At 40.1% G+C, this 144179-nt stretch overlaps 5 protein-coding genes across 6 annotated transcripts; 4 read left to right on the forward strand and 1 right to left on the reverse strand.

The window, feature by feature from the left end:
- The first annotated feature begins 13607 nt into the window (after positions 1 to 13607).
- On the forward strand, positions 13608 to 15654 carry LOC306748136 (C-X-C chemokine receptor type 4-like). Its single transcript, XM_079231263.1, has 2 exons — positions 13608 to 13661; positions 14003 to 15654. The coding sequence occupies exons 1-2, from the start codon at positions 13656 to 13658 to the stop codon at positions 15134 to 15136; spliced, it is 1140 nt and encodes a 379-aa protein (XP_079087389.1). The 5' UTR covers positions 13608 to 13655; the 3' UTR covers positions 15137 to 15654.
- Positions 15655 to 18740: 3086 nt separating this feature from the next.
- Positions 18741 to 44634, forward strand: dars1 (aspartyl-tRNA synthetase 1). Its single transcript, XM_079230651.1, has 18 exons — positions 18741 to 18872; positions 21854 to 21959; positions 24357 to 24386; positions 24738 to 24795; positions 26551 to 26643; positions 27924 to 28026; positions 31994 to 32096; positions 32604 to 32684; positions 35438 to 35497; positions 37867 to 37978; positions 39652 to 39786; positions 41412 to 41559; positions 42245 to 42391; positions 42672 to 42714; positions 43274 to 43354; positions 43594 to 43705; positions 43855 to 43926; positions 44063 to 44634. The coding sequence occupies exons 1-18, from the start codon at positions 18850 to 18852 to the stop codon at positions 44152 to 44154; spliced, it is 1599 nt and encodes a 532-aa protein (XP_079086777.1). The 5' UTR covers positions 18741 to 18849; the 3' UTR covers positions 44155 to 44634.
- Positions 44635 to 45090: 456 nt separating this feature from the next.
- On the reverse strand, positions 45091 to 48559 carry LOC306747313 (protein lifeguard 3; the record flags this gene model as incomplete). The annotated part of the gene is made up of 11 exons (XM_079230354.1): positions 45091 to 45240; positions 46326 to 46379; positions 46516 to 46611; positions 46969 to 47056; positions 47184 to 47221; positions 47392 to 47431; positions 47570 to 47620; positions 47771 to 47824; positions 47927 to 47991; positions 48114 to 48181; positions 48292 to 48559. The coding sequence occupies 11 exons, from the start codon at positions 48557 to 48559 to the stop codon at positions 45091 to 45093; spliced, it is 972 nt and encodes a 323-aa protein (XP_079086480.1).
- A 1183-nt stretch (positions 48560 to 49742) lies between these two features.
- pnkd (PNKD metallo-beta-lactamase domain containing) lies at positions 49743 to 59144 on the forward strand (the record flags this gene model as incomplete). The annotated part of the gene is made up of 9 exons (XM_079231113.1): positions 49743 to 49900; positions 50708 to 50823; positions 51063 to 51175; positions 51971 to 52029; positions 52377 to 52469; positions 53696 to 53859; positions 55550 to 55636; positions 55788 to 55903; positions 57194 to 59144. The coding sequence occupies 9 exons, from the start codon at positions 49743 to 49745 to the stop codon at positions 57365 to 57367; spliced, it is 1080 nt and encodes a 359-aa protein (XP_079087239.1). The 3' UTR covers positions 57368 to 59144.
- A 2044-nt stretch (positions 59145 to 61188) lies between these two features.
- gmppaa (GDP-mannose pyrophosphorylase Aa) lies at positions 61189 to 70259 on the forward strand (the record flags this gene model as incomplete). 2 transcript variants are annotated; one of them, XM_079230739.1, is made up of 13 exons in its annotated part: positions 61189 to 61228; positions 61889 to 61986; positions 62152 to 62255; positions 62624 to 62816; positions 63002 to 63061; positions 63158 to 63288; positions 63435 to 63449; positions 65487 to 65621; positions 65940 to 66037; positions 66121 to 66167; positions 66304 to 66396; positions 67759 to 67927; positions 68545 to 70259. In XM_079230739.1, 13 exons carry the CDS (start codon positions 61189 to 61191, stop codon positions 68643 to 68645), a joined length of 1284 nt encoding a protein of 427 aa, XP_079086865.1. In that variant the 3' UTR covers positions 68646 to 70259. The 2 variants fall into 2 exon arrangements, with proteins under 2 accessions (XP_079086865.1, XP_079086864.1); XM_079230738.1 differs by lacking the exon at positions 63435 to 63449.
- Between the last annotated feature and the right edge of the window lie 73920 nt (positions 70260 to 144179).

The raw sequence follows: 144179 nt of genomic DNA on the forward strand, positions 1-144179 counted from the left end.
TTTTAATTTCTCTTGTATTAAATACATTTATAGAGGTAAATGGAACATTGAGTGATGAGCCGGAAGACATAGTTTGATCTGTGGGTCTGTGTTTCATCATCATGATGAATTATTTGATGTGGATGACCAGACACAACTTAAATAAAGAAATGTATTTTCACTTTGAATTTCCAAGTCGACCTCTGGGCCTTAAGGTGAACAAAATGGGCTGTTGTGCCATTTTGTTCTTGAAGTAGCAGTATTCAGTGTGCTTGAGACAGTGGCAAGAATATAAAAACAGTCAAACTAAGTGTTGGTTAAATTATCACATACTTCAGAAAAGGTCATATTAATGTATACTGTGCATTGTGCAGTGGCAATCAAAGTTTGGAAACACATTTGGCTTTTTGCTGGTCTTCCAAAGTGGCTGCCATATGGTGCTAGCCGTTCCCACCTTCATTTTTGGAAATGCTCGCTGGATTGGCCATACTTTTCATGTTGTATAGTCCAGATCTGTGTGTTTTAAAAAAAGGTTAACAAAAAAGGTTGACAATCAGTGGCTCATTCAGTTCTTCTGTTCTAGGTCCAAATGATACTTCCTAAATCGTCTTCCTGTAGCTGAACTAAGCAACACACTACATTTGCAGAGGAAGGTGTCTTTGTGGAAATTGATATTTCTTTCAGGTGGCCAGTGGAAGAATTATATTTATATAATCATTTTAATGACGCTGGCCAACTTTCAGAGAAAGAACCGCTAACCGAAAACAGAAAACATTCAACACGGATTCAGTTCTTTCATCCGCATTGGTGTGGACGTGGTCTGGGTGTGTTAAGTGATGCATCATGAATGACTGGCAGTAGGACATTGCTGGTCCTTTCCTGCCTACTGAGCAGCTAATGGTGCAGAGAGCATATCCCAGTGGGGGAGACAAACACTGTGTCCCTGCTATGATGCCAGATGTGCTGTCAACTCAGTATTGTCTGCAGCAACAAAGCACACACACCAGGCTCAGCGCTCGTAGGGTATTCACATTCAGATTGACGTACTCTGCCATTAACGTTTCTGCTGCTTGCGTCTGCCCGCCTACTCTGAGCCCTATAAAACAGCATTCTTATATTTAGCATTTAAGACTAGCAACTAAAAAAAAATGTCAGTGGAGTGACGTTATTCCACATTTTTCTGGTGCCGTTTCCCTCATTTGTGAAATTTGCAAGAAGTGAGTGTCACAGTCTTGACAGAATACTGCAGACCAGTGCAGTGGCATTGAGGAAATACACCTAATTTGAGAAAATTCTTGTAGAAGTTGATTTGTCTTACAAATTGTGGTGCAATTATCTGATCTTTTTCCACCTGTTTTGATAAGAAACCATGACCGTAGGGCTCAAGAATTGAGCAAATCAATCATAAGATGGCTATCTTTGTTTGCAGTGAACTGAGGTAACTGGACAGACACACACACATAATGAGAACATTTTATGAGACGTAAACACAAAACATAGAAATAAGTAAACACGGCATATACACACAGGCACGGCACACCCAAGGACACACACATATACAGACACACAAAGAAATATAAATACTGACAAACACACCCTCCCCCATTACTGAGGGAGGGGCGGCCATCTGCCCTCTGCAGCAGCCACACAATGACCAGATCAGAGGACTCTACTAATGAGCAAGACCTTTCTGCTCATTTCATCAATTCATCAACCTGCAGCCTCGGCCGCCACACTACACATTACATGACACGTTGATCTAAGCACACGGCTCAACCGCTGTAGCGCTGATGACTTAGTCACCTGTGGCTTGTTTTAGGCAACACATCACAAAGGTCAGCTCAGTGCTGGCTGAGACTTGAAATCATTTGTTGCGTAAGATTTCATGACAAAACGCGAGAGAACGCTGGTGTTTTGACACAGTCTGACGCCAGCGCGAGGAGACAAAAACAAGCCTCTCTGTAGCAGTCGATAGTTCATCTTTCCAAAAGCTCTCGCGGAATCCGAGATGAGGGAAGTGCGAGTCGGGCAGACGATGGCTGCTGCTGTATTGTCCCCTGATCCGTGGCAGAGTGGGGGTTGAGGTGTGGGAGGTTATTGATCTCACTGTGGACATCTGTGGCATCTATCAGGAGGGCTGTCAGTCATCAGAGAGGGGAAGTGAGGGCCAAGTGGAGTGGTTTTATGTGCGTACGTGTGATAAAGTGGGCAGACAGCAGCAGCAAGACAAACAGGTTCACTCTGAGTTCACCCTGTTTTTCTACCAGTCCAACATAAGCAACTTGTTTTTGTTTCTCTCTGTCCCATCTCTGTTTGTTTCCCCTTCTCCGTCCCTGCAGCCCTCCATCTCTACGACCCTGTCTCCAATGCTGAATGCTGAATGTTTCTATGAGAGCATAAACGTGTTAACTTGCAAGGAGTTGAATAGAAGTTTGGGAGTTGTATGAAAAAGGCAGCAGTAAGAGAGATAAGCAGACAATCTGCAGCTTTCATTTAATTATCAAGGCAGTGAAAAGCGGGCTTGCTCGGGCCAGAATTTGTAGATGGTGCCAATAAAATTCAGAATTGGGTTTATGCTTCACATTCTTTGGAGATGCAGCCAAGCCGCTGGCTACACATGCGTTTGTTTGTAAAAGATTTTGTCCAGACGTTTGTCTGAAGTTAGGGACATTATCTGATTATATGAGGAGGAAAATGTTGCAACATCAGTAAACAGCGGTACTGACACTCACAAAATATAGATTCAATAACTCTCCTCTGTGCTGTGCACAAGTTTGAGTTTGGTTTAGAGATGTTTTGAGAGCTTGGAATGAAAGCATTTTATGTGAAACCAAATCACATTATTAAAGGACAGAATAGAGACAGCTTGGAGACGGATCGAAAGCACTTCTCGGAGATATGTTATAAAAAGTTGATTTATGACATTTTGCTGCCTCACTGTTACAAAGCCGGTGTACTATCATTATCTATTTGGGAGACATAGAAAAGGCCTGCAGATGATTAAGAAAGTTGACGATGGAAGAAACTATTTTTCTTAACACATTATGATGGCAGCCAGCCTTTGGGCATTCAAACACAGTAAATTGAATGAATCATGGGGGATGAGAAAAGCAGAGACAATGAGGGAAAAGTAGCTGTGCAGTGTGTCGGGAAGGGAAAAATGGAAAACGCAGTGGGTGTTGCATGAGTCACCATCACTGGAGCCTTGTCAGAGACTACAGACAATGTTGAGTAAGACTAATAATAAGTCTGAACAACAGAGAGGTGAGTGAGATCAGGTTGCAGGTGCAGGAGAAAGTCTGTTGCTTTATGTTTGCCTTGACAATGTGTGCCTGTGAATACATGCATTGAGGAAGGTCCTGTTTAGGCTGAACTGCTCGCGTGATAAAGTGTAATTAAATGTCCATGTTAACGTGAACAAAACAAGTTAAAATCCCTGTTGTGCCAGCCCAGACATAACAAAGACGCACAAGTGTGTGTTAGTTCACCAAATCACTAAATATTTCCCAAAACTGGAGATTTGGAGAATTATGCTTATTTGCTTCTGCCGAGCGCTAGATGAGAAGAACAATACCACTCTCACTTTGTCTTTGTTAGTTATCGAGCTGGAGCCAGGAGACTATTAGATAAAGACTATTAGTGCAGTGGTTTTACTGGGTTATGTGCTTTAACTATTTTGTGACACAATAACTTCACAGTTTCACCGTAAAGCTTATATGTTGACATTTCATTGGAAAAATGTTACTGTCACATGACATCTCATGACATTCTTCATTTGCATGGTAATGAAGGGAAACAGGAACTAGCGTTTTTGTCGTGACAGAACAAGTGCTATGTATACACTTTTTTTTCCACAACAGAAGTCACAAACAGCAGCAAAATACCCAAAGTCACAGGACAAGAGGATATTGCCAAAAACGTCATCATCTCTAAAGTTCAGCTGAGAACTTACTTCTGTTAGTGCCCCAGAGGACAAGTCCCTTGACATGGAGTTGCCCTATAAAACCCTCAGGACACATCTGCTATATATATATATATATATATATATATATATATATATATATATATATATATATATATATATATATATATATATATATATATATAAGAGACTTTGAGCTATATATATATATATATATATATATATATATATATATATATATATAGCTCAAAGTCTCTTAATTTTGACTGATAACATACAAAACTAGATAGGAAGCTCCCAAGGGGGACAGGGGCCCTTTTTAATTCTATTACTCTGTGCACACACACACACATAGACACACACTCACGCACACAAACATACACACCAGTCCAAGATGTAAGCAGCTAGTGGATACCACAGAGAGTGGTTCTTCCAGATCCAACGCTGCCCTGAAGGCAAGAGGCCCATGATGGATCAGACGTTGATTTGATTTGAAGTGAGTGTGAAAGCCGCCGTCCGTGCCCTCTGCCAGAGAGGTGAACCATGATTGAGCAATGGCTGTCTGGAGGGTTCACTCAGGAAACTGTAAGTGGACAGGCTGGACCTGCTGCTAACAACCACCTTTTGTACAAATTGTCTGGAAATGAATTGCTGATTCACACAGTGGCAACAAGAAACGAGTTCCAGCTGCCAGCTATTCCACCACTCCATCTCTGAGCTGTTGCTTCTTGGACACACAAATAGACACATGCAATAGACGTAAAAAAAAAAAAAGCATTTCATAGAAAGCCTTATTAAGCAAAAGTTTTGTTTTGAAAGATACAATCTTTTTTACAGTTGGTGCACGTCAGAGAAGAGATTCACACACCTGAGATGCTCCTGTTTATCCACAATAAACTCCTTTCCTGTCAGCTGGGTTACTTGCCTGAAACCTTGTCCACCTACACAAAGTGATAAATCACAGTTTCAGTGTATAATACAAATGTGTCTGCTAAACAGCAGTTAAAAACTAAACTGTTCCCCCCACAGTTTCTCTTCTTTTAACATAACACATCAAAGACAAATGGTGTTGGTAACATCACATACGCAGTGGGGAAAGAAGTATTCAGATCATTTATTTCAGAAAAGAATCAATGCGGTATGAAAGGCTTCGTGCATTACTACCGGCAACACGCTCATGTTTTTGTTGGTATGAGGTTGAGATCATTTGAACAGCTGTACATCCTATTGAGTTGTTTATCTATTGATCTGAAAAGTAACTGGTGATGTAGAGGAATTAAAGGTACAGTCAAATATACCGGTATCTCAAAATGGAACCTAAGTACAGTGGTTGAGTTAATGTACAGAGTTACATTCAACCACTGACGTCATGTCGCGAGACCAAAACTATTTCCTGACTGCTTCTAATTTGAGTCAACGTTCTCATGGGTCCAGTTGCTGTTAAGTACTTTGCATTTTCTTTCTACGAATGAATGCGTTTATTGTTACTCTCAGTTGCCACAACAATGATTCAACCTGCAACCAGTTTTCGAAAACTTTTACATTTACTGTTCAAATTGGCTCAGGAAATCCCCTCAGGAAATTGTGTGATTTGAACCTGCAATTTGTCTGAAATAAACAGAGAAGAAGCAGAAACTAGAACTAAATCGCAGTCATAACGGGCAGAAAGTAACAGCCGGGGGCCGTCATAATGGCGTGCACTGGGGCCCGGCGTAGCCTCACGCCACTGTGGCTAGTGATGTCTGGCACCGAAATGCTGCACACCGCAACAAAGATGGAGATACAAGGAAATAAATTCAAACTTACCAGGACCGGCGCGTGGAGGAAGTAGGACACGGAGGTTACTAGTTAGTGTGCAATAAACACTTGAAGGTCCACAGAGGTTTATCTGGGTACAAGAGGAAGGTAAACAGTGAATCACACCAGAGCATGGCGCTAACTGAAACACAAACACTGCTCTCGCTGTCATACAGATGTTATTGATGATAACCCGGAAGCTTTGTTGACACTCCTGATAATGACACATTCTGCCAGCTGCCTCAGGGCCATCCTCTCTGGCCACCACAGCTTAAAGCAAATATCCAAGTGCCTCGCTGCTTGACAGATAATAATCAGTCCAAACAATATGAGTTCATAGGAGCTTGCTCCCACCTGAGGCCTGAAAAACCTCTGACCTCACAAAGGCAGCACTTTGTCACATCCTTCTCTGCAAGCTCCTGTTGATACATCATGCACGCTTGCTGCTAATAATTCATTATTGGATACTTCCTGCCTCATTGTTCATCAGAAGAGTGTGTTTTGAACCAATCAGCCTGCGGCGGCTTAGGGGAGACAAACATATCATTTTATAGAGGAATATCGTAACCAAACAGCACTGCCGAAGTAAGGCTCCAAACACACTGGGAAACAAACAGCACCTTTCATATCCTGATCAATCGCCTTCCTGGGGGCATACAGTGCTGCTGGTATGTTCCCAGAGTGACCAGCACCCTCCTATTTCCTGTCATAAAGCAACTCTGAAGCGTGGATCGGCTAGATGGTCAAAAAGTCTGAATAAACGGATGCTGGTGTCGGCACTGCGAATCCAGATGGATTGTTTACTCCACATGTTTGTTTACACAAAAAGACAATAATCCTCACAGATTTGGGGTAAGAAAGGCAACGCTCGGTATCAGCGGAGGGATCTATAGTCCTTGTGGTCTTTAGAAAAGAAAAGAATTCAATTGTGTAGAGAAAATAAACCCAAAGGCAGCTGAGTACAAAGGGCCGAAGGTCCCAAGCGAGCGCCTTTAGGATTCAACCAGAGAGTTTGCTCGAGCAGGAAACTCCTGGGCTGAGGGAGCACAGAGGCTCGGTTTGTTTCTCTATGAATCCTGGTATTTTTTTTAATTCACAAGGGGCACTCGCTGTCGGCCTCCACACAAGCAAGAGGAGAAACGACCCGCGACTCCTTTCACTGGCATTATGGTGATCTACTTTCTTTTTTTTAAATAATACACATTTCACACAAAGAGTTCTCTTCTGTTTCAACATTCCCAGTATAAGCTGAAAAGCTCCGACGTCACTGGCAGAAGACACTCAGCCAAACAATGAGCGTACCTGCATTCCCTCCAGGTAAAGTAGAAAGTTGGCACACAATATAAATTGTTTCACAATAGGCTCCAGCTTGATGATTATGATTAACTCTTGTGACTCATCAACTGTGCAAAAAAACAAAAATGCATTCTGTTTAAGACAGTGATGGTTTTTACTGCCCACCGCACCTTTCCTGAAGACTGTAGGAAGAGGAAAATAAAACAACTATTTGTTTTCTGCTAGCTTCAGGGAATCAGGGCAGACGGTGTCATCTTTCAGACAAGGAGGCACCACAGGGGCGGCAAAGCATCCCTGTGGCCAGGTTGATAGATGCTCCTCCACCGGTGCTTTGTTCTGGTCTGGTGCTGGACACTTGCCCGCCTCACCCCAGACCAGAGCCGTATGTCACTCATCACAAGAAGCTGCTTCCATCGACGAGGATGCTCATAAACACAAGTCCAGCTCGTCAGCTTTCCATCACAGTGTTTGAATAATGAATGAAGCCTGTCTTCTTGTGCTGAGTGGTGCTATAGATCAGCACTCAAAAGCAAAGTGCCAAAGGCGATAGGGTTTTACGCACAGAGCCGCTGTGAAAAGGTTAAAAATTGTAGGCTTACTTGAATAATCTGACACTGAGAGGTTATGCCCAAGTGTTTATGGTGCTCCTCAGAAAACAATGCTGAGTGAGAGAATGACCCTTTTCTGCTTTAAAGCAGTCTCTCATATCCGAGCATGATTTTACAAGAAAACTTCTGCAAAATAAATCACTATTAGATTAGATAATCCTTTATTAGTCCCGCAGTGGGAGCATTTGCAGAATTACAGCAGCAAACATAGTAAAGTGCACACAAGAGACATGGTAAAAAATCTAAACAAGTAATATAAATAATAAACGGTAAAAAAAAGTAACAAATCTAAAATACTGACCTAAATGACCTAAATGGATCCTTTTCATATTGAATTACAAGCAATCGTATACATGTGACTTGTTTCAAATAATACATACAATGATCGATAAAAGTGTAAAAATAAAGCTTTTGCCTGCTGACATGTCATCTTCAACGATTCTCCTTTGAGACTCTTGACGGTGGAGGTAATGAGGCCGTCTGACTTGGCAGCAGGTTTATTGGTCACTCGACTCTGGAAAGCTTATCTGCTGTCATCTGCTCTATTGTCCCCGTTATCTGAATTGATCAGGGCTGAGCTGAGCCTCTGTTCGCGTTTGAGTCTCCTCCACCGTTCACACGGGCCAGATGGAGGCCCTCCACCTGCAGAGAGCCTGAAAGAGCGCTCCCTGTGATCTTCTGTCTTATACAAATACAGCAGAGGGATCCCCCGGTGTCTAGGGGGGGAAAAAGTAACTGGAGGAACTCATTCAGAACGTGATTGAAATTGCAGGACTCTGATCTGCTGAGGCGATGACAGTTATATGACCTTTTTTCTTTGGGAAAACCTGAAAAGAACAGATCCTTAAATAAACATATAAACTGTCATGCAAATGAATGCATTGAAATCATCTGAGCGGGTCAGTTTGTATTGTATTGGTATTGTGTGTAGACATGACAGATAAACCTCCATGGGGCTCCCGGGGCCGTTTGCCAGTGTTTTAATACTGTTGCAAAGCAAAACCACAATGGAGACGTTGGTGCAAAAGGAAAGGGAACCCCGGTTGCATTCATCATGGACTCATAGAAAACACCCTTCCTATGCAACATCAAGCTGCATTTCTCAACTGGCCTTGTGGCTTGCTCTGGATCTGTGCCACGTGTGGATTTATATTTCTCCACTAACTGCTCGAGGGCAGTGTCACCCATTTCAGTTTTTATTGGTTCATGCCCCGTTGTCTAATTCTGCAGGGACTCCATGTCAGGACAGGCAGCAGCAGGATTCTGGGTAATCAGCGTGAAAATGTTCTGGGGGGAAAAAAAAGTGCCCACCAACGTTGCAGACTAGGGGCTGAAGAGGAGGCTTGCTGGTGATCCAGTAAGAAGAAAATGTATCTCTTGTCTATTAGTATCCTGCTGTCGCCCCAAAATATCTTCAGCACTAAAGTTTGTCAGAAAGATGTACGGATTCTAAACTGACTATGGAGTCTCAGAAACAGATGTTTAACGTCCCCATTAATATCCACAAAGGTTAGAACTCTTTCTGTAATTGACGACTTAGGCGTCGTTCCTGACTTTGTCAGCGTACCGTGGCAGGTTACGAGACATTAGAAGTCAGAATTCTCTCCAGGGATGTAACTCATGCATCCATTCGACTTGTTAATACAATTCTAATAAATGTGTCACGGAGGAGAACAAAAATCACTGCTTCAGATGATATTAATGTCATTTCAGCTGAGCACCCAGGCTGTTTCTGCACACCATTTGCATGTCATATTGAATTCACTTGGGTATTGTGACCTTGATTGAGGTCTCGGCAAAGAGTTTTTAAAAAGGGCCACCAGCAGACGCAGCAGCAGCACAGCGGAGTAGGAAGTTTAAAAGGGTGCCTTCCAAAGATAAGGAGCGAGCTTTGTCTTTAAAGTGGGTCTATTGTTCAAATCCGAGCTCCTTCTTTAAACACAAACGTTTGAGCAAGCAAGCCGGATGCTTTTGCAAATATTTCCATCTGTGTAGAAATATAATCATTATTTATTTGTCAGTGCCAACATTGTGAAAAGTATAGTTCTCACTGGCACTGACGACAATTCACTCAAATTGAGTTTTTTGGTGAGATGGTGGTCTCAATTAAAGTATTGTCTTTTTTCTGGTGTGGTGTTTTTCGTCTGATGCATCTCGTCTTGACAGAAAACAAAACCCAAACAAAGGATCTGCACGAACGAAGGATGAATCTCTCACCTTGGCTGAGGACCACCAGCTTCCCTGAGCAGACTTCACACGCCAACTATGGGGCGATGGAAAGACAAAAGTACCCCTATGGAGCCTTGACTGATAGATAGATAAAGATGTTATGCATTCCAGTGTGAATAATGAACATGATGCCATGCACAAAAATGCAGGGACATTCAGATCATCTCAAATCATTCCAAAACAACACAATCCACACATTACAGAGGTCATAGCTTTCCACAAAGATATGACAATATATGCCTCAAAGTAGATGTAATATCTGCAGTATAGATTCAGTGGGGTATATAGGGTGAGGTTGCAATATTAGATGGAACTCACACTTCTCCTCAGGAGTACGACAAATACCGCAACAAGAAAAAACACTTTTAAGTCGCACTCTTGTGAAAACGTCTGTCTACAATAACAAGTAAACCACTTTTCAGTGCTTAGACAAGAGATTAAAGGTAGTTACCAGAAAACCGTTTGTGCATTTATGGGAATCACCCAAAGTCAGCTTCAACAATAAAGGCGTATGTATGTGGTGATTGGGAAAAAAAGAAGAAGAAAAAAGTGAAAGTGATATTTGAGTAGAGGCATTATTATGAAAAATGATCCCGTGCCGACTTGCAGAGGGGGCCGGGATGAGTTGTAACCGGAGGGCTCGGTGTTGACTGAACAGCGCTGCTCATTCTTCTCTTTATCTCTCTGGCATTCTTCTGGCTCATTTCAATAGCCATTCTTCAGCGAAGAGCCCTCTTCGCTGCCGTTCACACTTCTGGTGATTTGTATTCTAAGTAGCTCACAGATCTTTTGTATTCCGGGCCGATAGCAATCTGAATCTTCACGCTGACAGTGGAGGCCGCAGATATCCTGCTGGAGCTAGAAAGAAAAGGTCTTATTTAATAAGAGGAATGAAATCTCTTTTGTTGAAATCCTACAACATGATAAGCCCCATGTACACACGGATTTCACAGACGATGAAAGTCAAAGCAGTGCCCTGATTTTACCTGAAGAGATACCATTTTATTAACATCTCTAAACATCCACTCGTGCACTCCTTGTGAATGCTGCATTGTTGGTGGTATTGTGTTATTTGCAAATAAATTGCGTTGTAAAAGATGTGAGACATTTCCCTTTCAAATGTATGTTTCATGCAAAAATGATCTAATACCATCCGACCACTGTCTGGAAATTTGAGCAACATTTGTAGTTATTAAAAACATATGAAGGCTTCAGAAGAAATGTTTCTGGTGAGTCGGTGGAAGCCCCCTTTGTAGTGAAAGTGAGAGGGAATAAAAAAAAACGAAATGCTTTATGTCATTGAGCACACAGATGGAGTTCTGCTCGCAGGCAGATAACAGAGAAACTGTCTGCGTCTGAATGACGTTGATAAGAGCATCATACCAATACAGTGGCCTTTCTCTGAGCTGCAGATTCCCCCTGTTCCTCTCCTCAGGACTCCAACTGCACACAGGATTAGTCTCCAGCCAACTGTCTGTGAATGCTGTACTATTGCTGGTTATTAGATTATCCATTCATCAATGTTTCGTTACTGTATTAAAGTCCTCACCACTGAGCTCCTAAATAGTTTTTTGTCTGCATTTCTTCTACTCAGGGCTCACATCCGTGTGGCGTTCCAACACTGTCAACAGATTGCTTGTAAATCAAAGTGTGTGAGTGTTTCCTTTTTTCCTGCAGATGCTAACTGCCCTTATTTCAAACCAAATGAAAAATAAAATACGCAGTTACCTTCACACTGGGGGATTTTTGTCATACGAGATAAGGGGGAACAGCAAATCGTTCATGAAGTCGCTCTAGATGAAATCTTCTCCATGATGGAGAGGAGCAGAGCAGCTCTTCAAGTTGTTCACGTCTGTGCCAAAAATGTTATTATCGTTTGATAATCTGCATTAGAGGGGATATTTTAGGCATGTATAATGTTACTCAGTAATTTCCAGTGCTACTCAGTACAGTCAGAACACAATTGTCTGTGGTTTTCATCCCATCTTTTAATAATAGATGGGTTTTTATGAATCAGCCATGACTGTAATCTTTTTCTAAACTTCCTAATTTGTACAAGCCCCCTATTGTATAAATTGCCATCACAGCTCACTGCGTTTTGAAATTCAGCTGTTAATTTTGGTGAGTTGTGGGGCTTTTTTATGTTTAGTTTTCTTTTAATGTGCTGTAGCCTCCCTTTAACACGGTGGTTTACAGATCCATCTTAATCATGCCTTAACTAACCTTTGATATAGTAGGAAAATATGCACAGTGCTGATATGCACAATATGATAAATTTGATAAATAGAAAGAAAATAAAAAAAACCTAGACTGCTAATGCAACACTGGACATGAATATAAATGCAATTTGCAGAAGAATATGTTTTTGTTTTTGTTCTATGGAAATGTGCTGATGTCCTGATGTTTTCTAAATATTATGTTGTCATGCGGCTCCAAGAAACCCTCTTTAACACGAGGAGGAGACATCAGTGGAATCAATGATGCAGATGAACTCATTGAATCTATCACTCTCATATATCAAAGACATAGAAATAGTATTTGCATGCCGCATGGAGGAGATTCGGTTTCAGACAACCGTCAGCTCCGTCTGAGAGGAGGGCGGGCGGTTAGTTTCGTGTGGCCCGGCCCTGTCATCATACCTTAACTGAAATCAGAGACGGTTGGTAAAGCAGTGAGAAAATGGATGTTCTACACTCTGAGGCTCGATAGCCGTTTGATAGAAATCCCACATTACAGGGTGTGTGGTTCTTTACAAACCCACTGGGGGTCATTTAGCACTTGGCAGCGCAGACATAACAGCACTTGAGAAGAGACAGGGTGTGTATAAAGGTGAGGACGGATTCAAACCTCCGCTGATGAAAACTGTCATCAGACACAGTTATAAAGTGATTTGTAGAGAGAAATACGAGGCTGGGAGAAGTCTCTGAACGACCAATCTAAATGTCAGTCCTCGCCTCATGCTGAATGGGGAGGGAGGTGCGATTTATGAGGCTGCTGCTGAGCTGATGATATATCACAAGGAAAGCATGTGTAATTCCAAAATTGCTCTAATTGTCCAGGCTGAAACATAATATCAATTACTAGTGACCTCATTGAACATAACCACATATTTATTTGCTGTGGAAACATTGCAACATTCTATCCTGGGTTTTCAGTGTACTTTACAATAGTTTAATAATCATGCTATCACATTAAATATGAATTATATTTATTGAAATCCCTGTGTGATAGTGTATCTGTGATCCTAACATGGTGTGTCTGACTCTCTGTCATACTTCTCTAATGATGTTGTTGTAATGTCATAATGTTTATCAGGCTATATTCTTCTCCAAAATATATCAGATTGGTATAGTTCTTGTTTCCAAAGATCTTTACTTCCTTCTGCTTTGAACCACTCAGCATAAGTCTGATACAATGGAAAAATCTGCAGAAATCTCTTGAAGATTCATTTAAGTCTTGTGTCACAAAATAAAAGTCAAAGTGGCCAAATAAGTTTGGCACACTCTCAAACAACAGTCTCCAGAGACGTGGTTCAAGGTTGTTGTTTTGTAAGGTGACGAAATTAACATGCACGGTTTTTTTTTTGTTTCTGACAAAAAAAGTTCCACCAACTGACGCCCTGGCAGAGTCGTTCGTTTTTATAGACGACCGTTTTTGGAGACGAGCGCATCCTGCTGCTCCTCCTCCTGGGGGGGGAGGGGTCACGCGCACCGGCAGCCCTTATATAAAGGCCTATATGTTGTTTGCCTACAGACAAGCAACGGATCCCCCTGCCGCACGCACACACCCGCAACGTCTAGTTACGTTCTCAACGAGTGGTAAATATGGAGGTGAGTTCCTTTATTGGTATTTTTTTCTAACATGTGGCAGTCAGGACTGTGCTTGAAGCTGTGCAATTAATGCTTTTTTTAAAATAATGTTCCACTCGTGTTTACAGTGGTGTATATTTAACTATATTAATGTAATCATTAACTGCATTTAAATTAATACGTTCAGTGATGAAAATTACCTTCAGGAAAGTTCAATTTAAACTTTTATCCAACTCTGAAGTTAGCAGAATGCACTTTTTGTTGTATAAGAGTAATTGTGGAAAGGAATGTAAAAAACTAATCTGAAATCTGAAATCTAAATCTCAACTGTTTTCTAACTTTTCAATGTTTTTTTCTTTCAGCTTGACATATCTTTTGACTTGTTTGACAACAGTTCTGACAACATCTCAGAGGAGTCTGGAGACTTTGACTTGGACTTCCAGGAGTTTGGCATGCCATGTCCCAGAGCGCTCAGCACCCACTTCAATAAGATATTCCTCCCAACAGTTTATGGAATTATATTCATTCTGGGAATCATTGGCAATGGATTAGTCATAGTGGTCATGGGCTACCAGAAGAAGGTCAAAACAATGACGGACAAGTACCGGCTCCATCTCTCCGTGGCGGACCTCCTGTTCGTCCTCACGCTGCCCTTCTGGGCCGTGGATGCAGTTAAAACCTGGTACTTTGGGGGTTTCCTCTGTGTGTCCGTGCACATGATCTACACGTTGAACCTGTACAGCAGCGTTTTGATCCTAGCCTTCATCAGTCTAGACAGATACTTGGCAGTTGTACGGGCCACCAACAGCCAAGCCACAAGGAAGCTGCTTGCAAGCCGAGTGATCTATGTGGGGGTGTGGCTGCCTGCAGCTGTGCTGACCGTACCTGACCTGGTGTTTGCCAGGGTGCAAAATATAGGGTCTTCAAACTTCCCCTTTTTAAACAAAAGCATGGAGACGTCTTACGTCAGGGTCATCTGCCAGCGCATCTACCCGCAAGTAGGCAGTCACATATGGACCGCTGTTTTCCGCTTCCAGCGCATCCTAGTGGGCTTCATACTGCCCGGTCTGGTCATCCTCATCTGCTACTGCATCATCATCGCCAAGCTGTCGCAAGGCTCCAAGGGCCAGGCTCTGAAGAGGAAAGCGCTGAAGACCACGATCATCCTCATCGTTTGTTTTTTCTCCTGCTGGCTGCCCTACTGTGTTGGCATCTTTTTGGACAACCTGATGATGCTGGGCGTGATCTCTTCCCCCTGCACACTGCAACAAGTGGTGGAGACGTGGATTTCTATCACAGAGGCGCTGGCCTATTTTCACTGCTGCCTCAACCCCATCCTCTATGCTTTCCTGGGAGTTAAGTTCAAGAAATCCGCCAGGAGTGCGCTGACAGCCAGCAGCCGATCAAGTCAGAAAGTAACTCTCATGACAAAAAAGCGAGGGCCAATTTCATCTGTGTCAACTGAGTCCGAGTCCTCAAGTGTTTTGTCAAGTTAACAAAGAGTCAAACTGCCTTGAAACTCTCAGGAGTGGGAGAAAAAAACTAAGCTTCAATTTCAAAGAACTTACTACATTTTGTACAGATGTAAAAAAGAGAAAAGAAAGAAGAGTTTTTATACTTTTTGATTTGTTCGCAATTGTGTTTTCATTGGAATTTGTGCAAGTTTGATGTTCCTCAAAGCAGATTGTGTCCGCAGGCAGTGCCTCATTTCCATTCACTCAGCTTTACAATAACAATCTATTTTCCCTGTTTTCATCTTTACAATCTGTGCTGCTCTATCAAAGCCAGGCATTCAATGCCCTCCTCTTTTTTCATGGATGGTAGCTGCTCGTAGAAACCTGTACATAGTTTGTAGAATTTGTGTGTTCGCACTTAAGTTGTGTGATTATCTGAAAGCTATTATTTATTGCTGTCATTTACACTGGATGTTTTGTAAAAGAACAAAACTGCATGCTGCTTTTTTGTACCATTTGTAATCTGTTTTTTTTCTGTAAATAAATAAAATCTGTGCTTTTCATAATGTGTGGTGTGCATTTTGACCTAAAACCAGCTCCTCCTTCCCAGCGGGGGTGGGTGATGAGTTGTGTGTGTGTGTTGGAGGGAGGTAATGTGGGGGAGGGGGTGGGAGGTGTCAGTCAACCCAAATGTCTCCACCTGATCTGGCTAGAAAGCAGAAGGAGGACTAAGCAGACAGGCCCTGTAATTGCAAGAACATCTGTGCACTTTTACATCTTAAGCAGCCATGACACAAAAGCCCAAATCTTTGGTTATAATTAGCAGCCATATGGCTCCTTAACAAAGGAAATAGCATGTTAAGTTCTCCTTTCATTTCCAGCTTTCTTTCTTTTCAGTTTGCAAGATATACTGCCTCCATTATGATTGGCTTGTAAACAAGTATCCTCATTCACTTCACAGAGTGGGTTAGTGGGTCAATGTAACAATGTCCCTGCTCCCAAAACGAAACATAATAGTATTCATACACAGGTTATATATTCTGAAGATGCAAACAAAGTTGACACATTTCGAACACAGACGCTGACATCAATCTTTTTGTGGGCTCTTCTATCTTCACTACATACTAGATGTAATCTAGAACTGGTGACAGAGTGATGGTCAAGTTGGAGACCAAAGGAAGCTGGCAACAATAGATGTCAAGGAGAATGAAGTCGTCAAATGGCCACTGAGCAATATAATGCTGGCATCCATTCAAAACTCCAATGGAGGGACGTTTCCATTTATTTACATGTAAACAGGTGTTAAGTGCCCCCATCAGGCCACAAGGCTAATGAGTATTTCTGAGGCTCTGGTCTCTCACTGGGCAACAGGATACAACAAAAGGTGTTTTTTTCAGTTGGAAATGTTTTCAGAAGTTTCATAATTAGCATAAGAGCTGCGCTGCCTCCGTCTGTGTAGGGACAGATATGTGATTAACACTTTAAGTGTTCAGATGAATGCACTTTAGCTGCTTCTTTCTCTGGCATCAGGAGAGGGTCATTAGAGGCTTTATGATCATATCAACGACCATTCACACAGAATATACAGAGTTTAACAGTGAACTATTAATAAGTGGGGATAAATTACATGTCAGATATCCTGAAGTGGTTGAAATGTTCAGATATGAAGAATTATTTCGAAATAAGAACTGTTGCAAACTCCAATAAAACAAAAGGGCTAGAAAATCTATAGAATAAACTCGAAACCCTTCTTAACAATTGCCATTGAGATATAAAAGCTTTATCTCATCTTATCTTAACCATGACTTAAACACTCTGTAAAGGCTCTGTAAAGACCACATGAAGGGCATTGTTCACAAACAACACAACAATAAATAAATGAAGATATTTCCTAAAGTCATTTGTTTTGATGATTTTACTGATTATTTTTGCTTATGTGGCTGCATAATACATAACCATCATCACCATAAAAAAACACAATACTTTTATCCAAAGTGTCCACTTCAGTGCACAAACAGTACTCAGGGACCCTTTGGGGGGGAAAACCCCTGGTTGCAAAGTGTCCTTTTGATTCACAATTAAAGCTTTTAATCCCTCTGTGGAATGAGAAAATAGCCACTGGCCGACGACATATATTGCCTCCTCCGTATAACCTGTTTATTTCAGACTTTTTTAACATGATAGTATTCTCATGATACTGCAGCCATCTCTTGCAAAATCTCAACATCAACTTCCTGTGCAAGTTTATTGCAAAATTCCAACCTTTCTGACATCTAATATATTAGTTAAAACAAACTCATGTGAATTTGTTGAAGACGTGAAGAGTTTCTTGTTTGTTTTTGTGGGTTAAAGGGCAAAGCTGTTGAAAAGAACAGGAACAGCTTTCTACTGGGGATTCATTTCCTGTGTGCATCTTAGTTTCTGACTGCAACTTGAGACCATTGTCCAGAATCTGTTGGGTCTCGTTTAGGTTTTGTTGTTGTTGATGTATTCAACTTACAAGAGACAGTATAAGTATACCAGTAAGTGCAGAGATGGTTTAAAAGGCCTATTGCTACGGATGAAAGGTAAATAAATACCATAGGTTCCTTTTGGGCAATGACCTGCTCCACTAATGGTTACATTGTTTTGGTTGGAAAGTGAGCAGCAGGAAGGCTGCTTCCTGCATCAGGAGCTAACTGTGGCCAACAGCCTGAGAACAGCTTTGATGACCCCCCACTGTATTCAAACCACCAGCACTCGCTCTGCTCGGCCATTCCTGTAAAGGTCACTGGATACCTGGATGAACTTAGTGCACTCAACCAAAGGCATGGCCGTTTTTTCATGGAGTGTCACACTTTTAGTGTTACAGTGGATAAATAAAAACTACAGCATGACCAAACATGTTGGTGTTTGAATGCATGTTGTTGGAGGTGTGAATTTTGATTGATTTACTTCCGATATTAACATTTTTTAAATACTTTAAACCACAGACTAGGATTTTCTCAAGGTGGTCGTTTAGCTATTTTATTATTTTTGGCATGTAAGCCTGTAACAATTAAACTAATGATGCACTGTCAATAAATGTATATGTTTTTAATGTGTGTATAGCATGCTGTATATACTATATATATATATACATATTTACATGTACATACTGTGCAAAATCATCCAGTCCATGCATATACATCCATTATCTATTATTTGCACTATTTTGTACATATTTATTTAACACTTGACTTGTAAATAGTCATTATACAACTATTTATTTCGGCTACCTGTGTACATAGCCGCCCTGTCAATGCTTTACCTTTATTTGTCCAGTTCTGTTGTCCTTGTTCCTGGCTGTTATTTATATTTATATGTAAGTGCATCAATCGAAGAAAGGAAAAATCACATGCAGTCACTTGATTTGGAATTTCTGAAGGCTATGCCCATTTTGTCATGCTATTCAGATATTTATATATCAAAGTAGTCTTATTATTCATAATTTTTGCAGCATGTATAAGTATGATCGAATTGACCTGCGATAATTTTAAAGCCATTTTCCATTAGGTGTTTCCATTATTTTGTCATGACCAAGTAAGGCAGTCGGAACTACACTTGAAAGACACTCGTTTCTAGCCGGAACCGAAAGCATCCGGGCATTTGGTGCTCCGTCAAAACAAGTCCCTTCTTCCTGTGCACGTCCATGCTCCGAACAGCTGATGTGGTGCTTCTCTCTGTCAAACATCAGTGAAACATTGTGTCCACACTCTCCAAGAATATAACTCGACATGACTAAAGAGGAAGCTCAGGGGTAAGACTAGTGGGGGAGGTTGTGCGTGTCGTAACAAAAGTCTCGCAGAGGCGCGTTTATGAGCGCGTGCGAGCGGTAGTAGAGATTAGCCACTCGCTAGCGTTACCTGAGCGTGTAGAGGATTGCATCATCTGACAGTTTCAAGTCGAGCCATCGTGAAGTTTAACTGGCGTGAACAAACAAATAGCAAACAGTATAAAGCTTAACACGAGAGTAGCCCACGCGGCTCATGCGTCCGTGGGAGGGATTTGTTCTCTTTAATTAACTAAACACGAAAACACGTGAAAGAGTCGCTCAGTTTCTGATGGCCTTGCTCAATAAGCGGTTTGTTTATTTATAGTTATATGTATATATGTTATGTGTGATATGTTTCAAAGTCCCATACGGTGTCTATGAACTCTGTTAATATGAAGAAGAAAAAGTCACTCTTTCTACCTAGTCCACGTTGTTCTTTGTTGCAGACTCAAAAGCTTGAAGTGTAACGTATTGCAAAGATCCTCCTTTTATCATTCGGATAACATCTTGCGTCATAGTCCTCCACACAGTTGCTGGTTTATAACATGCAACGCTATTTTAAGGTTCATATTTATAAAAAAGTAGTCTGTAAATCTCAACAGGTCACGTTCAATCGCATTCCACTGCTGTCACTTCCGCCTCGAGACGTTTTCTGTTTTAAAGTTGGAGTTGTGAATGAAGAAATGTTTGAGAACTGAGTGATTTTAAAAAAAAAAACGAAGAAAAACTCCGTTATAATGATATGAATACACTTAAAAAAAATTAAATTTAATTTAAATTTTGGCTGGCTAGTTATATGTGCGTTACTTCATTTTGATGGTATAGAACAGCACTATAACACACGTTGTTTCTACAGAATATTTCAAACCAGCAACGGCACATATATTTGCAATAATAATTACTGGTGAATTGAAGTGCTGTTAAAAACATTTACAAGTCTTTGTTTCATGAGTGTATGATCGTAGGACTACTGCACTGGCTGGCATGTTAAAGTAAAGAGCTTTCTTTTGTAACTTGGTGTTCTTTGGATAATGTTGTGGAGGCATTCGGTACAACAACAAAAAACAGTTTTTTGTGCAACTGTTCCATCCATGTATTGTTTTTTTGAAAACACCTGTTTGGCAAGTGTCAATATTTGTTATTTAGGAAAGGCAGTTTACTGATTGTCAGTGGTTGCCAAAGGTGGATTCTCTGTTTATGTTTCAGTGTGACACACATAATCGTTTTTTCTGTTCATTTTACAGTTTTAAGAATGAACAACCCTGTTTGTTTTGATTTCACAGCAGTTAGTCGTTTGTTGACGGCTGCTTCAGACAGTCGGACTCGCCTCACTTGCCTAAGGGGATAAAAGATGGCTGATCCAGTTTAGCGAATCCAACCGGTTGGAGGAACATATAAATAGTGTTCCTTCATAAACATACATATGAGTAGAAATGGCAGCGCTATGAACCTTGATTACAGGTAGATTAAAGAAATACCCCACCCCCATGATGATCATGTGTTTATCAATTAGCTACTCATACATAGGACAACTGTTTCTGTGGAAGTATTTTAATTAGTAAGGTTTTAAGCCGAAATACTTCTTCACTTGAGAAAACAGAATTTCCCTCACAAATTCAAGGGTTGAGCGATTGATAAATGACTGATTATTTTGGGGGTGAAGAATTCCTTTAGTCCAGATTCATAACACTGCCACAACTCAAGGCCGCACGAGGCTACTCGTATGTACGTTTTGTTGTTTGCTTAATCGGTGCAGAAGTTCAAAACATTACGTTTTTAAAACAACTGTACAACAAATTTATGTGCACAGTTGACAGAGAAATATGGGATCTTAGTGCATTGCAGCTGCTATTGTGTAATATACAAACTTCTCAGAGGGAAATCAAAAAAAGATTTGTCTACAGGTCATTGAAACGGTGTTATTTTTGCATTTGGCTGTGAGGGAACAACCTGGTGTGCAGTCCTCCCTTGGAAGACAAGGGCATGCTCTTTTGTGCCTTTTATTTCTTGTTTGGGCTTTATTGCTATGTATAGTCGGCCTTTGGTCTTTGTTGTTTCCTGTGACTAAATAGGAACAGCTCCCAGGCTTCCTCAAGCTCTGCACACCTGGTCTTTGGGGAAAACCAAACAGCACTCACGTATTGACCTGCAACCGTAGCACACTTTTAGAATGACAGTAAATGTACGTCTGAAGTGCAAAGTTCAGACCATTTGGAATACTCAGTCTGTGTCCACCTGGTTTATTACTGCTTTTATTATTTTGCCTAAAGTAAGCCACAGTTTTACTGCCCTAATGTAGCACCAATCTAGACCGGCGTAAATCATTGCACTTCTTTTTTTTTCTTTCTTGAAAGGCAGTCTTTTTAATAAACTAAATATGATGACTACAAAATATGAACATTTGCGGAATATTGAAACAATAGATTCTCGGTCATTTCTGCATATTGTATTGTGACCTGATTGTCACATCTTGATAAGAGTGTATTTAGTCTACTGTCCTGTTGCTGCTACACAACAAACGTTACTTTGTAGGAACGTGCTATCAGCGTTGGCATTGTGCTGTGTATTGTGGCGGTGGCATTTAGCAAATAAAGGCACCTTTACTTTCAGATAAAACTAAATGGTATCATATACGGATGAATCTGCATTCTACATAAACTCTATAATGGATTAGAAAGTGCTGCTTAGACTCCTGTGTTCTAGTGTTTATCTAGCTAATCTTACTTTCTGACAGCTCTGCTGTTAGCCGCTCTTCATCTCTCAAGTCACACTGCAGGCTACAGCTGTTTTGTTTGAAATAACAATGGGATTAAAGGTACTGAACCGACTTAGAAGCTGGAGGTGGAGGTGGCAATGGCTCAGAATGAATTTTCCCAGGCGGTCAACAACTTCCTCATGGGATGCAGGAGAAATAGAAGGTGGAAGTTGACTTGAATGTTTATGCTGTGTACCTCTTCCTGTTTCAGAGCGGCGGCGGAGGAGGAGGAGCAGGCTCAGTCAAAGAAAGGCCTGAAGAAACAGCAGAAGGAAGCAGAGAAAGCTGCAAAGAAGGCTGAGAAACAGGCCAAGCTGGTCAGTGTTGTTGTTTAGTTTTTTTCCCTTGTTGTTCCACATCCGCCTCTTACAGCTGGCAAGCTTGTGACGTGTAGTTCTGCAGGGCATTGTGGGTCCAGCAGGGTCGGTTAGCCGCAGGGGGGGCAAGAGTATCCATTGTTTAAGTATTCCTGTCATTTTGGATTTGTTTATGTCTACCCAAACAAAGTGCTATTTTCTCCCACACTGAGTGCACAACATACTTGCACCTCTTAACACTCATGCATGTGTGAGGTGGTTCTTGAAATCACACACACCGTCAGACACTCACTTTACACGCATCAGACTTTTATCTGGTAAAATCTTTTGGTCCTATCATGCAGTAAAAATCTGGCAAACTGAGTATCGTGTGTCTTTCTATCCAACAACGCATGTGGATCAGTAGCCAGTGTCAAAGTACTTGGAGTGTACCTCACAAGCATATCTGGAAGTGACGGCAATCAAAGCATGTGTCTGCATTTCATCGCCGCAGATGTCACTGGTTTTGAATATATATGAGCTTTTAGAAACGTTGGAGATGCACCGTTGGCGTCTTTAGCCTCCGCGATCAACCGGCTGATCCACTTCCTCATTGCATACGTTGTTGTTGCTGCTCAAGTCGTTGCTTACTCCACCGGCAAGCCTTGTCCCAGAACGACTCATCTGAGAGATTTAGAGGGAGCCCTACAAGAGCAGTGAAGAGCGCATATTATTAGTGAGTGTGTGGTAGAGCAAAAGAGAGAGAGTTCGGGCGGACACGTACAGTTGTTGGTAATCAGAAGAGAAATTAGCAGTAAATAAATGCCGCTGCTCCTTACGGCCAATATTTGTGGGCATGTTCTTAATTCCCATGGGATCTATCGTAACCTATGTCTGTTTAACAAAGTAACATTAATTACATCCTTAATTATTTGACTCAAACGTAGTTTATTCATGTCATATGCTGTGATAGTTCAGTACCCAACAAACGGATATTACTGGGACCACTACAGACAAACATTTAATAACCATGAATTCCCTTTGCAGCACTGCTGCCAGGCCCTCTAACAATTTGGCCACAGTTAAGCACATTGACTGTAGACGGTCCAGTCAGTTTCACTCCAGACATTAATGTTACTTTGTTGATGCAGCGTTTCCAAACACCATCTAGAGTGCAGAAAATGTACTCGTAGAACAACATTGACGGACTTGTTGCTGACATTATCAAACCGCAGTTTCAGTGACGGCCTCCCGCTGCTTTCACATTAATTGTATTTTTTGAGACGCCCATGCTGGAAGTGATGGGTAAAAAAAATAGATTAAAATATCAAAATTAGCGCAGTATTTACTGTTGATTGGTTACGTTTTCCTGATATCCAATTAGCGCAATGATGCCAGTATCCGGATGCATCCCCGCCATGTTTCCTCAAGCTGTCCCTCGAAGCCAAATCTGCAGGATATAAATGATTAGTCTGCATCCATTGTTTCCAAAACAAAAAGTGTCATCTAGCTTGAAACCGCCTTATCTGAGACTAATCAAACACCCTCCGCATCAGTGTGTCATGATTCAACAGGCTTTTAGCGGTGGAAGCAGCAAAGTATCCTCTCCCCCCGCTGAATTCCTGCTGCCAGCATGTTTCGTGGAAGTAGCAGGTGTTGTCACTGTTTCATATCTTGGCTGGTGCTGCCTACTTCAGGTGGCATAGCGAGCATCGCCTCGGGGAATACCTGAAAGTTGAGTTGAATGTTCATTGAGTTGAGTGTCAGCTTGGTTATTTGCCGCGGTGCACTTTTTGTGCTGACACTTGTCACTTCAGCGGGTCATGTGGGAGGCGGGTGCTTCGTGGCCATAGCCGGTCTATATCCAGTTGATCATAAGATGCAATATCATCCATCATGTGACTGGAGCATCATAGCAAGGATGGCTGATTCCAATTCAGCTCACCGCCACCAGTCATTTCCATAGACCAATATCAATTTGAATAGGAAATGGAATTGTAACTTTGCCAAGACACAACCTCATCGCACTCTGGGAGTCATTTGCCTAGAAGTCAACGCGGAGATAAAGAATCTGTCCACTTACGCTGTTTCTATTACAAAGCAATATCTCCTCCTGCCATTACTCATTGTCTATGATGTGTTCGGGCACCGTGCAGGAGAGCAGTGCATTCCAGGGATCTACGGCTCGGCTCCAGGACTGAGCTATGATTTATTAATTTTATTCAAATCCCTGATAGCACAAGAGGAAAAAACAATTCACATGACTAATGTAGCAAAACGTTTAAAGTTGCTCCCATTTTGAAGTCAAATGTTTTAGTATTTTTTTCTAATGTTGGAATTTAATAGATTGTCCTCTTGTTGTTATTTTCTGGCTATTTGCAATGCCCTTTAAATCCCCGTCGCCTCTTTGTGTTTCAGGCTGCCGAACAGCAGAGCACGGAGGAAGATGTAAGTATCCCCTCCGGACCACAGTACTCATCCTCTAAGATCAATTCCCTGTCTTTCTGTCTGGCTGACTCTACCTCTGCGTTCACACTTTTTGCAACAGTTTGCATGCAAATGCCTGCACACTGAACTCTGTGTCTCTGTTTTCTGTTTGCCAATGTTCTCCTAAGATTGTGATAAGCCTCATTATTTATTCTGTCTGTCTCTTATCTCGGATGTGGTAGACAGACTGTCGCTTATGAAATCAAACTGGTGGGGTTGGTTTTGAGAATAATGGAGTGTGTGCATACGCGCAAAAGTGATGTAATGTTTTATTTAGCTGTTTGATGAGATGTCACGCTCTTATTCTTTCAGGACTTCGCCAAGGACAGATATGGCGTGCCGGCTATGGTTCAGTCCCAACAAAAACTGGGTTAGTAAGAAGTTACTTCCTTCACTCAACAGCCAACCAAACACCATCTCATCGCTGAAAGCACTCTTTTACAAGATTTGCAATGGTACTAATTACAAAAGGGTAAATTCCCCTTGATGCGATTATGTATTTTATGTCTATATTGAGCCTTTTCTCTATCACATGCGGTGATATTTGATGTTTTAAGAGGGGTTGAATGTGGTTTCACTTGGGAGAAGTAACATTTTGTCCTGCCGCCACCTCAATTCATCATATTTGACCGACCACTCTCTTTAGATATGTTTCAGTCTATTTCATTGTGTGTCAGCTGTCCCTGTTGCCGCTCTCTTTTCCAAACATATGTCTGCACAATGTCAGCGGAGTGCATGAAAAATGAGCTTTTCAGAAAATATATATTCATCCTTTTATCGCAAACAAATTCAGAAAATAGGATTCTAAGTAAGCCAGAACAAAACAGAAAGACTTCCTTTGGTTTGAACAGACGTTTGCTTTCATATTATTTATTAGTGTTGAGTGCGTTTTATTTTTTCTTATCTGTGTGCTGCATTATTCTCTTTCTGTCAATCATCTGGCACTTAAGAAGGGGAAGTCTCTTCAAAACACACAGCACTACATGCTTTTATTTGAATGTGTGTTTGGCTTTGCCTTACCAAGGATACCCGATCATTTAAAGCTTTGCTTGACGATGTGTGTGTATGTGTGTGTATATATGTATATATATATATATATATATATATATATATATAGGGTTTTTAATTGGGTTAATGTCTTAAACTGGTGCAATTGTAAACTAGACTAGTGTAGCAAGGTTAATTCAAGATCACTCCTTCCTGCTCCTTGTGTCAAAAAGACAGTGCAAGTCATTCCTATAAAAGTCACGCGTGCGTCAGCCCCGTGTTTGGTAAACGTGGGTTGAACATGAATACTTTGCTGCAAAGGTTGAACAGCACTTTTTACTTTTAACATCCACACTTGTGGTGAGGCATCCTGAAATGGAGAACGTGCCGCAAGTCTCAAATTATATGTTTTGATACAAGATGACATCCTGATCCAGAACGTCTCAGATTACCTTAATCTGGTTGTCAAAAAATGACAGATAATACGATTACAGCTGATAAACATCATGAAAAATGCTTCTGGTCTCTTCTCTCAACACGATTGCAGCCGTGATAATTGCAGTAACTAATAGTGTGCGATCGCTCCCGGATGAAAGAGGTAGCAGGCGAACCTGTCGAGGTCGTCCATCTGTCTGGATGCTCTTTCGGCTCCAGTGGCAGCAAACAAACTAGGGCCTCCTTCACCTGCATGCCATGCCTAGCCATTGGGACGGGGTGGGGGAGGTTGGGGCTTTCATGTGGGTTGACGGAGAGTTCTCAGCCAAAAGGGCGGCTCTGTTTTCTCTGGTGTAGCCTCAGTGTCTGCTTCTTCTGCTCACTGATAATGAGGAGAAAGCATGCCTCTGAGTGACACAGGTGAAACTAGAGTCAATTTGTCATATAGCCCACAGAGAATGGGTGAGTTAGACAGCTTTTCAGCAGCCCTCCTAGTGTGTCTTATTTATTAGGCACGTCTGTAATTTGAGCATTTTATTGTGTGTATGTGTCTGCGCATGCATGCTTATTCACATTTCTTTCTGCCTTTGGGAGTGTGCACGGGGGGGAGTTGAAGGGGTGTTAGATTATTTACACAGAGGTGGCGAAATCGAGGCAGAAATGTCCTTTGAAGTAATACATTCTTTATGTGTGTGTGAGACAGACAGGGTGTTGGTGCGAGTCCAAGACCTTACTCCTGATAACGCTGACCAGCTGATCTGGCTGCGTGCCCGAGTCCACACCAGCAGAGCCAAAGGTGAGATCACACCCCTTTCTTCTTTTCTTCCTCAACTTTTTTTTCAGCTTTCTTTCAACTTTCTTTGTGCAAAAAAACACAAACAGCCAAGATTAGACGACCCCAGTGCTAATCCTCGATGCACTATAGTGAATTATCTCTCACTTCTGCCCTCGGGGCCAGCTCTCTACGTCACTCCATTCTCTCGAAGACCAAACCGCACGGCCGGTTGTCTTCGACTTGCTTTTTGATCGTCATGACCGAGATGACTGATAAGCACTCTCTTCAGGCCGATCAACACGGAAGTTCAGAAACGGGCAGCTTTTACTGCGAGAATACAATCCAAACTATAACCCAGTATAACATATCAATTTGAAGAGACGCTCACCCCTTTTATACTTTATATTCCTCTGTGGGATTGTGCAAAGACTTGCAGGGCAGATTTATTACATTCCTTCCATGTTAAGCAGAGTTTGAGAACCTGAGGGTGTTTTTGATATCGTTGTCTAGCATATCACTGCCAACTGCAAACCCGGATAACCTCTATTTGTCGGGTTCCAGCTACTGCCAGCCATGAAGTTGCTCTATTTGAATACAATAAACCTACTCAGCCTTGCCGGGTTATTACATCTCTGTGTCAGCTTTTTTTTTTTTGCTGCAGCGCTCAACCTGTGATTACAAATACACGACGGTCTCAATGATTATCATTTGGCCATTTCCTTTCACGATAACTTCCAGAGTCAGGAGTCACTTCCCCTCCACTCATGTCTTCATTCTCTCTGCTCGCTGTAAGGATGTCCGTGGAAGCAGAATAACATCCTGATTTGGTCTGGGATGAGGTGCATCTGTTGGTGGGATTTTGACATTGCTATTATCTCCATTACCCACCCTCTTTCTCACAGGCAATAGACATCAAAGTACCTGGGTGGTCTGACGGTATACTGCCCGAGGTTTTTGTTGGCTAACTTGTTTACACTGCTCCTAGGTGTGTGTTTGTGTGTGTGTGTGTGTGTGTTTGTTAGGAAGGTAGCAATCACCCATTCTCCACACAGTGCTCTTCAAAGAGAGGACTGTTCACATATGTTTGACACTTTACCTGTCGATGATGAGGAAGGTCCTTGCAGCTTGGGGGGAAGCCTCTTCATTTGGAGTCGCATGGAGACTTTTGACTGAACGAAGGCGCCATTGCGTTACAGAGAGTGCTCAAGCTTTTTATTGTGATACGCCTGTTGGGCTTGCGTAAAAGAGATCCTAACAGCCCGTCACTATCTATTGTTATTGTTGTTGTTGTTTGTTTTCAGGGAAGCAATGCTTCTTGGTCCTGCGTCAACAGCAGTTCAACGTGCAGGCACTGGTCGCAGTGGGAGATCGTGCCAGCAAGCAGATGGTCAAGTTTGCCGCAAAGTGAGTACCGAGACTGCGTTTCCTGTCGGCGAGAGCACACACAATGGTGGGAAAATCCTGGTCCCTAATCGTCCACCGATCCATTTTCACACATTCTGAGTGAGGTGGAGGTTGGGGAAATCAATCATTTTTCACTCTACAACAAAAGCTTGCTGTTCACAAGGCGGTTGGTATACAGCAGTGTTTTAATGGGGCAGTTCCTGTCGAGATGGCAGATACAGCAGCTTGGATCAGCGGAGGAGGAAATACTTCAGAGCCAAGCATCATTATTCATGTTAGCAGCCAAATTGTAGCCCATTACTGGTTGTCAATGAATGAACGCAGCCATCAGCGGATATGCACTTTATTAAAAAGGCGGGAGGGGCTGAGTAACGCCGTGTTAGGCTGACATTGTATGTTCATGAGGGGAGTCTTTTGTAAAACGGTTTTCAAATTGGTCTTTAAATATGACATATTAATGACATCATTCATGTGATGTACATGAAACATACAGTACATTTAATCAGATGTGCAAATTCATCTGTTTTCCATTGTTTGATGAATTGAACATATTTGTAAATATCGTGTAATACTTAAATGGCACCTCTTCAGATATTGCTAAATTTAAGCAAAGGGCAACACCCAGACGAAAATAGCAGTTAAGACAGCGGATAATAAAGAACTTAAGCAATGCAGAGATTGCAGCTGTATTTAAAACAAGCCTCTTGAGGAGCAGCTATTGTTGCGTTACAGCCTCGTCTGCTGTTTCATCCTCCCAGTAAATCCTCCAAAAAGTTCATAGGAATCAGTTTAATTTAAAGCTTTTAACAGCGCATCACTGGAAGAGCAGCTTCCATCATCATTGGGATGTGTGAGCAACCTTGTTGTTCCAGACGATGACCTCATACACAGTGCTGAGGCCACTGGGTCGACCAGAGGACCAGTGTCTCCGCAGCTTCTCACTTCCTGAGCAGCAACAGCATATTAGCTTATAAAAGTATATTTAATTGCATCTAACAACAAAATAGATATCATTTATGTGCTACTGTGAGAAACATACATTCAGTACAGCCAGATTTATTTGATATATATATATAACAAACACATGGAATGCGTAAATGATTAATAATGGACTTCATGTACAAACCCCAACTGAGTCATATCTAAACAAATTAAAGGTCTTAAATGTTTGAAAATTTGCATAACTTGCCATTTTACACACATTCCTAATAACATTTTTCTAATGAGGCCGAGGTCACTGCTGCTCACACCCGAGTCTTGACCTCTGCTGCCTGAACACACTGACCCCACTTTGTTAGAAGTGTCGGAATCCCCTGAGCACTCGGCTGACCTGCAGCAGTGATTTCCAACTGCATTTTAGTTTTTCGTGTCGTAGAGAAGTTTGCCGTATGTCGCAGAGCATTGTATTTTGTAACTGCCGGTGGATTTAGTTTTATTCGTTGCAGTTTCTCAATCTGATCCTGTAATGTTGCGGTCGGGCAGTTAGATTGTTGTGCAACACGTTGCCATCTGACAACAGAGCGAGTGAAAGTGATTGCGCGATCGCCAATGCGACATGGTCTTACAACAAAACTCAGAAATGGCGAAGTCACGCTACAATGTAACCATTTACCAAGAGGGGTTTTGAGCTGTGCTCCTGGGATCAAAACTATACGTGCACTTTGTGTTTAAATCTTTTAACAGCTGGCACAATCGGTTCCTGTGGCTTTCTGGCCCACGTCTAGTTTCACACACGTCGGTGTGATGATTGACAAGCTCAGTAAAACCCTGGATTACAAGTAAATCCTCTCATAGTCATGTCAAGAGCAGCTATGACGTTGCAGGGGTAGTCTCCTTTCACATATTGTGGTGTGGCCGAGTCATCCCTCCTCTCACCCGCACAATTTAATTAAGTGATCTTCAGGCTTTGCTAACCTGACTCCACTCGAGTACCTCAGGAGTGCCAAGTGTAAATCAGAAGGGAACTGTGGCAGATTTGGCTTCTAATACTTAAAAAAACAAAGATGTTTATTTAGGTTTGATTTAATCCTGAATTGCATGATTCAGTCAGAGCATGCTCTGTATGAGACCCTCACTAGTCAATAAGAGCAGGTCAACATCAAATGTTCCCTGTAAGTAGTTTCAAGGGTCAGTTCACCCATATTTATAAAATATGAACATTCTCACTTACCTCGACAGGTATGGAGCCAATCAGAGACTTCAAATGCCGTAGCCGTTGCACTCTTATTTTAGAAATTGCGTTTAAAAGACTCTTCTGTCTAAATGTAGCACATCATATTGGGAAACCATCGTGTTGATCTGCAAAAGGCCCGTTTTCGCAGCCTTGCAGTCTTCTGAATCTTTAATCTCTTGTCTGCTTTTTTGTCTGCCTCCGCGATGAAGCGGTCAAAAGTCTTGCAGGATAATGAGAGTTTGAGAGAGATCTCAAGTCCTGAGGGTAATGTTTGGCACGAGTACTTGTTTGTGGGCTTTGAGGACTGAAAACGGGATTGGAAAAACATCCACTACGCAGGTCTTTCACCTTTCTGGATTTGGAAAGTGAGTCTGGTGAGCTCTGCTTGCCAGTTAGGTTGTTTCGTGATGCATTACCAGCTGATGTAATCGCCACATGTGTCTTTCATGTCCAAAGTGTTCCTGGGACACTGATTCAGCATGAAAGCGGTCTCTCTCCCCTCTTTACTCGTATTTCTCATCTCCATGTGATCCTGTCAACTCTGTCTTGAGTTAATCAGTCGGTTTCCCCTCGGTCTGTGCTGAATGTGTTGTCGCCAGCCTCCGGGCCGTACAACAGAGGTTATTAATGTGGGGATTTATTTATCTAACGGATCTCCTACTAGAGGGGAAGGACTATAGCGGCAGCTGTCGTGGGTCTGAAAGGACAGCAGTACCCCAGTGTTCAATCCCTCATTACTGCTTTTTAATGAGCAGGAGTGAAGGATTACAGCAGGTTCCCCATCTGGCCTTGTGCTGCATGACAGTCGGTGTTGTTCCTCTTATGTCCGGTGATGCTCTGGGCTTCAGTGAGAAAGCCGTGTGGGAGGAGGCTGCAATTGTTTTGAAAACCCACAGTGACAAAATTGGAAATGGGTTCGCTTCACATGCTGCAGTTTACTTTATGAACTGTACAATTGGTAAATTCCTACCCCTGGGGGCCAATGCGTTGTTGTAGTTGTGCTAGGTACTTTCCAGGAGCTGTAAAGTTCTGTAAGCTGCAACACCTCTGCAACATGTTTTCGCATCAAAGATCAACAATACCCCTCTTACTCTCAGGCTTCTGTTTTATTTCCTTCTCCTTTTTGATTGATAGTTCAATGGCCGTATTCATTTTCAATGTTATTATGCCCATTACTAAAACGTATCCTCGCTGCCATCTGCCTTTTGAAATGAACTGGTTTGAGTATAATTGCTCACGCCACATTTAATGGATGGTTAGAAAGTAAATAATGTTGACGGGAATCCTTTTCAGGGTCTCATTGCCCTGAATTTATTTTAAAGTTACAAAAATGGTGGTGACTCGGTATAATTTGTTTAGCTATTCCATAACAGACGGACAAATCTGTCCAAAACAGAAACTGTGAAACAGTTTGTACCCTGAACATAAGTACACGCATGTTTGTGTTGAGTAGAAGGAAGATAGTGATTTTATTTTGAAAACCACAAGCTTGTGGTATCTCAACTTTCCCCTCCCCCCATTAGCTAATGACATTGTGGCAGCTTTATGTTTTATCAATTTGTGGTGATTTTGGGGAAAAACTGCTCTACCTCCAACTGTAAAATCACACAACCACATGCCGAACTAACCCCTGCAGACCGCACCATGAAAAATGAATACACTTGTCTGCATGCATGCATACATCAGTCACAGTGTAATGGAAATATTGTTCTCAGACTGTTGGCCTCCCACACAGATGAGTTTGTTTTCTAAGTGCTATCTGTAGTTCACACTTCACCCAACTGTCTCCACCAGCATCACCAAGGAAAGCATCGTAGACGTGGAGGGGTTTGTGAGGAAAGTGGAGCAGAAGATCGAGAGCTGTTCCCAGCAGGACGTGGAGCTGCACATCGAGAGGGTGGGCACACTTTGTTACTGCTTTCATCAAAACCACACACACACACACACACACACACACACACACACACACACACACACACACAATTCATGATAATTAGTGACCCCGACACATCACGTGTGTTTGTTTTGATTAATACAATATACTAGTTGCACTTAAGGTGGGGAAAACATTCAATTCGAGGGATACTGGGCAAATTGTCAGGCACACACTCCAATATAATGCAATTCAGTGCAACACCACAAACTCTCTGACACTGTCTCAAAAATAATTAACAAAAATAAACAAGTAAGTACACTATTGGAGGGCTGTACATGATCGTCAGCAGTGTGGTAACAGTCACACATAGATATGGTGTTAACAGGTTCGGCTGTCAGGTGTCACTTTTACTCGCTATGTTTGAATGCAGACTCCGGGTACTTTCCAGTGTTAGAACATCTAATGAAAATATTGTTGGTTTAACACCCTCTCTGAATTGTAATGGCCTTTCTTTCTGTCTCCTCTCAGATTTTTGTCATCAGCCAGGCAGAGGCTCGCCTGCCCCTGCAGTTGGAGGATGCCGTGAGGCCTGACGGAGAGGGGGAAGAGGTGAGGATGGATAGATAGATGGATGGATTAGAGCAGTGGTTCACAACCTTTTTTGAGTGATGTACCCCCATGTGAAATAGTTTTTCAACCAAGTACACCCTAACCAGCACAAAACATTTTTGGTTGAAAAAAAGATGTAATACACAGCGCTGTGCCATCAGGGTCTGGTTTAATATAGAATATATACAATGCAGTTTATGAACTTATATTTTATTGAATATTTATTAAATTACTGTATTTAGAGGATTTTTGAATGGATGCTAATTTTAAATAGATCATGTACCCTCATTTTGAGAACCACTGGATGATAGGGTATGGAAAGCATGCTTCACCCAAAAGTCTCACTATTGACCCTCTCTTGCCATTTTCTCCACTGTGCCCACTAATGGCACACACCCAAGGCGGATCTCATTCGTTCCTTTCAATGAAGCAATTCGCTGCAGCATACTGATCTCATGACATTGGGTAGGGGATTAATGCCCTCTTAAGGATCCACTGTGCATTGTGGTGTGGCTGAAAGAGAGAAACTCCAACCACCAACAACGAAGGAGCCTTGGAGTGGAATAGCAAGTCTGCTACCTTCTCAAGGGGAAACTTTGTACTGTCAGGTGGAAAGAATCAGTATATAATGCCAATAAGACAGCTCCGTGTCAGTCAGACAAAAAGAAAAATCTGCAGACTCTGCGTCAATTTCAAAAATAATTCTGACTTCAACTTTTCAGTGTGAGAATCCACATGGACTCATGACATGTATCCATAAATGTGGACTATACAAAAACAGAATAGTACACATTTAACCCTTAATGTATCTTTATACTTTATATTAAGAGCAAAATTGCAACGTATCCAATGCGTGAACTGACTTTGTGCTTCACAGACGCCAGTAAGAGTAGACATTTGTGTTTTTGGCAGACCCACAGATTGGGTATTAAAACCTGGTTAAATGTAACGAGCTTAAGAGCAAAATGTCTCTCACTGATGAACCACACATTCTGTGAGTAACATCACCTCTGACTCACCACTCTCCATGCAAACTGTGATTTCATCACGTAGCGGTGAGAAGAGCCACCAGCCAGGGTTTCGGGTGCCTTCTGAATTCCGATTAAGGAGATTTGTGCATCGATGCTGAATAATTTGAGAGAATTGTGATCCATTTAAGAAGTTCTTATATTTCCGGCCCACAGTTTAGACGGTTATTAATGGTCATTAAACTCTGAGGCGGCTGTTTTTGAGTGTGAATCGCAGGCGTGACACCAAGTCAGTTCCATGCAGGTGTGATGGGTGGGGGATTCAATTCAAGAAAGATCCAGCATGTCTGAAATGAGTACAGCTCTGTGCAGGTAGCTACTGCAGTGGGCGGAGTCTTCTAGTCTTCTCAAAGAAACTGACGACATTGACAGGTTAGCAGAGCTAGCTGCAGCCTTCAAAGCTGCCAGTGGACAGGTTGTTTCCTTTAAACGGGTGATTGGATCCTTTAGTAGTGTGAGTGCGTCGTTATGAAGTTCACATACAGCAGACATCTTATCAAACTGTCCATCTTCATGCGGGGAAACTGAAATATTAATTATAATAATTAGAATTTGTGGTCAGAGAAACACAAATGTGTGCTTGCTCTCTTTGACTGACATGCTTGTTTGTAAAACGCAGCATCTATAAAGTAAAGTTTGATGTAGTTACCTTGTGAATAAAAAGACCGATGACAGAGATATTGAGCTACATTTTGGAGGAAAACTATTATTTTTTTTGTCAAAAATCTCCATTTGCTCAATTCAAAGTGTTCCTTACCGACTAACAACAATGTTGTAGCCACCGATATTTAATGCAAACCCCTCTTAACAGATTGAAGCTGTCAAATCAACATAATTTGTAATGGATGCAGAAGAAACCATTTCCACACCCCTATAGCTATCGTTTTGCTATAGCGGTGGATCCATCTTATTCAAAATGTTGTATCACATTACTCTTCTATATGTAACGTATCATGCGCAAATCAGTATAGTTAAATTCTCATTCTCAAGTCAAGTCGCACTTGGCAATAAGCAGTTGTGATTCTGATATGGGTCTCACTCTACTAGAAACAGCTGAGAGCTGGGCCGTGTTTATCCAGTAAGCCAATCTGTGCAGCTGCAGCAGCATCCAAGGTGCTTTCTGCAGGGATTCAGCATGTCAGTCACACACTTGTAGCAGCACCTGCCTTCCCGAGAGACACAGGCCTTAACAGCCCAGCCTCCCCGACTGTATGCCTGTCTAACCTTTTATCCCTCTGCGTGGGGCTGTTTGGAGCAGGATGTGGCTACACAGGCTATTAGCTCAAACCCCAGCGGCTCCGGAGGAAGCCTGACATCCACGACCCTGGAAGCAGTGGTTCCTCCTGTGTTGAAACATTTATTCTTTCATTTGTTTTTTTGTTAGTTTTTTTTCTTCTTTTCTTTTCTCTTGTATTGCCCTGATGTCCCACAATGCATCATGTCTTTTGTTACACTTGACGATGGAATGATTTCCAACAATTTGTTGGTTTAAGCTGTAAAAATAGCTTGCGAGTTGTTGTGTACACACGCTGATAATCTGCCAATAACTGATGTATGAACGAGGATTTTTTTTTCTGTATACAGAGAATGACTTATTGTCTTCAGAAAGCATTTCCACATCACTGGCCACAAATGCAAAGAACAGAACAGGAGCTGAACAGTTGTTGAATATTTAATTGTCTGAGGGTTTTTGGTGATGAGATGATGTTTTTTGTTTGCCCTCAGGAAGGCAGAGCCACAGTCAACCAGGACACAAAGCTGGACAACCGGGTGATTGATCTCAGGGTGAGTTGCTACCCGAGCTGACAAAAAAAAAAATTGATCTTAATATATCTAATCTTGCAAGTGGCATGTTCACATTTGAGGCTGTTTGGTGAGATGGAAAAAGCTGTTAGTTTAGATATTTGAGGCAAATCCTTTTTTCAAGTTTAATTAATACCATCAAAATAAGTAGTAGTAGTGATAAAGGGCATTTAAAACGTTAAAACAGATCGATGTTAAACTCTCTTTTTCTAGTTAAGGGACAGCAGGCAATCTTAAAAGCTACCAACGGTATTTTGAAATGCAAAACAAACTTCACCTCTAAAGTGAAAACAAGATGGTCTGTGATTTAGTGGGATCAATGTGTTGGAGTGCGGTCGATGTGCTACACCTATGCCAGCAGCAGTGGAGACCGAGCCGCAGAGCGTCTCATTGTTTTGATCTGTGCCTCCCACGTGTGTGATGCAGCAGACAGGAAGGCACTAACACCACAGAGACGCACAGCTCACAGGCCTCGCAACAACACCTGTTTCTGTAACGCTGAGCTCTTTGAGCTCGTGGACCCGGGTCTGTCATCAGCTTTTCACTTTGGAGCCCAGTGAAGCAATAAAGTGGTTCCCACACCGGCAGACAGACACTCCAAAAGGGAACCATAAACCTCCCCCAATAATAATGTAGTTCCTATGAAACTTCCCTTGTAACTTGGTCATCCTTGACCATAAGGAGCTTCACAATGCCAGCCATATTTCCCACTTTATTTAACAGCAAGACATGGCTTGTATTCATTAGAATTTAGTTGGCATAACACAGTTGGATTTTTTTTGGACAGTCACCCTAACTAGTTTGTTGGTGTTGAATCTTCTTGACAGTAGTGCATCATATCACCTCAGCACCATAGACATGTAAGAAATACTGTAATTGTATCCAAGCATCAGTCCAATCTTAAGTTTATAGTCTGTTTATTTTAAAGCAATGACTAATGATAATTGTTCTTGATTTATCATGTAGTTGTTCCGTCTATAAAATGTCAGAGAATTGTAGAAAAAAAGCACATTTTTCTAAAGCCCCAGGTGACGTCAAGTTGCTCGTCTAAAATCTAAAGAGTCCGTTTACTATCACATTAGAAAAAAGAACGAATCCTCAGGTTTGAGAAGCTATCAACTGGCTACGGTATATTTCTGAGGTGAGACGGGGTGTGAGCCCAAGCCAATATTTGAACATTGCTTTTGCGATTTGAAACCTATCTGTGGTGCATCGTCACCACAAGCGGGTTTCTAGCCATCCCGTGTGCCGCTGGGAGGCATGTCGGGTTCAGGTCTATTTCAAGACCAGGACACAGCAGACTAAGTGCCAGTTTGAGAGCTCTCTAACGGCCACCCACCCAATGGCCCCGCCCACCGCGACACCTTCTCACCACAGATGTGTTCATGATACGGTCCTTCGCTGACTGGTTTTACGTTGGATTTCCCAGGTTTGACACGGGCCACTGCCCGATGAGTAATACATGGCCCTAATGAGTCATACGATTGGAGGTGAACATGGTTCATTTGGTTCCCTGCCTTTTTCAAAGGTTTGACTAAAAGTTTTTTAAAGCAGGAAAAGTTTAAAGTTTTTAAACTTTACTACTCGTTACTTAAAGTATTCAGGATGGGGCTAAAGGAAAAGTTACATCCAGACAGCCTGAAGCACTGTCTGCAGATTAATGAGCTCGCTACTATTTGCACATTATCACCTTTCCATTCTGCAAACTGTTAGTCAGACATGGCCTACTCAGGACTGGATAGCCACTAGTAATGGAAAAGAGGGAGAAATGAAGACCCTTTTTAATTAACGCAGACCTTGTCCATTCGGTATGTGAAGCACCAGCGCCAGTCTTCATAAACGTGTATAATAAGTGGAGTAGAAGGCCTGTAAAGCTCAACTGTAGAAATCGTATGGTCATTTGAGATGAGTCAGTCGATGAAATTAGTGTTCTCTTTTTTTCTTACATGCTCTGTCGCCTCACAGTTTAGGGGGATTTGGGGCGTACATTTTCCCAGTAATCGCTTGGTTTACTGAGCTATTTTTCTCCCCGCCTTAGTTTCAGCATTTACATGTATAACGACCAGTTAAAAGCACCTGGGGGGGGGTGGGTGGGCGTGTGTGTGTGTGTGTGTGTGTGTGTGTGTGTGTGTGTGTGTGTGTGTGTGTGTGTGTGTGTGTGTGTGTGTGTGTGTGTGTGTGTGTGTGTGTGTGTGTGTGGCCTTTGCCAGCAGATAAATGGTTCACCCTTCATGTCAAGAGGAGTTGCACGGACAGAAACTGTCTTGTTTTCACACATCTGTTCCGGTTGTGTAATAAATCCAATGAATCATGCTAAGTGTGGTAATGTGTGTGTGTGTTCCCTCCAACAGACGACCACCAGCCAGGCCATCTTTCGCCTGCAGTCGGGAGTGTGCAAGCTCTTCAGAGACACTCTCACCAAAAAGGGCTTTGTGGAGATCCAGACCCCTAAAATCATATCGGGTACAAACACACACTCTGTCACGTTGATCCTGCCCCGTGGGAAAACTGAGACTAATATGCATTGAATCAGTTTTGATATCTCAGTAGCAGAGCGCTTGTTTCCATATCGCCACCCACAGGTGTCCTGTGAGTCACCGTGTGACAGTTGTAAAGTTGACTTCCTGTATGCGGTGTCCATTTTTATTTTTTTCCAGACTGCAATTCATATCAGGTTTGAAGCTCAAAAAACACTTTCAGTGAGTAACGGAGAGTTTATGCACCCAAACACAGTCATGCACATCAATGCAAGATCTATGTTCAGGAAAATAGCAGACTAATATATGAGAGAGAGTTTTATTGTTCTCGACCTATCAGGATTTTAATCCAGCTCTCTTGAAATGTTGATGTATCGACCGACTCTCATATCAGCTCTTCTACTCTTACATTTCCACACAATGCCTCTCTGATTTGACAGAGGAGGCCTTCCTTAAGCTGGCTCCCTGAAGACCTTATCCTTCACTGAAAGAAGGGAAGGCTGGAGAAAAGCAACTACTTAAGATTCAAACTGAAATCATCCAAACATTCATAAGGGACTGTTATTTAGTGTGTTTCCTTGCACAGTGTGTGTCTCATCATGGGATCTTCTTCTCAACATCAGGGCTGAGAGATGACTTGGTATTCTACATGTAAAAAATGTACCTTGTGAAGAACCTTTCCACTCGTCAGCTGAAATTAATTAATTGTTAAAAGCTGAGAGAAAATGTTCAGTGTATCTATATAATGAAAGCTGCCATGGGTGATTAGGTACCGGATTTGTTATAAAATCATCAATTTATAGATAGGTGCACTCCAAATAGATGAAGATTATTTGTGGTTCTTCCAACAGAGTGCATATTCGTGTACACTAATCTCCAGTCCTCGGCCTCCCACGTGCTTCTCACATTTGAAATGAACTGTGATTAAACCTCTTACACTCTCACTTCCTCTTTTCTTCAAGAGCCAATGATATTGTCTTCGCCTGCCACTACTAAATTCAAAACTGCCGCTCTTTTTATTTTGGCGGCACATGTATACCAACACTGTGTGCTTTTTTGCAAAAGCCACATCCTCCTGTCTGCCAACACCCAAAGTGCGTACAGGGAACGGTTGGTGTCTGTGCGGAACCCCGCCCTACTATTGACGACACGATAAATATCAGATAGTCCTCTGACGCGCACGTGTGTGTGTGTGTGTGTGTGTGTGTGTGTGTGTGTGTGTGTGTGTGTGTGTGTGTCAAATGGGGGAACCGCAGATGTGTTATGTAAGTCTAGCCTGACTGAAGCCCGTGTTTGTTTGTTTTGGCAACTTTATTACATGAACGTTGAAAATCAATTACTTTTATTGACTTTTCGTCATCCAATAGTTTGCAGTCAAAACGTTTGTGGCACAGTTTCTTTTGGCCCGCAGCAGTCACAGAATAATTTCTCATTTTCAAAAAAAGAGAAAGAATGACTGTCAGCTGGCTAATTAGAGTCCCAACTGACAAGTCTACTGAGCAGGCAGCAGTTTATCATCATTAGGTGGTGGGGGGGGAAGGGGATGTATGAGTTTTTGAAGTGAGAATTTGTCAAAAATGGCCACTTTGTACTGTTGGGCAGTAAAAAAAAAAAAAAATTCATATTCCATATCTAACCGTTGTCTTTGTCCACCTCCAGCTGCCAGTGAAGGTGGAGCAAATGTCTTCACCGTGTCCTACTTTAAAACCAGCGCCTATCTGGCCCAGTCCCCCCAGCTGTACAAGCAGATGTGCATCTGTGCTGACTTTGACAAGGTCTTCTGCGTGGGACCAGGTAAGAATGCCTCCCGACTGTACACTCGCACATTTTCATTCACCAATGGCGAGCGGCGTAACGAGCGACAAGAGTGCCGTGAAAGCCGTAGACCCTATTAACTGAGATGACAGTCTGAAAATGGCTTCAAATGCATTTGGATTGTTAAACTTTAACAGACCTCCCTCTGTTGCTTTCACTGTGGTCAGAGCTGCTCTGGAGCTTCATGTGTTAGTGACACAGTGGGACTTGTAAAAGACTTCATGCCGCTGTGCTGCGTTTTAAGAGACCCCTAGTTCTTTAGGGAAATGAACACTGCTACCATCTGATTGAATACATACATTATGTAACGAAACAACCTGCATGAATACAAAACATGCGATACACAGCCTTCCATTTAAATGCGCTGCTTGCATCTGATTTTAAGGTGAAATGCAATTCTCCTCCAAGATCAATAAAACATTTGAGGGAAGGGTCGTTCAGTATTCTACATACTGGACCGAGGTCTTTGTTTGCTTCCCGATAGCTCCGCCGGAGAAATCAAAGGGCTTAAGGTCATCGCTGCTTCAAAGCAGCAACAATGTGCTCTCCACTGTTGCCTTAGTTACAGTCGCACCAATTCAGCGAGGAAAGAGAATTGGGATCAACTCTCCTCGGCCAGAAGTACCGTGTGTGTTTTTAAAAGTTCACATCTGTGGTGCCACTATCTGAAATCAGCTAAAGAGGTCCGTCACAGAAGAAACAAAACACAAGACTTGTGTTTTTAATCACAGATAAGAAGACGTCATTTTAATGTATGCCGGGGTCGGATGCATTAAACTGTGCAGGTTTGAGATAAAACGCTGTATGCAAAAACAGAAGTACAAATAAACGGATATAGAAAGCCATCCATATGCATGGCAGTGTTTTATAGCTCTCAATCATTGTGACATTGAATGCATGTGCACATACCTGATTTCCACACCATTCGGCCGTGTGTGGGATGTAGACGCACCCTTAATCAACTGCTTGCATGCATGTGTGCAGACTACTCCACCTGTCTAAAGACCTGTATTTTAAAAGAGCTGACAAGCTCAGTGTCTCATTAGTAAGGCCCTCCGACATTGACAGAGCAGGCATTCCTCTGTACAAGCACACTGCACAACTCTGGCTAATTATATGTAGTTCTCATGATGTCATTAATTCATCGTACCTGCAATTCGTGTTTTAGTTTCTAGCACTAATCACAAAGCAAAGTGCTTCACAGTGAAGAATACAATGAAGCAAAAGACGAAATTAAAGTACCTGCAGCTTTATCTTTGCAAAAAGATTACATGTATGATGGCATCAATAGTAAAAATACTACATGTTTGAGTTTTTAGCTTTTGTTTTCTTCTTCTTCTCCCGATCTAACTTTCCCTGGAAACAAAATAGTGAATCATGCTTCAATTAATCACAAAACATAAATTAGCATACTGTCCTAATTTCATGGGACGATGCTGAATTTAGTGGCTACATTGTTACCTTGGTGTCCCTTTGAACGCATTTCTGAGGTGCACGTTTACCCTTGGCGCTAAATAAAAGGCCACTTCACTTGAATATGTGTTACAACCCTCCACCTCCATTTACTTTGTTTGCATGTTGGCATTAAATCTGCATCATATCAGTTTTCAGGGCTGAGGACTCCAACACCCACCGTCACCTGACTGAGTTTGTGGGCCTGGATATTGAGATGGCTTTCAGCTACCATTACCACGAAGTGATTGACTCCATCACTGACACCATGGTGCAGATCTTCAAAGGCCTGAGAGACGAGTAAGATTTAGGATTCATACAGTAAAGCTCTCAAACTAATATTTTTGCTTTGTTAGTTCCCCTGTGGTATTTGTTTTACTGAAAAGTTTCGTGTGAGGTGAGGGGCCAACTGCTGATGCAAATGACATGAAATAGAGGCTCAAGTTTTGTTTTCCTACTCGACACAAGAGGTGAATTTTGATAGCATAAATTCCTGGGGTGGAAATTCAGGGGATGACAAAGTCAAATATTGTGTTTTGTTGTAGCTGTAGAATCCATACTACATTGCTGTTGGCGTTTATCAGTTGATGTGGTGTTATTGCCTCCTAGTGGTGAGAATCTGTGCAGCATGTGTAGAGAGCTGTTAAAGCTGAATAAATGGATAAATATAAACCAGTGGTTTAAGCTCTTCTGGCATGCACGTTGGGTTTTTTGTTTTCTCATCCCACCATCACTAACTGGATATGGCACCAAGAAAGGAGAGCCTTCGGAGCTGCCATACAGGCTGATGTCTTATTCTGCATTATAGTGGCAGTTTATCGTTACTCATTTAATTATTTCTTTGTTCACACGCTGAAGATTCTGTATCTTTACTTTTATTGTCCGATTTTGGTCCTGTAAAGCAGTTGGCGTGATTGGAAGACAAACATTTTGAGAAATTTGGCTGGTGTGCTGGAACAAATACTAAACAAAGTGTCCTCTTCAGCTTCCAGACCGAGATCCAGACGGTGAACAAGCAGTACCCCAGTGAGCCCTTCAAATTCCTGGAGCCCACTCTGAGGCTGGAGTACACCGAGGCCTTGGCCATGCTGCACGAGGCCGGGGTGGAGATGGGCGACGAGGAGGACCTCAGGTCAGAATACGTCACCCGCCCTGTGTCCCACATCCCACCCTCTTTGTCAGATGATTTAATTTGATAAAAGCAGAAATAGATACGTGTTTAAAGAGAGGAAGTGAAACATCAGACCCATAACTCATCAATATTTCTTGGGCTTTCTCATGCTATCGGTGTTAAGTCACGACAAGATAATTAAATTGTTTTATAATGTTCGATCGGCACGTTACGGGAAACAATGTGACAAAATATGATAAAGATATGGCTTTTGAAGTTTGTCTTTTTGGTTGTTCTGTAGTACACCCAATGAAAAGCTGCTTGGACGTCTTGTCAAGGAAAAGGTATGTTCAAATGTTTTCATTCAATGAATATTGATGATTGGACACTGACTAGAAAATTCTGTGATTTGGTAAAAAAAACTCATATACTGTGATTTGGATCTGTGTGGGAGGATTTTAAATAATAAAAAGCCATCATTTGATGGGTTGCAACATTACAGTCAGCTGCCTTCATCAAAGTGCTCCAATTACCGAGTCATAACATGTGAGCTACAGGGAGATTTTCAGGAACTTTCCACTTGGAGTTTCTCTTAATGGAGTTAAACAAAAATAATATAGAAAGACTGAATATTTACAACCAAACATAGTCCTCGTTATCGGTGCAGATGGGAAAAAGAACTGAGCAGTGGTGGCTAAAACAGAATAATTTAACTAAACTTTCATAAGCTTTTGTGCGGAACATAGTAGCAACTTTCATAAACAGGAAGGCTCATTTCAAGTAACTCATAATACAATTTCACGTTATAAAAAAGAAAAGGTAGCATTGTATCTTGGTTCATCCAATCTATCTGTTGAATCCCAAATGAGTTGTTTTTTGTGTGTGACTGTTTACCCCCCTCAGTATGATACTGACTTCTATGTGCTGGACAAGTACCCCCTGGCTGTTCGACCCTTCTACACAATGCCTGATCCAAGCAACCCTGTAAGTCTCTCAATGACTCATGCACACCAGCAGTACACACAGTTATTGGTTTCTTATTGTCTTTGTCGAAACCAGTATGTGAAAAAGAAAACTCAAAATGTGGCTACTAGTACCAGTTTATCAGCATCGACAACTTGTAGTCCTTCTTTTACCTTTCAAAGTTTTCATGTATTGTCCTCCTTTCTTTTAAAAGAATCTTGACCTTTATATGTAACATTTCCTTTTGTGTTTTTGGCCAGAAATACTCCAACTCATATGACATGTTCATGAGGGGCGAGGAGATCCTGTCTGGAGCTCAGAGAGTCCACGATGCTCAGATGCTAACTGAGAGGGCCATCCATCACCAGATCGGTAAGAGTAGTCTGTAGAGCTGGCTCTGATAGAGGAGTAGTAGATAGATTGGTGGCGAGTTTGAATTTCACCACCTGGACAGTTGTTGGATCAGTGGTCTGTAAAGAATACATTCTTTAAGCGACCGCTTTGTTTTTATGACGCTACAGATCTGGAGAAGATCAAGTCATACATCGACTCCTTCCGGTATGGAGCTCCTCCACATGGTGGTGGAGGCATTGGTAAGGAATATATGTTTTTTTTACGGAACACACAGAAGAAATAACTTGTTTTTCTGTTTCATTGAACACGGATGACGTGCATTAAAATACTATCCTGCATGTGAACATGTTGTGACTGAACTGTCATGTCTTCCAGGCCTGGAGAGGGTCTGCATGCTGTACCTGGGTCTCCACAACATCCGCCAAACCTCCATGTTCCCTCGTGACCCGAAGCGCCTGACGCCTTGAGCGCTAAACAACTTTAGACGAAGCAGATGCTGGTGATGGGGAAACCATACTAATCCACAATCTGGGAAGGGGGAGAATAGAGGAGCTAGTGCCACCTTTTGACTTTGACGTGCCACTATCATGATTAACCATTAAGATGAGGGAATGAAGCATTTGCAACAGTGAGGTGTACTTTATTGATTGTCTAATAACAGCAAATAACAGATAAATGGGAGTTAGCAAGGGTATTATTGAAGTTCCTGTTCACACTTAAACCTTCTTTTAATCCAGTCATTGTTTGTTTAAGTTCTTTTCTATGGAGATGTAAAAAAAAGTACCTTACTACAGATCTGAGTCCCTCTTACTACCAGCACAGACTAAGTACTAATGATTGTGGTGTCCAGCACTATGCCTGTAACTACAGGTGTTTTGTACATCATTAGAGGACTAAAGACAAATAATAATAAAAACTTCATCGATTACCTTTTTTGTATTTTTTTTTCCTGTACTGTTTCTGAATTGATCACAGATGACATCTGATAAAAGTAACAGACTATAATGCATTCTTTAAACTGGCACATTCATGTCCACTCCAGTGTGTGCTCAATGTAATCTCTCTTGGCGACATGACGCATGCATGATCTACTAAAATAGCACAAAAGCAAGACAAAATATGAAATAACATACATGCTTTAGTTTCTCTCCTCATTTACAGTTGGGGAAGTGAAAGACTAAATACACTGCTCTGATTCACACAGTGCAAGAATGAAAGTGCTTCAAGTGTTAATGACATAAAAAAATAAAATAAGACATATAGTAACATATAGCTTGACATTTCAACATTGATAGCTGTTATTGAAACCCCCTTACTGACACACTTGTTTACATATAGCATTGTTCATGTCAAGTGATTCCCTGACAGCAGAAACTTGCAGACAACAAGCTCCAACCATGGGCTCAATCAGTAGCACCGCCACTGACCTGAAGGATGAAGAGGAAGATGTGAACAATGTCAATATAAAGAGAGAGCGCTCCGTAGATGTACTCCTCTGGGCTGATGGCCAACTCCCGATTTCCAATAAGAAGCTGGGTGTTGTATACTAAAAACTAACACAGAGAAAGAGGAGATTATCATGAAAAGAAGGACCATACATACAAGTGCAAGATAGGGAGGAGATGCACACATTTGCAGATTGTGTGCATCTGACAATACTTCATACTAAGTGCTAAAAAATAATATTACTATGTTCCCATCTAAGCATGTACGCATACTAATAATATTTGCGAGTAAGTGCACCCGAGGCTGATGGGAGTGTCATTATTTTTATAGGTAATTTATCATCAACCATAGTATTAGATTATAAAAAAATGACATGTTGATGAAAGAGGAAAAGTCAGAGGCTTCCCAAAGTTATTACAAATCTCCCCGGGGGTAGATGTGATGGCACCACATCCAATACTTGTTGAGACATTTCACTCAAAACCAATAATCTGAGCCTCTTGGCAGGGATAAAACGTCAAGGGACCACCATTTAGATACGTGCTGAGAATTTTTAATATCTTTTAAATGCCAACCCATCAACTGAACGTTGAGTTTTATTAGACAAGAAGAACACTTTGACCTACTGGTGATGTTAAAGGGGAAGTCAGGAAATAACCAGTCATTTAGGATTCACCGCCTTGCAACCATGGCGGTCTGGACACAATTTGATGGCATTCCCTCCAATACTGGTTGAGTTATTCCATTCAGGACCAAAGGGTTGGACCGACAGAGTGGGTGGATTGCAATGAAATGTACTGATCGTGTTCATATCCCCAGATAATGAACCCTTTCCACTTTGCACCACTCTCTGAATAAAACATTAATTTACCACAGATGATATCCCATAAACGTAGATGCAGAACGCTTTGAAATGTCCTGACTCCTGATAGTCAACATAAGACCTTCATGGTCTTATGTTGACTATCCATTTAAATTTGACTAACGGTCTTTCCTCCTGCCTCTAACGACAAGACGAGGCTGATGGATCTAAGGCTCTAGAAATATCAGATTATCAGCATGTTGTTGGGTCTAGCAAACATTGATGTATTCCAGATGTTGGGACCATTAAGCCTCTTGCTATTCAACGATAACCTTGTAATAAATACCAGGCCCAAATGCTCCCCTTAAATTCACGTGAGCATCAACTCACCAGCGTGTAAACGACGGCTCCGATTGCGGCGTACAGCATATGCAGCCACGGGACCTGTTGAGTGACATAAGAAAGGCCTCTGAATGTGAAATCAGTCGTAGAGATACACTCCTACTGAGCTTCTACTGCTCACACTGAGAAACACAAGTGAAGAGAATCACATGAAAGAATTCGACATGGGAGTCCTCACATAGTGGAAGGAGAGGACGATAGCCGTAACAATCCCAATGATCATGAGCACAACGGAGGCAATGCAGAGAAGTCCCCCGCAGGAGGTGAAGTCCACCTGTAGCGAGAAATTAACATTAACGGCATGAAAGGGAAGTTGACATGCTTGAAGCAGCATGAAAGAGCAGTCTTTATCATTTGAAAAAAAAGATCAGAATTAGGTGAAGGAAAAAGCAAACGTTGGGTGGATGTGTTACATACCAGCAACATTCTTTTTACTTATTTGTCTCGAGTTGTATCAGACAGAGAAGTTGGAAGCACATATTATCCCAAAATGTTGCTAAATATTTAAAGGAACTCAGTGCCTCATTGTAATGCGAGACAAAGGCGCTCTTTCACTCTGACAACAAAGACATCCTCTGATAAGCCTCGGCCTACTGAGCTACAGAGAGACATAGTCTACATCTCCATCTACCTTGGTTTGGAAGCAGAAGATTGTGACAGCTATGCAAACTAATGCGGTTATTCCCATGGCGAGAAACACTGCCTTTGTTTCATAATAGCTGTAAAAGATACATATAATGATTAAAACAAACACTGAGAAACTCACAGGGTGTAATGCATCAGCATCAAAATGTATAGTATTTGTACATTTTTGGTGTATTGCCTGAGCTTGAGCCAAAGACTAACCTCGAAATTGTCCCAGACATGTAAGACAAGGCGAGAGTCTGCAAGATACAACATGAAAACAATGAGTGGGTTGGAATCTTTTTCAGGTTTTTTCTTCTTCTACCTAGCTGTCTTTGTTTTGTTTTGCTTCATTATTCCACTCATAATATGTTCCTAGTTTGGCCCAATATTGCCTTCTGACCCAACGTCCATAAAAAAGAATACTTGCAAATATTCCCAGCAGCACAAGGTTCCATGGGAAACGCCTCCTGAACACAAGATGTGAGGAACATTTAAAAATGTACACACTCCAGTATGATTATGTGTTATGCATGTTTATATAAGATATAACATTATCAGTAGAAAAACTATTTCGACCTTATTAAAATGGCCAGGGCCATGCTCACCTCGGCCCTTTGCAGCAGACGAGAATGCAGTAAACCATAAAATAGACCACACTATGGAGACATAAATCACTATGATTGTTACTGTATACAACAGCATGTCGAGAGAAATAGCACTGAGAATATGTTTGCTTCTGGGGGGTTGCTCTGTCTTTAATTGCACTAAAAAGTATGTTATTGGTTTGTTCCTGGAGTGTAACTCACAAAGATGCCCAGTAGATGCCCGGGTATTTGATGACGAATAGCCTCACTGGGTCACTATGAAAGCAGAGACATTAAGGGATCACTCAGTAAACATGTGCCTCACCCTCAACCAGATGCATTCAACTGGAATATCAGACCGTGATGAACAACACTTACACAAATGTAAAGACAGCGACAACTGAAAAGGTGACGGCAAGCTGTGCTGTTAAAATTAAGTAAACCTGCCACACAAACACAAAGACAAGCAGTTCTGTTGAGCACATAATAAATCAGTTCAGTGGCTGCACATGATTGTCATAAGACATGCAAAAAAAAGTCTGTGAGCAATGATGGGAATCATTACCTTTCTAATGAAGGCATGCCGAATAGATGTGCTCTCCCACTGGGTGCTCAGAAGATCCTCCATGTCTCCTGCAGAATTGGGAACAGTGAAGTGGTAATTTATACTACTTACACCTAGAAGCTAATTTAATATAATGCAAGACTTGAATAACCTAAGTCCTGTGTCATCTCCTCAGAACCTTGGTTGGATGGAGACACTCCAGCAGACAGAGTCGGTATTGTGGTCGGCGTCCCAGAGGGATGCTGGGCTGCCCACATCCCAGCTTGTGGGTAGACGCCCTCCTGGTGCCAGTAGCCAGGCGGGCCGGGGTACATGCCCGGACTGGGGCTGTAAGATGGAGGTGGTGCAAGAGCGGAGCCCCGCTGTGGCTGGTGGGGGTAGTTCCCAGACTTAGGGTGGTGCAGTGCATCCTCGTAGGATGGAGGATTATCAGTTTTAGACGTCATGATCTTTCCTTAAAGAGAGGATGAGTGAGCTGGCATGTTGACAAGAGAATATACATATTAAAGGTAAGAATATCCATAACTTCCAATTCACAACTCAAATCTGGTCAGTTTGTTATACACAGTTGTCCAATCAATTACTACAATTACTCAAATTAACACAGGTTATTATATGATTATTATAAGCAAAAGCTCCAACACGATTATTCCACCTTGTAAAAAAAATGAACAGTCCAAAATGATGTCATTATCTGCTGGAAAAAGATATGTCTGTGCACAAATAGACACATATCAGATATCCTGGTCCTACTAGAAACCGCTATAGGAGCAGAGACACAAGGTGAGAACATAAACCAATAACAGGGAACAAAGAAAAAAAAAACATATTACTCACCTAGCGGTTTTAGCCTGAAATGGGATCACTGTCCCGTTCGGTCCTTTCTCTCCTTGGAGGTTTGCAGAGTAACACCGCCAGTGGATGTCATCTTTGTAATAGGATATGTTCAGTGAAACTCACACTGACACTGATGTGTCTCAGACAGCAATGTGACTCCGGTTGCTCAAGCTCCTATTCCAAATAAAATTTAAATAAATACAATTGTGTCCTACAATCATTTAGTATGTTATGGTAGGGTATGTAACACTTCTTCCAACACTGAGTTGATCTTTTTAAGCAGTCATCTTGAAAATATTTTTTTTATCCAAAAAGCCTATTATGCTTTGTTTCCTCTCTAAGTAGACTCGCATGTTAGGCATATTACTATCCAGCCAACTATAGCTGTCTCAGAACTTTAGGCGTTGCTAAATTATTTAGAAGTTTACCAGAACTTGGTTCCGTATCGATGCCATATACAATTAATTCAGGTGGAATTAATTAAGGAATGAATTAATTCATACAAATAGATTGAGTAGTGAATGCTAAATGAGCTAAAGCCTTAAAAGTATAACTTTTTAGTAGGCCTATGAATGTGTTTTTGTGGCAATGGAATTAACTTAAGTAAATATGTCACTCTTACGGCACAAAAAATAATCACAGAGTACTCAGATGTGACTTTTTTTTCTCAATGTTTTAACAATTAACCCTATTTTTATGGTGTACAATTTTCTTTTTTCTTTATAGTATATCTCCTCGCTTCCGGGGTTGGCGTTTGCGTCGCGGCACGTCATTGCGTCACGCTCAGAAGCTATGGCGCTTCCTGATTGGATTGTAACGCTGGTTGCCACCGCATCCTTTTTCTTTTTCTTATATTTATGTATTCGCTACCGACGCAAAGGACAAGCACTCTGGAGAAAATTGTGGTGCAAAATAATGGCCCGCACGGAGAAGCCGCTGTTCCGTATTGCGTGAGTATGAGACGTGATCTTCGTTGATTAAAAAAAACAACAGGATTTTGTTGACACCGCGGTGATTGTCAAACGCGCAGAGAAACAACATTCTTGCCATTCTTCTAAACAGAGGCCCAACAAAACTGTGGTCAGATATGCTCCAATTTAATGTTGCATTGCCAGTCGACTAAAGGGCGAATGTTAGCCCTGACAATTTGGTCAAAAATGTCCACTGTTTTATTCGGCTCCACGCTCCACACGAGACAAGTATTTTGACGACGTTTTTTTTTTTTTTCATGCCAACCAACTAGTTGTCAGCTACAGCCTAAATTAAAATCATATTATACTTAGTGCTGCTTGCTGGAATCCTTTTTGCCGAATCTAGAAAATTGCTGTTGTGTTTGGTGGTATTTTAACTTTGTCCACGCCACAAAAACACTTCAATCACTTTGGTCACTTCAACTGGTGCAATATGAATACATTTTTAAATACATTTGATTCTGTCTGTATATATACTATTGCTATTGTGGATTATTTACTGTCTTTATTACTGTTTATTTATATTACTTGTTTTTATTTAACTATGTGTCTTGTGTGCACACTCTGCTGCTGTAATCCTGCAATTCCCCCACTGCGTGACTAATAAAGGAATATCTTATTTTACTTGCATATGTTTAGAAATATGGTGACATGGAGGGGTTAGTGTGATAAACCTCTGCTCACACACACACACACACACACACACACACACACACACACACACACACACACACACACACACACACACACACACCATGTGTCCTAGCTCTTTGATCTGTTTCCTAGGTACACACTGTACACTAAGACCAGACTTGGCTACATGTACTACAAGAGGCAAATGAGGAAAGCCAGAGAACATTACCCTGCTGGACACTCCACAGCTCAGCCCATGGAGATTAATGGTATGCAGCATTCTGGATGTTTACTATGTTCATACTTCATATGTTTTAAAATATGAAATGCTGAGTGCCATCTGTAGTAAATAAAGGCCCTGCTAGTTGGGTCAAACATAGTACTTGTGTTTTACAGGATATAGTGTATAACATTATGTGCCTTCATGTGAAGACACACTATGAACAGTATCATTCTGAGTGTAATATTGTCCTGAATAATTCATTTATAATTCTCTGTCTGCCCACAGGTATCAAAATAATTCCTATCCCGGTCCTGTCTGACAACTACAGCTATCTTGTAATTGACACGGCCTCCAGTGTGGCAGTTGTTGTCGACCCTGCGGACCCTCAAACAGTTCAGGTGAACGCTACCATCTATCGTGTGCATGATGTTTAACACGTAAAAGACCTTTTTTCTTCTTCTTACAAGCCGCTTTTAGATCAATTTTTCTATGCAGACAATTACATTTTGCTGCGCAATAACTGCAAGAGGGAATAACTCGACTTGCTTAACAACACATCGCCAAATATTCACCATGCAATGCCATCTGGGCTAAAATAAATGGCTGCTTTGGCTCTTTCAGTAACATTCTGTAGGTGTACCACACCTCTTACATCTCTTAAAGGGTTTGTATTAATTGGACCTGAAAGAGACCAAATATAAACTCAAATCATTCTAAGGGTTATATGGGACAATAGAAGATGAGATAAAGCGTGGTCTCATGGAAGCTTTCACAATTGGGTTTATATGACAAAAAAAGATTGACGAAAAGGACTCGTAACACATTGCAAGTAGATCGATACAATGGGACGAGAAAATTGGTGCTATGAAAGTGATTATAATTCTTGATCACAAACCACTTGTATGAAGCTCACAAACCCAAAGTGACTCTGTCAGCATCGCTTCCTTTTGTGTTGCCGTACAATTATTAGTATTTTACTACAGCGATTGATTGTCGACAGTTGTGTTTAATGAGTGCGTTTGTGCTTTCTCAGCAGCATCCACTGCAAGCACAAATGTAAAATTGATACAGTCGTACTGTGTCAACAGTCGTAAATATTTGGCAGCTCAATGGGCTTTTGAAAATGCTGCTGAAGTGTGGTTTGATATGGTGATTGAAAGTTGTGACAGCTTTTGGGTCTTTTTTTTTTTCAGGCAGTTCTTGAGGAAGAGGGAGTTACTTTAGAAGCAATACTCTGTACACACAAGCATTGGTGAGTTTTATAGATGTTATACACACACGTGATGTGATGGGGCTTAATGTACGTCATATGCCAGTTTATTAAAACTGTATACTGTGTCGAGTGAATATAGGTAAACATGAGGTTTACAACAAATGCTAGTTTTCTTATTTTAACACGTATTATACTTATCCAAGGGAAACAGCAACACTCATTTGAATACATTTGAAAGTTACATTTATACGATGGATATTCTCGCCAGACTTCATCTTGAATAAAGCGTTTGTGGCTGATGAGGCTGAGTGTCGATTGAAAGCAAAGACACATTTTCTAATGTGTCCACAGTACTGACAAGCTTCTGCTTTGTGTTTCGCTTCCAGGGATCACAGTGGGGGAAACAAAGGGTTGAAAAGGATTCACAGCTCATGCAGAGTTTATGGAAATGCAGCTGATAACATTCCTGCCCTCACGCAGTAAGTTCCTGCTTCCTTACAGAATTAGTCTGACTGTCCACACTAATACGTTTTTTGTTTAAAACGATCTCCGTCCACACGGGCGTATCAGCATCGTTTACAAAATAATTTCCGTCCATACCAGCAAGCCGGAAAACGAATATCACATGAGCATTCACGTACACTGGGCATGCGGGTGCCGGTGTAAACAGGAAGTAGATTGGTTGCTTATTTACAGAAAATATGACACATAATGAAAGGTAATACTTTATACTTAACATCTCCCTCTATAAACAGACATATTTCATGGAGAGTTTTAGAAGTTTTATTTTTCCTGCAGGTCTTGCTCTCTCTCTCTCTCTCTCTCTCTCTCTCTCTCTCTCTCTCTCTCTCTCTCTCTCTCTCTCTCTCTCTCTCCTTCTCTCTCTCTCTCACACATACAATTTACTTCATAATGAACACTTACAAATCAAAGTTTAGATAACGCTGGAGACGGCGCTCGCTAATCGCTCCAATAACAGCTGCTTTCTCCGCTTTTCAGCAGTAGTAGAATTATAAAATGCTAAATTTAAGGCCAGTCATCAGTTATCCATGTTAAATGAACCTGCTAGTCGAGTGATAATCGAGGGTCACGTGACGGACGTGACGAGACTGCGAAGACTTAGTAGCGAATGCGGGTGTCTGTGTCATTGTTTTAATACTTATGCATTTATGCCCGTCCACTCTAGGAAGTTAGCCCCAGAGTTTTCAAATGTATCCGTCCTGGGGTGCGTTTTTAACTTTTTAGTGCTTTATAACTCCGGCCTAGTGTGGAAGCTCAGTGTAAAAGATGTGTGTTTTCAAATGGAAACGTAGTAGTGTGGAGATGGCCTTAGTTCTGTTCCCTCTGTCAGCACCAGTAACAGCTGACTGCACAGCGCATTATCATAGTAGGATAAACTGTTCTGTTATGCCCGTGGGGAGGGGACCAACCAGAAAAGCCCTTATGGTCCCATAAGATTTGATTGGAATGTAAAGTTTAACATCAACATTATTATAAAGAAGGGGTATTTTTTATGTTTGAAAGATACTGATCCTACTGTACATTACAGTGTTTTTTTTATTATCTATTTTTGTTCAGAAACAATCAGTTGACTGTTTAGAAATGTACCTCCCAATGTCCCTTTAAGCTTATTAGGTAACCGGCTTTCATAAAAACGCTACATCTTACTTTTTCCTTCGAGCACTTTTATTCTTTCTGTTCCCAGCCCTCTCTCACACAAGGACTCGGTCACAGTTGGCCGTATGCACTTTAAGGCCCTCTTCACTCCTGGACACACTGTGGGCCACATGATCTACCTCCTGGATGGCCAGGTGGTCGACGCACCCTCCAGCCTCTTCTCTGGTGACCTGGTGTTCCTCTCAGGATGTGGTGAGTTCTAACACAACGGGATCCACAGAGATAATCACATAGAACTGACATTGTGTTTCACAGCAACACAGAAGAGACAGAAAACACACAACAACTGAGACCTCTGTGAGGCTTCGGTTTGATGTGAAGTCATGCTACACATGACATGGGCCTCTGAATCCCTGTGAGGAGATAAGGAATTGGCAGTTTGCTAATGCTAAGCTAAATAGGCAACATCTGCTCGATACGGTCAGTGAAATTTAAATCCGGAGGGTTGGCCGATTATAACCGAGGATAAAACAAATTATTGTACAACACGAAGCTGAAGAGAGAGAGACACACGCATAGAAATATGTATTTATGGACTGGAGACACATATGTTGCAATACCCATAAGTGTCCACAATGTGGCCACAATGTATAGGCAGTAAACACAATTGTACACAAGACCATGCTGCAATAAACCAGATCGCTCAACTGGTTGAAACGGCCCTGGCACAGTCTTACGATCATTTACTTTCCCGTTTTATATTTCTGCCTTTGCAAAAGCCCCTATGATTAAATGTTCATTACTCACCACGATAGGAGTTTGGCTCCGTCTGCTCTCCGTCGCAGCGGAGAGTTGTGGTGTTTCCATCTTTAGTCCCGACTTGTTTATTGCACAGCTTACAAATAACTTTGTTCACATTCTCTAGCTCTCCTTTTTTGTTTGGTTTACAACATTTAAAAACATTTAAAGTATTTTCCATTCTCTCTTTGCTGAGGAGTACCGAATAGTTCGAAGCTTTAAAGCTGACATTTGAATTATTTGTACAATTATGTGCACGCAATAATAACATTGCACGCAATAGTCTGGCTTCCACCTTCTCTTCCCCTCTTCTCAAACACACACACACACACACCATAATTGTCTGTTTTTTGTTGTTTGTTTTTATCGAACAAAATGTTCTGCTTCAATCCATATTTGCTGGCATTTAGCCTTTCAAAAACTACATTTTCACTGCAGTCTAAAACGTAACACTCCTGCATTCACCTGTGCAGCAATCTAGCAGCACCATATATTACATTTATATAGCCACAAAAACACAAAACAGACGTGTGCTAGCATGTGCAACAATAGGGTGAAGCATGAGGAAAGCAACAGAATCAGAGAGATTGAACATGAACTCAAGAGCACCAGAACACCATTTCAATGTGCAAATCAATTTGCAAATCGTACCTCTTTCTATTTCCATCAAGAAAGCAAATTATTTTTGCTTTGCCAATTTGTAATGTTGCATAGTGTTTGTTCTTAAAAATACAAGGCACTGTAAATGTCCTTTTTTAAAGCATGGCTAATGTTGAATACGTGTTTTAATCTCCTTGTTACTCCTTTTGTTATTGTTTTTAGTAATTTGTTCCCTAGAGGCTATAAGGAATTTAATTACAGGAAATTTGCAGGTCTTTAAGACATCATTAAAATACGAAATTATTTGAATATGGTCAACCTGTGCCTTAACCCAGGGCAGAGTTAGTGTTTGGGGTTAGTAGCATGCAACCAGCTTCAATAAACACAGCCTAATGTCCCTTTAGAAAATATTTTTTTCTTTTACAGTATAGTTAAATACCCCCCATGACTTCGGATGAATCAGAAATGAGATGTGATTCCTAGCAATTGACCAAATAAAAAATGTTTGCTTAAGTTGAGTAAAATCCGTTCTTGTTGTTTTCAGGGAGGATGTTTGAAGGCAGTGCCACAACAATGCTGTCATCTCTGGACACGGTGGCCTCCCTGAGTGATGAAACCCTGTTATGGCCTGGTAGGAAAATCTAACACAACGGTGTCTGTGTGATTTAGATGTGTGGTGGTGGTTTGAATGTGTGTCTAGGGCTTGATTTCTGTACTTTGATGGACACATTGCAGCAGTCGAAGTCACAAAAGAGGTTGTGTGTCCACTGGCTGTCCTTCAGGTCATGAGTATGCGGAGGACAACCTACTGTTTGCTGCTGAACTTGAGCCCCGCAATGCTGCCAGAGAAAACAAATCTCAGTGGGTGCTGCAGCAGCGAGGCCAGAAGCTGTGCACGGTGAGAATGATGTATTGCCATTGTTATGCCTCTGTACCACGCCGTTCCAGAGAGGATGCATGCTGTCCAGCACCTGGGAAGAAGGGTTTATCACCTGCCTACAGTATGTGTGTTGTCAGTGCAGAAAGCTCCTCCTCCAGGCTCTACAGTCTGGAGCAGAGCAAAGGTTCACTGTTGAGTGAAGTGGCCATCCAGAATTTAGATGAGTGTTTATCTGCCATCTATACAGCATGGCACTGGAGGCAGTTCCACACATTTGTGATAATAGGCCTTTTTTTTTGGCTCGTCGGCAGGAAAAGCACAAGCGTTACCGATAACATTACCGATGGCCCAGTAAGCTGCAATAGCTTGACAGTGAGCAAGCGCGAACAATACCAGGACCCTGAACTGAAGCAGCCTAATGGAAGTCAGCCATCATTCATTTGAGTGTTTACCCCTGTGCATTCCCCACCATGACATGTAACAACAAATTAGCAACTAGTTGTGTATCTGGCCTGCTGTGATTCAGCCTCAGCCTCGGCTAGCTTTTTATACTGCACATCCATTAGCTACAATTGGTTTTGTTGTGGGGAAGGCGAGCTTTACATTTAACAATATGTTAGCAGAGATTCCCTTTCACACTTAAACTCTTTGATTCAGCTTCTTTTAACTTGTGTGATCCAGGGTTTATCTTCTGGATTGGCTATTTCTATGGATTAAGCTCAACAAGTCCAATGCCCGTTTGGATCGTGTGCCTGTTCAGAGAGGGTCAATGGCTTGGCCCCCTAGCTGCTGCGCTAGCGCTTGTTTATTGAAAGTGTACTAATAGTGAAGGTGCACCAACTTCAACGCTGCACGTCTTCGGGTCCAAAGCAATACACCCGCCAAGTGTGAAATAGATCGGATGAACTGTTACCGAGATATGAGACACACTGTAGAACACACAATGTGTACAGACGTATGGAGATTCCTTACCTTTACATTTAGTTGATGCTGCTACAGCGCCACCTATTGGCCAAATGGCACCAAACCAGAAAATGTAAAGTTCCTTACAGTTGATGTTGATTTATGCAAAGGACAGGCAGGCAGAGAGAGAGACAGATGTATATTATTTGATTTATGGTTGAATATGCATGAAATGGAAATATAAAAGGTGATTTATTGTTTATGAGGAGACGTTTTGCAGCATTTGAATTGGGGCAGAAATTCAAAGCCCTGCTGGTTTGAGTCAGCAGCAGTTGCTTGTGCTAGTGAGATGATGCACATCCATTTTGAGGATGGCTGCTTTTTTGACATGCTCTTCATTTTCAGTGTCCCTCCACCATCGGGGAAGAGAGGCAGTACAATCCTTTCCTGCGCAGCCACGCGGCCGATCTCCATCTGGCCCTGGGCGTCCATCAGTTCCAGGATGAAGACTGGACCCAGTTCAGAGCTCGGGTGCTGGAGGAGCTGCGTAAGCGCAAAGACCTCTTCAACAGGAGATAGTATTTTAATAAAAGGGCCAGTTAATAATGGCAAACGGAGGAATGAGCTCACCTGTTCTGGAAAGTGGTACGTTTCTAATGTAACGAGTGGAGCTACGAGGTACTGACTGAAAGGTTAAGTCTGTTCAAGGAATCCCGTTTTGTAAATTCCAAAGGGCATGAAGTCATTTTTTGACCTTTATCAGAGACCACTAGGATCATAGTCACAACTTAATTTTTACATGATACTAATCAATAAGCCCATTACCTCTACACATGTGTATTACATTGCTTTTGTGTTGCTAGACAGAACAGTGCACAATTATTCCTCGTTAACGTAGAGACATAAACAGATGTAGATTTGCATGAGTAGCTTTCTATAATTTTACATGTAGGTACAAGCAGATTTCTGGTTCTGGTGCGTGAAACAAAAGGATAGCGGGTCTGCATACTACATAGGTTAATTTAGCATGTTAGGTAGTCTATTGTTACTGCATAGTTTGTAGGTTTTTTTTTTTTTTTTAAGTAATGCATTGTTTTAAAAACCTTCCATGAACATCCTTAGGAAGCTGGTTTCACATTTACAGTGTTGCTGAAGAGTTAACTTCTCTGGGGATGTTGAATTTTTTTGGACTTGAGTATTTAATTGTGAATATTTTTGTTTTTGTATTATTTTCAACAATAATGGTACGATTAATCTAACAAATCACAAAGACTCCTTGCTGTCGGTGTTAGCACAATGTACCGAGAAGAAAAGAAGTCTGTACGCAAGCCTTTCATGTGAATCTTTGCTGAATCCATGTTTTTCTTTTTTTTAACCAACAAGTTGCATTTTATATTTCACTTAATCACTTTTAGATGATCTGAGGCCCACATGTATTAGAGGTTCAGCCCTTGTTTGCACAGCCAGCATGAATAGGATTGGCGGGTTGGGGTCTGTAAACGCAACACTCAAAGTTGACCCCTCCTCCCCCGAGCTCAACGACACCAGAAGCGCCCGCCCCCTGACATGGGTTTAGGGGTTTAGGGGTTTTGCAGATGGGCGAAAGCCAATCCCAGTTTTGCTCTCGGTTTGGAACAAGCTTGGTCCGCTTGACGTTTGGTCCAGTTAAACATATGTGTTGTTTTTTTCTAACATTTCCGTAGCATCTTCTTGGATGCATGCTTACGATGTGGCTCCATGTCGCTACATTTTACGCCCAGAAACATCTGAAAAAAGCGAAATAAGAGTATACGCCTCTGCAGATACACACCTCCAGTGGGTCAAGGGGTTTTTGAGAGGGATTGTTTTGGAGTCTGCACATTGTTTCTGAGGAGCCTTTTTAACAAATTGTTTCACATCCATAATTGTACTGTTCAAGTAGCACTGCGAGAACATGAACAACAAGTGTGAAGGATTTGACTGGTAGCGCATTGTAATGTATGAAATGGGACTGAATTGCTGTTAAAAAGATGTTTTCTTATGTTAACCCGTAATAGAGATAATTAAACGTACAAGGTGATGTTGAATCAAGCAATATGTAGGAAAACACTATGTTTTGCAATCACTTTCCACTTTTGTTTAAAATATATAATATTTAAGAGAAAGATGGTGATGGACAGAACTTGAATTTTCGTTCTAATATATGAAGACAATGTGACCTATAGATTATGGTACTGACGCATCAGAAATAATGTTTCATAGCCAATATGAAAACTTTGGAAAATTGTACATATCTTTTTTTTAATATATTGAAGGATATATTATACTGTGACTATACAATGGATGCAAATTATTTCAGTATAATAAACAATCTTCTTCCCACACACATGTTTCTGTTGTCATTGTGTAATGGAAATGTGATGCAGCCTCTTTTTGGGTGGAGACGGGCCAGAATGCAAAGGAATAAACCTTTAAACTTCTGAGGAGCTGTGAACACTCTTCAGATTCCTCCGGTGCTCCTGCAGTAGAGTGTGTATCAAAGCACTTTGTCCCCTGGTGATTGTTGACTAAAATGTTATTCTGTTTGTTTGATGCCGATTCCCATCTTATTTGCATATGTTTGAGTTATGAATACCACCACATGGGAGACTGTTTTACTTCAGGTTGTGTTTTAATGAGGAAAAATGAAAGTAAACTCCTTCATTAAAGCTGCGTATGTGTTATTTGTTGTCTTTATCAGTGTTCAAAACTGACAGCTGGGTTATTTTCCCCACTGTTGTGACTTTGCTAAACTCAGACAAGAGAATAACCTACTTTATGCACATGCAGAAGATACTCTGTTAAAGAAAAAGGAAAAGTGAACTTTCTGTCGACAAAGCAGGGAAATAATATAGAGCTGAAGCAGTGGGATCACAAACCAATAGACTCTAGATGTTACGTCTTCTATGAATCAGAGGGACGCTGATCAAAGTAGAACCAATACATATTTATATAATTAATACTGTTTGAGTTTGTTCTTACCAACATCATAATGCCCTTGAAAAGTTGAAACCAGTGATGCACTAAATACAGTCAGAAGCAGACTAGCATTGGCTCCTGAAACTCACAATCTCTCAATACTTTCAGAAATACATCATGAAAAACAACCACAGCCAGAAACTAGTGCCTGACAAACACAAACTCAATCTATTATCAAGAAATGTGCAATCAAAGTACAATTTACTATGTCGTCTAAGTCAATAATAATAATACTATTCCCACTTTATTTTATTTTCATTTTGATGTTGGCTCGTAAAGGAACAGGTGTACATCATTAAATTAATGATGGCTGAATTCCACTGAGCTGCTTCTTTTGGGAGTAATTGTTAATGATCGTAGTAACACCTGTGCTTCTTCAGCCGGAACATATCAACATGTCTGCTATAAAGAAGGCCTATCATGAATAATTTTGATGTAAATCAAACCTGATCATGACCAACAAGGCCCTCCCTGACTCGACTCTTGCATTCATTTACACATCCCTGCACAACTGTATATTTCACACTTATTAACACATAATGTGCTTATATATTAGCCTGTTGGATTTTTATATTTTAATGTACATTTCACATTTGTATTTAAAATGATGTCTTTATGCTATTGTGCAGTGTTTATTGTTTTACACCAATCACCAAGTCAAATTATTGTACGTGCAAACATACTTTGCAATAAACTGTTTTGGATTATGAATAATTGTATGGATTATGTTTACAACATAATTAAAAAATAGTAGAGGTCATTTATATCCTTCCTTTATATATATATAAAGAAAGTGCTATATATATATATATATATATATATATATATATATATATATATATATATATATATATATATATATATATATATAAAGCACTTCCTTTTGTATATATATACAAAAAAAGCATTAATAGAATATACTTGTTTAATCTGTCTGTTTATTTCCCATACAATATACAGACACAAAGCACCTTGAATGGTTTGTTCTATAGCATATTAAACAAGACCATGTTTTTCTTCAATAAGCAAAGACATGTTTTTGAACATTGCCATTTTTGTAGAATATGTCAAGTATGCAACAGACAGTAACGATGTATATACTATGGATACACTGTTGTCTGATGGTTGTTAAAATTAGGGAAACTAACTATTAATTTAACTTATAAAAACGATGTAGAGTCAGCATCTCACTCAGACTTTTATTTTAATAAACCAAATAACTTCTTTATAACGTCTTTATAATCTCCTTCACTCCGTTTCATTGACCACTCCGCTCCGGGTTTTTCTTCTGCTCTCGCATACGTCACAAGCAGGAAGTGGATCCGGAAATACCAAACTCACCTAGCTGCAGGTCTTCAGGCTGGACTCGTCTCTCTCTCACGGACCACAGCTTCTCAGTCAAAATGTTGAAGGCGGTTATTCTAATCGGGGGCCCCCAGAAAGGTGAGAATAAATGTCATATTTATCTTGTTTTCAGAGTCAGAGTCTGGTCTCGGTTCAGGCGACGCGAGGCTGCTGACCCGGCTGAGCTTGTTTATTAGTACTACACTGACGTGGCACAGTGCGGGGAAACACAAACAATAACATTTAAGACTTTATCACGTGTGTTTTATAAAACTGCAACACTTAGTGACAACGTGTGAATGACAACACTGTCTCTGCAGGTAACCGACCTGTAACTAGTTGTGTATGGTAACTTGCTATTGTCTCATTTAACTAAAGAGACGTTATCCCTCGTATCAAGTGAACGTACTTCTATTTAAAAATGAGCTGTTTCCAGATTGTTGGACATATACTGTCGGAATAAGTCAAGCAATAGGTTTTAATCGTGGCGTTAGGACACACTATTCAGTTCGGCATAATTTTCATTCACCACACAGCTAATATTAAGAGGAACCAAGTGGCGCTATTACAGGGATTATGTGCCGCTTTACACGCACAGGTTAGTACCAAACCCCAAAAGCCTCCATTTATTGTCTATAAAGATGGATATTTTCTTTTTATACACGACATCACTTATGTAAATTTGGGGTTCTGTATAGTTGTGCTCACTGATCTGCATTGTAATCTGATTTGCAAGTAATCCCCGACATGGCTTTGCAGGCACAAGGTTCAGGCCGCTGTCCTTTGAAGTGCCCAAACCCTTGTTTCCAGTGGCTGGCGTGCCCATGCTGCAGCATCACATTGAATCATGTGCCAAGGTGAGTGTCCTTGTTAGTCAACCGTTATCAGTGTTAAACTTGCATTAACAAATATATAAATTACAATTTATGTTCAGGCTGTCTTTAACTATAATTCTGCAAATTTCTCCACTGCAGGACTAATAGAGGAATATCTAATCTAATGGACATCTTTTGTGTTGCAAGGTACCGAATATGAAGGAGATTTTGCTCATCGGATTTTATCAACCAAATGAAGAACTGACCAGATTCCTGTTTAATGCACAGCAGGAGTTCAAAATTTCCATCAGGTAAACGGCACAGCTCAAAAATAGGTAAACAGCAGAGCTCTGGGCTGCATCACTGAACGAATACAGACCTGCTAATTACTTGTATGCAGGTCATTTATAGCAATGACTTGTATACTTCTCATATAAGGGGAGTGGTGGGAGTTATGATAACTTTCATAAAGACATTCTCACTGTACGAGAACTTCAGTCTTTTCATATTTACATACTATTCAGTAAAAAATAGACACAACTTGTGCAGAAGTATATATTGTTATATGTATTCTTCTTTTTGAGTTAATGTTGGAGTAGTGGTATACTGTTCCTGCTGTGGTGCACCGCCACTGCTGATTGACTGCAGGTATGCTGTTCTCCCCGACTCTCCACCTCAGGTATTTGCAGGAGTATGCAGCCCTGGGCACAGGAGGGGGAATCTATCACTTCAGAGATCAGATTGTCTCCGGCAGTCCGGAGGCTTTCTTTGTTCTGAATGCTGATGTTTGCTCAGCGTTTCCACTCGCAGAGATGCTCAGCTTCCAGAAGGAACATGGGGAACCAAACAGCCTAGTGATTCTTGGGACGACGGTGAGATATCATTATTAACAGTTCTTACTTTTATGCTCTTCTGAAGGAATACTAAAAATAAAACGTCTTCTTTCTGGTATTTATTGTTTGGCTTTTGGCATGTTGAATATAATGAAATATCAGATATGCGTTCTTCAATGTAAAAAAACTGCCATTAATCTATGCTGCCACTCTTTGCCTAGCAGGCAAACAGAAAACAATCCATGAATTACGGCTGTATTGTTGAAAACGAAGAAACACATGAGGTATTTAACTCTTCCCAATTTGATTTCCCTTAATTGTCAGTAATTAATTACTATTTACACCTTTTTAATAACAACTACTCCTCTTTCTTTATTCAGGTCTTGCATTATGTGGAAAAGCCCAGCACATTTGTGAGCGATATCATAAACTGCGGCATATACCTCTTTACGCCAGACATCTTCCAGCATATCGGCGCCTTCTTTCAGAAGAACCAAGAGGACATGTTGCTGTGAGTTGAGTCTCTCCCTCGTGGGGATCCGTGTGTGGGAATACGTGTGAATTCCATTTAGTCCATTTCTTTGGTTCTCTTCATTTGTCCTTTTTCCTTCCCTTCTCCTCCCTGCCATGATTTCTGTTTGCTCACACAATCATCAGATATCCATACGATGGGTAAGTCGGTACATTTCGGCGGCACGGTGTAGTTCTAGAGCACTTGGTGTATGGTGTGAGCTGTAGAAAGACAACCCATGAGGAGTCTGAGAGTGCACAGGCTGCTTTGTGAATGTTGCCTGAGACCCTTTTCTGTGCACTGTCTTTGCCAAACGATGCACCTCCCATTGTGCGAGCAGCTTGTTTTAATTAATTAATTGTGCCTTTGGGGCTTGAAATAGGCGCTACATTTTCCTTGCCTGTCAGACATTTAAAGTAATGGTTATTATTTACTTTGTATTGCAGAGTTGGATGAGACAATTGATGCCACTCTCATACCTGTTTTGTAAATATTCAAGCCTCAGTGGTTAGCTTCGCACACGGATGGGTAAATAGCTAGCCTGCCTCTGCCTGACGGTAACAAAATCCACCAACCAGGACCTTGATACACACTAATTAACCGCACACCGAAGTGTAAAACAGTGTAAAACGGTAAAAAAAAACGGTGATTAACTGTTTAACAGTGGGTTATGTGCTGGACTTTATCTCGGTAGTCTGGCAACTGCTCTGAGCTAATAAACAGTACCTGTTCTTGTACTAGCTGGCTGTAGCTTCATATTTAATGGACAGTTATTATGAGAGGGTTATCAATATATGAGATAACCATATTTGTAGGTAAAAAAAACAGCAACCATTGTTTGGTATTAGGATTGCTTTTTGGTGTTGTCCCTGTTGTTTCTTTTAGTTAGCTGGCAAAGATTCATTAGAAAGCATTTGGTGAAACTTAAGTTTCACAGTCGCAGGTTATGTTGTGAATTCTTGCTTTATTTGCTAGTTGCTGCACTTCTATCTGTGCTTTTTGTCTGAACATTAGAGAAAGCGTCCTGTCGGATCACGACCTAAATATGCATGTGGACAGACAGCACCTTGGTCACTCACAGACGCCATAATCACATGTGGGATTAATACATGGATTTTTATCTCATCACATTTTTGGAGATTTGACACTTTCTTCAAATGTTCACTATGGTGTAGTTAGTAGATCTATCATTGTGCACCACAAGGACACCTGAATATATATTCCAAAAGGTCAAACCACACTGTGCATAATTCACCTGCTAACATCAATAGCACTTAAATCGACCTGGGCACTGAATCAGCAAAATTATTGAACACATCAGAGATACTTGATAGAGATGAGATGGGTTGTACTGCAAAGTCTCTCGGGGTGCACTTTGCCTCTAACCACATCCCCTCCTTTTTGGTAAAACTTCGATGCAATCCTTTAAAATATTCTTTTCATCAATATTTAACGCTCTGTTTCATCTTGGGGCTCTCACAATACACTATGCCAGAGACCCTGATTAATATGGAACACATACACTCCCCTACTTAAGTTTTGGATCACTACTAGGTAATCAGCTTTGGTTTCAACCCGGCACTGACACCATCAAAGTTAATATCACTGATGCATTTCAACTCACTCCTCTGATTTAATTCTCGGGGCTGGTTTGCAGGGCAATAAATTCATGTTTTTCTTTGGCTTTATAGAAAACTTCAGAGTTTATACTACTTTAATACTGTACAAAGTACAAGTGGGTTGAAGAGAGATCAAACCCTTTTTTCTTTACTGGCACAAGAAAACACATTCTGTTTATTTACATTGTTCATTTAATAATTGGGGAGATACAATACATACAATGGGTTGTTGTTTGGGAAGTCGGTGTTCATAGCTAGAGAGGGAGAACCCTTGTCTGCAGTGTCTTATTTGTATTTAGATGATCATATTGTACATACACTTCAGGGGAATTAGGGGGCCTTATTTTTTGTAAAATAATGTTTAACTCTATTTGTTTTGTATAAATATGTGGTAGCTGAGTTTAGTATGATGTTGTCGTGAAAAGTGAACAGAATGAATGGAATTGTCAGTTCATAACCCAACTTTGTTTTGGCTTTCATTCTAACCCCTGACTTTGTGCACAAGATTGTATTATTTTTAATAAAGGAGGCCCCATGCGCTGGTTTGTTACTGCCATAATGACGGTCTGTCTCTTGCAGAGAGGAGCCAACAAACGGCTGGCACCGAGCAGAGGCCATCCGGCTGGAGCAGGACATCTTCACTGCCCTGGCAGGACAGGGCAAACTCTACGTGTATAAAACCCTCAGCTTCTGGAGCCAGATTAAATCTGCAGGGTGAGTGCACATGTCAGGAACACTGTCACATCCAACAGGACACAACCTTGTAGCCAAAGGTGGGAGGAGAAGAGAGACATTGGACGTTACATATAGGCTTGAATAGTATTTAGAAAAAAATGGCGTGTTCAGATTGAATGCAGTTGGACCCTATTTTGTGTTATTTTTAAACCATTAACATTCAAAACATTACATCTGGACACAAAAACCATACAACACGGCCATAATCCAAAAGAGGCCTTGTGCTCATGATAGCATAGATATCAGTGCGTTCAAACGAAAGAAAAGCCTTTTTATATTTCTGTCATCTTTTTCTAGGTCTGCGATTTATGCCAGTCGGTTGTACCTCAACCAGTATCACACAACTCACCCTGAAAGACTGGCTTCAGACAAGGAGGGAGGGCCCAAAATAAGTGGTAAGATTGATTCAACTTCTGTAGCTTTGTTCCTTTCTAATACTGGAGTCAAATCTATTTCCTATTTTATCTCATCTCCCTAGGTAATGTCTATATTCATCCTACAGCCAACATTGACCCCACTGCCATGGTAAGCATCCTTTCCTATTGTGTTGTACTTGACAACATGAATCCATAAAAATTAACTAATGCCTTTAAGAGGACACTGCTGTTATTGGAGAGAAATGTGAAATAAAGGTGTATATTACCTTTCTTTATTGATCTAGTTGGGTCCCAACGTCTCGATTGGCACTGGAGTGACTATTGGTGCTGGGGTCAGAGTTCGAGAATCCGTCATCCTTCACGGTGCGACTCTACAGGTGAGCCCCTGTGAAAAAGGACCAGCCAGGGCTTGTTGCAACACACAAATGAATTAATAAAAGCCCCATTTGAAACCCAATGCCACATAAATAGGTGAACTAACTGTTATGTTCAAGTTTTTTTTTTTTTTTTTTTTTTTTTTTTTTTTTAAACCCTTGTGTTGTCTTGGGGGTCAAAATGACCCGTGTACGAGTGTATATGTATGTGTGTTGATGGGTCATTTTGACCCCAAGACAACACAAGGGTTAAATAGTAGCAGCCATTGCTGAAAATAGCAACTTTCGCTCAAATAATAACCTTCAAGTTTGGAATTAAACAGGAACTTAAACTGAGTTAGCTGAAATAATAATTTATCTGCCCATTCACTGCTGGTGACATCCTAACATTTTATTAGAAGCATTATCCACACTTCAACAGTGACAGTGTCTCAAATTTATCTGTAAGCTTTTCTGTCGCACCAGAAATATTATCTGCCTGTGCCTCTCACAAAGATGTCATTTTTAATGATTTGAGCCCTGGTATAATTTAATTCCATGTCTCCAGTGATCACTGGGTGCCTCTAAAATGAATTTAGACTGTGGGTGACTTATTGGCTTTCATTGCATACTGCCTACAAGGACAATTTGTTAGTTGAACTATACAGGGCTTCTAAATTATCTACTACTTGTATTCAATCGGAAAATATAAGTACTTTGATTTGGCCACGCTCACAGTTTCTTCACTTGTAGGAATAGTACCAAACGCTGTTATGAACACAGGTGGGATCCAAATGCAGGACAGGATGGTGGTGGTAGTAAGAAGAGAGTTTTATCGTAACTTTATTGAGGATCAGGATGAAAGGCTGATGAATGAGAAGGGAGATCCGGTGCCAGCGGGGAGGAATAGAAATTATGGAGACTGGGACTGGCGCGATGCGGGGAAGGATTGAGGTGTGGCAAGCAGGACCAGCAGGTGACCATACTGGGGCAAAGGAGGAATAGGTTAGTGATGCGAAACACGGAAAAAAGCAAAATCGCTTGGAATACAAATCTCGAGTTGGCCTTCAGGTGAAGCTACCACTGACTTTTGAAACAGCAATCGGGCGAGGAATGGTTGAGGAACCTGGGGAGATGTACTGCAGGCTGATGAGCGGGTGAGAGCCAAGATAGCTGACGTGGAGAGGTGATGAGCTGACTGCGGTAACCAGGAGAATGAGGAAGGGAAAACACGCCAGCGCCGATATACAGACGCAAACAAAACAAGCAGAAGGGCGAGCACAGAGAAACACCAGGGGAACTTACACACTGCACATATGGAAACCTGAATAACTTTAAAACCCTTTTCACGCCAGATGTTTATCTGTCATGTTGTTTTCCCGGTAGGATCACTGTTGTGTTCTGAACAGCATTGTGGGATGGGACAGCACGATTGGAAAGTGGGCAAGAGTAGAAGGAACTCCAAGTGACCCAAACCCCAATGATCCATTCGCAAAGATTGACAGCGAGACTCTCTTCAGAGAAGGAAAACTCACACCCTCAATTACGATTCTCGGTAAGCTTGCTCTGACCTTAAATTAAACTCGCATTCCTCAAATGCATTTTTAAAGATTCATCGTAATAGTATTTTTCTTATTGCACTTGTTAAAGGTTTTTCCTCAGAAATAAAACATTTTGGTTGCTGATGCATAGGTTGGCCTGTGCTGGGATCAGTCCCAACAGTTGTCTAAAGCGTGTATTTAAAGAGTAATTTCACATATTTGTACATACATGCATACATTTTCTCGCAATAAGTGCCATGCATGGCTTAATAAATCTACTGGAAGCATTATTGGATTATACAACTGTCTATATCTCCATCTTTAGTGCTGAAATGTTTGCACCCCACTTCCCAGGTATCTTCTGTCTCGACAGTGCATACAATACCAACGGATCTTTGTATATCATTGTCTTATAATATTTATTTTTACTGAAGGATGCTCTTATTAGCAGAACGAGCTATTTCCACTGTGGCTAAAACTAAAAGCTACCGTTGGGGTATCTTTTTCTTCATTCCAAACATACCAGAAATGTAAAAAGCATCACATCCTACAGTTCCAACTGAAATGTTTAAACGTATGTTCTCTGTGCTGCTCTGCACGGACTGAATACAGCCTTGCTTCTTCTCCTCAGGTTGTAACGTGACCATCCCTTCAGAGGTGATTATACTCAACTCCATCGTCCTCCCGCACAAAGACCTCAACCGTAGCTTCAAAAACCAAATTATTCTCTAGTTAATCTTCCTCACTCTTCTGTCCACTTACTGTCACCGATGAAGGATGCAGCTGGACACACGCCGGCACCGTCTGAGTTACTGTATATAAGATGTCAAAAATGGAGATACGGTGCATTCATTAAATAGTTTTGAAAGATAGATTTTTATATATTTGTCCTCTAGCCTGTATGCATCATTGGGTGTCAGCAACATTAGAGAGAGGCTAATCACGCATGTTGATTCACCTTGAAAAGTGCTGTCATGCCAGAGGTTTATATTGTTTTTTTTATTAACTTTACCGAACTGTAAAATTACTGCAGACACTAGTGTAATATATTTGGTTGGATGTAATATGATGTAAAAAAGACAAGTTTATAGACAACCGCTCACTGTTTTCTCAAGGGCATCCTTGACGACTGTGAGTCTTGTTACTTTGGCGTGAGAAGAGGAATTATTGGAAAATATAAATCCCTCGCTACCGACTGGTTACATTTTCGAGGTGATTATTTGTGTGGAGCTCTGATTAAAAATGTTTAGCATCTTCATTGTTTGTCTCAAAAATTGAGTACCACTAACATAAATCAGCGGGCTTGAGATTTACTTCGCAATCAAGTAATGTTGCCTTTTAAAATGTGAACTTAGCAGGGGGGCTTGAGACTCCATATAAACAGCAACAGCAGATACTTAAAATGGGCATCCGCAATCACTGGAGGAACTGTTCCAATTTATGGATACAGCACATTAACATTTACTTATTAAGCCCTCGAGCACTCATGATCACTTCAGCACTTTTGTTCCAATTATTGCAAAGAGAGTGTCTATTAAGGGAAGATGTAAATTGCGAAACAGGAACTGCAGCATAATATATTTTAATCAAGTCTCTTAACAAACTAGCCTCCAGTGAATGTGGTAAACAAAACAAGTTAATGTACATTTTTTTTCAAATATTGTTTATTTAGTTTTATATTTAGGTGCCTGTGCTGTTACTGTTGATGCAGGTGCCTTGTTGCTTAGTGCCTCATGCCAGTCGAGTCTAGAGCTCATTACAGTGTTTTCTTCGTCTTGGTAGGATGTTCACACATTGGGCTAAAACACCCATGCTCTTCATGATGATAGGCAATCCAAAAATATATTGGATGAAACAGGCTTCCCACTGCTCTGCTCCTTTAGTGATCGCTTTTCCTGTCTTGTTTTTCTATTCATTTTTTTTTTTCCCAAGGTTTTCATCGATTTCTTGATTGTGAAATGTGTTTGTGTGTTTGTTTATTATCATCAGTCTTTACACTGTGACATAACGCACAGTGGTGCAAGGCTATGTCTCGTCAAGGTTAAATAAGAGATCTGCCGGATAACGGGATGTTACTCATGTAAAATAATATGTATATGTGACACCTTTTTTACAGTGAGTATAAAGACAAATTACCATAGTATTTGCAATCTGAAGTCACCAGCTGAGAAGAAAATGAAGAAAATGTCATACTTTTCTAGTGTGTCTTACAAAAAACGTTGAATGTGATGTTAGGTGAATTTTCTTTTTCAAAACTACCTTTCTTTTTACTTTTTTAAGAAAAGTATTAGTACAGGATGGCAAAGAATATTTTTAAACCAGAGTAGACCACATAATAAAAGTTAAAACCTCCATTTGTGCTGTTATTATCTTTATTTCTTCTCCACTTTGGCTATATTTGTGTGTCCTGTACGTTAAGCATCTGCATAGGACAACCTGCCAGCTTTGTTCAGGGAAGGACAACATGTCAAGCTGAGACACAATCAACTCAGTAAAATGCTTCCGAGACCTTTTCGTTTCAGAAAAATTCAAAAACAGATGCAAATTGTAGGTCCCCTTGTGATACTTCTACGATTCAATCATCTCTTGCCTGTGATTTACAAACTGGGGTTACATGCACACTATCAAGGGGGTAAAATTGGACAGAAATAGTCAACAACAAGGCAATATCCAAGTGGTGTTGGAGAACATTTTATTTGCTCGAGGATAGTTCAAAATGAATAGTCCGGGAGGCCTGGCAAACACATGATGAAGCAGTTTGGTCTATTTGACCCTGTGGAGTCCTCATGACTACAAAATAACACACACAAATCCACACAAGTTGTTTAAAAGCATTTGTTAAAGGGCAGCTGGATCAGACTGATATCTATATTGAAGGTGTTAACAGCTACCATAATCTGACAAGTCCTAGTCGTGCCAGGAGAGTGTTTAAAACGGGGCAGTCAGTACAATATAACAGGTCTTTTGTAAATGAAGCGTGAGGAAAGCCAAAGTGTCTTTATTAGCCTCTGGAACGTTTCCAGATCCTCTCTTTTAACAGGAATCTCTGGTGAGAACACATGTTCGAGTTGTGAGGGGTTCTGTAACTAGAAAGGGCAACGAGGCCACTAAACTATTAGAGCCAAGGTGCTTGTACGTTCTCATACCATTGCCAGTTTAGTAAGCTGGCGATGTCAGAGGGTGGTCAAACACACATCAACGTGGGATGAGTCAGAAATGCACACGTACATATGCTTTTTGAACAATAATTGTGGAACTCAAAGTTGTGGGTCATCTGTGTTATCCAGCGGGTGCTACTGATGTAAGATGCTGGTTGCTGAGCTCTTTTCAGCCAAAAAAAAAAGTTGTCTTAGAGGTTGAAGATCTTCTCAAGGCTGTGAAATATTGTTTCAAAAAAAGGACAGGGTGTATGACCTCCATATTATTAAACTTCTCTTGAGCTTCAGCTCTTCAGGTTGCTGCTTTTTTTTCTTTCTTCCTCCAACCACTGAAAATATTGAGGGCACTGCTACACTTGCAAGGCTTCAAAAAGCAAAAATGCATGCAGTAACTGTCATTGTTATCTTTGCTCTTGATGCTTGTTTCAAATAGGCTGTGAGAAAGCTCCAGTCCATGTAGTCTCAACTTAAGAATGAGGTGATGTTTTTTTAAACCACGTTATCAAAATCTGTATTCTTTTTGTGCGTGACATCTTAAGACTGTGACAAGAGGCTCCATTCGTTTCTCTAAAGCCTTCCTTGACAATGCCACAGGGAAACAAAAGTCCACTTAGCTGAGCATAAGCCGCACACGCCTCCTTCCTCAGCTGATCCCCTTGAGTTTCTCGGTGAAGCCTTTTCTCACATATGAAGGAAAGGAGACAAGGATCAGGAGAATGAGATCAAACACTATTATAGTTGTCATCCAAGATAGGAACCCAGACTAGTCAAGACTGAGTACAAGCAAAGGGTTAAACATCCCAGTACACCCAGGGATATTGAGCTAATTTGCTGTTTTCAACAGTAAACAAATGCTGCTACTAAATTGCAAGCTTTCAAAAGCACTACAAATCAATTTAGGACTACTTACATGGGGAAAAAGCTGTATATGACTGCATTCTCAAGAAAGAAGGATGCATGGAATAAGAAAAGAGGATATCCGACAATATTATAGGAGGTACTAATATCAGTGTAGTAGTCCTTCATTTCAACAAATAAACAGACGGCATCACTTGTGTACATATTCTTCCTGCTTTGGTATGTTCACATGTGACCGTGAACATTCAGGGTAGAAGGTTTGGTTTAAAAAAGCAAAGGAACCACCTGAAAGGTTAAAACCTCAGAGGACAAACCAATCTCTGCACATATTTCCTAAATAAAATAAACAAAATATGTTGAACAAAATAAAAAGAGGTCAATGTTTCCTCTCAGCTGCAGCGTGTGTGTGTTTGTGTTTGTTGGTCAGTCTGACCACGGGCAACGGTCCAGGGATGTTTCCAGGTGAGCGGACAGGTGGAGGGTTTGCATGTCTGAGAGTATGATGTCTCCCAGAAGTCTAAAGAACTGACAAATTACCTGTCAAATAGAAACTGACATCTCACACAGCACAGATTCATACGGTAAAGAAAAATAGCATTTGGCTGCCATGCATCACCAGTGAATACTAATGTTGTGCTAAACTGTGCTCTGAAACATCAAAGGATGCCAGTTCCCCTGTTTCTCTAAGAGGTGTAAAGCTGTCGTTTCTTGTTCCTCACTCAGCAGATGTCAGACTTTTTGACTCCTGACTTTGATAAATGCGGCGTAATGCCCTCTAAAACAGGAAACCAAGGAAACGCCAAACTTGTCTCAACACGGAGGATTTTAGTCCACAAAAACAACATTGTCAACACTGAAGTGTACAGCTAAACATATTGTATTATTATCACAAAGAGAAACACAATGAACTTAAATAAGTCTGAATTTGTCTAGAACAAGATGTTCTTTATTTACAAGGTGATGTATATGAGCACTATTTACTCATTTCAGCCGCTGTAGGACTGACTGAGTCAAGGTTTAGCACAATAAATATAGCACTGACACCTCTTTGCTCAGATGTTGATAGTCTGACTAAATCCGCTGTTATTCATAACTTCATAGCACTAACTGCCTGCTTTTTAAAGTCTGTGTGGTATTGTAGTGATTACACTGAATCTCGCTTTGACTTTGAATGCTGCATTAGTTACAGCTCTTGAAATACAAAGTCATGAAGTTGCCATGCAGTTTGATTAAAACCCAATTTTTGTGTTTTGTACCTTCATTTGTGTTTTTGTGCCTTTCACTATATGCTTTGGTAAGTTTAATACTGAGGAGCTAAGCCAAGCTGGAATCCCCACATTGAAAACAGTCTTAGTTCCACTTCTCAGCAGAATGAACTTTCATGAACTCAGCTGCTCCCTCGCTGGTCAAATACGTCTTAGCACGGGATTTAACACAAACAATTAGAGAAATCAATAAATGTGGAGCAGTACGGCTGCATCAACGTGAAATTGTGTGAACTTTATCAAATTTATATTCAGTATATTCAGTATATTCAGTACAAAAAAATAAAACAAGTAACAGTGCACTCAAAATTGTGTCTTTGTAACTGCATTTCACACAATAATCAATGGAAACATCCCCGACAAAATTTTAAAAAACATTTAACATATTTGATACACAATTTTCTGCTACCTCTATGCCGTCCACAAGATCAATCATTTCTAAACTCCCTGAAACCTGCTGGATGTACATGCATTCAGAACGAACAACGGCATTTGGATTTGACCTTTGACCTCTCACCACTGAAGAGAATTTAATGATTTATATGTTGTACTGCCTTACTTTGACTAAAGTTTCATGTCCCACTTATACTAAAGAATGTGTCTCGAAACTGAGCGAAGCTGGGAAGCCACAACTGGTCGAGTTCTCAGACGCTCTTGACCTTGGCTAAACAGATTAGAAAGAGGCCGCTGTGGCCTTATATGCCCTTGCTACCGCATATTAACACATAAAGCTTGCTTTTGGCCGTTATCGGTCTGGCACATGGACGGTTGTCTGGCTCCTGTCGTGTGTGGGAGGTTCCGCCTTTGTGCTCAGTGTGGCTCACCCTTGTGACCTTTAGATGTCTGAATTACAGACGGACTCAGCTCCCTTTTTCGCTACTAAGACTGAGACAAATATGAAAGTCAGATAAGAGGGAGTCTCACAGAAATGGGATAAATATCCATTGTTCTTAGAGAACGGGGCCCACTCTCATTCTGGGGGTGTGCTGACTGTGTGCAGACTGTATGCAGAGCAGACCATCAGGGGAGCTGAGTCCAAGGCCTTGTATTAGGTATGCATTTCATGTATGTGTGTAATTGCTAAATAAATAACCTTAACTGTAATATAACCTGTTCTGTCAATTCTTGAACACTCAAGGAATATCCTGGCGAGGAGGATTCCTTTTCACCACCAACAACAACAGCGAAGGAGAAGAACACAACAAAGCAATCAGCAAGGGGCAAAGTGGAGAGGAAAGAGCACTGGCCTGCAGACTCGCTTTTGAATCTGAAGAATGTGTTGATGAGGACTCAGAAGACTGGTTTGACTGGCCACCAAACGTATTTCAGTTTGTTACTGAGCAGATGCTGCAGGAAGTTTGCAGAGCAGACAAACTCGTATCATTTACAGAAACAGGAAAAGTCAGTAAACACAGCTGCCAAAGGAAAAAAACAGTTGAAATGTTCCAAATAAAATAAAAGAAGAACACGTTTTGTGATCCATCAATTGCCATAAATGCCTGACATCAAATGTGATGTAAAGGTACATTATTATTTATTTTACTTTCTTTCAAAAGGTCCAATACATAATTAAATGTCAAAAGATAATACTTTTCTGGCTATCATATGATGCTTCAGGCTTCACAGGGTTAATACAAAAATCAATCTTCAATTTAAAATGTGACTTCTACAAACATGTTTCTATAACAGTGGGGATTTAACTAGCTGTGTATAAAATAACTTCAAGACTCTACAAGTAGCTGAATATTACTGTATTCAGGTGTTATAAACCAAGTAACACTGGCAGTAAAAGCACAGGTGTAACTAATATCGTCACTAATTGGCTCTAAGTTCATGTTAGGTCTACAGCTCACTGGCTAACAGGGACACATGAGGGAAACCATAATTGGCCCGATGTTCTTAGTTAGCTAGCGTTAGCTACATTAGCCATGGAGGAGGCCGTGAGGACGCAGGTATCGTTGAATCATTGAGAACTTGACCTGTTTGTGTGTTTGGCTTCGTGATTACAGCTTTTAATCAGCTCATTATGTCTCAACTAAGAAATAGTTTGCGTAATTACTACAAGTGAAATATTATATAAAGCATGCTGCTAACTAACCTAGCTAGCTAGCTTACAAAATATTATTTTCAAATGGTTGCTCTATGTAATAACAGTATATCAGATGTGCCTCAAGCCATACATTTATTTTTCTGGGATGCCATTGCCTGACTGGGAGAACTCCCTGTTTTTATTATGTTAAAAAAATCCAAACTGCAGCTTTGATGAAATGTATTAGTGTTAGTAATAGGGTCAAGTAACGCTAAGTCATTCTTAAAATACAAAAATGACTGGGGAAGGATCTCCAGACCATATATTAAGACATTTTGTTTGTGTAGCACTTTAAGAGCTACTCTGAGGCACTTTACATGGCAAATAGAGCAACATAAACAATAAAAGTCAATTACATTAAGCACACCAAAATAAAAGCCAATATAAAAGCTTCAATCAATGCAACATTGAACCAAAAACAGCCTACACTTTGAATTGTATGTGGTGTGGCGTCAGACTCTATTCTGTAGAGCTAGTAAACATGGAGTTACAGTCACACAGATGTGTATGAGTAACCAGTGGCTTCAGTGGAGAGCAGAAGGGCCAAGCAGCCATGAAGCTTAGTGAAGCCTTGATAATGTGGGGCTGGAATGCTCCTTGATTTATGCAGTGGGGTAGATGGTCCAAATGTATCCTCCTGCAATATTTATTAGACATGCACACCATCACTCTGTATTCTGAATTCAATAGAGGTAGGTTGACAGAGCACTATGCATTGCATTGCATAATGCCGACCTGTCCCATAATGGAGGATGGCAGTGTGATTATTTGCATCATTTCCATAAGATCATAATTTTGCACATTCTGTACATCTAAGATTAAAGCCTCTGAGAAACACCCTGTCCTGGGGGGTGTTTGCTTCTGCTGTGCTGGCAGCAGCTGTCAGACAGCTCCTGCATTAAAATAGACTTATGTATATTGATGTCTTGTCAAAGTGTAGTTATGTCCACTAACACATTAGCTTCCCTTCCTCTGAGTGAGCTGGTTACTAAAATACTATTAGAATGGACCACACATATTATCCTCCTGCAGTCAGGAGGATAATATGTGCTGTGCATTGCCTAACAGTAAAACATGTGTGTTACTACTTATTTACATTATCTTCAACAGGAAACTCAAAACCAGTGTTTACAACCAACACATACACCTATAAATTACAGGGTTTTCAACAACTTGCCATTTGAACTCAACCATGCTACATTTCACATGACTGCACAAACTGAGCTCTGTTGATAATAATCCCATATTATCACAATTATTTCTACTGATAGCAAGTTAACTCTGTTGAGATTACTATTTAAAAAATTCTGATTGCGTTGTTTATTTTTTTGTTTTGTTTCTTGGACTGTTCTTTTCACAGATCTCCAGAGGTTCATAATCCTGTCAGATTCTACACCCATCCCTGAGCGTGGCTGAGGCACAGACGGAGCAATTACAGGTCGGAGCAAAATGTCATTTTTTATTGATGTGAACACCTGTTTTCTAAACTAGGACTCCTGTTCAGCATTACTCTTGTCAAAGAAAAGTTTGACAAGTTGCATTATTCGGCCCCCAGTAGAGGGCACTGTGGGTATTCATTAAGGCCCGACATGACTTGTGTGTCTCTGTGTGTGACCCCCCCCCCATGCTCCCCTAGTGATTACAGTGTTTGAGCAAAGCTGTTGTATTTGGTTGACTTTGTGGCACTCTGTAAATAAGATGCAGAGAGGCTTTTCCCCTTTACTTACCTCTAGCATCCCCTGTGCACCTGTAACGGCAAAAGACACAACATTAAAATGCATCACATTTCTTATTGATCTAAAAAACCTTTGCAGCAGATTAGAAGGTTGGGATCCCACCGCTAGATGCAGATTCACCCTAAGCCTAAAAGCAGGTGTTTGTTGGTATATTCATGAGAACATGGAGTTTTATCACTGGGATGTTTATTCAGACATGTAAACATATATCTCATGACTCATTCTACTGCATTTTATGCAATGTTAATATCAAATAAAAATCTGAATATTTATATGACATTGATTCAAAAAAGAATTGATACACCAGAGAACAAAAAATATTCTTGAAGTCTTGCGGGTAAGTCTCCACTCTACTCACGCTTTCATCATCCAGTCTCTATAATGCTGTCTGTTGGACTAAGAAACGGGCAGAGTTATATTAATGGATCCTTTGGATCTTTTGTGTAGAGTAATTTGAGATTTATCTTTCTCTTTTGCACCTTTTTCCTGTATCCACCCTTAATTTTCCCCTATTGCACACACACACACGCACACGCACACGCACACACACACACACACACACACACACACACACACGCACACGCACACACACTTGTTACTGGTGTCCTCTCCAGTCTCTTGATTTGGCGTTTCATATGTATATAATCCGACCATGATTATAGAAATAGTTTTGCTCTCTAAATTAAATGCTCTTTCCAAAGCTTCTTGATAAAAGAAGTCATTCTGATGGGGACAGTTGTGCAGAATCTGTTGTGCTCCTGGCTGTACAAAACATTGTTTATAAAACATTCACAATTATCAGCAGGCAACAATAAGACATTGGATTTACTTTGCATGCTCATTTAAATTAAATTGGATTTATCTATGTGAGACGTGAACTGACATTGCTGTTAATTGTCCTCTTTTCTGCATTCTTGAGAGAAAAATATTGTTAACAAGTTGGTTTATTCTGCATCTGTAAACTGGTCACTAGATAACTGGCATCATGTTTTCTGTATTAGCTGGCTTTATATCACGAAGATTCCGTACATTTTTAGTTTCTTTTTATATTATGGCAGTCCACTCTTTGTTTATTGAACCTTAAAAGTAGAATGGCAATGGAAAATCTACAAAAATACAATATCTGTATATCTGCGTGTTGAAAGTTCTGTCGATTGAACACTATTAAAAAAAGAGTCTGTGACACATGGTCTTGCAAGCTGCTGTGTTTCACCTTATTGCAGTGAGCTTTACCAGAAAAGCTTTCCTCTCTCTATGCCCCTTGCAAGTTGCCCCACTCATCCGACAATCTGTTTTAAAGCTATTTGCCTAAATTGGCAGCCTGGCAATTACCCAAACAGTGATTGTTATTAAGTGTGAAGAAGGGCAACAACAAGCACTGCTGGTGGTCACGAAAACCAGATTACACCCACAGGGATTGGGAAAAATTTTTTTTCAGCCAGCCAGCCCTCAGGTGATTCATTCTTTGACCTGAAAACTTTTAAATACATTTGTTGCCAATGCTTTGTTGGTGATAGTTTGACATAAAAGACAAAAAAGCCTTTGGGAGTCTGTCTCTTTAAGAAAGACCATGAATTCATTGATTCAGCTGCTGCACTTACATCTAGGGATGAGACAATAACCAATATAATATATTAACCACTCAGACGGCTTTACATTTGATTACCTGTCGATAATTTAACAGTGGCTTTAAGCATTAGCAAAAGCCAGGCACAAATAAAAAGAGCGAAGAAGAAAACATTGTCTTGTGCACTATTATGCACAAGACATTTCTCTGGTGTGCGGACAATTCTGCTGGGGTGAGCTGCCACAACTGAATAAATGTGGCAAAAACACTTTTTTCCTCCACGCATTTCAGTTTGAGAATTTGAAGGGAAACCTTAAAACTTGTCCACACCCAATGCAATCTGGAGTCAGAGCCAATTATTCCACTGAGACATCCGATTGTTTTTTCAAAGAAAGAAAATTCTCTATTTGATAAAGGTGGTCTTGTTTAAGCTGTGTTGATTGAATTCAAGAAAGCTTTTAACACTGGATCTCATTAAGTATATCTTCAGCTTTTCTTCAGATGTACTTAAGAGGAAATAATCACATCTATTTAATTGCTCCAATCAGCTGCCCTATGTGTCTCACACGGACGTATCCTGGGCCCATTGCTATATCAGTGACTAGCCATCAGTATGTCCCTACACCAACATCCAAATGGATGACACTGCATTGTATGTAAATGGTACAGTATTACATGAAGTCAGAGTCTGGAAAGTCCAATACATTTTTATCATTGCCCAGTAAAAAAAAAAAAGATATGCTTGGTTGGGAAAATTTTAATGAATATGTAGATGTTTGCCTTATGTACGATATTATACATGGCTTGACCTTTCCTCCGCTAGCTGCTTAGCTGCATTAAAATGGAACTCAGCAAATATTAGAACTGAAACCATACTGTTTATTTATAGCAAATAAAAAAGAAACTAGCACTCATCTCTGACAGCACTAAAAATCAATTGCATCTTATACTGTCCTCCGTCTCAGTCAGTGTGCTTTGAACGTGCTTGCTGTCTGCTGTCACCTATCACGCTATTGCTATTGCCAGTCTGCCATGTACCTGAATATACATCTTTTATTGAGGCTTTGCTTTTATTGTGTCACAGGTATTTGTTTATTTTATTTAGTGAGCATGCTTTTTATATCAGTGCTTTCAATTAGTATGCAGCACAATGTGATCAGTGCAACTCTATTGCTGTGTGAGTCTTGTGCTGTGTGCCTCAACATTACTAACATGAATAATCTCTTTTTTTATTTGTATTGTTGCTCTGCATGCTTACAAATTATCTCAATAACTTTGGAATTTAAATCTTTCGTTTTAGGGTGACTTTGTTCCACCTGTCCAGAGACATATGACAAATAGCATTTTGTATAACTCTGGTACATTCATAGCAATGATTAATAATGTTCATTGTCCCATATTTAATAATAAACCAATACATAAATAAACAAAATAAAAAGCATTGCTTGCCTTGATTTTTGGTGCACAACCAAACTGTGGTTGGCCCTTGACCAACTCCCATTTTAAAAACCAAACCACCAACAAACAAGCAGTTAACACATTTAAATTCAGACCAACTCCTAACCTTGATTAAAAACCAACCGACTCGTATTTAAGATTTTGAGGTTGCTCTGCAACTACTTCAGAGTAAAAAGATTATACTAATATATCAACTGATATTCATTTGCACATAAACATTGTTGATGAAGATAAGATCTCTTAAATTTCATTGTTTGACTAAAATGTAACAGAACTTTATAGTTGAACATTCTCCCTCGTGATCAATGTAATAGTGACAATGTTTCTGAACTACCGCAAACATTTCTTTGTCGTTTCTGTGATGCGATATCTTCCTGTTTATATAGTCCAACATCTACTGGTACTAAGAGATTTTGTCATATTCCCCTGTTCTCAAATCGAATATTTTTTAACAAGAGATTATTAGAAAAGACTATAAAAGTCTATTCAGTTTTGCAACTGTTTTTTCTCATTTAAGTTAGCAAACCATATAAATTCACAAGTTTGTTCACACTTTCTTCTCTAGTTTAAATGGCACAAAATAATACATACCTCATTCAGCTGGTCAGTGTGGCACAGTTGGCTCAGTACTTTTCATCACTAAGGATCAAGTGCTCCAGTAAGAACCACTCATCCACCGCGGCAGGGCCCCCAGTTCAATATCTGGCTTCGAACTTTGGCGTAGATCTTTTTAAACATAGAGCACACAATTTTTCTTTAAACAATTAACAGTTAAACTGTCAACAAGGGATGTTTCTATATACAATGTTCTCCCGGTTGCAAATACTAATCATGATAATAACATTCAAAGCTCTTCGTTGTAGGTACAAAACCTTTCCCTTAGTTTGTGACTAAGTAGTAGCTCCAGGGTAATTGTGAAAGCTCTTGAGTACCTACGTTGCTTATAAAGAGGTGTTCCCACCTTTCATTATATTTCTAAATACAGTAACTGCATTTGTATTCATTTCAAATCCCATTTCACACTGTTTCCCCCCCCACTGAAAACACTTTACTTCCATGGAAATACTTAAAGAGAAACATTGCAGATTTTTAGACTTTTTATCCTTGCAATGCGGGTGGTACGTGCAAATGGACAATGTTCGGCTTATTAGAACCAAAGGCTTCTTAAAATGTTCCCATAGTGTTACATACAACCATACCCTGGCCTTTCTGCATCACGTCTCTGTTGGTGAAACTGCCCTCGCTCTTTGCCAAAAACAGAAATTCACTTAGTAAAGTACTTTGCTAAACGCTGCAAGCACTTGAAACATTGATTTGTGTGTTCATGTGCATGCGTGTTTTCTTTGCAGGACTATTATGAAGGCAGTGTGTTATAAGCAGTGGAGGTGAAAGTCTGGCACTCCAGAATCCTCTGGGAACCATTACTGGCATCGCTGATGCAGGAAATAGATTCAATGTAGAAAATAATACCCATGAATAATTAAATAAATTAGTTTTAAATCAACAGTAAACACACTGACTACACACAGGGAGCAGGTAAAATTCTAAGTGTTCTTCAAGAATGCTGTTAAATGCTCGTGAAACTTTAAGTTAATCAATAATAAGTTGAGGATATGTGGTTAAACTTAATGATACACTTTTAAAGCTTATAATTAATGTTTCTACTGCATTTGTAGTCTATCTGAAACACACATTTTCATTCTGGTACATGGGAGAAAATGCTCCGGCTTGTTTGCATTTCTTTAAACCAATCACAGTCTGCTTTGGTGAAGCACAGGATGAAGTGACTATGCTTTTACCTAATTGCAAGGTGGAAGGGGAGAAGAATGCTGACTGAATTAATATTTTGCTCCTTTTAAGAATGTCTCATATTCCAACGTCACACACTCTGCAACTACTCAGTAAGGCTGTCCGAAAAAAGTTGAAGTTTTTATTTTTCCCTCTCACCCTAGAAGCTTCGTCAGTTCTGTAGAGTAGCGAGGAAAACACCCTCAGCATTCATAGAGCCTTGGGGACGAGTGGTTAGATATCTTCAACTCATTATAATACACCTATTGAGTTTGTCAATATATCATTTTAGATCGTACTTCCCAGATAACCCAAATTAAAATGGACATACACTCCAAGTTCATCACATCATGGCTAAAGTCATACTTTGCACATTGTACTTAGCGTAGCGTCTATTGAATCAAAGTCTTGAGACGCACCAACTCAGAATTGGCCCCTTTACAGCAGACATTTTGTCTTATCATGGTGGGAAAAGCAGGTATTACCCATAACATTTATGATGACACTGCTTTATTCAGGTGTTCCAATAAGCTGTGACAGTGAGCCAGCGTGCAAAATTACAGGACCTGAAACCAAAGCAGCTCAATGGAATTTAGCCATCATTCATTTTTTTATTTACACCTATGCATTTCCTTCTGTAATGTTAAAATGTCTTCCGTATTGATCACACATACTTGTACTTGACATAATTAAATGTGCTGAAAATCGAGAAAATTAAAGCAAATCTAGGCACACTTTACAAGTTGACAGGGAGCTCTTGAAACCTCTGGAAATGTATTATTATTATTTTTACCAATGGCTGTTGCGTTCTGCTGATTTTCCCTGATTTTCCTGACTGTCAAACATACTGTACATGGATTCAATACCATAGGTTTTAGAAAGGAAAAGTGACTGTATGAAAAGGAAATCAATCCCAAAATGTATTGCATGGTTGATATTATCACAAAGGCTAAACCGTGTGAAACCGTGTTTTTTCTCTCTTCCTTTTAAGAATATTGCACATTGTAACGTCACTCACTTACTGCAGCTAGTGGTAAGGCTGTGCCAAAATATTCCACTGTATTGAGCTGTTGAATTGGATTGTGTTCAACTCACCCTTCGATGCTCAGTTATGTTTAGTAGTGAGGAAAACACTAAACGTTCATACAGCTTTGGGGATGAGTGGTTCAATATTTTTAACTCTTTATGATACAACTATTGAGTTTGTTGATCGATATTTTTAGATGACTACCCAGATAACTGAAATTACATTTTTATGAATTGCACCTTGTTCTTTTTCTTTACGATCTCATGATTACTCACTTTGGCAGTATTGTCCTCATTACATTAATGCCAAACAAAGCTTACTGTATTAATTGCAGTAAGATTGTCACTGATTATCAAGGTCAGCCCCCTCTGGAGATTTTAGTGCTTTATCTGTCTTTTCATCTGAGATGTTTCTCTTAAAATACATTTTCTTTTTCTTTGAAAGTAGTGCCTTCTTTGCAAAACTAGTTCCCATTGATTGGAGACAGCAAGGTCCTGTGGGGTTAGGAACTGAATAAAGAAAACAATTGGACTGTATGACTGATTATTTTCTAACCAGCAGCTTGAAAAAAAACAGTTGTTATCTTTGTTGAATATTAAACAGTGTGGAAGTGATGGTATTAATCACTAATGAGAATAGTCCGTTTGATAGTATCCTGTGAGGCACATCTACATACTCAGTGATTTATACTATGTGAATGAGGTTAATGACAATTTACAATAAACAATCCAAAGAAAATGTTCCACGGCATCTTTTAAAGGCCTCTACAAGGTGTAAGAGTTCAGAGCAGATGCAGCGCTACAGTGTTAGACTTGTAATCTTTTGTCACCTCACCAAATATAACTACCTCTCAAGACTATGCTGCTGAAATCCACTTGCACTACCCTGTATAAATTAATATCCTGATTGTCCAGGGAGTAGGCCATTTTCCTCCAGCATATAATTCACAAATAATGGCAGATATCCAGTTGAAAAGGCAAGATTTTACTCAAGTTTTTTAATTTTATGGACTGCCAATAATATATGATATGGAAAATCATGACATGACTGTATTTCTGTCCACCAATTGTTGCTATTATTTTCATTTTCGTATAATGCTATTGTGCCAGCCTCTTGGGCATCTTGGGTCATTAGTGTTACTACTGTACCAGAGAAGAATAGCATTTTCTTCACTTCGGTTTCTTAAACTGAGAGTGCTCACATTGTCTCCCTTTAAATGGATGTAATTCAAGAGGATACTATAAATACAATCACAATCTGTGCAGCAGGAGTAGGACCTGCCAGCTGAATCCCCCCTCAAACCTTCTCTCTACTCTCTACTGACTTGGTGATGAAGAACCCTCCGTTACAGTAATCATAGCATTAATTCTAAATCGATGAGTTGCATTTATCTGGCAGAGTTGGCGTTGTAAAGTGTCTGTGAATAGGGCATAATCTATTAAGCATGACCCCTTCAAATAAAAACAGTTTGAGATTTACATATAATTTCCATTTGGGATGTAAATTCAGCACAGTGGGACTTTAACCAATGCAGAACTGAGAAGACGTGTTATGTGTTGTATTTTTCTCAACGACAACATCACAATTATAGTCTGACAATAAAAGATTGTTTTGGGCTGATAACAATCAGCAATATTTTAAAGTAAAACAATAACAAAAAAACAGTTTATTAATGTTTTAAAATATACATACAACACAAACATTTCAATAAGTATCTGAGCGGTACATTTTATAATTCAACAAAATGAAGAGTACACAGCTAAGCAATAGCACTAAATAGCCGAACATTTTGAATATCTGTGGAAAATGTTAAGATATTTCCGTCTGAATCATAAACATATCAATCTCAATGTGTCGCTAAAGGAGGCATGCAGTACCTGTATAGAATTTCACAGCAAGTCATGAAATAGTGTATACAATATTTCAGTCTGGACCAAAGTGGGCGACTGACATTAGCTCTAAAAAGTATGTAAAAAATATGTCTGAGTAAATGAACATCACAGGATGTAGCCCAATACTTATCCAGCCATGTTACCTACCGATGGTCAATTTTGCCATAATGTGACATTTCAGCAGCAATGAGAATGTTAATACAGGAAATGTTATACAAATCACATAGCACCCTAGGGTGCCTTAATTAACTTACATTTGGAAAATAATGAGTGCCGAAGTAAATTTTACGTCTGATATAATGCCTCAAATAAATAAATGAATAATGCAGTTCAGAAAGGTAACTGTTAATTAAGTGAGATGTTAACATTAAGTGAGAACAGGTCATGTTTGACACTGAAAAACACTAGAAATATGCATAGTTTTGCCTGCTTTTGACAATTTCCTATGCATTGAATCAATTTGAGTAGTGCTGCCCAGTTTTCCTCACAGCAAATGAGGGACCTCATATCATTTATATATGAGTCCCAAATTCACAAAACACAAGAAATATATGAATACAAATCAAGAGGTAGCTTATATAGAAAAAGAATAAGGATAAACAGGAAGGTCATCTGCAACTGTCCTTTGGTACACATGAAGTGCATCAATGGCTATTGCTCTTCCGTGTTGTCTTCTAAGATAAGCTATAGATGTTGTGAGTAGAAGATAATATTGTATTTGACACATTCCCCTAATACACTAAATGCATTTTAGCATCCTATAATGGACCTTACATCCCATTTTGCAATTCCAGTAATTTATAGGTTGCAGTGTTCTCTTTCCCAGGAAAGTACACAGAAAGCAAATTCCTGAATATATTTTCAAATAATTTCCACCGCCCTAAATGGTCTCAAAATGTGCCTCTCTTTGCATATATTTATAATAATTTAAACCGAGTCTTGCATGGGGGCAATTTAATTCATCAAATCCATCATATCTTATTACTGTGGATAGACATGAAAATATTAATTAGCTGGGTGTTACACTTTTGTGAAACTAATTATATAGACAGAACATGTTTTTTTAGTCTCTAAGCGGTAAAGCCATGGCTGCCACTGCTCAGCTACTTCAGGGTAATTTTTTAGCATTATGGAGAAGCTCAAATCGAGTGAGATTACAAAATCATTATCACTGTTTAATGAACATCCATTGTCACCTTATGATTTTAATATTTATACATTGCAGCAGTAATAAACAAACACTAAGAAGATTACAGATTATTATTTTTCTCTATTTTGCTGCTTTGTCAAACGGATGGTTATATTTTCATTGCGCATGACCACTGAAGGCTCGACATTATTTGAATACGTTAAACAATGGAATGTAAAAATGAAGCTGCACATCCTGTCTCTGGACAGATATGCCGTGTTTGTGACCAACTAGTTTCTGATAACAAAAACAAAAGGTGATAATCATGTGAATGAGCTGATATCAGTAATAGCATGGCATTGATGCAGCAGTCAAGTGACCCATATTATACGTTTAACAGTTCTTAAAACATACTAGTTTGGTCAAAGAAAGATTTTATCCTTGAAGCAGAATTGACAAGTCATTCAGATGTAAGCAGGCTGTTCGGTTGGTGTTTGTAGGCCGGAGCGTTAAATCCCTAATATGTGATGACACTGAGAGATAGCCTCGAGCTTTATCAGGAACAATTACAGGGAGACGGAATTTTCTTAACTCAATTAACAACTCTGAAGTAAGTGCAGCATAAAGTGTATTTTTCCAAATCCATATTTAACACACCGAGATAAATAGTTTGAACTGCATCAAAATTATTTAGGGAGGATTTTTTCCAGTTTAAATATTCTTTTGAAGGGAACTGTAAACGGTAATTGTGGAGGACTTTGGGGAATTTCACAATGATTTTAACAGAACAACGTGCTCTGGAAATTTAATTAATGTTGATTATTTTCATTCCAATAATGACCAGTGAAGTTGGCAGCATGCCTTTTCCTGCATTCCATTCACTTGAATCCCTTTTGCAGAAGTTGATGTTCATGAGTAGAACTTTTAATGTTGGAACGTCAATTTATTTTGGCATTTTCTACAGACGGAGAGACCTTTTAATAAAGAAAGCATTTTATTGGAGATGGCGGTCTGCAAGCTGGAATGTCCTATACAGAGAATAGTTGATCATTACCATGTCTTTTCAACATATTCTGAATATTCCTCATCATTTTGTTATTTTATTATTATAAAGCTCTGCATGAAGCGTACATTTGAACTTAAAAGGTCTCTCCGTCTGCAGAAAATGCCAAAAAAGTGACATGTTATAACATTGTCAGTGTTACGCTCACTGATTTTATGCATAAGAAACATACTGTGCTTATAAATAATGTGTTTAGCTCCAATACATCTGTTTTTACAGTGTAAGCACTGTTCGGCCAATGACACTGTGTAGGATGCTGGAGTACTGTCAGTGTTACTCTCGTTTGTCACTACCGCCTTAGTTGACAGTTTAACTTTCCTGACTTGGCACTTAAAGCCATATCAACCAAAGGAGCCATACTGGGTAAAACTACTACCTCTACTACAGCTGACCGATGAGGAGTACTCTGCATAATAAGACACTTCTTCATCAGTGCAGCTCCACAACCTCAGTAAAAAGAGGACATGTTGACATGTCACAGAACTGGCACAGGTCTCATGATATATTAATTCATCAAAATTATAGCATTGCTCTCTTTTTCAAGAATGCCCTGATCACATTCACACAGTTACACATTAACACCTGCACACTGTCTGGTACAACCACAACCTGATCTGCTGGCGCCGTTGGGGTTCAGGGCTTTGCTCAAGGGCCCCTCGGTGGTGCTAATGAGAGCGGCAGGCGCTGCTTTTCACTTTTCCTACTAGGAATATTGCTTGCTTCTCTGACCTTTAGCCCAACATTACTACAGACGTTATTTAACAGTACATTTAGGGCACATTGTAGAACAACTTTTATACTATATAACTTTTACTTTTTGGTACTCTGAGATTCTTTTCAAGGAAAAGTGCGTTAAAAATAATAATAATTATTAACTTTTAGCACAGGTGTGTAGATCTGAATTGCCTTTTTTCTTTTGTAAATACTTTTCGGTTCGGTTTGAGTTCACCCTGGATAAAAACGCTTTCTTTGAGAAGTTCAACTGCAGTGTGCAGTATGCTGACCTAATTGTGGAACAAGGGAAGAGATGACACCTGCACTTACCTTGTGCCTTTATTCCGCTAGAACAGCTGTCATAACACACACACACACACACACACACACACACACACACACACACACACACACACACACACACGCACACACGCACACACACGCACACACACGCACATATATACATACGCATACTCATGCATGTAGGTATTTGTGTTTTTTTCTGTAAAAAGTAGTAGTACTCTACACTATCAAGCCAGAGTTACACTGTCAATTACAACACACATTTGTTTTGCTGTCTTGCTTTCAAGCTAAGACTACATTTTGAAACCCAAATGTATTGCTGCTGTGGCAGAGAAATTAAACTTAATTGTAGATCAGTGAACCTTTATCATGCCTTTTTATCAAGACCAGTGGGAACAAGTTTCATTAGAAATTCCTCAGCCTCACTCTAACAAAAAAGCTTTAATGCAAGCTTTCATTAACTACCATGAACTTTGCTTTTTTGTTTTCACAATAGGCTAAATAGATTCGAACTTGGCTTCCTGTTCATGTGAGATTGATAGTTGATGAGTTGAAATCAATTATAATCCTTCATAAGCAGGCTCTTAAAATACTTGATAAAAAGCCCAGGAGTTATCACCACTGTGCAATTCTAAGTAAACACAGTCTCCTGAGCTGGGATAACATCACTAAATTCTCCTATATGTGTCTTGTTTTTAAAGTTCTTCATGATATGGCTCCTCCCCCACTTGGTGAATTTATCAAACAAAACACACAGAGTGGTAGACAAACTAGATCTGTGGAGAGAGGTGACTGTATCATCCCCTTTAGGAACAGTTCCTTTAGCCAGTCTGCATCCTCAGTAAAAGCAGGACACCTCTGGAATGCCCTGCCCTTGCATATCCGCACTAGCAGAACATATCCCTCTTTTAAACACGGCCTAAAGAACTGGCTCATTAGCAATCAGGTGTGTGAGCATTAATCGTGACTCCCTCCTCAATGATTGTGTGTACAAAATGTGTGTATGTTTATTGATCTTTATGATGTTTTTATGATTTTATGATGAGGCCTATTTATATATTTGATTGTAACCTGTATGTTTATTGCTTTTTATGATGTTTTGTTATAACCATTTCTTTCCTTTAGTGATGGCTTGTTATATCTGGCCACAAGGACTACGGTTGAAATTTAGCCTTAGCTAAGACTGACACATTTACCCCTGGGTTGATTGATGTGTACGGTCCCTGTTCAAATAAATAATAAATAAATGAGAACGGTTTTGTTATGGACAAAGATAATGCATGTGAATGGAAATGACGTCCTACTGGTTTCTGCCACACTCATTGTTTCCTATTAGAGCCCATAGATTTCATTTTAGTGTTGATTATGAACTGCACAACAACACATTCCATTTTCAGGCCTTGCCCCAGCAATTCCCATACTAATCCAAAGTAACTGAGTTTGCAGCAAAAGACCCCTCTACATAGTCTGGTGCCTGTCGTCAACAAGGGATCCCATCCAGTATTCCCTCCGAGTCCTTTACCTTCATTGGGTGCTTCCTTATCTACCACAGAATTAGTGACTTCTTTCTGTTCCATCATATCGCCGAGCTTGAAGAAAAAGTGGCGTCAGAGAAAACCTTTCCTGTCTTTACATTGTGTATTAAATCCTCTTAGAAAGTCTACACTCACTGCCTGTGACATAGAACATCTGAGGGAGATCTGGCATATACCTGCAGAGCATACAACGAACATCCCAAAACTTATGTATGAGGTGAATAGGGAAAGTTTCAAATACCTCAATGGGACCAAAGCAGAGCGACCATGCTGTGGCCAGTTTGCCTGGAAAAGGCTGTACGACCGTTCAGCTCTCTGCCCGTGGGACATGGTGGACTCTTGTCGCTTTAAGAAGGCCCACTGCACGGCTGAAGACTTTGAGTCTGTGAGTAATTTTCTCGCTTGCCTTTGAACTTAATCCTTTCAGCAGAGGTTTTGGCCTTAAGGCTCTCACAGTTGTATGGGAGATATGAATAAACCAAGAAATATGCATATAAACCAAAGTGTATTGAAGAATCAAAGACTCCCGTAAACCCCCCCCCCCCCTCAATTTTATTTTTTTTACCTGGTTTCAGAGTGTGATTGCTTTCATAGAAGATGGACAATGGAGTTATATACATAGCTCTTTTCTTCCAGTATAGAGGATGTGCACATTGCCTCACTTTAGACGAGATCACTGGAAACTATTTCATCTATGAAGACAGTAACGAGACATCAAAGCAAAACACTTTTTTTGTTGGATGTCCGTGTCTTACTGTATAATTTCTGCATCAATTCATTGTATTTTTTGTCTGGAGATCTTACACCTGAGTATGTGATAATGTGTGCCAGAGCTGCTCAATTATGGCAAAAATCATAATCATGATTATTTTGGTCAATATATGGTTATTTTCATCAGCAATAAATTGGATACATTAAATCAAATATGTCGTAGTGAACTGCCACAACCTACTGTAAATGCCTTAACATATATCTTTTTATTCAACATAATTCAGTCAGCAAATCAATGAAAACGGGCTTCAGCACAGCAATGCAGAGGAAAGGCAGGGTGCGCTGCATTTTTAATATGGAACAAAACGAGAGCATCCTTGCAAAATTAAATGTTGCACAATAACCCTTCATGTTGATTATCTTGTTTTGATAATTATATTGGTAATTTGAATTAAAATGTGATTAATCACCCCTGAATGTGTGCTTTTAGTTTGTATCATGGCTCCATGTGTAAGAGCTTAGCTTTTGGAGAAACTAATTTAAAAGACGAAAGACACGATTCGCTAAAGCCTTATTTTTCATACATTCTGTGCTGAGATGTGCATGATAACAGGCACACCAACCTGGGAGTGCTATTTGTCCGCCATCGGTGGCACATCTTGCATGCAATCATTGAAATGCCCCCTCTATTCCAAATATGTTTGCATTTTAGTGAGGGTTGTGCATAAGTGTGGTTAATTGTATATTCTGTTGGATTTACTAAGGTTCATGCATTTTGCATACAATTTACGACAATTCACAATTCAGCATGGAAAAGGATCCATGTCTGAAATGAGTTGCAGATGTGTATTCTATAGTAGGCTGTTGTGGGGAAGATACATTTTTATTTATCTAATCCTACAGAATTCTCTCCCCAAAAAGATGTGAATCATGTGCAGGGGTGTTGCACTGCATTGACTAAAACCAGCAGTGTGCTTTCTAAGAGCTAGAATGTATTGAATGTGAAACGGTAAACGAGGTAGATAAGCTGGTCAGAGGGATAAAACCCAAGCCCTCGGTGCTCTGAGTCAACAGTCTTCACGTCCAAACCACTTTGTGTGGGCGGGGGGAGTTTGGTTGTGAACACAGAGATGTCGGGAACACTACTCGGTTAATCACAGCAACATTAGCATTTTGAGTTTTGCACTATGAGTTGCAGAATGAGGGATTAAACATGTTGATTCAAGCGGACAATGTTACAATTTGGGAAATGATTAAAACAAACAATTTGAAAATGTGCAAATGTGAGAGATTTCAGGCTATACTTATGATGGCTAATATGGGTTGGAATTGTACCATGTCAGAGCTGCAATCTCATTAAATATCCACATTTTACTCCGGTTATTATTTTGTATTCTAGTGTGTAGTGTACATGTAGGGAATCCTTGGATGAGAGTAGCATATGTACGCGGCTGAGGGGCAGAGATGGTCATCATGCAAGGATAAAGGACAAGCGGATGGTTCATTTTAGCAACAAATTAAGTGAAGAGCTCTTAGTATCTGGAACTGCATTTTATTACGCAACCCTGTGTTGTACAATGACATTAAATGAACCTTGTTACCTTACAAATGTTCTTAAGACTAAATGAGCAAATTGCAATTTAAGACTTAATGTTAATGTGTGATGTGGCCTTCGGTTGCCTTTGTCAACCAACTTATTATTCCTATGAGTTCCCTGACGCAACACTCATAAAGGGACAGAAAGTAATACTTTCACAAGAGTATTTACTACTCATATTTTATGTTCTACTCGGCTGTCTTTTCAAAAAAGGAATTATTTGTCAGTTTATAAACTCGGGAAACCATCTGACTGAGTTGGGTGGATTATTCTGTGGTATTTACAATCTTTTTCTATTTGATTATAGATCTAAGAGCATCAAGCCAGATTAACTCTGCCCCTGTGGTGTAAATAACCCCACCAATCTCTTCACTTCCATGGCAGCAACTCAGAAGGCATTAAGTTGTGAGGACTTTATCGATAGCTCTTGTGTTTGGAGGTTTAATTAAAATCCTGCACACTCAGAAGGCAGAGTCACTGCACTGAGATATCTTCCACAAAAAAAATAGAAGGAGAAAGATCAGGTTTTATCATCATGTTTGTCACAACCTCATGTTCAAATCTTTTGAATTACAATGTTTAGGCAAATCATATTGATGACAGCCATTGAGCCAGGGAGGAAGCACTGATGTTTTAATCAGTTCCTAGCTACTTACCCAAATGTAAGACAATAATGTGGTTGATGTTTTTCAGCACCATCAGGAGATGGTGAAGACTAGCTTTTACACTGACGTGCTGAGGTATCTCCCCTTAGGCTGCCCAGTTTAAGGTGGAAAACTTGAAGTGATTGGTTTGCTCACACTTTTCTGTGGCCATGAGGTCAGAGGGAGCAAGGTGCTTGACCCTTCTCGTGTTCCAATACATATGGGAGTTTGCTCCTCTGACCTTGTGGTCCATCCATCCTTCATCTTTATGCTTATCAGTCGAGGGGACAGCAGGCCTAACAGGGTATTTCAACGCAGTCCATCTCGCGCTCAGTTTTACGATCACTCGTGTTCAAGACCCCAAGATACATGAACTCCCTCGCTCGGAGCAGCGACTCACTCCCAACTCGGACGGCTCAATTCACAGTTTTTCTGGCAGAGAACCATGGCCTCAGACTTGAAGGTACTGACTCTCAGTAGTTCATTGGTAATGCAACACTTTCAAAATGAATACACTTTGAATAAACAAGCTCAGAGCTGTGTGTGGCGGTGGGGGCGGGGCTTCAGGGCTCAGCAGACTGACTCAAGCATGTCATTCCCAGCGGAGCTTTAGAGGCCGCAGCTCATCGCTCGCGGCTCATTCTCGCTGCTGGATGCCGGATATGCTGTTGATGGTGAACACCGAACTCCAGTGCAGGTCATTGAACTCCTGATGAAGTAACATTAATATCGCTGGCAGTTATCAGATACCATACGACGAGTACCATTAAAAACTTTAATTTGAATTCTATGAATATTCCAATTTGTTGGGTTTCATTGTTAAATGCCTCAATACAAAATTACATTGTATATTATTACATTGATCTCACACTACTACAACTTCACAATACACGTAGCTTTGCTTTAAAGTCTGTTTGTATCCTACCTGGAGAGTCTGGCAGTAAGAAGTGCATATCTTCTGTGCAATCATATCCTATAGACACAAAGTTTATTGCAAGTGTACCTTCCTGCAATCCAACCGGCTTCTCTTGTTAAATATTTAGGGGAAATCTGTGTAGTCAACTTTAGCCACAAGCAAACAGAGATGTAATGAATACATTTAAGATATTGTCATGTAGGGTAAGCATCTCCATTTCCTGCTCCACAAGTATCCATGGCAACTCCAATTGCGCAGGTGGGGCCAGATCACCGGTAGTAATTGCTTCAAACCGATGCATACTTTTACCAAATTGACCTTTATCAAAACCTTGAGCCATATTAATCATTTGTTTAGTCTCCATTTAGACTGTGGTCTGACTTTGCGGAGTCATATTGATTTATAAAGCCGTCTGCATGGAGGCACCAGACAACAGCTTTTCAAATAGGGCTGAATGGCGCCATTTGTATGTCAGGGTGAATAGACAAATAAATAAATCGGTAACATTATAACACTCTTTACTGCACAGGATCCATGGTCTTCAAATGGTGGCCGTTTGACTTGTCAGCTCAGACATCAGCGTTCTTGGAAGAAAGTTAGAAACATCATACACATTAATAATCCTGGTAAAACAGAATTAAATCATTAATCTTATTTTGGAAATGCAGTGTGGAAGAAATGTAAAATAATTACATTTTACTTTTAAGATGTATGTTTGACCAGCTCATTTAAACTGTTTACGTCAAAGATTTTGTGAATCTATGCTTTATCTTCTTATTCTAGGTGCATGGCCATGAAGATGTCCCCTCATCGACATGCACTGTTTTACTGCTTAACACAAATCACTGGTCTGTGCTGCACAGCTCATTGGATGTTCTAATTTTGTTTTTTGTTTTTTTTACCCGGGAGATGCATGTTCTCAAACGTACAAAACATACTATATAACGTGCACTGCTCTTCTCTGTGTATAATTAGATTCAAATCTTTTCATCTGATCGTTGACAACACATTATCCTCTTCATCATTCCCACAAGCACCATTAGGGTGAGTGGCCTTGCTTCATTTGCCCGTTCCCCCCCCCCCCCCCCCCCATCTTTAGCTGTGACCCCAAAGCTGTTTGCTGAGCAGAAGAATCGAGAAAGGATTCACTTAGATGAAATGACAGGCTAATAGTATTTAATGCGCCGTTTCGGCATGATGTCGTCCTCCCGAGCTTGTTTGCGGAGCAAGGCTATCTGACACAGCCCATCTGCAACCTCCAGCTGTGTGCATGTGTTTCTCCAGCATTCATCTGTGGTGTTGTGTGTGTGTGTGTGTGTGTGTGTGTATGTGTGTGTGTGTGCGCGTGTGTTTTTGTGTATGTGTGTGGCTGTGATCAGAGAGGGACAGGCTGACACAACTAATGGAGAGAGATGTACAGTAGGCTGGCCTGGCAGCGCACAAGAGGCTTTCAGCTCCTTAGCCTTGATTCAGAAACTCAGGAAGAGTGATGGTCTGAGAAGACCCCAGCTATACTAAAATCACTGGCTGGATAAGAGCTCCAAATGTGTTTCCAAGAGGAAAGACATGATTTGAGTGAGATAGTTATTATCCAAGATGAGAAGCGAGCCTCTCACATGTATTCCAACAAAAGCCCAGCAAGACCATAGAGGTCTCTAAACTTGGATATGCATGAGTCTACCAATGAAATATCCTCAGCTATAAGGGTTGATCAGTCATCCTCCACAAAGGCACAACTACTGTTTAGGTTTGATATTTAAATTACAAATCAACTGGTCATGAGAGAAGATGTCAGTTTACAAAAATCTGATGACCAAGTGTCAGAGAGGGAAGTGGACAAAGCTTTCAGATCAATCAGATATTTTTTTTTTTTGATAGGCCCTGTTGGAATGGCACCTCAGGTCTTAGATGTGTGCTAAAATCAGCTGTTTTAGCTATTTACTGGGATTGTTTTTTCATGAGATGCTGACATTTTCTTTGAACAACTATACTTGTACCTGATTCCAATACAGCACCTTTAAATCACTGTGAGCCAATCGTACTGACATCTGTGTTAATGGAATTCTTTGAGAGACTTGTAGTTGTATATCTGCTTCCAGAGAGCTATTACGCTCCACCTATCACCTAATGGGTCAGTTAGAGAGGCGGTTTCCTTGTCCTGTACACCGCTCTTGAACACCTTAACGGGAGGAATGCCGATTGTCAGATTTCAGTTCATTGATTTTAGTTACGCCTTTAATGCCATTGTGCCAACAAAACTTGCTTATTTCATTCCATCTGTGATCAATTGTATGCTTTTTTCAATTGGCAAAGTCAAAGCATTAAGGTTGGGAGGTGACCACTAATGCACCACAGGGATTTTGCCTTAGGCCTCTACTCTTGTGTGTTCACTTATGATTATGTCACTAAACATCATAATAGTCAAATGATCCATTTTGAAGATAAGTTATAAACTATGCTAAAAATGTGACAGAGGTAAGAGGATGTTTATCCTTTAGTGTATACAAAACCAAATGTATTATGATTTTCGGGGTCACAATGAGCACTAACCGGAAGCTATCAAGGGCACAGCTATTGAGACTGTGACTTGTTTTAAATCCTTGCAAATAAAGATCTCCAACTTACTTTGTCTAAGACAAACTCTTGTTGTAGGTATGGCTTTTTGTGCCCTGTGAACAGTTTGGTATATATGAAGAGACTGCAGTTTGCTTCTGTTTACTTTCCAGTTGACTTGATAAAACTACTGTAATTTTAAAGCGCATGATAACAGGCTCTCTTAGCTTATATCCCAAGAGGGTTCATGAAACAAAACCTCTCCCTAAAGCACTGTGTAATAATAGTTGACTATGGTGTTAGAAAAACTATTGTTGGAGAAGGTTAAGTCCAAGATTAAAGATGAGCAGTTAAAGATTCTTTATCTGACCTTGGAGGGTATAAAATCCTACTGTTTTCAGCCAGATTCTGCAGAGTTAAAAAACATAAAGTTAAAGGTTGGGATGGTGAGCCACAGTAAATAGAGCAGTGGTGACAACACACTGGTTAAAGCATGCCATTTGAATTACATACGTAAAGTATTCAGAATATTTTTACTTTCAATCCTAAAACAGAGAGGATATGGTTACACACTGAGTATGAATGAATTTCTCATCGACAGTAAACATTCACTAATTAAGCTTTAGGTGCTGTGGACCTCACCAAGTGTGTAGCACTCAATATTGCAGTGTTGGTGTTTTCTATTAGCTTATCTGCTGGGGTAACTCTGTTTGTCATGCAATTAAGGAAGTCTTGCATACCTAAATATTAGAGAAAGGTATGCTTACTGCTTGAAATTAATTTCCACAACCACAGTGAACTTTGAATTTAATAAGCTATTATCACATCATCTGTATTATAGTTAAATGCAATAACTACTGCAGACTCACACTCACAAAAGGAAAGCCTAATGAGGTTCGCATGACTTATTGTCTGTCTTGCAGTCAGCTTCATTTATAGCCATGCTAAATTGATTTGGAAAATATTATTAAACCTACTGAACCGTTCTTTCTCTAATTATTACAGAGCAACCTCAACATTTATATGACTATACACATAGTGAAGCTGTTTCATTCTGCAACCCAAACTAAACCTTTTGAGCCCCTCTCTCATCTCCGTGCTGCTGCATGCCTCAAATGTTAAACTGCTGAAGAATACAGCCTATTTCTAAGGCGTCCTCCCTCTTCCCTTGTATTTAAACTGGAAAATCACCATACTCCTACCTTTGGTTGATGTCTGAGTGTGTGTTGAGCAGCTAAAGGGATAAAGTCCTCACAGCTTAAGTATCCAGAGCCATAATGATATTTTTCCAGGCCTTTTCTCCTTTTGTTGTCAATAGAATCTCCCAAAAGTTTTTTTTAAATATGTTTTATTTTCTTGCAATATGTTTATTCTTCACATTCTGCCATGTAGCCTCTCAAGCTTGCTATTTAATATGGATGCAAGGATCATTTATGAACATTATGCAACACAGGGTCACACAATGGAATATAGTTGGAGATGATTACTACACAAGAAAAACATGACAAAACAATGCAAAAACAGTAGTGCTTCCCTGTAGTGTATTTTTTTAATTAGCATCAGGAGGAACGTAAAAAGCAGAAACTAAACAATTCTCTGTGCAGATAATATGGCCGACATCTTAACAGTAAAACATTCAACATTGTCCATCAACTTTGACCGTTTGAGCACCAAGCACCATCGATGTAGAGTCCGCCTCGTCTTGTCTCACTGGAGTCCTGCGCGCTGTCCTGCGGTCCACCCGTTAAGGGAAGCTTGGTATGCCAAGATGAAGCAGGTCTCAGTAAAGATGTGGGCACAACAGTAAGAGCTTCCTTTGCTGGGTTAGCCAGAAGTCTTTTTTCATCCATCTTATTTTCCTGTGACCGGACATTACCCAGGTGAAGGCTAAGAAGTGAATGACCTGAGGTTCTAGTTGGGTTAGCTTACCTTCCACCTCGGCTTGCTCCCTCTCCTCTTGGGGCGGTCGACTACTTTTGGGGCCGCTAGGTCCGGCTGGTCTTGCCGGCACTTTATCCAATGTCCATTCTTTCTTCTCGGATGTTTTTGGGTGTATCTCTGTCATATGCCATAGTAGCACGAGTAATAAACATCAAAACTCAACAAATGAAAACAACGATTTACAAAGTAGATCTACATGCGCTACCATTGACAACGAAAGTCTTTTATGCAATATTCATAAAAAAAAGATCTCTCAATAGTATTCACACAAAACTTAAAATCCAAACGCTAGAATCAGCCGTAACTCTAAAGTATACACGTGTGAAACCAGTGGATTTTAGTACTTTGTGATCATTTCTCTACCATTGTTCCAGTAAAGGAGTAATCCTCTTGAGGGGTTGGGGACTTGTTTTCAGATCAGTCATGCCCAGATGATAGCTGTATTGTATTCTCTTACTTTAGTTGAACCACACTTTGGGGTTATGATGTGGTGATAATGGCAGATAAGGCACAGGCTGGCTCAATAATTCAAGGGAATGGGCGCTAATTTGAGCTGAAAGACACTTGCTTTGATTTGTTCCTCTTATGTATATGGATAGCCGTCTGCATGTGGTGCACTTTAACCGGCGCTGCTGCCATCATTACCGCTTATGGCGACAGGAGGGCGGACAGGGTCTCATCCAAATCCATCAGCAAGTCTGAGATATTCAGCCCTGCCCTGCTCTGGACAGGCTCATACGTAGAGTTCAAACCAAGGGAGGGGCACGAGGGCTGCTAAATCATTCCACATCAGACGACAGCTTTAGAAAATCGATGCTTCTTTGTTTCCCCCCCCCCTCTGCAGACAGATGTGCATGGGGTTAGGAGAGTGGGATGCAAAGTGTAAAGGGTCTGTTTTCATCTGAAGTTTTATGAAGATGAAGGGGGTCATAGAGGCAGTGTCAAGGCAGGGGTTACTGTAGCATGTAGAAATGTAGGGGTCCATCTCGTGTGGCATAAGACATCAACCTGTTCATATTTACTAACCAGCTAAGGAATACATTTAAAGCTGTTACACTGAGACTCATTCCTAAATGTTATCTTGTTTTTTTTGTCTTAAATTTTAACAAAAAAAATAATACATGAAAAATCAGACAACGACATGTCTGAAACATGAAACTGAGCACACACTTACCTAAAAGTGTAAATATATAATTTTTGTTCTGAAATTAGATGTGTCTTTCCGACAATATATTTATAAATGGTAAAATAATGCTGTATAACAGCATCATTTCTCCAACTGCACAAAGTGAAAACTACACATCAGAACTAATCAGACCAAATAAATAAAAACAGACTGTGGAAGTTTAAAAAAAGTAGTTTCATTTGAAACGATAAACATCTGTCTGCTGCCAGGGATAGAGGGGCCATGCGGGGACAGGCAGTTCCCAAACAACTGAAATGGATGAGTGGATCTGTAATTGGAGAAACTGAACTTTTGGCCCTGCAGTCTCAAGTGTCACAGAACAGTGAACTTTAAGTACATGAGCACATCTTACCAAGGCCATCATTTCCAGTATGTTGTAGGAATATATACTATTATTATGATTTATTCTGCAATATTATATTAAGCAAGTACCAATTGGTATAATTTAAACAATAGGTGTTTATGTTCAGCTAAACTGTCTTAATAACTGAAAAATATTGAAAGAACTAATACTATTACAACATTTTATTATTTGTGTTTCCTAAATCTCAATTGTCTCGCATTGTTTGCTTCCTAATTTAGAAAATACATTCAGCACATTCTTAAAAGCTACAGTGATTGCATTATGTGTGCTTTACAAGTTGCGCCATCCATTTTGCAGTTAACAGTAGAAGTTTGCAGAACAGAGAAATTTTGTGTTAGGTTGATACTTTCTATCATTACCTGTTCTCTCCGTCTCTCTTTGTTATTAGGATCACATCGCTCACCTCGTCTGTCACAGCTCAGCAGTAGATTTATATCCTCGGTTTGGTGCTCAGGCCTTCTCAGGTGAGTGAAGGTATCGGCTGTAGTCTTGGTAGTGGAGGCAGTGCGCAAGATAAATAATGGACTGGAAATGTTTTTTTACATCAGGTCATGAGTGATAGCACTTATTCAGTGGAGAGACAAGCCTCTACAGTGGCTTTCATAGTGATTGGTTTTGTGTTTAGGTTGAAATGTTGTAGACTAAAACAGCAAAGCCATCATTCTACATTTTCCAAAGGAGTATAAGCACACAGTACTTTAATCTGATACAAACATTTGGATCGAAAAACTGCAGGGACCTATTTCAAGAGATGGTCAGTTGACTGGAGGGTTTCACATGGAGCTACAGTAATTAAACTCACTGCATTTGTGTACAAGGCAGTAAACAGACATCCAAAATGTCTACTTCTCACACATTCCCATGGGGGGCCATGCTCTTTTCACTGTGAAAAGATTTGTGCCGAAACACATTTTTAGCCAACACATAATGAGCTGATAAGAGGTTGTGGCCATTTCATGGAGTGGTCGGTGCAAGTTATGTACTTCATGGAATCTGTTTCAAACCATTTTTTTAAAGAAGTTTTTTCTGAGCCTCTAGTCTATATTCTTTCTCAAGAGACTCTGTTAATACAGTAAATATGTAAACAATGCATTTGCATTGACTTTTGAAAGAGTAGAGGTGATTTCGTTAACGCAAGCCTAGAAAATGGACAGAAAAACTAATTATCTGAATTGTTGTGAAACATGTTAATCCCTTTTCCTTTTCATTTCCTATTTTTTTCCAAAAACATCAAAAGAGGTCATTTTCCAGCTAATTTACATCACAAATAGCATGTGTGCATATCGAGTCTTGAAATCCAGGGCCCTGTGAACCCTAAGGGCTTGCATATACAATGAATGCTTTATAATAGACAAGTTAATGCATGTAACAAAGCCCTTCTCTGGCGACCTCTTCACCTCCCTCAGTTTTCTAAGCTTTTCTGAAGCCCATCTGAACAGTAATGTGTAATTAGTCTCCTCTTCAGCTGGCTGTTTTATTTAGTAGCAGAATGGCTGGGAGGCAATGTCCATGTTGAATCCTGAAGGATTCTGTCATAATGCTATTGATATTGCACCACAGAGTGCTGTGTACAGATGCTTTTCCAGCTATTTTGTCTTGTAAGGAACATTTTTATTTGTATCAGCCAATGTTGTTATACCACACAATAGTGCACACATCTACACATTTGCTCCCGGGTGCAAGGACATTTTGGGGCATTGATTTACAGCAGCTTGTTTATTTTATAACACAGACATCACTGTGGCTGGGAACCTAGTTGAAGCAAATTTGAAAGACCACTATCAATAGCGACTGTAGGTGGTTAACAAGCATGTGGTTACAGGAAAGTGAAGGCCAGCTGGTCTGCAAGGTAGGCGAGCCATCAGGAGGGACAAGAGCTCCTAAAATTCACAAACACATCTGCACACAAACTCACAACTTTAATTGAGTTAAATATCAGCCTATTTTGAAACCTCACAATTCAGCTCATCAATTTACCTACGGAAATTGGCTTTATCCTTTGATGTTTCCAAATACAGAATATGTTTTATCATGGTTTACCTACCACAATTATAATTTATGATCTATCACTGCAAAGCTGGTTTCACAATGAAATATTAAGATGATCTCACTTAAATCTTTCCTGTTGTGTTTTGTGGACCTTGAGAACATCCGTGACACAATTATTGGTCTCATGACATTTGTCTTATAGTGCACCTGTTTGGCTGCTGCTATTGAGTGTGTCAGCTGTGTGGGTCTGCAGATTATGCAATATAGCCGTGTCTTTGATTCTCTCAGATCAGACAGCTATCCATCAACAAATGAACAGGGAAGAGAGATGGTAAATTGTAACTGTGATCAAAGTTAGCTTTAAAAAAAAGCCAAAAAACTAAACAGTCAATGGTGATCTGACAGCAGGGGTGGACTGGCCATCTGGATGAGCGGGATTTCCACTGTAGGCTGGTTGACCTGTGGGCCAACAGGGAATCTGGCACAAACAGAAACCGTCACAAAGTGTTTTATCGTCCTGCGTCAGACTGGTGGGTGGGCTTCATGTACCTAATCTTTGATCCTGGCTACTTTATTCCGTGTTTGATATCAAAATGACAAACTGATTATGAAGTTGCAACTTTGTCAAAAAAAAAAAGGGCCGCACGTATAACAAAATGCCTCAAATCAGCAAAACAACAGCAGCAGGTGCTGTAATGCGTCTGTGTCTACTGGATCCATTCAGACGCAGTACTGCTGTGAAGCAATCCCAGTCCAATACACAGGAAAGGTAGTTACACGTATCTAGCTGTTCTGCTCTGACACATAGCACAGCTACACAATCTGCATTGTGTATATGGAGTTGAAAGAAAAAAGGACCACTATTCTCTTGACAACTGGGAGGTTTAGACTCTCCTTCCAAGGCTTACAGTTTAAATATATATATTTCAGAACATCATATGAGACTGCTCTTTCTGACACGGGTAACGTTACGGTTAATGTTGACTAATCGGACATCATATGTCTAAAAAGCAAGACAGGACTGCAATTGGTGTCTACAAAATGCATCAACTCCTGGCTGACACAATAACAGCATCACTGTCATGGCCCGGTAACAAGGTCGAAGGTAAAAAAAAAGATAGCAGGAAACATCAAGAAACTAACTACAGAAATTAAAGCAGAATTCTGTTACTCTCAGAAAGAGCAAGTCTTTACAGCTGAGTAGATTAGCATGGAGCTGTATCTGAACTCCTCTCCACAAGCAGTGTATGACACTCGAAAGATTAAAGTGTACTATAGTTGGTATGCAGCAAATCCAGCTAAATGGTTTAATGAACTTAACATGTCTGACACTAACAGCTCACACTCTGGTCAACATGTAGCACATCTTTTGATTCTCTGCAGAGCTGCTTGGCTGAAGGGGGATGCTGTGCTGGGAGGGCAATATAAAAGCCCAACTCTTGACCTCTGCCACTTTGACATGACATGTTTACATAAGTCAAATGTGAGGGAGTACATATGGCCTGAAACTCCACACGCCAGTCACCACCCACCTCCCATGATCACAGCCTTATTTACAGTCATTTCCCATAACCCTTGATTGATGGCAGCCATCTCATTAACGCCATAGCAGTCAAAGGCCTCCTTACATGGCCGACTGGCACGTCCTCCCTCTCTCAGGCTGCTGCACTGCTGCACTGCAATTAAAAGCCCCCTGGAAACCAACTGTACTGTAAAAATAAATGAACCATTCCATAACTACTACTTTGTAGCTTTGATATTGTTTGAGAAAGCAGGAAAGAAAATGTATAGAGGCAAAAGAGAGAGGTTAGCAGGAGGGGTGTCAGTGTGATGTGAATGATTTATTAGTGTAGCTGGACACTTAATAATTACTTAACATACACACACACATACATAGATCACCTGTACAGTATTTCTGTCAGGCGATGGCGAGAGAATGGAAATGATATGTGATTGATACCAGGAAGCATAGGCTCGGCCCAGGGGGAAAGCAGTGCAAGGTCTTACTTACAAAAACATCAATCAGAGAGCATGGTCTGTGAAGCCATGGATTGCGAAACACCATAGGTCCCCCACCCCCACTCTTCACACTGTGAACAAGCCCTGCCTCAGAGGGAAGTAAGGTTCCTTCGCCCAGTTAATAAAGACGCTGGCGCTGTGCGTGGCTGCTACATGCAGAAGAAACATATCATAATGCTGTCATCATGCAAACCAGAACACAACCTTTGCTGTGTACCAGAGCTGCAAACAAACAAGCAACACACCATGGAGTTGCCCACATACTGTACGGCCACAAACACATAACAGGATACGTGCTGCCTGAAATAAAGAAATAATGAAAACAAGTGATTATCGTTTTCCTAGATTAGTCTTTGCACACATTTTATCTCAGTTGTGGGAGGAGAGACAGTTCATTAGGCCTATTTCAAATGGGATTGGATTACAATAAATAAACCTGAGAGGAATATAGACTCCACAGCAGTACTAAAATCACATTTTATTCAGATCAAACGTAAATACATGCTGTGCAAGACGCAGGACCACAAGATAATTACTTTTGACAACCTGAGATACGCCACTGCATGACACAGGAAACTGGGAGGGCATGATTCAGTCTCCTCTGCGGGTAAGTTTACCAACAATAAAGGGCAAAAGTCAAACATCATTGCATAGAAGTGGCTTCTTTAGAAAAGAATAAGACAGTTTATGGCTATACATCCTATCTTGGAATGTCGGGGCTTTTCTCAAAGTGAGCTGTGTATTTTGTCCTTTGAATTTGGACACATGAAAGTAATAGCTTCTGTTGCATCACTGTTATGTTGAAAGGCCTTCCACTGGCAAATCTATTTCTCACAGCAAGTATGACTGAATCATCTCCATTTTCTATTGCTCCTATACATAAACCTAATGTATCAGGATTTGAGCTTTAAAAACCCTCAACAAACCTATACCTGCAATGTTTTTCAACTTAATTGGTCCTTTTGGAGACATTGGATCCTGTGCTGGTTGAAACAAATAGAGCTGAGGCGATGTGAATTGAAGTGAGGTCTTATCGTAACTTGTCATTGAAGCGCAGAGTGTGAACGCTGCCTCAAATCATGGAACCTTTTGCGTCTTGTGTTTCTCAGTACAACTGTTTACCGGGCACTATTCTGCTCATTATTTTTACCTTCAGAAAGGTAATTTGTCACGCCACTTTTAATTGGATTATTTTTCATTGGACAAACACAGCCATCTGGAGAGTCTTTCATCTAACATGTTGATAAGCACCTGATTGTTCATGTGCCTGTCATCTGCATGATGTGATGCTGTAACGTGAGGGCAGGGGGGAAACAGAGGTTTGTATATACATGTTAACTAACAGTAGTCCACATTATTGTCCATGTGTTATTTTATGAATATGAACACTTATTAATAAGTATAATTCACCACCAGTGTTTTATCCATCTGTATTTGTGGAATTATTTATAATTGTTGGTTTTCTCTTTTTCTTTTCTGGCCATTTCATTTGAGAATTCCTTGAAGGAAATGTGAAAGCACTTCAGTTTGCCCCTGCTACCGATTTGCATTTGCAATACGGTGCAGGTGCAGTGGCTAGGGAAAGGTCTGGAACCATGCTAATGAACAACCTTGTTTTAATTAACTTCAAGTTAAAATGGCGTGAAATTGAAAATGATTATTGCCAAAGTAAACATGCCTAATTAGGATATAAGGGGTGTAAGTAAATTATTTGATAACTATTGTTTATTTGGAGTTGTGCATCACCTGGTTTGAGTGAGGAATTCATCTCCACAGCACAAACAGAATGCACGATGGCAGACAATCTGCTTTGTGGTGAAGAAATTATCATCATTATTACTGAATTAATGCAAAGCTCTTTTTCACTTTAGCTTGATAATACACGACTGCAACATATTGTGAGGACAAGACCCCAGCGAGTAGGAGTGCCAAATTGACCTGCGCGCCATTTGCACAAATAAATGAGATATGGTAATCCATAATATAAGTAAATTAAATAGCTTTGTGTAGGAATTCTGTATCGCGCTCTTGGCCGTGCTTTTACAATCACAATCGACAACAGAAACTGTTAATCTGTGCACAGTGTTTCTGTCCTACGCACTTATAATTGTAACTGGAAGACAAAATAGTCTTTTTTTAAATGAAGTTCTCTTCTGAGCTTGATGAAAAGTTTCGGTACCTCCAAACAATGCTTTTATATTTCAATCAGTGCAGCTCAGCAGGGCAGGTTGAGAGGCTGGCACAGACAGGAAGGAATCTTCCTGTGGGTGATGAATGAGCCTGTCAGATTAGAGACAATTTGATCATGTCTATTGACTCCAAGTTTAATTTCACTGATCGCATCACGAGCAACGATGCATGTACAGACATATGCTCGCTCATTACAGCTTGGACTGGCATGGCCCCCATCGCTTCCTTATGATACCCATTCTGACTAGCAGTTTGTATTGACATGGCAGGGGTGTTAATTTTGGGAGCTATTTTTAGATTTAAGACTCATCCGGATGGGATTTATTTCTCTTGGTGTGGTCTGATGATTTCAATATTAAATGCACTGGTCAGTGATTTTAATCCTGTCCAGAAAATAGCAACTGCAAAATCCATTGGGACTTTTCACAGCACAAAATTACTCTGAGTTGCTATAGTTCACTGTCATCTAGATATATTTCTCAGACGTATTAATACTTTGAAACCATGACGCAGTGCAAACAATTTGATTATCTTAGTAAATCATGATTAAGGCTATGATGTGAGAATTTCATTGAACTTCTGTGACATCAAGCGTGTCACCTTTTTGCAAAATTCGCCGCTTTGAATCCACAAGGTCACCTACTTGATTTGTGCAGATCTGATGAGTTTTTTAGTTGTGAGGGGGATGTTCAGAGGCATCCAAGAAGGTTCCTAGGGGGAACGCAAGTGAAACTCCCGCCAGCGGGTTAGCGGTCAGCGGTCAGCTTCAACAGCAAGAGAGTTGTATATAAGACGAGAATAGTGTGACGCCTTTGCTCCATCTGTTGGGTATGCGAAAGTTAACAATTTTGAGTATTTTAAGTCCCAAAACTTCAGTCAACAACAATTTGACGGTGGCTCCCAGTTCAGAAAGAGGTTATTAATGACTCTCGTGCTTATACGGCCTTTTTTGGTTTAGTTGTACACACCTTCGAGGTTTCTCAATGTAAACTGAATATCCACGGGACTGTTGGACTGTTAATTACACAAAAAAGCAATTTTACTTGCAATCAGCCTTTGTCATTATTTTTAGAGTTTCTTTAAGACGAATTAATTAAGTATTACGAGTACGAATAGTAATTGCAGCCTAGTTTGGATTTTATTACCCATTGACGTAGCCAAATGCTGATAAATCAGTGCCGTTTTGATAAACAGTACATTTTCTATATAGAAACACTATCTAGACCTGTCAAGAATTTGTCAGGCAATGGATCACCTAAAAGGGTAGCAAAGGACCATATTAACATTTTGTATAAGTGAGTCCACTTGAGCCTATACAATTTTGATCTGAGTCAGGTGGCTTTTACAGGATAACGCTGATCACCAGCACTAATAAACTTGATTGCCGCATCTCTGCTAATTAACAAAAGGTAGGAATATAATTATAAAGCTTTCTAGTGATCACTAATATTTGAAAGACAACTCTGTTATCACTATGAGGTGTGATTACAAGTGGAACGGAGCAAACGTCACCCAACAGTGACGATGGGTGTGATCTGACTTTTTCCTGCTTGGAGTTGCTGCTTGCCAAACGTTTCTTTGTATGTCCGGTTATGGTTGTTAATAATTCCACTGCATTGCAAAGGATTTCTTGGAATATTAACGAAGATTGATTTTGCCCATGTGCTATTGAAAATGAATCCTCAATGCATACTATGTGAAACTATTATAAAGTGTTTCTTGAAAAACATGATCAATAATACAACGAAAAACCTCCCAGGGTCTACCTGAAGTGGTCCCTAGTTTAAAATAGTTTATAAATGCATTGAAATAATTGGGATCTGTATTTGGAGGGAAGTGTTTGTCAGAGGGAAGGCCAAATACATATTTTTCCCAATCAGCACTCACAAATTCTAATGCAATATCCTTGCATCAGAATGCCTTAGTACAACCTTAAACTATGACTATGTGAATAGCGCACAAATGGGCTGTAAAATAGACAGCACTTAGAAGACAACAGAAGGAAAGATGTTGATGGATAAAAAGCTGGATTAGACTCCTACTTGTAAGAGAAATGTTACCAGACATTTGCTGTGCTGAACGTATTTGTCCTTCTTGGGCTTTATGTTCAATTGTTGACCTGACAGCTTGCCTGAATTTAAGTTCAAAAACAGCTTTTTGCAGATCCTTTGATGCATTTTGTCAACACAAATGCATGTCCTTCTTAGCCCAGTCCAGTTATGATGTCCTTTGCTATCAGTAGGTTGTTGTTGCCTTTTCATTCACTCTCCAGAATTCTTGTGCATCTGGTCTTCACAAAATAAGCACATTACAATCCCCAGCTGCTGGGGGATGCAGCAATCATAGCCAAGGCGATGGAAACATGCCACTGGGAGCCCCCCCAAAGGAAAACATATACTGTGCTCTCAAATTTAGAATAGCTGTGTGTGATTTCAGAAAATACAGCTCAGGGACAGTCACATTTTATTCGCATCATGCAGGACAGTTATGTCTGTTCAGTGGCAGTATAATATGATGAAATACTCTGAAGTGTATTTTATCTGTTTATTTGGCTTTTGTCACCGTAAAAGTGAATATAGAGACCTGTGGTAAAAGGAAAACCAACCGACTACACTACCTTTTCTCCCAAACTTTACCAACCTCTTTTTACCTAATATGTCTCCAAACACTTAACAATAAAAAGTGCTACAAAATGTCTGATCAAAATGTTGCATTTATGATTTACTGGGAGTTTAATAAAAGTAAGCAGACATGTTTCGCTATTTAAAAACAGTGTCCATACTCTTAATATATTTATTTACTCGTAATGAGTCTAAAAATATCTAATATTCACAAAGTTATCCCATGTTATGCCGAGTTCCAGTGATGGAAGAGAGTGTATACGCCTTCATTGCAGTAATCACTGATCATCAATCCTGTCGACAATTAAACACATATCGTCAAACAACTGTCATTCATTCTAAATATGATCAACCTTCTTCCCGAAGTCAGAGCTCTTGTTTTGAAATTAGATTAAACAAATGGTCGTGCTATAAATGAAATGTTAATTGCCGTGTTCCCATAATTGCTTGTCAAGTCATTTTGTCTGTGTCGATCTTGTAGAAATCGCAAGCGTGCTGTTTGTACTGAAAGGCTTGAAGATGTCCGGCTAGTCTGCTCTTCGTGCTCCGTGATACCTGTTCCAGCCTGTTAACAAAACATGGAGTTAATGGATGCATGTAAAAACATTAACATACACACAGTGGTTCAATGTAAATAAGTACATTCACTCAAGTATTTTAATTTCAGGTACTTGCACTTCACTTTAGTATTTCTATATTGTCCAACTTTATACTTCTTTTCCACTCCATACTACAGAGGTAAATATTGCACTCTGTACTAAACTACATTTGTCTAACATCTTGAGCTACTTTTCAGATTAAAATGTGTTCCTGTCCAGTGAAAACCACATATATCGTACATTTGAACGTGAATGTATATGAAAAGATGAAGGATTAAGTTTTCCTTCATGGGTTGAGAAAATGTACCTAATTCTTAAAATAATCGAACAATTTAAAAAGTAATTTGGATCAGCTGTTAAAGAAAAGTTAAGTCTTAGAGGTAGAGACATATATTGTCTTGTTGAGCTGGTAATTTGTGATTTTGCAAATAGCAAATCTTGCCTGCAGTATTTGTATTAATTCCAAATTATCAAATGAATGTCAGTTTAATGTGCTCTTTGTAAATTGATGTGTGTATTTATCCTCGATTAAAGAAAGTTTCAGTTCAGTATTTTACATTTTTTGTCACTTAATTTTGCAGCCTAAAAGTGTATAGCCAACTTGTTTGTAATCAAGTATAAATCTATGGGATTTGACCAACAACTGTTGTCCTCTATTTGCGTTGGCCAGTTAGCTCGATCACTTGTAATTGTTCAATGTGTCCTTATACCTCGGTTCAGCCTGCAGATGTAAGGCCTCAGCACATGAAGACCAGAGGGATGTGCAGAGGGAAACAGAATGCAAGTTATCCAAGGTTCTGACCGTGGTAGCTGAGGGTTGGCTCTGATTATTGGCTAGAGAGAGAAGCTTGTCAAACTCAAATGTATTACAGCAGTAACACATATTCATTGTGTCTCTTTGACATTTTATTGACAACATGGAGCACTTGTCCAAAGTCCAAAATTGTATAATTTTCTCAAATGACAACAAACAAATTAAAAAGATGAAATAATCCAGATTGGGTCAGGTATACACTCTAATACACAGTTTACTCTTCATCTGATATTTGATCAGCCCAATCCAAATGCACCCTCTGGATTTATGTATCAGTGTAAACTTGCAACAATCCTGCTTTTGCACCAGATAAGGGAAGAACATATACACAGTCTGTAGCTTCTCTATGTCCCACGATCTGCAGTGTCCATCTTTCAAGTTGCTCAATTTATGGCCAACATGGCCTGTTTTTGCACATCAGTCAGTGAAGCACTGATCACAGAGCTCGTCAAACTGTTGCGCTGCTCATTAAAAACAGATTTTCTGAGCCCTCGTTTTTTGAAAATAAGCCAACATGCTATTAAAATCTGGAGCTCTCACCAAATCTGATTTTATTGTTGTTAAAATGTTGAAGGAATACTCAGTACACAGTGTGTATTTTATAACTCACCAGAATATAACCCCCCCATGTAATTAGGGTGCACTAACTAAATGTAGTTGCTTGCACAGCCCACATGACTCCTTGTTTTGAGGGCAATCTCTGACTGAAGAATTTCAGTCCTTATCAGCTCCCATCACTGAACTGTTCATCTCCCTCCCTTAATACTGAAAATGTGTAAATGTACCTTCTTCCTAAATATTTTTTTTGTGGTAGTCTGTTTCATAATCTGCGTCTTTTTTTAAATAAATCTGAAAACATCTCCACATGCTCTCAATACTTGCTCTCTAAATGGATGAAACATTCTGTAGGCAATTAAGCACTGAGTGATGGGCTCACATTTGAGACTGCGGGGTTTCAGGAGGTTAGCCTGGGAGAAGCCAGTTCATTTTTAGCTCTGCAATGCTGTTTGATAATCAGCGGATGTTTTCAGAACTCAACTCCACGAAGGGCAGATCTCTGTGGAAAATGCTTCAATTTAAACGAAAGAACAAAGTACTGGCAAAAGCAGGAAAGAAAGTTACTCTAGTGTGCAGTAAATTGTGACAGAAGGAGACTTCCAATGTTTAGTTTACTTTCAGTGTCACAGAAGGCACTCTTTAAATTCAAGAATTCATCATTTGAAAAGTCAACTTAAATTGCACTTACTTTCAAGTATGGGAAACGTTCCTTCTATTAGTGGGTGTGTGCAAGAATGGGACACTTTATTTCCTACCTCCAGACATACAATATGATGTGGCATTCCTCCATCCATCCATCCATTATCAGCCGCTTATCCGGGGTCGGGTCGCGGTGGCAGCAGGTTCAGCAGGCTGACCCAGGCTTCCCTCTCACCCGCAACACTTTCCAGCTCATTCTGGGGGATCCCGAGGCGTTTCAAGGCCAGCCGGGAGATATAATCCCTCCAGCGTGTCCTCGGTCTTCCCCGGGGTCTCCTACCAGTTGGACGTGCCTGGAAAACCTCTAATGGGAGGCGTCCAGGAGGCATCCTGACTAGATGCCCGAACCACCTCAGCTGACTCCTTTCGACACGAAGGAGCAGCGACTCGACTCCAAGCTCCCTCCTGATGTCCGAGCTCCTTACCCTATGTCTAAGGCTGAGCCCGGCCACCCTACGGAGGAAGCTCATTTCGGCCGCTTGTATCCGAGATCTCGTTCTTTCGGTCACGACCCAGAGTTCGTGACCATAGGTGAGGGTTGGAACGTAGACCGATCAGTAAATGGAGAGCTTCGCCTTCCGGCTCAGCTCCCTCTTCACCAAGACGGACCGGTACAGCGCCTGTTTTACTGCTGCAGCCGCACCGATCCGCCTGTCGATCTCCCGCTCCACCTTACCCTCACTCGTGAACAAGACCCCGAGATACTTGAACTCCTTCGCTTGGGGTAGGCAGTTTGTCCCCACCTGGAGGGAGCAATCCACCGGTTTCTGGCAGAGCACCATGGCTCTTGTTCATGGTTTTATTCATCCTAAATATCAAAAGGTAAACAGTCACATCCAGTGTCGTGTTTATCAAGCTGAAGTCAGTGTCGCATGGTTTAATTTATTCTAATAAGGACAGTGTTACTGAATACATTATAGTTTACCTGATTGGTCATTTCTCAGATTATTAACTCTCCAATGATAAACCCATTTAGCAGGCTTGCTGGTGCTTAAGACTCCCCTATTGCTCCAAGAATAATAAAATGATAATCTTATGATAATGAGGCCATGTTAGGCCATGTTGGACAAATATAATTTTTCTCGTGAAATAAATGCCATGCCATTAAGAACGCTAGGATAGAATGGTTATCCAAGGGGCCATGAGGTTTTGGGCATGTGGTAAGATCAATAGCTTGTCATGAGGATCCAGACAAAGCAGTGTATTTAGTCTCATTTTAGTAGCAATATGACAGCATGCTGAACATACTACATACATGAATCTACTGTTTACAGCCACCTCTACAGCTTAAAGGGGATGAGCATACTTAAAGAGATTTGTCTTCCTGTAAGTTTAAACATATTGTATGTCTCTCACATTTGACTACAACAGATACTTTCCAAGTCAATGATCATATAGTCCCTGTAACGTTTGTGTAATAATCCCATTTGAATTGATAGGGTACCTTTGGTAGTCAACAGTTCGCCTTTGTGAGTGATAGCAAATGTTTCAGCCTCTCAAGCTTAATTATTGTCATGACTTATGTTTGAAAGGAGGTCATCGTGTTTTGGGGAACTGAACTTTGCAACATCAGTTACATGGTTTAGTTATTATTAATGCTGAGCATCACATTTAAGTTGCAGACATTAACATTGTGAACTGTGTCCACTATGCACGACTGCTACTGCTTCCCATGTTGGCCAAAACACAACCACTTTCCCTGAGGTGTTTTGTGGCCTTAGTTAATTAATTAACTAGAGTATGGTACAAAGTTCAAATATTTGCTCTATAAATGTTATTTTAAAGAGGCCATGCTTGTTTTATATTATTTATGACATTTTTGTTTTACTTTTGCTTAGGAAAGTAGCTGTTTTCTTTATGAAAGTAATTATATTATTGGCAATATCAGTAAAATCTAATAAAAAAACTGTATGTAAATTATAATAAAGAAGGTATGAATAATTTCCCACGGTCATGAATCATTTCCATTCAAACAATAAAAGTACAATGAACCCTCTATCTTAACTTACATGACACACTGTATTCCAATATGTACGCACATAACACACAATAATAATAATAATAATGTTAACCACAACAAAACCAAGTTTGCTAAATCGAGGTCACACAGTAAATATTGTGCCTATGACAATTATTCCATCATGTGAAGAAAATAATAACATCCACAACCTCTAATAATGACCTTCTCTGAGACGAAACCGTTACCGTGGCACCATCATATCAGGAATAAACTATTTGTGCAGTGTAATTGTTCAAACTGTGGATTTCCTCAGTATCACCCAGCTTGTCTTTCTCCATTTTTTCACTCATAATGACATTTTGAACACCCCCACCTCTGTCCCCCCCAAAACCGATTAGCACCAGACAATAGCAGCCACTGATGTGTTCAAATCAATGACTCCAGAAACATAGAGGAAACAAATCAATTATTGTTTAAACACAACGCTCCGATGTCCAGGAATCAATACAAGAGATGTATTGGCCTACATTGCAGCCAGTCTTTAGATCTCTGAGACTCGTTTTTCCCCTTTTGGACAGAAAAATCACATGCAGCTTGTTGTCATCTGTGACCCAGTTAGAATCACTGCTGCCATAAAATTACGGCCATGAGCCAATGAAATGTGGACTTATTTAGTGGGAGAGAAAATCCGACAATGCTATATTTGATTTCACCAGGTAGCACAACATATTCCTGCTGTATATTTGATCTCTTCTATTTGTGTGTTAACACTTAAAATCATTCTACTCTCAGCCCCTAAAATTGTGTTTGTGTGAAAAAGGCAACTTAATTTTTACTGTTCCGAACTGCACAGGAATTTTGTACTGATATCATTCTGTAAGGGATCAATAATATTTGTCGTAAATATGTCTTCATGTTTGTTATTTAATTTAACTCATGCTCTTTCATCTCTTTCAGTAAACCTAAAGTCATTAAGTTAATGACATGCGCATTCATACACAAATAAGTGGTTGACTCAAGATATTTCAATACTTTTTATGGATTTTGCATTTTGTCTAACATGTCTAAAATGTATTTTTGCCGTTAGTCACTTGTATATTTCATGTTGTATGTTTTCTACACATTAATATGTTTCAGAAGGGCATCATTGGAAATAGCCGCATTACATTCGCTAAAGGTGAATACGATCAGTCAGAAGGTTGATTCAGGACCGATTTGATGAGATACAGTCTGTGGGATTTTGGCATTTAAGAATAAATGTACATTTACAGCAGAATACATATACTGCCACATTGCCCAAACCTATGCCTTTTTGGTTCCATCGCTGAAAGCTTAAAGAGTTTGCTGGAGTTTGTGTGCACACCGACAGACATATGTGATATTTACTGAAACCCCATTGAAACCCATTATAACAAAATAAATTGATCCCACCATACGGCCACTACTGCATAGAATCACACATTCTATTATTTGAGGTTAATAATCTCGATCCATAGCTTCAAAAACGTAGTTGTTACTGTTTTCCATTCGTTTGAGCTATTTTCTCATGTTTGCCCTAAATAGCAAACATAAGCTATTTTCCTGGTTTCCTCAAGGATCATTGCAGCTGTTTTATGGAGCACTGCAGGGTTTCATAATCACTGTTGTTCCTAATCATTGACATATCTAAGATTGGAGAAAGAAAATCCCCTCTAGTATTCAGTATACAGAAGATGATTTTGTTTTTCTTTTACATAACGTCAGTGACACTCATATAACAAACTAGCATTTAAAATTAGTATCAATATATAATTGTATGGCAATGCTTTGAATACAGACATTGTTAGCCTCCAAGGACAGGACATTTTGGTGGTTTAAGGGTTAAAGAGGCCAAAACTTCCACATTCGGGAAGTCAACACATTCTGGTTTGTATGTTTGGAATATGAAGTGATGACATGATGAACTGCTGTTTCGCAGTCATTAATCCACCGTCATTCTGTCACTCAAATAAATTGCGGCAGAATTGTCCGTGATTGCATTTGAAATGCAAAACGAGGAAAGCCTTTTAAAGCAGGAGGGCTGTTGAGATGCCAACAGTTTGCAAGGTAATGTAAACGTCATCACATTATTATTAGATATTTCTAAATGTTCATATAAATGACAGCACACAAGAGGCAACTATCTCCTGTATCCACCTACTCTTATTCGGACACATCCAGTAATCCTATTAAGTTTCTCTAAATCACATGGTTTATGCAGGAGGTTCAGGGTTCTTATTTGATTAATTACTTCAAATGAAGAAAGACATTCTGGTGATTTTTTTCCCCTTCGGTTCAAATAATTTCTTGCTGAGGTTTTCTTGACTTCAGCCTGGATACTCGTGGTGTTATTTATCAGCCGTCTGCTACCTGTGATGTCTAGTTCCAAGCAGAACAGCAGGTGATGCAGTTGACACCCTGGAAACTCAGTTGAATCATGCAATGGTGCAGCTGCCCTTCAGCAATTATGGTTATGAAGCCATAAATCAGAGCTTAATAGGAGAGAGAGCGGAGTGAAGCTAAAAGACATGTGCTTTCTCAGTGGAATTGTCTACTCGTGTATATTGCCAGTTAATTTACTATACGGAATTACTCATATTCCTATATGATACATCCTTCTTCACAGAGCATTTTTATTTGACTAGTATTTTTACACATCTTTTAAGACTTTGACTCTAAACCTACGTACAAATAAAAAGAGTAATTCAATATGATAACTTATAATGTGTGACATTACCCATTAAAATGCCTGAATGTAATGTAAATCATACAATGTCACAGAACTATATTTAGCAATACAGCTTTTTTTCTGACTGCCACACAGCATCACATTTGATTAATTGCATGTAATTTTGCAACAGCCCTAATTCATTGATATATTTACATTTTACTACGATTTGCTATTATGACACGTGGCTCATGCCAGCAACCAAGTTAATGCGTACGCTAACATTACAACACGACAACAATGTTCAACCCAATCATATTATTTTGAATATGATTGTTTCGACCAGAGATGACAGTGCTGGGCTACCCCTTGGTTGAACCACCGCATAACGTTAGCTACAGCTGTGTGGGTAGCTGACTCGTTTAATGGTAGCAAGTTACATTAGCTCATTTTACTACTGAAACATTAGGGTGAAATTCTAGAAAATAAACATGACGAAACATTGTGAATAAAACTACGCTGTTTTGTTACATGTCTATTATGAAAGGTTAGCACGGAAACTGTGAAGTCGTTTTTATTATTATTTTAATTTTGTATTATCAATAAAGACAAAACCCACGATCCCACACTACTTTGCAACAATCATCAAATTCCATCTTTTGTAATTGTTTTGACTTTGAGAAGTGACACACTCCAAAGTATGACATTGTAGTTATATCATATGATGACTCTACTGCATGTGTTTTTTTTTTATTGGGAGTATTTTTATTATGATTTTGTACAATCTAAAAATGCATAGCACTATTCTAAAGATAAATTAAATGCATTTGTTGCACACTAAGCAATTCAGTTGTTATCTTCCTTTAATAACACAAGTAATAATACAAGTAATAAAACTTGAAATAGTAATAATGAATCACATCCAGAAAACATCTCACGGAGAGGCTGGCTGTGGATGGAAGCCCTCTCAGTGGAGGTATAGGGATAAATAAAGGTTAATCCTCTGAGACAGGCAGAGGAGAACAGCTCCGGTGTGAGAGGTCTCCTGTTCATTCACCAATGCCTATGCTACCTGGAGGCAAAGTCCTCCCTGTCTCGACATCAACGCTATTTGTTTAAACGCAGATAGACACTTGCTGTCCTTGAGTGAATGAAAATGCAGTGTGGGATTCTGCTCTGTAATTCAGTTAGTTTGTTTATCTATGTCATTTTGCCCATAAGCACTTAGCAAACTCTCTTATGGTTTATATTAAGAGACTAGAGCCAGTTTGGTACTAGATTTTCGGGGGCCAATACCAATATTAGGGAGTTCATTTTTTTAATATATATTATATAAAAAATGTAAACTACCATTTTCAATGCCAACAATGAATATTAGTTGAATAATGTTTTATTTCTATCTTTACTACAAAGAGTGCTATTTTGTCTTGCTACGATAAGTTATTTCTTTCTAAAGAGAATTATCTGTAAATAAAAAAATGCAGGGGAACTGCTGGACTTTATTCCATGCTCTGTTCCATACAGCCCTAACAACCTCTCTCCGGGAGGTAGGACAGCTTGAGAGGCATTATCCAGGGCCTGACAGACACATTGCTTGAAAAGCTTAAATGCCGTGAGTGCACATGATAACTGAAAACCTCAGATGAGCATTTTCTCATTTTAATCGACTCGGAGGGTCTGCCAGCTCCCATTCTAATGGTTAGGCAGTAAGAGCACACAGCAGGGTTCAGAAAACGCCTTAGTGGCTCATTACATACTTATTTCTTGCACTACACCCACAAACCTGTGGCCAGCCTATATAGTGTCTTGATGACTCACCGACAGCTGAACACCATCCTGTGATCCGTCTCCTCATAAACCTTTCTCTGTGAACATTTTAAATGAATTAAGTAACACCTATGCTTTTCCTGCAATGTTGAGGTTAAATGTCTTCCATAATGGTGAGCTGACAGATTATCAACATATATTTCTCGGATAAATTGACTATGGTCATTAGTGAAAATGCTGTCCTACCTTTTCATCAAAATGTAAAGAAGCTTAAAGCGGGACATCTGAAATGAGTGTATACGGCCATTGGGGAAATCGGGATGCTCCGCCCCCTCACCCCTCCAGGGAGGCAGGGGCAGGTCAAGGGCTCTGATTGTCAGTGTTTATTAATGGGCCCTGCAGAGGGGAGTGACAGCAGGGTGATCTCTGTGATGATGATGTCTTATTGCTTTCCATGAGCGCCTCAGGTACATACATATTTATGACGCGCTGCCACCTTGACGCCAGCTCGAAATATCTGTTTAACACCCGGCCCAGTCGGATGCTTACCAAAGCAGAGCCGGAACAAAACGGCCCTTTAATACTAATGGAGCCTCTGCCACATTAACCTTAACAAAAACCACAGGACGACTTTCCACTATCATTTACATTTGGGTGGCAAGAAAACATGAAAAATGGTTTGACGCTGTGTGCAGTTTGGACAGAAAAATGAAAGCACCATCATGTTACACATGAGAAGCCACCGTGACAACGCCAACAGCACTTTAAATGTCCACTGTACCGATGTCAGCACTTCATGTTAATCAGATGCCTTTTTGACCAACAATTGAATTAATTTGAGCTAATTTGCAGGACAGATTGATTTGTGACACTACACGTGTTCATATTAAATATTAACAGCCAGCACTTCCCCAGGGACAGCTGGGATTTTAAAGGGCAACTCGTACGCAGTCATTTAGTTGATTAATATGGGCCACTCATTTCGAGCAGACAGATTTGTTTTACTTTACTTATTCATGTATTTAGATCCCTTCTTATCTCTGTTTAGTTTTTCTCCGCAGCAACCTTTCATCAAGGATCATTCAATGAAACAGGAGAATGTCACGCTGTAGACCGACTCTGTTTACTGTCCAGACTGTGACCAATATGCCAAAGCATCGGCATATTACTGCAATCAGAGTTCTTCATACCGGACAGACACAACAAAGGGGCTAGAAGCAAGACAGTGACTTTCAGTGAGTTATTGCTCACAGTACAAATGATGCTGAGCAAATTGAAACGATTTGTGTGCACAGTGTATATGCATTTTTGCTGAATGACATTTGGATTTGGAAATATCCTTCTTATTTAGGCAAATGCAGCATGAGGAAAATAGTGTAGCGATCAAACAGTTACATCTATGAATTAGTCAATTATGTTGAAAAGTAATCTGCAAATATTTTGGTAATTGTTGTTTGGTTCCAGCTTCTCCAATATTTCTCTTTCTTAAGTAGATTTTATAAACCAAATTATTAATCAAGATAGAAAATAACCAACAACACATTAGTTGATAATGAAAATAAGCATTTGTTGCAGCACTACAGCACTGCAAAGCTGGTGTTATTTTTCTGGCCACTATTTTTAGTGTGCAGCATGAATGCACCAGGAGATCATATAAATCTTAGACCAAATAGCAGTTGAACCAAACTCAAAGCGGTGTCCTCGCGCTGATGGCCCACAAATCATTTGACATTTGATCTCATACTCAGGTTTGTTGTTTGTAGCCCAAGATTTGATCTGGGCTTTTAAATCAAATGGCCTTTATATGTCTTACCTTCCCCTTTAAACAAACAGAAAATATCTCTCCACTGCAAACAAGTTGCAGGATTTATTCAGTGTGCAACACGCTGTGATTTGTGATGACAGGACTTGAATATTACGCTGATACTGTATGGCACTGTAAATCCACCGCCTCATCTCTGCTCTCGCTGTCAAATGTATTCTGAAGTTGCATTTCAGCGATGTCCCCTCAGCACTGAGTGCACTGAATAGAGAAACAATGAGTGCTGTCTAGAGACAATGTCACTATTATTTTAGATCTTCCAAATCTCCCTCTCCCCTTTCATTTTCTTGGAGGTTTCTCCTCCACCTCGCGTCTTTCCCACATTCTCACCACATCTCTGGCTCTGTCCCCTCAAAGCAGAGTCACACCACCCACTCTCATAGTTGATTCACTTGTCTCTCCTCCCTTTTTGTAAGCTGCACTGTTAAGATCCTGTCATTTGTGAATATGTGCAAAATGTGCAAAGGCATCTTGGAAGAGGGTTTTTGCATTCCGTCCCTGTGATGTGCTTTGCAGAAATCAGATGGCTTAATGGCAAAGCCAAGAGCATGCTTACAGATTAGATGCATCATGTCCACCGTTTAGGTGTTATTCATTAGTTTTTGCTAATGTCACGCAGTATGTCACAAATCAATAAGTATTCCCAGTTACAGTTTATAGACCGATCGTATATGTTGTCTGTATACACATTTCAAGATCCTGTACCAAATAGCAGCAATATCTGTCACGGAAGTAGAGGTCTTGTGATCCACTCGATGTACTTAAATATGACATGGGTGAGTACTAAGATTGCTTGCTTTAATGCTCACCTTTTTTCTTCCTCTTAGTGTTTGGAGACAATACTTCCCTTATTAGCCAACCACCCACCCAATGATTTTTTATGTAATTATGATTCTAGTTTTATTTTATTTTTTCAGTTTTTGAAATATAAAAACACTTTAGGGTCGGTCCACCTCGCTACTGTCACTTGGCCTTTTTGAATACAAACTGTACATTCTGTACGGTCATCAATATGGGACTTATCCTAAAAATTCACATGACATATTTTTCTTTCTTCTGTCAAGGTTGCATTACAAGTAGCGCAAAGGCAAATGACAAGTGCAGCCACCCCTTCCCCACAATGTATCAGCTTCTGAATGGAATGCAATTTGTTAAATACATTAACATCTCAGTGAAGGATCCGATGAGGAAATTCATCATTCTGCCAGATGCTGAGGAACACCTGATTACTTCTCTGTTACTTGGAAAGGAGATATTATTTAGTCATGCACACGAGAAATACAGCCAAGTATTCTCGCTGAAGAAAAAGCATTTATCTTTCTCCCCAATTCCTATGATTATGTTCATTCAAAATCTGCTTTACCAAATCCCAGGTTCTGAATTGGGTTTCCACAGAAGGGAAAACAGTAGTTTGTATCCTTAAATGTTATATTAACTATGTCTCCATATTTAAAAATGACATAATTTACCAGTTGAATCGTGAGCCGCAGCCTCAGCTGGTATCACTCACTTGGCAGGGACACAGTCACTTAAATGCTAAATGCCACCTTTAAATGGCTATGCTGGCAGCCACAATATAAAGACAATACTAGATTATTGTGCCTTTTAAAAGTGGGCTCTTGATAAGAAAAAATATGTGTGTTAAGATTCAAAGCTCAGGTCCACACAGATGGTTATGCTTGGGAAGATAAGTTACACATTGCAGGGGTTTTAAATGCTGTGAATTCAAAAGCATAATTATTAGGTTCAGATTGGTGAGCAGTAAATCTCCTGGGGAAAAAATAAAAAACTAATAATATATATATATATATATATATATATATATATATATATATATATATATATATATATATATATATATATATATATATATATATATATATATATATATATATATATATATATATATATATATATACTGTATATGACAAACAATATATATAATGTTATTGTTGAGTTTTGTTGGTTAATCTAAAACCCAAATGAAGACAGGATACTTTGTCAAATGTATAAAAATAAACTGGATTTTGCCTCACTAAGCAGTCCCACAAACAATCAGGCGGATTTCCCCCTGATGCACCATATGAAAGTGAGTTTGAGTGATATCATTCACTGGCACAAACAAAGGTAATTTAGTTCCTTCCTTATTTTGTTTGTTTTAGTGTAACCCAAGGCTATTTAGAATGGATCTACCCAAGTCCCCTAACTTAATCTGCCATTTATGGGCTGAATGGTGGGGGGTGAGGACAGGCATCAAGCGTTCTGATTGGACAGAAAAGTAACCAAGGAAACCATACCGCTTTAAGTGTTGTAAATTGCTTAAAACTCGTTTATCCGTAATGTGAGTTGCGAAATGGGTGAGGTAAACATGATCAATCAGCAACTGTGTCGCAACTCAATTTGTTTAGACACCAAGCTCTGTTCCTTCGATTGCTGCGTGAGGCATGTGTTTTCAGGATGTTTTCAGTAGACTGCACAAGTTCTGTATGGAAATTTGGAAAATAATTAAGGAAAGCATTTCAAAGGTAGCCTCATAAATAATGCAAATTCAGTGTTAAATGTCCCTGACAGCCAATGCTGAAGCTGCAGAACGTGAACCTCAAGAAAGGCTGAGCTGGGTTCTCTGGTCATCAGGTGCCTCCCTTGGAGTGCTATAAATTGACAGAAACGGGAGACAGTGCAGAATAGATGAGATTGCTCCAATGAGTAACATTCCCCATTAATACGATTCTTAACGTGACACTATGAGACTTCAAATTGGGACGTAAATAGTTAGTGCAACACAAAACAATTGAGGATTAGCCAAGACTACTTACATTGCATTGCCTCAAGCATACTGTATATAAGATCATTTAAATGATTTTTCACATTTCAGTTGTATTGATGAACCAGATATTATTGAATTTGTACTAAGGCATTAAATGCATTATTCAGCGATACCCTCAGTGATTGATATTGTTACTACAGTATGACCAGTGTTCCTGACTGTGCTTCAGGACAAAAAGAAACAACAATAAATAGCCATCATCCTTAATAGAATTGTTGAATAGAAAGTTTTTTCCTATGAAGAAATTATGAAATGATACAAAATAAATATGACATTGCATTTTCATATATAAAATATATATATACTAATATGGCTTTGTATCAACTTTACATAGCTCCATGAAAATTACTTTGAAACTGATGAAACTGATGAAAAGGAAACTGTTCATTTCATTTTTTGAGGTTTTCTTGAATAATTGAGTAGCATCTTTTGAGTGGTCTTGCTCTCACAGAATGCACAAATTAGGCTTAATATAATATAATCAGAGGCTAATGGCATGCAGACAGTGAGCAAAAGGTGATTAAGAGGTCCTAGTGTACTAGTGCCTGTACAGGTATAGAGATCAGTCATTTTTGTCTTCCTGCTTTGGACTGGGATGTGGCATGAAACATGTATTTGTCTGAACCACCTTGGTTTGCTAGATACCCAAGTATATCCAAGTTTGTCTTAGTGACTTTTTTCTCAACAATTTCCTCATGTCTCAAGGTTTACTATGATTTTGTTCCCCTGATAGTTGTATAGTATGTATTTTCTCCCACATTACCAGTAGTTCCGTTACCTGTCTACTTTATTTTTAAATGACAATGTCCAAGCAAACTCGTAATGTTCAGGTTATTTTATTGCTCAGCTGTACTTGTATCCATCTTACTCCTCCAGCTTCCCAGGATTTGGCCAATACCTTCAGTTTGGAAGACCGCTAAATGTCAGATATTTTACTCGGAGTGTGGTTCAACTTCAAGAGTTGGTTTAGCCCAGAGATGTGTGACGGATGTGGGTTATGTCTGTGCCCTGATCTCCAGGACTGTGTCCCCTTTGATATTCCTTGACTTCAGGGCTCGCATAAGCACATTGAGCGAGAAGTCAAGGTCACTCCCTCTCTGTCGCAGGAGCCTCATGAATATTATGATTAATCAGGAGTCTTTTGGCTCAAATTAATAACAAACCCAGCATTGTTGCGCTTGGCTCTTAAATTCAAGGCTAGAGCAAATTAGGAACTGTTTGTGTTGCCCATCCCGTTTTACCCGCACGCCCACCGTACACTCCCTGATGACACTTCCTACTCAAAATAAAAACCACAGGCGGTAACTGTAGTGTTGCATCAGCATCAAGAAATGTAAGATGTGACACAACAATGGAGATAGTCCCTTAGGCTGAGTAAAACAAATGCAAAAACATATAGATGTTTTCAAGTTTTGTAAATTCAGCAGCGTCTCAGATATCAAATGTAATATAAAGGCATACACATACAATCTGACTTAGTCTAGAAAAGATTTTGTCGTCTGTTTTGGTTGTAACTAAAATAAAGAAAGACAGTTGAGTTATAAACAGTAGTGTTCGCCGTGATAGCAGTGTTGATGCATGTGTGATAAGTTATCTCTCATATTTAGTCGATTGAAGATTAATGGCTCACCCATGGCACAGTGTGCACAAAGGCCACATGTGATGTATTGATGTGTTCATGTTCCCTTGAACTGCAGCTGGATTCTTGCAATGTCACACGATCACATGAGAACAGCGGGATCACATATCACACGAAAATCCATCTTGTCCGGCTTTAATGCGTTTGTGTTAGTAAGTCAGAGCACGGACCAATCAGCATCCTGTGAGGAGCCACTGGCAGCTGCAGGCGTGACCAGGAGAGGCGACTGTTTGTGCAAAACAACAGTGGCGGCTCCTGAAGATGTTAGCGTCGAAGCTGAAATATCATCGGTTACCTCAGAACTGGAGAGTATTTATTAATTGAAAGAAGAGCAAAGATCTGCAGTGACAGTGCAGAGTTTGATTGATATATGGTTAATCTAATCATCTGGCAAATGTATTCTTAAAGTGCCAGCCCTTTACCAAACAGGTTCCAATGGCGGCTTTTCAGATGGTTCTACACTAATGCAGGATTGATTTGTTTTACTCCCTGTTGGATGTACATTTCCAGCAATTTCTTTAACTGAGACTCAGTACTCATTAATAATTTGTGATGAATGTATTATTCAAATATTCTATATGAAACATATAATGGACATGACGCAAAATCAGAGTAGGCTACATGAGTAGAAAAAGTAAAAAGACAAGTTACTTGAACGATGAACTAAATAACACACAACAGGGACTTCATTTAAAACTGCGTAACTCTCGTCTGTCACTATTCCACAACAGGCCCAACAAAAGCTAAAGTTTTATACACAGCAAACAGCTGCACAACGTTCAGCTCCACTCAGGGACGTTAATTAGAGTGTGTTGAACATGTCTAACAATTAATCAGCATATAATATAAATTGCTGTAGCCCTCAACAGTAAATAACCCGTAAGTGTGAATATATTTCTACATGAAGCTAACATATCACCTTGTCTGTCATGATGTGGCCAGTTGAGAGGGTCCTGCTTTGCAGAGGGAAGCCTACCCTCACTCTTTATCTGTCGCCATGCTACTGGAGGGGAAACACGTGTCTCATTTGTCCTCAAGCCCTTCACTGACTTTTCTGCATTTTTTCTTTTTCTTCTTTCTTCAATTCTGCACATGCTCTACTCAAATTGAGTTGTTCCTCCCACCGGTGCACTCTGTCGAGTGGCTGACAGCTTCTGGGATGGCAGGGGAAAAGCTTGATGGGAAGTAGACAGACTCACATACAGTAGCCAGCAATAATCTACTCTGAAGGTCACCATCACAAATTGATCAAACAGTTCCCATGCAGGTTTTCATTGTTGATATGTAACTTGGAAAACTGTGGAGAAATAATGACCTTGTGTGTGTGGCTTGAGACTTTGATTTGAAATGGTTTATGATTGTATAAAATAGGTGCATTCATATTCCTAGCAACATCTTCCATTAGCATTTATATCCTCTGCTCTGTGTTATGTATCAAACCTTGAGAATATACAGCAAATCATCAAATTAGCATCTGTTGCACCCTCGCTTTTACATTCTCGAATCATCCTGAAATGCAGACCTTTACCTCTAATCTCAGATTGCTTTTAGTCCTTTCCCTCAGTGTGAGAAAAGTAAATGGAAAAATGCAATAGTTTGAAAAAAACAATAGCTTTATCACAAATGCTGACCTTTAATTACAAAACCTTTGCAGCGGGAGACCTTAGCTTTTACTTAAGTTGACATTTATAAATACCGGAATGTCCCCGTGAATTGCCTTTTGTTGAAGTCAATGTATTGTTGAGCGAGATAGCATCAGTCCATTTGTCAAATACTCTAACTGTTGGCTCAGGGGGCTGGCAGGGTGTGTGCAGAGGACAATGTATAGCTGGTCTGAGCTGTCCATGTACTGTATGTAGAGGACAGACCTGTTAGCAAAGGGCCTCTCCTATCAGTCACAGCGGCGATGGAAAGTCTAGATAAGATGGTACTCTACCCTGTTACTGTGTTTGTGTGCCCAGGACAAGAAATCGATACAGCTGGTTTCAGAGACTGTTTTACAGTCAAGGCAGCGCTCAGCTTAAATGTTTGTCTGTTTTATTCAATGACACTTGACTGTGCAAACTATTACCTACAGGGAGCGGAGAACAAACGTGAAACAAATAAACTAGCCGTCCGTCCGTCTCGGCATTGTTTGCACTTACAGATGGAAACTGGATAGTGTGGCAATTTTCTTTACACAGTGTCAAAGCAAAATCTATCACAGCTAAGATCCAAGCCATTATATTAGAGCCTCGGAGGAAATATTACTTCTCCGGCTGGCTTGTTTTATCCCTGATCTTTCTGTCCACCCATCATCACAGGGATATGAAGGCATCTGTGGGGACATGCGCCTTCCATTGCCTCTCTCTTGATGAAAGAGGATTTCCCCGTCTGATATGCAGTAAAGGTTATCTGGTTCGCAGTCATGTTTCTGTATAACATGCACTGTGAAGCAAAAACAAGGACAACATTTCTCCCGCAAAACTCATTTCAGCTTTGCTTTTCATTGTTACCACCACAAACAAACTGCACTTATGTGACCATAATTCTCTTTTCAGTGAACACAACACAACTCTGATTCCTTTTGGTCTGAAATGAAAACAAAATCTCTTGGTGATTCCAAGAAACCTTTAAGGTACTCTTTTAGCATTCCCCCCTTATGTAGCAAGTACTGTACCGATGGACATTAGCTGGAAATGAAATGTTTAATAATTGGACTCCTGCACAAACATTTATATTATTGCCGTCTCACAACAGCAAACTTTCACAGATTTACCAGGGCCAGAGTGGAACAGGATGAATAAATAGGATCATGTTTCCCCCCTATAATCTACTGTATTTTGCAAGATATTTTATTTTTGCACTCAAGCAATTATTTTTGAAAATTCTTTGATGCAATTTTCCAAGCAAAAGCTTTTGCATCCAACAGTAGGCCTCATTTGACAATTTAGTGTATACAAAAAAGGGGAGAAAAAAAGAAAGAGAAAATGGTGCCTGAGGCTGAGTAGAGCAGACAAGTAACAGCTCCACATCACTCACCTGGATTCAAAAAGGATAGAAATAGCACTAAAAGCACCCACTCTCACTTAGCAAGTGTGCCTATGTTTCCCGGTATCTAGTGTTAGGCTACCTTCATGGCAGCCCGTACACCTTGTGTCTCATTTCACCATCACACTTCAGCCAGAGCAGAGGTCAGAGCAGAGGTCATTTAAACTACGAGGCGCTCAGACAAAAATTTAAATCATGCTCATTCACAGTTCGATGAATCAACGTGTTAATAATACGTATTTCACTCACAATGTAAGTTCAGTTTGATGAAGCAAAAGCCCTCTGAGATAAACGTGTGATTTGGTGCTGCATATAACCTATATGACTTTGTAACAATGGCGCGCATTGTTACAGCATACAAAACAAAGGGTGGATTATATTATAATAATAATAATAATAGCTAGGATTTATATAGCGCCTTTCATGAAACCCAAGGACGCTTAACAAAGACATAAATAAACATAACAAATGCAACAGTAGCTAGAGGACATAGGCTTTGGTGAAGAGGTGAGTTTTGAGGTGTTTTTTGAAGGTGTCCAGAGATGGTGTGTTGCGGAGCTCTATGGGGAGAGAGTTCCAAAGTGTGGGGGCTGTCACACTGAAGGCTCTGTCCCCAAAAGTTTGCATTTTTGTGTGAGGGATGGAGAGCTGACCCGTGCCTGAGGATCGAAGGTTCCGGGACTGTGTGTAAGGGTGGAGGAGGTTACATAGATACTGAGGAGCCAGGGCATTGAGGGATTTGTAAGTGAGGAGGAGGATCTTGTAGGTGATGCGGGACTTGACCGGAAGCCAGTGGAGGTGGATGAGGGTGGGGGTGATGTGCTGCCAGGGCTTGGTGCGAGTGAGAATTATGTACAACTTGTGAGCCAAGTTGAACCCACATTGTCTTAAGGATCCATGACATGGAGCAGGTTAGTCACTCAACCGGCTTTCACACACTTGTATAGATGCTGGCTAACCACTCATCCCCCTGAGCTGTAAATCAGGGGGATGAGTGGTCATCCAGTAAACACAAGATAGCAGGTTCGATCCCCAGTCCCCCCATAGTTCACACGTCGAAGTGTCTCTGAGCAAGACACTTAACCCCTAGCTGCTCCCCGGGCGCCTCTCAGGGCAGCCCACTGCTCCTTAACCAAGGATGGGTCAAATGCAGAGAAGAATTTCCCCAAGGGGATTAATAAAGGATAATTTCTGGATGCCCTCCCAACTTTACATTTGTGAATTGGTATTCATATTTCACCCTGTATTTTTGGGATGAAATGGATTTATAAATCTGCAATAGTATGGACTTAAAAGTTCTGACAGATGTGAATGGAAATTCATGACATTTTCCATTAAGATTACAGTCTTAGGCTACAGTCAAAGTCAGCACCTCCAGATAAAAGACTTCTAATTCAAAACCAAGCAAATGAAAGGAAGGTAATAAAACCTTGTGCTGTCTATTGTACAGCTTTTTAAATACACAGTATTTAGTGTCAAAGGCACAGTATCTCATAATGATTTACTCTTAGATGATGATTTCAGAATTGCAATTTAAATTACAATAGTTTTTTTGTGTATAGTAAAGTATTTTACATTTATGAAAAGATGTAACTGGGGAGAAACAGAATTTTAAGGGCCAGATTTAGCCCAAGCACTGCAACCCCTATTGAATGACCATAAAACATGCTTTATTGTGATATTATAAAGATATGAAATTGCCTCTGTCAGGATCGAATATTTTGGCCATATCGCCCAGACCGAATTAAAATTAAAACCTTTGGATTTGATTGTATTACAGGTCGAAAAGATATTTGGATTTTGATATAAGAAGACATTGATATGCTTTTAGCATTCATTGCTAAACAGGTGCACCATATGAACGGGAATGTGATCTAAAAATGTTAAAAAGGCATTTTTTATTTCATGTGGGGGGGGGGTACAGAGGAAGACCTGCTAAATGTCAGGCGCACCAGTGTGGCCAATACAAATGTGTAGTTGACAGATTTTGGGCGGATAACAAGATAGTGCTTCCGAAATAGTTGCACCTGCAATGGTTTGCGCAATGGGAACAATCGTGGGGAACCGACAACTTTGGACGTATGCAACATTTTAAGATTACACGATTTCACACATTTTGTAACAGGTGAGAATTCCACTGAGCAAATATCTGTCCTCATCAATTTGCTGTCATACTGCTTAATTCTTCATCTTCCTTTGCCCTTTATTCCTGGCAAACCACCCCACGTTACATTTAATATGCTTAATCTAAAGTAAACTGTGGATTGTTCAACAATTATTAGAATTACTGACTTTTGCAATGCCAACGACGAGCAACTGAACAGTACTTGGCAAATAGCCAATACAATTGCAACTTGGCAACAGGAAATCAATTGGGATCAAGTTTATTCCATTGGTTTTCACTGCCAAAGAGTTTGGGGATACATATTTTTGTTTTTCAACACTTGGGGCAGTTGGAATCGTGGCATAATCCCCACATAGCAGCCTCTTCAGCTATGCACAATTAAAACACAATTTTCCATTACTGACCTTAAATTGTAGCATAATGAGAAATTACTGATTTATTTATGTCAAGCATTAATTCAGAATTATATTAATTTCTAAGTTACCACTAAAACCGTACTCTTTACTGTTGCCAGAATTTGAGGCTTTGCCATTCATTTGTATAAGGTAATACATACTTTGTGTTTAACTACTTCAGCACCTACTTGTTGACCAATTTTCTCTTTGAACTTAATAACATATAATCAAATATGACATCAGCAAGATGAAGAACAAAAAATATTTTCATGTAATCGGCAGTCGAGGTCTGTGTTTAGTAATCCTTTTCAGACTTTCAAGCTTTCAAATTGCAGGCTTTTAATAACTTGAAAAATGGTGGCAGACTCTCTGAACTCACTTCCATTAGAGAGATAAATATAGTGTCTGTAGGTAAAACATTCAAGCTTGGAAAGACAGGGTTGAATGCAGACTGACAGTGATGATTATGTAATTAGCAAACCCTGCATGCAAGGTTAATCGAAGTTAAAGGTATAATAAACCAAACGCGATGTTCACTGTGACAGATTATTTATCTCAAACAAGTTTCAAGTTTTTGCCCGGTTGATTGGCAAACTTTTACTTATTTCATATGCTAATCTACTAAAACATCAGTCTTTTAACACAAATGAATTTATACACTGTCGTCAAAAATCTGATGATCCTTTTCAGTCAATTCCATACCTGCATCTGCTGAGACAGTTTTTGTCAGGTAAGGACGATTATGAGCTGCTGAGAGCCTGACGTTCTGCTGGTACTGCAGCCGAGGCAATCACTTGTTGTGACAGGGACAAGGAAGCTCCCTCACCCTGCAGGAGGCTGATTGATTGGGCAGTCAGGAAGAGGGAAATGTCCTTCACAATGGGCAGGGAAGGACAGCAGGCCCGGGATGCTCTCACTCTCCTCCAAGAAGTTTGCATCTTGCAAAACTAATCCTCACCATTGACATCAAAGAACAGCATCTGACGTGGGAATGAGCTCTACTGGAAAAGCTTCTGTCAAACGAGATGGATGCAAGTGGTACAGATTCATAAAGTGGTGCCTCCTGCTTTGACTGCACTTTTTCATACTCATCCCAAACTGCCAACATGCAAGGCCTTAGCATCAGAGTGTGTTTGTGAAAATCCAAATGGAGAGGAAGCTGCATAACTAATATTGGATGCGCATTGCACTGTGGGGTGGATCAGCAAGATTCTGTCTGTCCATATATCTCATCCACTTTCTAACTTGTCACCAACTAATTTAGCAAAATGCTTTGCTTTTTTAGATTATTTGGAGAATACCGCCCCTAATTTCACGACAAGGAGAAGACAGCTATATTGTGCACACTACACCTTTATCCATATGCTTTTATGAGCTAAACACTGAGCATTCTGTCAAATTTTGCATATCTGAACACAGAAAATGCCCACACCAGCATTTAATAAAAATAATCTTCCATATAGTAATCTATAGTTTTTGTACTCTTTATTCTGATTTTTTTTTTTCTGAATTTTTTAATCAAATTATTTTCATGTTTTCAGTGCTTTGTCTTATTTTATTTTACATTACCCATTTACACACTTAACAATTACACCTCCTGGCTTTTATTATCGAATGCATTGCTGAATGTATGGAGTTAATAATGTCCACAATGTGTTATTAAGATGTTGTTTAAGATTACCCAGACAACAAATCCTTATGTTGTTACTTTTCTGGATGTTCATAGAAATAATTGACTAAGTACTTTGCTGAAGCATGTATCTTTGTCAACACATTTCGCAAAACATAATGCTCAAAAATCTTTGTTTTTGCTTCTTACATCTTAGCTATAACAACAAGTGAAATGCAGAGACAGTTTCCCTCTCTGAAATTCTATCACATCCTTTACGTTCATCCATTTCAGTGAGGACTTTGTTAAATGTTTGCACTGTGCCAAGTCATACAGAGCCACCGCACCGCAGCCATTTCCAATGAGGAGGGCTCGGCTTTTAAATGTTAATTGCCGTTCCTCACACCTTCTCATTATACTCTAAATCATTTGTTGTGAGCTCCACTGAAAGTGTCCCCATTTATTCTCAAATTGTTATTCAAGCTCCACACTGTCATATTGCATTCACATATGTTACATAAAGTCAAAAATTATTCTTTCTTCATTATTCTTTGAACAATGCACATGGGAGATATTAGATGATTATTACCGGTAATGTGGGGGTCAACCACTAAGCTCATGCAGCAAGAGTTTTCCATATATATTAAAGACTCTTGTTCTAATACGATCATGATCAAATGAAAGAATGCAATGATCAGTTGTTTGAGTATTTGATTCAACAAAGAATTTATATATTCATAATATAATCTCATGCCAAGTAACCAATGATGAAAAATGCTGATCATGTTAAACTCAAAAGGCAACACTGGGTATTGAAAAGTTCTTCACATTATTTGCAATGTAAAGATAGTTGGAAAGATGGTTGTTGAAGGTGCATGCAGCGCCATGTAACCTTTTGACTGTATGTTGGGTTTGAATCACATCATCCCCCCTTTTATGTCATATGTCTCAATGTCAAACCGTCCAAGATTGCAAATATGTCAAAAACAGCTCCACATGGAAGTGATTCATTGAGAGTAAAGCAAATTATAAAAAAATGCACAACCCAAATAAGCTACACCATACCTTCTAGTCGTTCAAGTATTTAGTTTGTGTGTGTGCTGCAGTCACCTCTTGTCCTTTGCTGTGGAGCTGGTGTTACAGTATGACCTCTATCCGATCGCGGGTGGCTCAGAAAATAGAAGCGGGTCGTCCCTCAATTAGAAGATCGGCGATTCGATCCCCAGCTCCTCTATTCCATGTCGATGCCTTGGGGAAGACATTTAACCCCAAATTGCTCCCAAAGGCTGTGCTATTGGTGTATGAATGGGTGTGAAGGATTACATGGTCTTGATTGGCAGGTGGCACCTTGCATGGTAGCCCCTGTCATCAGTGTATGAATGGGTGAATGGCAAAAATGGCGCTATACAAGTAAAAGTCTATTTAGTCAATTCTCTGTCGGTGCTTTTAATACGAATAGGTAACCTCACAATGTACTCTAACTCCGAGGTACAATTTAAATAATCCAGCAATACTACACATAACAACCAAAACCATCGTTGTGGCCACTTCCTATCTGCTGTCTTCTGCATAACGTCTGGCCATGACAAACTAATATACACAGCCAAACATGTGTCATGCAACTGGGACAGGATTCACATGTCTACAATAACATGCATGACATTTATTTAGGTTGCACATTTATTTGCAGTTGTCTATGTATTATTGGAGAACACAGTATTATATAATGAGGATGCAACCACAGCTTGATTTGTATTGTATGTGTGTGGCCCACATTAGCAATGGACACGATAATAAGAACTGGACATAGCATTCCTGTGCTTTCCCTAAAGACGTTCTTTAAAACCCATGCACGCCTGCATGTCCTGTGTGTCCAAGTGTGCAACATATTCTTACTGACTAATTAACGCATGTCCAAATATAAACATTTAATAGTATCTTCTAATAATTACCTCACAAATAAGTATTGAAATGTTTATAACGGCTGGGTTTTTTTTGGTATCATATAGCGTCATTTAACTGAAAGAGATCTGTGGGCAAATCCAGTCGGGGGTTTACCTTCTGTCAAAGCCTTTGCAGTGAGAAAGATTGGTGTGCCAGTCACAAGGGACTGAGGCCGTGCATCCTCGTCATCCAACATGCCTGTGACTCCATGTACTGTAACACCAACTGGCAGGAAGGTCATACCAACCTGATCTTCAATTTAAGATGCTGTTCACGCTAACACTTTGGCTTCCTCTCTTTTCTTTAACTTGATGGGTACCGACAGAATCGCACTTTGTGGATCTAGTTCCTAGAAATTCCCATTTGACAAAGACTTTAAAAAGGAAGTTGAAGGTTTTTAATCATTATATTACAGTAGTGCAGGAGTAGAAGGTGGATGTATTGCTACTTAGTTCAACCACTGCATCATCTTCAAGCATCATAAATGAAGTCTGAATGAGCTAGCCGAATATCCCTTGCCTGAAGGGGATTACCAAAGCATCAATACTAAAGGCAACAGCACAGAAATGGTCCTACACTGAAATCTTCTGTGATCTTTCAGATATGGCATAGAGACCACTTTGATTGGACATACTGCCTACCCGGCAGTACACTAGTCAGCACTTGCATATTTATAGAGCGCACAATTCCACCTGCTTTCTATTACGGTGTGTATAGCAAGGTAAGAATAATAGGGTTCATTATAATCCACCCACCTCTCACTACATGTCTTGACCATGTCAGGGTGTGTGTATGTTTAAATATTTAATAAGTAATTAACCTGACTGAATTGCTAGAGTTGAAATGGCCTGAAATGGCAAACCCCCAGCATCTTGCTTGATGCTTTGTTGCCTTGGAAACATTGGATTGGAAGCACCAAGCAGTGGAAAAAGATCACGTTGGGAACAAGCATCAGCTCAGTGAGGAGGAAAAAATAAGTCCATTGGTTTTGAGATTCAACCACAACTGACCAACAGCAGCTTTTGTAAACACAGAAGGGGTTCAGAAATATTAAAACATGGTTTTATAATCTGAACTCACCAGAAATGAGGATTGGTTCATGCTGCGGCCACAGCATATTCTTGCTGCCTTGGCCTGTGAAGGCTATTTGGAGCGGGAGCTTAAGCTTGACACAATGTGCCTATACAATGGGTGATTCTGAGGTCTTGGGGATCTGCGGAAAGAAGCAGAGCCATAACAGAAATCCCCACTACAAAGAGAAGAGGTGAAAAGGCAGTTATTTAACCAGATGCCCCACTCAGCAGAGAGAGGATTAAAATGCACTGCTGCTTATCTGGCATAAAGACTTGACTTTAAAACTGCAGGTTCCCTGAAAAACATGGTGTGAAGGTCAGCCTTTTATTAGATGCCTTTTGTGTGCTAATGAGAATGCAGAGGGATTTATGTCATTCCTCTGTTCTTCTCCCCACTTCAAGATTTAATGTAGAAAATAAAGAATTACAAGACTATGAACAAGGGCTTTTTGTAGCATAAAGTGGATTCTGAATAACAGAACAAACACGTAGAAAGCTAAAGTACCTGTCCAAGGTTCAAGTGAGCAGTCCATAGTGAAAATGTTTCACATACAGTAAAACAAAGGCAAAGACATGTATTTTATTGTTTTATTTACAGCTTGCAGGTTGTTTTTTTGGATGATTCAAGAAAAACAAGAACTTAAGTCTTCTAGATAATATTTTCTTCTATTTTAGCACATGGCAGGCAGCTTGGTATTTTACCCAGAGCAGAAGTTTTCCTCACAACAGTTATTTTCTACAATACATCAGTTGATCTGTGCTGGAACATTGATTTTACATGTTTAGTTACACCTGGTGCATGCGAGTCTTAGATGTATAAAATACAATGAAGAATGTCACACATTTAAAGATAAATGTTAAACTGTACTCGATATAGCGCTTTTCTAGTCTTCCAACCACTCAAAGTGCTTTAACACTAAATGCCATAATTCACACCCATTCATACACTAATGGCAGGGGCTACCATGCAAGGTGCCACCTGTTCATCAGGATTAAAACTACTCATTCATACCCATTCACACACTGCAGGCACAGCTTGCAGGAGCAATTTGCAATTTAGGGTTAAGTACCTTGCCCAAGGTCACATGGACACAGACTAGCGGAGCTGGGGATCGAACCACTGAACCATTGATCCTCTGATTGAAGGACGACCCTGCTGTAACACTGAGCCACAGTCGCTCCATGCAATGTATATTATCTGGCCAGAATTTGAATTGAAATCAAATTAAAAAGATGAACTAAAATTGTGAATAGTATGTGAAGAGGTTACAGTGTTGACTTTATGTCAAAGACATATGTATTGTGTTGAATCATGGCCCGTCATGCCTTGTAATACCACGTTTACCTTGAGAGGCGATAGTGAGTCACTGTAGCGTCCAGTATCCCTTTAGTCCATGAAAACACGGAGAAGTAGCGGTGAACCAGAGGTGCTGCGCTGGCAGCAGATGCAGTCATAGAGCCAAGCCGACGTCTGTGTCGGGACAGCCAGCCTGGCGTGCCCACAGGCACTGATGGTGTTGAGTTCAACATCAAGTCTCTTTTGCTCCTGCGATGCCAGTGTGCAATCTACAATCACACAATGGGGCGGAACTATGCCGCCGTTGTTTGGTTTAGTGAGATCAAGCAAGGCCGGCGTGACGGTGGATCGTCTTTTAGTCAGAATTGAGGAATCTGTGTATAAAAAGTGTGAATGTGAAGCACACGAATCAGAAGTGAATATATGTTGTTGTTTTTTGTACTTTTCCAAACAGCCTGCTACATCTGTCTTTCACCTCCTCCCCTTTTTATATAACATAGCCATTATTGAACATGGCGACACAACGATGCAATATCAGCCCCGAAGCCGCCTTCTGCCATCACAAACCCGCTGTTCTCATGTGGAGTACAACATGGATTGGTTTAATCCACAAAATATGTTGGGATTTAGTTTTTGCAGTTGAATGTGTGGACTAATTAGAGGGAACAGCAAGTATTTAAATGCATATGTAATATTATAGTTGGTGTTCAATTATTTTTCACTTAAATTTGACAAATGTGTCTGTTTCCTGTTTATTAATGGCTTTTGCACTTTTCTCAGATCCTCAGCACATGTGCTATTAGTATTCTGTTCACATGCACCATAGCCTGTAAGCACATTGAATTGGGGAGAGGTTTATGCTGAGGGTATGGCCATAGGGCACATTAATCTTTTATTTTCTATCAATAATGTGGCACAACTAATAATGTGGGAAAGATCAAGCAACGGTAATGTAACATGTTATACTATGTAACAGTGCAAGGCTGACACAAGGCCACAAAACTGTGCTGTTGGAATTATTTCTTGGTGCACGTTACTGTTATTTACAGACAACTGAGAACCATTTTTGCAACACATGCTGTATTTTCATTCTGTGTCTAAGAAACAGTCAATACTCATAATCTGTATTTGAGGTACAGGGTATTCACAATTTCTTGCACAGCATAGTAGTGGATGTTTTCATATTACTATGAAGAAACTCAAGCAATAAACACTTCTAAATTGTGATTGGTCCCGCTGTGGCGTACATGGACTCTCTGTGGGGCATGGGGTGAAAATAAAAAGCGCATGGTTGTGGTCATCTGGCCCTCTCAAGTTCCCTTCTGTTGTGACATGATAGGTTAAAAGTTAAGCATGGGAAGTGTCCCATTAGGGCACAGGCATACGCTAGCTGGATAAAGGTTTTAAAAATAGGGTACTTTGACGCACACAGCTCAAAAAGCAGGAGCACCAGCCCTCATGCCAGTGATGGCCTTCTTCTTTGAATGGAAATGTTTGTAATCTTGGTCCAAGACAGTCATTTGCTCCACAATAAGCATGAGCCCTTGAACCAAATCAGAGTCGAGTAGAACATTTATTTCTGTGTTGAATGGAAATCTACTTGTGTGTTCTTGTTTGCTACTAAACAGCAGATTGAGCCCAGAGGCTTAAACTAGCCTGCATCTGGTGGAGAGTATTGGAACAAGGTATCAACAGGGACCCTTCTTTCTGTCTTTATCTTGTTCTTTTTAGTCCAATCTGAGTGACCAGAAAGAGGGGTTTTACTGAAAAAGATCAACGATAAGTTATCAGGGGAACAACAAACAAAGGTAGATGAGGCTTAATGTAAAATACAGTTTGATATCATGAAAAAGGTTAATTTGAGGAGCCCAGGTCCCAGGTTTTTTTTTTCTGCTTCCGTTTGGAGAGATAATACGATGTATACCACTGTCATGTCTGTAATATAAATATAAATATAAAGCAACAGCCAGCAGCCAGTTTTGCTTACAAGGGGCTTTAGCCAAAGGTAAGACAATGAGCGTACCATCACCATCACCTTCAAAGCAAAATCAATATATTAATACACACACAACACTATTTCTGGAAAGTCATTGAATTGCACCAGACCAAAAAGTAGTCCCCAGCTTTTACTAGCACAAAATTGCTCTCAATCAGCATTTACAATAACAATAGAGCTTCATCTCATGCGAAAGCCAATCCCTCATGTTCAAGATAACAGACACATGCAGCCGTATGCCAGTTCTGTATCTGATGGTGATCAGATAAGGGGGTTATAAAGTTGTGTTTTGGCTGTATATGATAATGGCACTGCTCTTCTAAAAGGTGCAAGATCTGAGATTGGGAGCATTTATATTGCCTCTCAAACTAGCACACAAACGTATGGGGCTAACAGTGCAAACTACGGCGATATTCACGGCAATATTAACCGGAGGCTGAGTGCCAAGCTTCAGCCACGATGCTATCGGTCTCAGCTGCAATGCCGTGTGGGAGCAATGTAGAGCAGCGGCTGTGAGCTAACCAGCGGGGCGCCCTCACATCCATGAACATGCACTGAAAGCCTGACTGTGTCAACAAAGCAAGGAGAAGCTCTGATAACAACACACAAGGAGGGAGACTTAATTATCTGCTCAGGTAGACATTACTTCAATATATATCTTAACATAACAAACAGTTGTTTGCTGCTGTTTTAATGTTCAGGTTACATCTCCTTTAATTACGCAGTAATGTGTCTGAAAGGGTTAAAAGCAGCCTAACGTTGCCTAAGAAACCTAATCAAGATTCATTAGGATCTGTATAGTGAAGGCTGTCAATGTCAGCCTGAGGGCAAGTCATTTATTTATAAACATGTGTACAGTAGGTGGCATGCCTTTTGTTGTACAGTTCGATGTCGAATGCCCTTGGGTTGCTGTAGAGTTTGCCTCAACGCATCGGTCTCTGTGAACACGGTTGGTGTAATTGTCTGACAATGACAAGGCTCACTGCAACATTTCAAACAGGGTTTTCAACATCAATTCATTATTGGTAACAAAGCCTGTGCTGGTGTTTTTTTCATTTGTCATGTGCCAGTTTTCTGATAGATCTTCCTTCATATAATCCTTTTTACTAGAAATTTGCTGCCTGAAATGAAAGCTCCAAAGTCCTACAATGTGTCTTATGAGAGCACAAAGCATAAGGGGGAGTATTAGAGGCCTTCTGAGGTTGGAGAGAAAATTGGCCATTTGTCTGTCACATTCGGCCCATTCTCCCATTACCTGTACAGACCCATTACAAGCTACAACCATAATAACTCCTCGTGATCTACGACTGTGATGTGGCAACCATTGGGACTCTGTTCAGGAGTTTTCCCATGTATATATTCCCGATGTGGGTTTTAAAGCATTGTTTATTTTCTCTTTTAAAGTGCAGCTTGCGGAGGGTTTTCTTGCATTCTCCTCAAATGATTTAAATTCTTGATGTCAGTGTTTTTAACTGTACTGAAGTCTTACCTCCTAAGATTATAACGCCAATGACATATTCAAAAGCCCTAGAACTCATTCCTTCTGCTCAACAGTCTCCATCCCCTTTCAAGTCCTTGCCACAGAAGGGTAGCTCATGCAGAAAGGATTTGCCCTATCCCCGTATTGTACCTGCTGTAAATGATAGATTTAGGGAGAGGCAGGAAAACGGCGAAAAAATAATAATCTCTTTGACGCAAGACATGACAAGTGAATAGACATAAAAAAGAAACCAAGCACACAGAAAATTGGATTTTCAAGAGTGCCTTGTCTTGCAAAAAATGACCAGTCAGAGGGTGTTAGTGAAGCAGACTGGCTTTCATTAGCCTAGTCATTTGGCATCACTGAACCATGAAGATGCTTAAGTGATATTATGTTAACCTCCTGTTTTACATCTAAAGTCGAGATTAAATGTAATTAGGTAGCTTTTGTACTTCCCACATGGGTAATTGATGACTGACTGAAGTCATTTACTGACTGTCTGTTCTATTGTTCTGATCTCAGCCCTGCCGTCTGCCATTTTTATAATGATTGACCAAGACCACAGACATCAGCTAGTTTGTTAAGGCTTTGATTTTCACTGTGGCCACATCAAAAGGGAAATAGTGTGTCCCGTTAAGCAATTTATGGTATCTCTGCACTATTTTTAGCCCAGAGTTGGCTGAAAAGATGTGATGAATGTTACATTTCTCTATACCGGTACTGTGAAAATCATCCAATAGAAGAGTGGAGCCCAAAACTGCGCCTTTACAGTATCATACAAGTATGTTTGACCTTTAAAATATGGACGTGAGTCATATTCTGGTGGCCTTTTTACCGGAAACATTTAATGTAGCAGCAGAAATTATTTTTTACAAGAAAGTACATACTGCAAGTTTGTATTTGGCTTATGGCATTCATTGCCCATTAAAGTAACAATTCGAATTCATCAGCGGTACGCAGATTAATTTTGCAACTGGAAGGTAGATTCTAAGGCTGCCACGAGCAATACCAAAACCATTTTTGTGTGAGAGAGAGTGTGTGAGAGAGAGAAAAAGAGAGAGAGAGAGAGAGATACTGGTACAATTACAAACACACATATTCCATCAGTCTTTGGAAAGCATTCATTTCTGGCGAAAGAATGTCATGATTTGTAAAATAACAGACATCATTTATTTGTGATGGTGGATGAAGCTCCTTAGAGGGTTTTGTGCCCCTACACTTAGTCAAGCAGCACAGCAGAGAGGACAGACGGATAGGCCTATATGGATGTGCACAGGGAGCAACATGACTGCATATTAATTAATTAATATACATTTTTAATGCAAACACATCATCATACTTCGATCAGTTAAAATTATAATAACTCTAAAGGAGTAGGTGATCGGTAAATGCGTATGCGTGGAACTCCAGAACAACATGGACCCTCAATTATAGTGTGAATGGAATGGCGCAGGTACAAGTCTGCAGCTATCCGGGGAGCCGGAACGTGGAAAGTATGTCCGAGCCTTTATTCAAACATAGTGTAAAAAACCTACCATATTCATTATAGTTAATAGAATGTCCAATAAAAAAAAGAAAAGGATCGAAACGTTTTGTACCAAATGTTCAAGAGGCATAATGCCATGTGAATGCAGAAACTGTTATGTGACCCAAATCTTATTTAGTCTTTTTTAGTGTAACATATAATGGACTTTGAATACGATTCCTGGCTGACATGAGAAAATACTACTGCATTTTAAAGGAACATCATATGGGGAGCCGCACTTCAAGGAGCAGAACCATCACTGAATTTAACGCTAGAAAAATTGCATTTGGTCAACGGAACTCAAGTGCCCTATGTTGTCTGGACATAGCAGTGGTCACATTTTTTTAAGGTAATTGGTTCATGTTCAAGTGTCTTTCTGGGTCATTAGTTTTTTTCCATGTTTCTTTGTAGCCACAAATTATTGCAAAAAAAAAGTTGCACCATTTACTTGGAACCAGGTTGTAAATCTACCGGGGTTAGCTGCTGTAAGAGTGGCTTGTGAACTGTGGCTTGTGCAACAAAACACTGCAAACTAGTGATACACAATGAATGATAAATAAGGGGCTCAAGGGATGTCGATGAAGGGATGGGGTTCGAGGGATGAAGAGATGTAGGGTAAGGAATGGGGGTCGAGAAATGAAGGGTTAGGGATGAAGGGGGAGCGATGAGGGACCGCTGGTGTCCGGTCGCTGGTGGGATCTGGGGAGTGGAGACTTGAGTGGGGTCCATCTCTTCAGACGCTCAGGTGGTTCATGAACACAGAAGCGCTCCTAGGTGTTTCTGAACAGGTCGGAGTGGATGCGGGAGAAGACCAGCGGCCAAGTATGTTAATGATGTGGTCATGATTCCTTGAATTGAAGCGGTGGAGGCGGCTCCGATACGGAATGAAGGACCTGGGTAAAACTCAAGGGATGTTAAGGATCTGAATAAGATGTGGCGGAAGTTGTGGTGAAACCAGGATCGCAAGGCCCCTTTGCTCATCTCTGTGACTAACAGGGGTCTTGTGGAGAAGTTCAGCTGGCTAATCTTGAGCTTATGTAGTCGCGGATGGGTTCATATGGACTTAGGCATGAGTCTAGTCGGAAGAGGTAAATGGGCTGCGGTGGGCCAGACTGGTTGGTCTTGCTGTGTTTGAGGTGGTAGACGATGGTGTCAGGAGGATGAATGAACATGTCGGACAGGGTGGCATGTGGTGATGGATGGTAGTCTGAGTTTCAAGCAACATTAGTGTGACTAACATCATTAAAGAGAATATTACATTTTGGACCCCACCCAATTTTGGAAGAATAGAGAAAACTTCAAAATGTGATATTATCAATTACATTTTAATCTCAGGGTTGCTACAGAGTTCTTCTCAAGGTGTACAGGCACCTATTATCTCATATTCACACGAATAAAATGTTTTTTATGAATCAAATATTTATTGGACTAACTACTAAACAGAAAATAAATGAATGAATGATAAAATAAACAAAATGTATGAAAGAATAAATAAGATAATGAACACCAATAAACTATAACTCAATAAAAAGGATTACATGTGACCAGGTAGAATCAGTTAATCACACTATGACTGATTAATTAAATTTGACGATTGACGTTTTACATTGAATGTAGTTTGAATGATTTATGCACAGTTCAGCAGCTGAGAGTTTGAGAAGCACCACGGAAGATTATTATTTTTTTAAATTTAATTTAGATCACCGGGTCTAAAATATTTCATTCTAAGATTATTTTATAATGTGATTTAAATGTATTTGGCCTAAAACATCAAATTAATTCACATCTGGGAGTGGTATTGTTTCACTTGATAGCTCTGAAGGGCAGATTGGAGGTTGAGCTGCATGCAGTGCCGCTGTTGCTCTTTGGAAATCTGCATCTGGTTGGATGATTGTAGTTTGTTGAATCGCACTCTCCATCTCTCGCTGGATTCGGCTTTCTCTGATGACTTCAGAAGTTCAGAATCGTTTTCTTTGTTGAGGTTTAGCTGGAACTATTCTTCCTCGTCTTCATCTCTCTCAGCAGGATACTGAGTCATTTTTATCACTTCCATTCGTAGCAGCAGGGGTCATTATGGCACCTTTTGCCAGTTTAAAAAGTCTTTAATCTCAGAGTCTTTTCTTTTCGAGTCTCTTGCTCGCAATAGTTCCTAGAATAAATCTTCAGTGGATTGGTGCATCACAGGTCGGATCTGAATAGCACATTAGACGGCACGGGTTTGCCAATGAAGACAGTTCAGAAACCCAAGATGATGTCGCAGTACAGGGGGAAAGAGTAACATTTTCGTTCACATCTTTCTGACCACATTACGATTTCCACCAAGGTCAAGGAAAAGTAGTTTGGAATATTAGGATGTCATTTTTTGACTATTTGACCGCAACCTTGTACTCTTTAGTCGGGCCAGGTTCCTGGGTGTGACCTCATAGTCGACACAGTTTGTAGGAACGGAATATATACAGCATTTCAGTGGCTGCTGGCCAATCATTTCTCCGTGTTTCTGTCCTTTTTGGTGATGATGATGGTGTGGATGATGATGATGATGATGATGATGCAAGTAGCTTTAGGGCTAGAGAGGCAGATGGGCCCTCATCCCTCCATCCCCCGCAGCTGTTCTGACCTCCACGTCCCTTGAAAGCGTGATACCTGTGAATACCCTGATTATGGCGAGGCCAGACTGCATAGGCCCGCGGCCCCTCACTGTGCAGGTGAGTGTTGAGGCAGTAGAGGGGACATGATTGACTCTCACTGCAAACCCTGTCGGAGAGCTCCATTCCGACAGGGAAAGACAGAGAGATAGAGTGAATGGGAGAGGAGAGGGGAAAAGAGAGAGCCCGCCCTGCATTCTCTGGCTAATTAAGTGTTATTATCCTGCACAACAGGAGGTACCTGAGAAATAATTGGCCGCGGCGACGGCTAAATGTTCCAATCTGGAGATGAAGCCAAAAGCACTGTAAAAGGTCACATGCCATTATACATTGTGCTGATCTTATTAGTGCAGCAGTCTGTCAAAAGACCCTCCATCAATTCATAGGCAAAATACTTCCCAGATTAATAATATTCCCCATCCCTTGATTTAAAGCCAATCTTGTTTAGGTGAGAAAATTAGATTTTTTTGTGTGTCATTTTTGACCTGTTTGTCAAAGAGACAGTCCTTTGCAATTTTGGCTTTTATACCCACGTACTCAGTAAGGATTGGGTGTCTTTTATAGTGCTAATGCCAAATTGAAAAACATAATTATAATATATAAAGTGTAGATCTTCACTATTGCATGAAATGTCATGCATTTCCTCGTTCTAAAACTATGTGCAGTCATGATGTACAGCAGCAGGAATAGCCAACAGTATGCCATGCTGTACAGAGAATATATTTTCCATTCTAAGGATACTACTTATAGTGATTTTACTGATAAACAAAGAGGAGGAACTAATCAGTGAAATAAGCTGCTTTGTTCAGTAGCTATCTTTGAATATTTAGCGCCATAGGCAAGATTTATTGTACTCTTCTTTTATTCATTTAAACATAATGGAAAAAGTCAGTCGTTTTTATTTTAGCTTTAGTGTTTAAAAAGCTAAAAACAATTGTATTATCTTAAATTAACAGAAATATACCTTTCAGATTACAAAGCCACTAAACTAAATGTATGGCTCGATGTATGAGCCTGCAGCTGTTTATTAGATTTAGTTTTCATGCTAGAATGGAGTTAATGTCAACAAAGCCAAGTGCACGAACCTTAAACCAAAAAAAGTTTAAAAAAATGACCAATGCGTATGTTTGGTGCCAGAAGTGGTGCAATGTTCAGACTGTGTCTAATCTCAAAATGTACCAGGGCCTCTGCTTCTTTTCCATGTATTCAGGAATTGGATTCACAAAGCATTTTAGTGCAAATTTAGCAGAAGTGTGTCCTTGCCCCAACTCACCCCTCCTTGGAGCAACTTCAGGCGAACTTGCATCGGATTGACTTTATATGAACTGAACAAAGACTTCAACAGTGACAATTTTGGTCTGAATGAGCAGTAACGTAACACCGCTGAGAGTAGACTGTGCTGGATTGCATACATGCATCCTTTCCTGTTAATCCCTCTGGCCTGTAAAGGCAATCTGAATCCA

Source organism: Taurulus bubalis (assembly GCF_910589615.1).
Source record: "Taurulus bubalis genome assembly, chromosome: 15".
In the NCBI taxonomy this organism is placed as follows: Eukaryota; Metazoa; Chordata; class Actinopteri; order Perciformes; family Cottidae; genus Taurulus; species Taurulus bubalis.

Excerpts from the sequence above, each read along its gene's own strand:
- dars1 (XM_079230651.1), top strand. The coding sequence starts at position 18,850 with ATGACTAAAGAGGAAGCTCAGGG. Across the intron at positions 18,873-21,853 it reads ACTAAAGAGGAAGCTCAGGG|AGCGGCGGCGGAGGAGGAGG; the intron begins GTAAGACTAGTG and ends TTCCTGTTTCAG. Across the intron at positions 42,715-43,273 it reads GACGTCTTGTCAAGGAAAAG|TATGATACTGACTTCTATGT; the intron begins GTATGTTCAAAT and ends TACCCCCCTCAG.